Below are 144,179 nucleotides of genomic sequence, written 5' to 3'. Positions count from 1 at the left end.
GTTAACCACAATCTCTATGTGAATGCGGTGCGTAGATCCACAATTTAATAACTATTCTCCGTTTATCAGAACAATATTTGCTATGGTTCACAGTTTAAGGTTAAGTCATGGTCTCGCATCACTGCTTCTCTGGGCTGAGACCAAAATATATTTTGTTTTCAAACTCTTAGTTAAGTTACTATTTGATAAGGATTTATAGACGCATGCTTATGATATAGTCTGTTTTAAACAGAGGCGTCTTTTTATTATTGAATTCTCATTATTGTGGAATTATAGGTAGATCCAAAACCTTGCTCTATGCCCGAAGCCACACTGAAAGATATCGAATGTTAATACTGACTGACTGACTGAGTTTGGTTTTACGCCGCTACTAGCAATATTCCAGCAACATCACGGCGGGGGACACCAGGAATTGCCTTCACACATTGTGCCCATGTGGGGATTCGAACCCGGGTCTTCGGCGTGACGAGCCAACGCTTTAACCATTAGGCTACCCCACCGCCCCTCGATTGTTAATACTCTCTGAGTGAACCAATGACGAAGCAGTCACTTGATAAGGAAATATATAGTTTGAAAGTTTGAAACCCTGACGATGCAATTTATGCTCCAGTTACTCGGTATTCAAATGAGTTCCTTGACGAGGTACGTTACCAGAGATCATTGCTAAAAATACGTTCATCGAGAATAAAAATAGAACGTAGTGATATTCTTAGTAGATGTTCCAGCCAACGAGGGGAACGAGGTGATGTGAATAGCAGTTTCGTTTTAAACAAAATGATGAAAAACAACATTATCTGTAATTGATGCATCTCACTTCAAATAACGATCTAATAATTTAAACTTACCTTCGATTTAATTTGGCATTTGCAAAAGACTCTGATTCATTGCTTTCAAAATAATGTACTGTGTATCACAACATCTACTTCCTTGTTCTTCCTCACCTATACCACAATTTTAAACACTAATCTACCACAACAACGGCACAACGCCGCTGAAAGATAAAACCCATGAAGATCCGGCGACTAACGGGATGGAGTGGTCAGGCTCGCTGACTTGGTTGGCGCATGCCATCGTATCCCAATTGCGTAGAACGATGCTCATGCTGTTGATCACTAGATTGTCTGGTCCAGACTCGATTATGTCCAGATCGCCGCCATATAGCTGGAATATTGCTGAGTGCAGCGTAAAAATTTACTCACTCACTCACCAATTGGTACTGTAACCCAACAACAACGATCTAAAAGATATACTGAAACGTACACATGAACAACGGTTATAACGAACTCAAAGGGACGGTTACTTTGGTTGTCATAACCGAAGTTTGTTGTGCGCTTTTCGACTATAAAAACATCAAGTGCCCCCCACAAAACCAGCTAGTTATATCGGTCAGGGTGCCGTTGTACAAAACTACTTTAGTGCGAAGACTACCTTAAGTCTATGTTAACGTATGGATTTACGGTCACCTTAGCGCTAACATCGCTTGGCACAGCGGCACCTAGCTCATTACAAGCGCCATCGTTACAAACGTAGTTTACTCTACCAGGACAGTTTGATGTAGCAAGTTTCAAATTAATGCTTCATAGCAACTGATTAAGGTAATTCGTGGTTTTTGAAAACGTGAGTGATGGTCATCCTGGTTAATGAGACCCGATCCAGAAAGTTTCTTAACTAAAGTTTAGCGTTGGGTGCTTTCTGGATGGGACCTCTTCTGTAAGGTAGGCGGAGTCAAGTATCTGACAGTAACAATAAGGTTGATGCCCACCGGTGTGTATCATCCATGGAGCAACTGGTCCAAAGTACAGATCCTAGGAAATGGCGTTTAGTAGTCTGGCGTCAGTGGAACGAACTGAAAACTGACTAATGCCTATAGGTGTTACAGTTTGAGGCGATGTAAAGCTGAGAAGCAATATTCAATTATGATCTGGGCCCCGTTGCCTAAAGCTATCTCGAGTGATCGTAACTCCCATGCTTAAACATAGGCTTACTGTAGTCGTAGCGTTAAGATTGCTCTGAGCAATGGGGCGCAGGTCGTTAAGTATAATGCCAGATATTGATACTCAGAAGAATAACAAAATATTGAGCGTGGAAGGCAAATAGTGGTGTAAGTTGTATGACTGGATCTCTGAAACTAAGTGAAGACATCAGGTGTGAACGAACAGACACTCATTGTTAGGATGAGTCATGTAGAAACTTGGCAGACAGTGAGTGAGTGAGTGAGTTTAGTTTTACGCCACACTCAGCAATATTCCAGCTATATGGCGGCGGTCTGTAAATAATCGAGTCTGGACCAGACAATCCAGTGATCAACAGCATGAGCATCGACTTGGCAGACAGCGGGCCATAGCACCGATGGCGACAGCAACACAAACAACAAATCATGATAATTATTATCATACAATATACAGTTCTTTGGGACTTTGTTTACAAAGGACCATATTTCATAAAATTTCACAAAATCACAATTCTAAATTTCGTTTGGGACAGTTACTTTGAACTACATACTTTTGGTAATAGAAAATGCGAACTTTGTCAGGTAACCATTATGACAAATTGTGACGATAAAATTGCTCACATCATTTGTCTTGTAACCAGCTGACACCCAGAATGGTAGTTATACTCAAATTCTTGTGGAAATGATACCGAGTTTCCGCTTTTATTCTACCCGATGAATAATGTAAGCTAATGCAGGTATGTTTGACACCTATCTTGGGTTACCTATATGATTTATTGAGTCTTAGTTTTCTATCTGTAGCATCTCCGCTCCTGAATGGTTCAGTGTCGTATGACAAGCTTTATACCCATCCTGGATATCTCGTTTAATTACCAGCGAGCGTAATGCCAGTCAGCGCAGGCGTTCACCCTGTTGTTTTGGTGAACGAAATCATCTTGAACACAGTGGGTGCCATAGCTTATATATACATCCTGTTTTGAAACATTCGGTTAAGCTGTGTGATTACGAAGGTTCTTACTCACTCACTCCTCCACTCACTTACCCTCTACTCACTCACTAACTCACCCCTTTACTCACTCACCCCTCATGTAAGAGTTGCATGAACATTTCAGAAGATTTTCTCCCATCTAATTAAAAAATTTTTTATGTATCCATGTACGTGTATTACAATGTGTAGGTATAGACCCATGGGCCTGTAATGCCGGATACGTCAGGCCATTGACATCGATTCTATAAATTTCTACATACATGCAGTCAGATGGATAGAAATATTTCACGTCTTTGTGTTTAAAACAAAATTCAAGATAAATTACAAAAGCGATATCCCACGCCCAATGCCATTTTGAAAATGCAATGAAATACTAGTATATAGAATTCCGATCTTCCAGTGATACATTTTATATTAGTGTTCCGAAATCATCCGAATCATCACAGAGTGTCAAAAACATAAAATTGTCACCTCAGCAAAATAACCACACGTTTCCATATTCTGGAATGCCTTTAACGCCAATAAATACGAATCGCCTATACTTCATGTCTTTCAAAACGAGACAGACACTTGCAAAAGCTTTGGCTCGACACGCCGAAAATGCCCGGTTACATTCCTCAAATATATCCAAGACAATTCTTTACGTTCCCAGGCATTCTGGTTGGAATGCAACAAATTGCTGAGCACACTCAACTCACTTGCACCAAATCTTTTGGCCTGCATTCAGTGTATAAACTACTCATTTGACACTTGGTCGCCTGAATGTATCATCATACCTGTATCGTCGTTACCGAGATCTTGAGAAGACACACAGGCTGATAAGTCACTAGGTCAGTAGTAAGCCACACCAACAGTTGGTCGTTGTCCCCTTACACTGTTTTGCACTGGTGCCGAGATAGAATTTCTACAGGTTTTTCCTGTTGATGTCACATGATGTTTTTACAGTAGGTTCAGTTGCTCTTATTGCGACGGCCTAACATGAGTGAAGATGTTTGGGTTTTTTCGTTTTATTTTTGTAGTTGAAGTTTGAAAGAAATCTGCATATACCTGTCGTGTTCCAATCGTCAGAATCAGCATGTTGAATGTTATTGGTGTACAAGAGCTATTGTAGTTTGCCAAGCATTTAATGTGAAATTACATTTTACAGTGAAAAATATCATTTCGGTAGGTGGTGTGTATTTAGAAAAGGACATACGAGCGACGAGGGATTATTTTGTCCCAAGTGAATTTATTTTGTAAGATCTTTCAACTTTTAACTACGAGGTATTTGTTTCCCTCGTAGTTATAATTTGAAAGATATTACAATCTGTAATTCCTAGTCGCTACTCTTTTCTATTATAAAATATAGACAACATTTTCTTATTAAAGAAATGAACACGTTTTCATTGTTGAGCTAGGCTACCTGTAGATGTAATCGCACTAAATCGCAAATTTGGAATTTAAGAATGCTAAATTGGTTAAATCTACACACTATATACTTTCCCAAATAATTAACTTGATCCTTGTTACATTAAATTCGTATGACGCCATGAATAATGCCTGACGTTATCTTAAAAATATGTGACAAAACACTTGTGTGACGACACGATGCTAGTTCCGTTCAAGGACAAGAAGTGGAACAATGGAGCAATAGTATAAATGCCCCGGGAGATTTTGAACAAAAGATTCTCATGTATTCGTTCTTTTCTCGTTAATATTAACCGATATAAGTTTTCCCAAGTTTATTTTCGCCAGACCTATTAGTTCTTCACGATATATTTCGATAATTCATTAACATGTCCATATTGATCTTGAGTTAACGAAAGAGCACTGTGACTTCACTACCGCCAACACACCTGCTATCACTCCTTAGGTCGTAAACATGGCCGTAGTATTATATCTCTAATAGACATAATGCCCTCATAAATGCCAAATTGATTCCAGCACAAACCATAACGAAGACCTTTTGTACAGTGGGATTGTTTATCGGTTTTATCTAGTTTGCATGATGTAAGGTGTTTACTGTGTAGTGGCCAGCCAATAGTGTGTGTACCTGGACACCAAACACCTCTCTGGAATGCTAATACTCAAACTACGGTAAGGTAGAACTTTACGGTGAAGATAACAACAGAAGCAGGATCGAGCGTTGGTACTGACTGAAGGAAAATAATTTATAAATAATTTGTACAGCACATTTGGAACATTCAAATCTAATATGACTCTAAAAATGTTAGACTCAAAAGATCATACGACTCAAAGGCGGTTGGGTAGCCTGTAGGTTAAAGCGTTCACTCGTCACGCCGAAGACCAGGGCTCAATTCGATCCCCACATGGATACAATGTGCGAAGCCTATTTCTGGTGTCCGCCGTAATATTCCCGGAATATTGCTAGAAGCGGTGTAAAACTAAACTCCCTCAGTCAAAAGAGTGAGTGAGTTAAGTTTTTAGCCGCACTCAGCAATATTCCATCTATATGGCGGCGGTCTGTAAATAATCGAGTCTGGACCAGTTAATCAAGTGATCAACATCATGAGCATTGATCTATGCAGTCGGGATACGATGACCTGTGCCAACCAAGTCAGTGAGCCTGGCCACCCGATCCCGTTAGTCGCCCCTTACGACAAGCTTGGGTTACTGCAGTCAAAAGATGTCAAAGAACACATACGACTTCAGGTAATCTGTCCAGGGCCCCGTTTCACAAAGCTCTTGTAAGCCTAAGATCTCGTAACTTTTCTCGTAGCATTCGTAGTCCCTATGTTACAGGGCCTAGATTTTCGAAGCTCTCTTAGCGCTAAGATAGTCGTAAGTTAATGTTAATGTATGGCACTTACGACTTTCTTAGCGCTAAGAGAGCTTCTAAAATCTGGGCCCAGTATAGGAGGTACGAATGCTACGAGAAAAGTTACGAGATCTTAGGCTTACGAGAGCTTTGTGAAACAGGGTCCAGGCCGTATATTAGGAACAAACTTACGCATTGACGCAACGTCGCATGGGAGGATCAAAAATGAAATCCATAAGTGAAGTTTGGCTTCGTTGACATTACAATAAAAAAATTGCTCAGTGGATATCTACACTATACTAGTTCACCTTGAAGATCATAGTAACTTACACAAAATATTCACCTATATATATTTATTAATAACATTATGAGCTAACTGACGTGAAGCATGACAGTCATGCTAGACGCCAGGTGTCAATAGGGGTCGACAAGCCAGAATATATGAGGGTTTTTTAAGTAGACGGTGAACGACCGCTAGGACAGTACCGTATGACGACTAATGACACATAGTTTACTGGGCCTGAATATCAGTGCATAACACATTACGTAACGGTTCACCGGTTACTTGGGGCATATGTTAAAAACAATTATTCACTAACTTTTATCAGTTTATCTCATTTGTGACGACGTCTGGGGTGTTAAGTGCTACATATCTCACGGGCGTTAGTTACACAGACAGACCATATAGGCGCTGGGATGTTCTCTATCCAAAAAGGTTTGAAGTGAACACTTCTTTTTCATTTAAATGACCTCTTGGGATCGGGTTTGCTTCTTATCTGATCAAATCCCGCTAACAGCATCACATGATACCGCTGCAAGTGTGTCAGTGTCGGGAGTGCGCTGCAAACTGTCAAACAGCCATCACCACGGTGATACAAAACAAAACAAACATGCAGATATAGTTTTTTTAGAATACGACTGAAACTCAAAGAGATTAATCAGCTCGAATTTTACAGGTGTAGTTTACAAGGTGCTCGTGCCATAAATTGTTTCTTAATCATGGTTTAAAGTGTGATACCGAATGAGTAGACAAGTCTGAAATCTCATCGGTATTAGAAAGTAATACACAAAGTATAAACTGAGGCGAAGTCAGGCCGAGATAATGTCTTATCACTGAAGGTATGAATAGTCCTGAAGAGACGCCAGGGTTATGTCCTAATACCCAGGTTATATACTGTTTTAAGGTCACGCCATTGGTATGTCGTAATACCCAGGGTATACTGTTTTGAGGTCACGCCAGGGTTATGTCCTAGTACCCGGGGTATACTGTTTTGAGGTCACGCCATTGTTATGTCCTAATACCCAGATTATGTTCTGTTTTGAGGTCACGCCAGGGTTATGTCCTAACACATCGGTGAAAGTAACGCAAAACGTAAATTCTATGCACATTTCTGTCTGCTGATCACAATGTGTGAGTATGGTTGTAAGTCGCTTTCGCAATATTCCAACAATATAACGATGGGAACACCAGAAATAGGCTTCACAGTGTACCCATGCGGGGAATCGAACCCGGAACTTCGGATTCTAATCACTAGGCTGCACAACTGTCCCCCTACCGGTTACAAGTAAGGGGAGACGTTTATAGTCTAAATACATGACACCTATATATTATGTTTCCGCACACATGTAGCACACGTTACGCTTACACAAATTCTGATCTTTGAACCAAACCCTTAAAATAGACCATTTAAACTCATACAAACTTATGAACCAACACGGAAACATCTTCCGAGACATTGGCGGCACAGACATCCACGTAAATGAATGCGGACATACTTATACTACAGTACAACCAGAACTTGTTGAGAATTTAAAGATTGTATTTTTTTAATTTTTTTTACTCATTACCCACGTATTAATGTGAATATTAGCCGAACATAACTCCAGATTCAAAGACAGTTGAACAGTTAGTATTTGTCAAGTCACCATGGGCAGCAATGCAGGCTTCAATGCGGCGGGGCATACTACTGATCAAAGAAGTTAGAAAGTCGTGGTCCATGCTGTCCCAATATCGGACCACCTCTTCTTTCATTTCAGCAATATTTGTCAGATTTTTATTATTGACACTTTCATTCAAACATTTTCTATTGGATTTAGGTCAGGGCTATAGCTTGGCCAATCTAATAATGTCATATTTGGGGTCCGAAACCAGGCCTGTGAATGCTTTGAACGATGTTTTGGGTTGTTGTCCTGCTGGAAAATCCAAAAATTTCCATAGAACACGTGAGCAGATGGAATAAATGTCCCTCGAGAATATCTGCGTACCGCTCACTGTTCATATTCCCTTCAAATACACAGAGGTTTTCTAAACTCCTTCGTTTGTTTTTAGAAACAAGAATACCAAGCCACCTCCTATCACCGACAGTCAATTTTCTGGGCCTACTTGCGCCTCCCTGGTGCTCAATGCCATATCCATTTGCAATATGTTTCAAAACACGATAAACAGTGGACAAAGGGACGCCTGTTCTACTTGAAATCACTTTAGCTGATCTGATGTACTTGTTATAATACTCTAAACTCAACTTCCTCTTCCCTAAATCATCCATACTGAGGATCACTGAAAATGTCGTCTGCTAGCAAGTAAACAAAGGGGAATAACTCTTCACAAACTTATGAAAAAAGGATTAACGGAGTTGTCTCTCTTGAATGAAACCAAGCACTTGATAGCTGGTCAAGGTTGTTTATACTAGAAATCCAATTAAACATATTCCTAAAATTCTCAATAATTTCTGGTCATACTATACATAATTGTGTACAGTTTATGACAGTACGTGAATTGAGTATGATTAACATTTCGTTCTGAAAACTACACCTAACAAACGCTCGTGGAATGACGATACAGTCCCTAACTCTGCTGTAGGTGCCTCGTGGCAGAAATAAATTAAATGACTTAATCTCTCGACATCAACACTATTCAAAATGATTCCTTCAATTCGTTGAACAACAGATGCGGCAGTATAGGGTGATCATGTCAGTTTACGCTTGGAATTTAAAACAGATAAGCACTTCATTTACGAAATGTAATAGAACTGTTTGTGGTTTATTGTTTGTTTTTCTTTTCCTTTCTTTGTTTGCCCTCCTGTAACCCCGATGGCCATAAAACCTACACTTATAAAGAGGGATTAGTTTCACTAGGGCTGGTGGGATAGTCTAGTGGTTGAAGCGTTTGCTCGTTACGCCAAAGGTCCGGTTTCGATTCCCCACATGGGTACAATGTATAAAGTCAATATCTGGAGTCCCCCGCCATGACACTGATTGAATATTGCTAAATCGACGTAAAACACACTCACTCGCCAGATTTCACTGAAATCTGAGAAATGTTGGAGTAATTTGTAAAATATGTACATATTTGTATTCTCCGTATTTAAATAGTTCCTGTTAAACGTCTAAAATTTTACAAACACAATAGGTTTTATTGATCTCTCAAATATGTTCATGCAGTCATGTATCACATACACTTCAATGCCCATATGCCACCAGTAAAGATCATCCCATGCGTTCCCCGACCGCGTCATACCAAAAGACGTTAAAATATGGTACTTGTTGGTCCCTGCCTGGCGCTCGGCATTAATGGGTACAACAAGGACTGGTCGGCTCGGAGTCAGTATAATCTGTCTGAGTGGGGTATTCATGCTTCACTGCGGCATGGTATTTCAGTGGACTAGCACTATAAAACCAGCTGTGACCTGGGATTCGAACCACGGACCGTTTGATCCGAGGTCGGACGCCTTGTGAGGTTAACCCCGTCAGCAATCCCAAACGGTAAGAACCCGTGAAGGTCCGAGTTAGAATATTGATCTTCAGTAACCCATGCTTGTCGTAAGAGGTGACTAACCGGATCGGGTGGTCAGGCCCGCTGACTTGGTTGACACATGTCATCGGTTCCCATTTGCACAGATCGATGCTCCTTCTGTTGATCACTGGATTGTCTGGTCCAGATTTGATTATTTACAGACCGCCGCCATATAGCTGGAATACGGAGTGCGGCGTAAAACTAAACTCACTCTCTCACTAAAACGGTAAGGGTGTAATTTTTGGAGTCCACACCACTGCCGGACGTGTGCATCCAAGATGTAGACTGTTTAGGTTAATATAATCCCCTCTTCGTCTTGGTGTGCTTGTTCAGAGACTCCACCTCTGTAAAAAAAGTTAAAAACATTCTTTCTATCAAAAGGGCCGTTTTTTTAAAAAAAATTCTTTTGAATTTTTTTAAAATATTTTTTTTAAATCAATCATCAACTGTATATGTTTGTGTTGGGTTTCATCGATCGGTGGGAAAGGATACGTTCACCTGTTCTCAAACACCTGATATCACTATTTACTAGCGATTTAAAAACACATGCGATATCACATGGCGAATGTGAATATACTGACGGCAACAAATAATGGAACATAGAGAAATACTAAAATTGCATGTGTGCTGCTGTGTTCGATGAGAAAATACTTCAAACCCACAAAGTACTGATGATAGGTAGAATTGGTCCTAACCGAATATGCTAGCCGTGAGAGCCTTATCCATCGGGTGGTCAGGCACTGTGACCCGGTCCATTACGTGTCATCGTGCCCCTTGAATGAATGGAGCATGGCTCACAAAATCCATTGTCGGTCCAACTCCATGTCTTGTCCAGATTTATTTGTCTAAAGGCCACTGCCCACAAATTAGGACGCTAAATGGATATTGTGTCTCGTGTTCTCATGCTATTTATTTTATTTTCGTACAGAAACAAATCACACCACCTCGACATACCTGTATTCTTTTTTTCAATAAATATGTGCAAAATGTAACGCCAGCCTTAATGGACTTCTGGACAACCTACAATCTTACTATAAATCCCAAGGCCATGAATTCATCCGTGCGTGTTATATATCGGTTCGCGATTTCACGCTGACCTTAGAGTGGACAGTGTCCACTTGATTTATGTCAGTGGACAGACTGGACCACATTCTCTGAGCCTTCCCTCCTGTCATCCGTCTTTACATGCGGCGGCCCCTGGATCTCATGGCACTTATTTCACCGACTTATTTATGCTGCAGGGAGACGCTCCTTATACGATATATGTGATGCAGGTATGTTTTTAGAATCATCCCGATTTAGACTGATCTCATGTTTACATGTATTTGCTTTGTGAAAAGATTTATGCCTTCATGGTAAGTTGCCGCACGTATCCTGTGATGCGTGTTATAATATGTACCTCCTTGTGTAGAAAAATGTTCTCGCCTTATAATCGCTACTGTATGCAAGAAGGTGTTTGTCATGTTTGATGTTGGCTACATTTGACTTAAACAACACATTGTGTTTCAGTGCTGATACATTTGATACGTGTGGCATACGCTTAGTTTCTAGTGTTGCAGTGACTGTTTCAAGCCTAGTTACGTTTTATAACGTTAGATTGCATTTTTGGCAAACCTAATTTTCCGGCAGTGTAATTTACAGAGGCAGAGTAGATGTGTCTTTGTTATGATGAGTGTTTAGTATCCACGTGGTTAAACCAGTGCCTCCTTATACCAAAACCGTTGTTTGGTGGACACTATGTTTGGAGGCCTTCCTCGATGTCCTCCAGGGCGGTGGGGTAGCCTAGTGGTTAAAGCGTTGGCTCGTCACGCCGAAGACCCGGGTTCGAATCCCCACATGGGTACAATGTGTGAAGCCCATTTCTGGTGTCCCCGTCGTGATGTTGCTGGAATATTGCTAAAAGCGGCGTAAAACCAAACTCAGTCAGTCAGTCGATGTCCTCCACCCTGAAATGACTTGACAAGTGGTTGAAGCTTCTTGTGGCAATTTTCACACACTGTCAAGAGAAGATTTGGTCTTTAGCAAACCATGGTTGTCGAAAGAGGCGACTAAAGGGATCATGTGGTCAGGTTCTTTAACTAAGTTGATGCATAATATCGTAGCACCCGTGAAGGTCCGGGTTAGAATATTGATCTTCAGTAACCCATGCTTGTCGTAAGAGGCGACTAACGGGATCGGGTGGTCAGGCTCGCTGGCTTGGTTGACACATGTCATCGGTTCCCAATTGCGCAGATCGATGCTCCTTCTGTTGATCACTGGATTGTCTGGTCCAGACTCGATTATTTACAGACCGCCGCCATATAGCTGGAAAATGAGCTGGCGTAAAACTAAGCTCACTCACTCACTCACTCATAATATCGTAGCCCAATTGCATAGACCGATGCACATGATGTCCATCACTGGATTGTCTCACTCACTCACTCACTTCATAATTTATGAAAAGACTTTTACCAAGCTGTGTAGTTGAAGTCGTCTCTCGCACACACGGTACTCATTTATGGTATTCTGGGTCTTCAGAGGTTTCAAACACCCCATACATGCTGTAGAGATAAACGGACAGTCTTGCTCTTGATCCGGCAGAGTACCATTGGTAGATGGTGGTCATCGTTGCTCATCTATCAGTCACTATTTGTCCGGATCTCGATTATCTTGTGGTAAAGCTTGAATAGTGTTGATTGTGGGGTTAAACATCATCATCTGCGGGAAACGAAGACGAAGGTCCATTCATGACAGCGGCCAGCCCAATGTAGGAGTGAGTGAGTTTACGTTTACGCCGCACTCAGCAGTATTCCAGCGATATGGCGGCGGTCTGTAAATAATCGAGTCTGGACCAGATAATCTAGTGATCAACAGCATGGGCACCTGTCAACCAAGTCAGCGAGCCTGACCACCCGATCCGGTTTGTCACCTCTTACGACAAGCATGGGTTACTGAAGATCAATATTCTAACCAATGTGGGAGACAACCCTGCAGATGACACAGGTAATCATGGCATACCTTTGTCGTGAACCCATGGGTACTTTGCTGACAAACCTTTTATTGTTTTAAAGTTGGATTTCGAACCAAGATCAGTGATCAAGGTTGATTAGAGACGGTATTTGGCGCCGCGACTTTCGCCATTTGGGCATCCGTGATCCGTGATCCGTGATAAATTTTGAACCATCAAATCTTTAACTTCGAAAGATGTATATAAATATATAAATGCATATTTTGTTTGTACATTAAAGAAAAAGTTGAATTTCGGGCTTTTAACGGTTTTTTTTCTTTTTTTTCTTTTTGTATATTTCTGTTAACTGCGGTTTACTGGGTAATGATAATAATAATTTAATATGTTTTAGTTAGATACATGTAACATGTAATGTTATGCGAATGCTGTTCTATTGTACATATAGTCTCTACCTTACAGTTATTTTCCAAACAAATCTGCAGCTCTCATGCTGAATAGGAAATGATCAGCCAGCAACCATGACTAAAATACCCATAACAGCTGTTACTTGCAAAAATGCATCTTATAAGGAGGAGCGGCATTAGTTAGAATCGTTCGGACCAGAGTATAGCAAGTGGTTGTTTTCTTCGCGAAAACGTGGTGTCATATCTCATTTTCATTGAATCATTCATATGGTTTTCACTGCTCTTTTGTTTTTGATGCCAAAGGGGTCTATTTCGATGGATGATAGAGAAGTGTTATTCTCAGGGGTTGACGTTTTGCATTGCACCCTAGACTGACTGACTGACTGACTGACTGAGTTTGGTTTTACGCCGCTTTTAGCAATATTCCAGCAACATCACGGCGGGGGACACCAGAAATGGGCTTCACACATTGTGCCCATGTAGGGATTAGAACCCGGGTGTTCGGCGTGACGAGCCAACGCTTTAACCATTAGGCTACCCCACCGCCCCTGCACCCTAGAAGTTTGACAACAATGAATGTATGTATGAGGAAGTAGGCTTGCCAATTATTTGTAAGCTATGCAACAAGTCCACTTAATGTCCATGTTTGACAAGTCTCCAAGGACCCACTGAAGACTCGTTTGACACTAATGACAAGCATTACACAAGTGAACCATATAAAATGTCAAAATATTCCATCGACAATTACGATTATTATCATTCAACCTTATAAAATTTCACACCCTTCAAATACAGATACCCAATACCCATCTGCAGACTAAACACAATCCTAATACAACTGTACCATCTGAATGGTAAACATATTCCATCGACCGCATAAAGAATTCCATTCACCCATTATAGAATGTGTCAAAAGATATCACCGTACACTGACCTCAGAATTCGTTGTTGATTCATAGGGGCATAAGCACCGTCCTTCATCCCCTCCCAGACCCTCCCCAAGAAGAGGTATCACTTACGCACTACCCGACCTGAAACTCAACCCGATCCTCAGACCGTAACGCAACACGACACAAGAGATACATCAGACACTACCACCTTCCAGTACTGCCACTACAACCAATCGGCCACGAGTAAGATTACCCTAGCATTGTTCGAGTTAAATGTTTGGTGTAATGGAGTAAACAAAAGACAATGACTAGAGGTAACGTGAAAACATCCACATTATAGTACATATTATACACACCGTCTGACAGTCCAATCAGAATTGTGGGTAACAGCAAAGTCTTGGTATCGTGTGCTTTACTGAAGGGAAGGAGTACCGCCGTTGTGTTGGGTCATTTCTCTCACCATGAGATCAGTGAGTGGCTTTGCAACACATTTAAGTTTCTTCGATGAAGAAATACTCTTTGACGTGGAACATGAAGAGAATCACCAGCCTGGACAGGTAGGCCAATTTACTCGGTTGTCACACTATAAATAATTTATCCATACTGATCCTGATTGACCCTTGTCCTGTGATGAAGTTGTCGTGCCTCTGTCTCAGACACTTCACAGCCACAAGGAGACGATTGAGACTTCATACATATAACCCTTCTCTGGCATTAACACCTTTAACTTGTTTACCCTAATGACCAAATGTCACTGAAGATAGCCTCGTTGTTGGGGCAACCATAAAGGTTATGTTATCGGTGTAATCTATAATCTGTAATTTATAATCTGTGTTAAAGTCATACCCGATGTTTTGCACAATTTCTCTTAAACTGACTTTTGTTTGTGTTATAAGGTTAGTACGACGTTTGTTTCGATTGTCCGACAGTTCAGATTTGCTCGCATTTGTATGCCAGTATGTCAGAGTCATCCTTTCTTCTAATTGCCTTTTTCGCCTAATTGACTCTGTTTTGTTGTATAATCGAGGCAGGTTATTCTTGTTGTTTGACGTTGTATCTTTATTGGATTATATAGTGTAACAATTTACAGTCTCCAATCTTTCCTCATTGTAAAACATGCATAAACGTATCCGTGCAATGGTGTTATCCGTGCAATGGTGTAAACGTGAGTACATTAAATGACATCAACAGTCTCAATAACACAACAGCGCCGTCATTTTGTATCTTAGATTCTTCAACCATTGCAAATTCTGATAAGATGAGAAGATACGTATTATGTATGCATAAGAGAATGTTATATGTCTTCACTGTCCCGAAACATCTCAGACTGTGTCTGTAAGTAAAAGTGACTTCCACGTCACAGTCATGTCCTGGGCATGCACATATCATTCCACTCAAGCCTTTCGCCTGACTTCGCAAAATGTTTTTCAGGTCAAATTAAATATCTAGACGTTGTTAATTCGTGACCAGTTTCCTTCTGTCGTCGTTGTACAGATGTCTAGAGACCGGGATTCCTTGGTATCTCGGGATTCGAGACATCTGAAGGATATAGGCTATAGAGGTGAATACGGCGTTTTGGGCCGGCTGATCTCAGAAGCCTTTTACTCTATTCAAGAGTTTGATAGATGATTTCAAGAGTGGCTGTTGTCTGTTGTGACGACTGTATAGATACACCTTTAGTAGATATCTCTGTTGCATGTGTCCTCCAACCCCCTCCTCCTTTTAAGTAAACAAATTAGACATGACCTAAAAAACACCATTCCAGAACACAGTAGATGACTGTTCTGTGCGCTAACTGTCCTAACCAGTTTCGTTTCTTGTTATCAAACTTTAATATATGTAAAAGCAAGTATATTTTTCATAATCGTTTGGGAGCTGCACTTGATGGTTGAAAGATAAATGTCGTTTGAAAAACCCATTTTGCTACTTGCACGCGTGGAGATGAGATTCATAAATATGTGTCAAAGCATCCATACAGTTTGGCTAGGCATTGTTGCAGCTTGTACCACGTCCTGATAACATGATATGCTTAAACAGGTAACTGTGAGATGTCGTAGTTAGAGCGGTTGGGGAGGGAGGCCGATATAGGAGATCGCCAAGCCAGATTAACATTTTCTGTGTTATATACAAGGAACCACAGAGCCACACGTCTGTATTGTGTATAATGAAACTTATATGGTGTGATTCTCAAAGGAGAATCTATTTGGTTACGAGGATATGTTGATCAGACTAAGGAGAGTAGATACATCACATTTGGTATCGTCCGTTTGCGTACGCAGCTTTGGGGTATCGTTTATCGTGTACACAGTTGCTGGAAGAGTACGATAGGAACTAGGCCAGCAGTAGTCATTTATCCTTGTTCATGTATGTTGGGCATCAGCGAATGAGGGCTTACGTTTTTAAACAAGATATGCCCATAACGATATAGGAATTTGAATTCTTATCGTAGAAAATATTAGTTACCAGCGAAGGTGTTATAATATAAGTCCATACATAATGCTTTGGATTACTTTTCTTTCACCACACCATGTTTCGTATTTACTGAGGATAGGTAAAGCTGACAAGTATTTGGCTAGTCTGAAGGGTCACATCACCGATATAACAAAGCAATGGCGTGACATGAAAATTGTTAACATTGCGGGTCCTCACACAGTAACATGAGGTGACCTTCATTGCTAGAGATAATACAACCGTCGTGTTGTGACACATTTCCACGTTTTGAGAATTATCAGGTTATTTAAAATCTGACCAGATTATTTAAAAGGGGCATTGTCTTCAAACTGGGCCCATCGCAATCCTATGATGTATTGTTTTGAGGGATCCAAACTGGATTCGATGGTTTCAGTAGTTCACGTGACTATCATATTACACAACATTGTTTGTCGGTATCGCGACTCTTATATCAATGTAGCGATATAAAGTGTTTCTCAATATGAATAGGCCGTAATGCTATACGGACGTTTACGAAGATGTCTGTGGGGCATGATGAAAATATGACGAGATTACGCATTTTAACGGTATAAGCCGAATGGACCGGAATGTTTGACTTCAATGACGTATTTGGTTTACGAAGGTGTCTGTTGGTGTCATAGTGAAAATATGACGAGATTACGTATGTTACGGTATAAGCCGAATGGACCGGAATGTTTGACTTCAATGACGTATTTGGTTTACGAAGGTGTCGGTGGGTGTCATAGTGAAAATGTGACGAGATTACGTATGTAACGATATAAGCCGAATGGACCGGAATGTTTGACTGCAATGACGTATTTGGTTTACGAAGATGTATGTTGGTGCCATAATGAAAATATGACGAGATTACGTATGTTACGGTATAAGCGGAATGGACCGGAATGTTTGACTTCAATGACGTATTTGATTTACGAAGCTGTCGGTGGGTGTCATAGTGAAAATGTGACGAGATTACTCAGGTTAGGGATATAAGCCGAATGGACCGGAATGTTTGACTTCAATGACGTATTTTGGTAACTGTTCAAGTCAGATGTCCCCTTTACCCTTAATGCAGAGAGTGCGTGTTGGTTTAGGGGACCAACATGCCTGTATCCCCACTTACACATTGTTTAGGTTAGGGTGTTATCTTTGCACTTGACATACTTTGTACACGGACGCTGATAAACTATTGAAATAGAACCAACATGAATCTCAAAGAGGAACATGTATTGTGAGTTAGGGCTGTACACAACAACGCCCTTGTGATTGACCGCTGTCTCTATATACCATGTCGCGACTGACAATGATTTAGGGCTTAATACGTTTTCAATATTGAGTCTCAATACAATTGGAATAGTAAGATGAATGAGCAGAAGAATATGTGTTAGCTTCAGTTTGGTCAGGCATTGCTCAGTTGTCCGATCAGAATGTATGGGAATTAAGTTGTCGATATAATATTTTTAAATTTACTATGAAAACTGACGTTTTATTTTGAAAACGCTTCTCCACATAGCACATATACCAAATCGACCTAAGGAGAAACTAGCATGAGTTGTATGCAAATTGTTTGGGGGATATTTTTGTGCACACTGAAATATCGACTAACAGTTCTAAATGTGAGTAGATTTTGCAATAGTTTTAATAGGCGAACTGTATAAATATCATGTACATTTCTAATTATGATTTGAACACATTATATGCTTTCATTTGAAAGGCCTGTATACATTCAATGTATATTGGTCGTCGTCGTCCTTGCAAACGATGTGTAGTAACATCAAGGTTGTAACACTATGTCGTGAGGTGCAGATGCGAAACTATACAAATGAAGCTCCGGTTGGCGATCTCCAGACAACCAGGAGTTCGACACTTTCTTGTTCGACACATCGAGGTTCGACTGTGAACTCTTTTTTTGTGAGAATATTTCTATAGCATTTATATTTCGTCAATGAAAGCCTTGTATAGTTATGCGCTTCTGACTCAGTGTGACGTGTCTGCTGTCGACAATTGCATTTATCTGACTCTATTTACATTTAAAGACATCTTATCAGCTTAGTTGACTAACCACGCCAATATCGACAGAGCAACTGTGTCCCATCTTTCATAAGACACGAGAGAGCATCATTAAGGATCTGTTTTCATGTGATCCATTCATATTTTCACAGTTTCTTTTTCTATTCACGCTGAAATTGTCGTCATACAATCGAGTTTGTTAGTCTCTTACGATTACGTTTAAAATTTATAAAATAATGACTGTTGTAATATGATATATAAGGTTATGGTATTTGTCCAATGACTACTAAACTGGTAGTGAACTGTGTAGGGAGTATTTGTTTTGTGATATCATTTCGAATGACATAACAACACTGCTATCAAAACTACAAAAATCGCACGCTATCTGGGTCCTCGACAGATTTAATAGACACTTTGCTTGTGTTACATGTGAAAGTAAATATAAACAGCATTAAATCGTACCTTTATTTCAACATAAATTCACATAGTGAAGAACTCAAAGTAACGCAACTTTGAAACGCTTATAACCTTTACCCGACTGGGATAAACAGCCCGAGATATAATAATCTTTGAATAAGACAGGCAGATAAGAGAAAGCCGGGAACGTAGTAGAGAGCTGGCTGACAGCGGTGCAAGGCGTGTCAGGACTCGGTGTTCTGAGATGGTCGGACATTCTTCCCAGGCACTGCGTAAGATGGGGTACTTCTCTGAAGATGAAGACGTATTTGAGTCGGATAATCCTTTTATGGTAAGAGCGTTCTTATTCACAACGGTTTGAAATAACCAGCGTTAAAAAGAATGTGTTAGATAACTGTATAACTGTTATGTCATGAGTTCAATTAATGTTGAAACGGTTTACCTGGAGCATGTTGACTGTTGTATAGAATATGTTACAGTAGATGGTTTTACGGTTTGACCAACATCTTGTTCGGCACAGTTATCTGGTGACCAAGATAAATTCATGTGATATCATAAGCAAATGTTTACCCGTTTGAAAAAGCGTTAGACCCGTTGCACTTTGACTGTAGAATAGCATAGAAATGGACCATTTTAAGGTTTGATCAATAATTGTTTGGCTGAGTGGTCAGGGTTTGAATTAATCCCAAGCACCCTATGCGTGTAGTAAGATGTGACTTAAGAATTAGGTGATCAGGCTTGTTGACCTGATGAATAGTGTGTCAGTGTAACCTGTGACGTAGATAACACCTCACAATATCAATCACTGGTTTGTGTCGTCAAGACAAGAAACATATTTTATGCTGTAATATGGTAGACACCCGTTCAGTTATATCCACGTTTGGGCGGTGGGGTAGCCTGATGGTTAAAGCGTTCGCTCGTCACGCCGAAGACCCGGGTTCGATTCCCCACATGGGTACAATGTGTGAAGCTCATTTCTGGTGTCCCCCGCCGTGATATTGCTGGAATATTGCTAAAAGCGGCGTAAAACCAAACTCACTCACTCACTCACTCACACTCACTATATCCACGTTTACCTATCATGGGTAGTTTAGTTTTATGCATTTACCTCTTGTCGTTTACACAATGTACTGTTTTGTAATGATACTGTTGTCTAGGTAAACATACCGCGGCTGTGTCAACAGCTGTTCCTTCAGAGTTGGCTCTTGTGATTAGAGTAGTATTAGATTTCCTTATTCATAATCAGAGAATAATTAATCAAGACCTTTATAGCAAGCTGCCTTTCATTGTGTAATTGATAGCATTGCCTTTACGATATATGTGTCATCTTGGTTCGATTAGGCTCGCTGACTTGGTTGACACATGTCATCGGTTCCCAATTGCGCAGATAGTTGCTCCTGCTGTTGATCACTGGATTGTCTGGTACAGACTCCATTATTTACAGACCGCCGCTATATGGCTGGAATATTGCTGAGTGCGGCGTAAAACTAAACTCACTCACTCACTCGATTAGTTGTCCGGTTTCGGGACATACAATTTCCGAGGAACATTAATCACGTGACAAAAAGACGCCAGCCCCGCGTGTATGCGTTTTGCATTCACACGTAAGTCAGAGCTGAACCCATCAAGACCACCGCTCATGGTGGCTAAGAAACAGACAGTTAACCACGAAAAGGGTATTAGATGACGAGGTGTGTGTTTGATACGAGTTGGGGTGTTTTGGATCTTACGTTTGCAGTATTTCGTCGACTTTTTCTGCCTAATAACTTTTGACAACGTTCGTAATTGTTTGAGCTAATCCAATTTTCAAGAGTATATATATACTTTATAATGTCCAGCAGTACTTTTCACCAAGGATTACAGGTTTCCGTCAGAACGCTGGCTTGTGACGTATCATTACACCACTGTTCAATGCTCTATCAAGCACGTCGACATTTTACTCAGTATTTACAGAACAGGTAATTTGTAATGGTTCACTGGTTCCCTAGTCCTGAGTTGCAAATATCCGTAGTGTGTGCATGGTCGTCGATTTGCGATAAGAGAAGCGAAGCCTATATCAAATAAAAGGTACACATTAAAGATTTTAAAGGTCACAGGTCAGGGTAATAAAAATGGCAATGTGACGAGAACACTATTTTATGGTCGTTGGAGTTGACTGAGTGAGTGAGTGAGTAAGGAATTCGAAGGACGTTGGATGTTACTCCTCCTTAAGCAGTATTCCAGCGATACCACCCGAAGACACTCAGCAATATTCCAGCTCTATGGCGGCGGTCTGTAAATAATGGAGTCTGGACCAGACAATCCAGTGATCAACGCCATGAGCGTTTGGGATACGACGACATGTGTCAACCAAGTCAGCGAGCCTGACCACCCAATCCCGTTAGTCGCCTCTTAAGACAAGCATTGGTTAATGAAGATCAATTCTAACCCGGATTTTCACGGGAAATGGGTTTCAAAATGCGAATACTTCAACCCGGTCTTAGGGCGTGACTAACGACCAGGGTAAACTAAAATTAATTGCAATGTTAGCCAAGGTGTTAATGGGAACGATATGAGGCCATTGACCCTGTTGCGTGAATGCTCAGACATCACATCTACATGGCGATATGGAACTGAGCCAAGAAGACGTTCACGCATGCGCTGTCTTCAGGTTTGACGTTACACATCGAGTCCAACACAGTACAGAAACACAACACTCTTTATCACTTGGGTATAAAGCCGGTGATAGCATCATCAACGATGTTGTAAGATTAGTATAATAAATTGATTAATGACCAGAACGATGAGATGTCACGCACGAGAGGCCATGAGTAGAACCTGATTTTAGATGGGGCTGTAGTTCTGGAGTTATTTAACTAGGTAATGATGGTTGGTGAGCCTGCATCACACCCGCCCATTCAGTGAGATATGTTTATGGCTGTTCTGGTATGCAAGGGCTAGACATGGATAATGTGATGACGTGTAGGTGTTGATTTGATTAGATTTAACGATGTCTCAGTCTTGCAACGTACTAAGTAGTTTGACAGGTTCAATCACCTAGTGCGTGAACACACCGGGGTGATTCAGCTGCATGCTTATCGCGCATCTTGCAAAGTATATCAAAAGCAAACTTTTAAATATAGAACATAAGTAAGTATATAAGAAGCAAATATTTATATAGAGAGCGTAGGTATATATAAAGAAGCAAATATTGAAATATAGAGCATAGGTATCTAAAAATAGCATTATGTAGTTTTTGGATTTTTCGATGGAGTTCCAATCTATTGGTCCGTTTCGTGAGCTAGTCATCAAGGACTGATTACGAGACTTAGACTTAGTGTTCATAATAATTCATTTCAATTCGTTTAATTTCAAACGATGGGGTTCCAAGGAGAAATGGCCTCAAGTAGACAATGCTTTTTATGCAAACCGACTATCAAGTATCAAATGTTTGACACGCATGTCATGGTAACCCTATCGCCTTCGTTGTTTCTCATACTATCAACCTCTGGTTCACCAGGCGTATGTTTTATCATTTACGCCGTGATGTCGCTGGAATATTGCTGAAGGTTCTATTGCTGGTTCTACTCACCTATTTAAGTCATAATACACGGTATTTAAATTCCGCTTTTTCACGCAACCGTATCCCAACTGAAATTATATCCTGCATAGTGTGTAAGAACGGTTCTAGCAAACCGCTGCTTGTGATATGAAGACATTAACTTTTATGGATCTTTAACAACTTTTTTATTGTTTCGCAACGACTCTTCAAGGCTAATTGGGTGCATAAAATTTCGTGTTTTCTCAAAAAAAATACCGTTGACGCTAGAGGCAAACCATTTACAATTAGAAAATACTATGTAAGAATCACTAAACATCATTGATGACACCCGGTGTTCGTGGAATGGGAAAACATGCACTGCCCTACTGTGATATGTAGGTAGTATTTCTGGCAACATATGTAGAAATTTGACGCACCAAAACGAGAGTCTGCTGAGTTTCGTCATTAAGAGAAGCGTATCGGTCGTTCACCTCAGATTAGAACTGGTTTGCATGGATAAACAGCAGAGAACCGTGCCCATATCACATGTTCCTGCATCACGTTATGTGGTGGGAATTACAAGAGTATAATTTTAAATCTTTTAGGTTTCGGGTACACATTTCGTGTCAAGTGTTTTCTAAACTCGAGTAATTAATACGTTGTCAGGTGCGGATTGTAAGGCATTGGGGAGGAAAAAGCAATGTTGAAATATATACATATAAAACCAGATGTAACATCAAACCGTTCTACACTTAGCTGGTGCAATGCAAACGTAATATTGCTGAATCAGCGATTTTCGGCATTTGCTTTTTTGGGCGTCTCACATTCATCAGACATGCCAATGTTATCGGAAATGGTTGCATATTTTCTGCCGAAGGATTCTATTCGTAACATTTACATATGTACAAGGACATTAACTGCCACCGCAATTCGTTATTGAAAGTCACGTCCCAGAATGTGTTCGAATCCTGTTTTTCAGCACCATGCTGTTCGTGGGTTTCAAACGTCCAAGAGCTGTATCACTTTGGGCTTTCTTTCGACATAAGCTGGAACGTCGTGATACAGTTGGAATACTGTTCAAAGAGACATAACGCCCAACTCGATTGAGTAATATATTTATAATTTCTGGAAAATTCACTGGAAATTCCGGCCCAACGTGTTTTCATAATCGATTACGAGTCACTGATACCATTATAGTTTTTCAATCAGTGAATGAGTGGGTGGGTTTAGTTTTACGCCGCACTCAGCAATATTCCAGCTATATGGCGGCGGTCTGTAAATAATCGAGTCTGGACCAGACAATCCAGTGATCAACAGCAGGAGCATCGATCTGCGCAATTGGGAACCGATGACATGTGTCAACCAAGTCAGCGAGTCTGACCACCCGATCCCGTTAGTCGCCTAAGCATAGTCGCCTTTTGTAGCAAGCATGGGTTGCTAAAGACCCATTCTACCCTGGATCTCCACGGGTCTTTTTTCAATCAGACAATGTCTTAATAAGTTTAACAATAACCTGACCTACATGTGTAACTTGTATACCCAAAACGTTCCCTTAGAGTTAATTTCCAATATGTCTTGTTCCATTGTACTAGTGATAAAATTAATGTTGTTTTACGCAACAAGTGTGGTCATAGTATTTGATACAATGGTTATCTGAACGAGCAAAGGGGTCCACTATCAAATCTAGATACTATTGGTAAGTGGGCTCTCTTGCTTTTATTCGTCTATTCGGCTTACAGAAGCTCTCGGGGTAGCCAAGTGGTTAAAGCGTCGGAGACCCGGGTTCGATTGCACATGGGTGTCTTATGCGAAGCCCATTTCTGGTGTCCCCCGTCGTAATATTGCTGGAAGAAGCACTCTTACCACATTTTGCAGTTTGGAATATAATGTCTTGTTCAGGCACACATTTACAAGGTCATCTGATGCAGAAAGATCATATAGAATAATATAAAGTTTATGACGTGTTCTTACTACTGCAAATCTCGCTGTGTTATATTGCGAAGTTAAAAATTATGTAATGTAATATAAGTATGTCATTTATTCGAAGTTTGATACATATAACAACAAAGTTTCAATACAATGTTTTTACCTTAAAAGATTTAAAACCACACTCGTAACAATCAAATCAAATCTTCAACTTTATGGCTAATCTTTACCCAGCCTACTATACAGTCACAAAATGATGCGAAACTGATACTCAACAACCGGTAACCGATCTCCCACCTTTACCATTCACAAGCGGGAGGCTGTGGCCGTATATCAAAGGGTGTACAAAGGTTATATAATCTACACCAGCGGGCTTTAAACCTGGGGTATTTTAAAGAGATCCGTAGACTCTCGCTACTGATGGTATCGCGTTTGTTGACAGAGGTTTACCTTGGGTCATTACCATAAGGATCCCCCAGTAACTTTCCATCTATAAAAAGATACAAAAAATGTCTAATGGAAAAATGTATTGTGAACAAATTTCGTTCCGTTTTAATTTTGTAAAATGAAATATTTGAACACTGACTCTATTAATAACGTGTATGATAGCTATAGCTTACTTGAGTTATGATTAGTTCGTAAATCAACAAGCCAGAAACAACCATTGTCACGTCTTGTTCTACGGTGAGTGTATCATGGTAAAGCAAACAAGGGGTCGATTACATGAGCAGCAATTAGCAAAATCACGCATTGTAACAACTTGATTCTTTTGCATTTTATTCTTGAATCAAGATTTGACTCATGTTTGATTCGCTTGGTTTGTTGATTAACGCTACACTCGGCAATATTCCAGCTATATAGCGGCAGTCTGTAAATAATCGAGTCTGGTCCAGACAATCCAGTGATTAGCAGCATGATCATCGATCTACGCAAATGGGATACGATGACATGTGTCAACCAAGTCAGCGAGCTTGACCACCCGATCCCAAGTAGTCGCCTCTTACGACAAGCATGGGTTACTGAAGACCAATTCTAAACTGGATCTTCACGGGTCTCTCATGTTTGAACGGGTAACAGCTGAACAATTGACATATATGTTGTGTTCAAAGTGTCTAGCGAATACACAAATGAGAACCAATGTGGATAGCAATAATGCCTTCTGAGGCTGTTTTTCATCATACCTATGCTTGACAAGTTAAGATCGGATAATATCTTCAAGGTAAGGTACCGAAGAGCTTAAGATAGCACTGGCTCCGATCGTTGACCCCCATAAAACTGAACGACCCTTGAACTGAACGACCTTCCATTCCTGACGAAAATTGAAAAGTCGTCCTTGGTAGCATTACATATACCCTATCAAATTAGACTAAATATCTGTGTGTATGAAATGTATAAATATGTTCCACAGTCCAGTTTGCTTAGAAAATGATCATTTAATAAATGATTGCTCAACGAGCAGTTTTATCCATGTTTCTGAAGGGTTATTACACTCAGGGGTCACGTGCTCAAGTAAGTGCACATTTACTGTTGGACACTACAGATTCGACAGACCACTTGTAACGAGGACATTTATAAACACGAGTAAGCGTACTGAGTGATCGAATTTGAAGTGTAACCTGTACAGTAAGCCAGTTACTGGTCCTGGGGATCTCTTCAAGCCAATTATTCATTGTCGGTTGTTGGGAAGACCGCTTCGCTTTGTCCTGTAACGTAGCTTGTCATACAAATCCCAACCGATGTCAAGAGCTTCGAGGAGATTTTGAAATATTGGCAAAAAATTGTCTTAAGTTAGATAAGAGAATATGGGAAAATAGTCCTGGCTGACATTTACGAAGGTTAACTTAACCAGTGGTCTGATTTACAAGGCCGGGTTAGTTCAAGCGCTCACTTGTTTCCAGGAAATAAGAAGAACTGGTACAAACGTTATATATTTTCTGATATCTATATAATGTGTGGGAACAGCCTAGTTATGCGATAGGACATGATACTATACCATACATGATGTACTCACTATGTTGACTGGTAAATGGCTTTACGCAGCTTTCAGGAATATTCCTGCAATATTACGGCCCTTAGGATGCGATAGGACATGACACTACACCATACAAGATGTACTCTTATACTCACTATGGTGACTGGTAAATGGCTTTACACTGCTTTCAGGAATATGCCTGCATTATTACGGCTTTATTGTCCCAAAATGAGGAATAAGGGAGATTCTTCTATGTGATTCTTTGGTATTTTAATGTCCATTGAGCTATGTGGTCTCACATTTCAGGAAATCAAATATAACGTATATATTTTTTTTTCAGGGTCCAATTCCACCCTCTGTAGTGTGTCCCCCTTCCAAGGGGCCCGTTGGCGATGCCGCTCAGGTGAAGGTGAAGAGGAAATGTGGACGTCCCCGGAACCCCATCCCTCGTCACAAGAGGGAGTCACACATCAACGCCGAGCACCGGCGAAGGGGAAAGATACAGGTGAGAACTGGATGTTGTACGCTGTCGTACCCAGATCGCCCAATGAGCTCACGCTTGGATCGTTGGTCATACTGTCAACCACTGGTTTGCTTTGCCGAATTATTTAAATGTTGTTGTGATATAGCTGCAGTAGTTTTGTAATTGCGGCTTAAAACAACATGTCCCGCTCAGTATAGTTAAGACCAAAACGGTACCCCATAAGTTAGTTTGAGACAGTTCGAAATAGAGAAATGACAGTTGTAATTTTGTTAACAGAATGGTTTCCAGACGTTAAAGAACATTGTCCCCAAGAATGGCGAAACGTCGGTGGGAAGAGACAGCAAGTCCGATATTCTGTTCAAAGGTAAAACCATACCGTTGTTCACCAATACGCCTGTAAAGAAGGCCTCCGTGGTCTAGTGGATAGAGTAAGGGGAAGGTCTGTGGGTCGACTCCCATATGTCATACCAGAAGACGTTAAAAGATGCTGCTTGTTGCTTTGCCTGGCACTCGATATTTGGGGAATAAAACAAGGAAATAGTATGCTGTGTATGTCTAAGGTATTGATCTTAAGCTAGGGCATGGTATCTCAGTGGTCTAGAACTATAAAACCACCAATAGTTTGGACTGGTACAAAGAGCCACGAAACTCACGACACTAAATAAGGGCAACAATCTTGAACTTCTCTTAATTCCCGTTTTACCCCACCTTTTGCAGTGGAATAATTACCATACTACCTTGTGCCGTGTGTTTGGTCGACTTTGAAGTGTGTAATTTACACATAACTGTATTTACAGCATTAAGTTTAAGTTCTATCTATATATGATGTCGTCTGCAGCTGCCGAGCACAGCCGGAAGGTGAAGGCCGAATGCGAGGAGCAGAAGACGATGATCACAGCTCTGCGGCAGGAAATGGATATCCTCAATGCTGAGATTGAGTAAGTATTCCTTGGGCTAAATCATGGTGTACTGAACATAGACTCAGTGTTACCAAGCAGCGGAGTCTGTATGGGTCGTTCTATCTCACCAGACTGAAAACCAAGTGAACGCCTGCCGTGGCGAATCTTACGTCGTCTGTTCAACATCGAACTTAGGTCGTGGCGAATCTTACGTCGTCTGTAATGTAATATGTACATTTTCAACATCCCTCCCGAAACCACACGACCCATGAAGCGTAATCTCTGTATGCTTTGTATGCTTTGGTGACTCCAGTTTTGGTGTGCTCGCCGAGTTCCAAACAGGGATTCTATTACTTCGTGCAATTTTCACTATTTAGGCATGTATCCACGTGTAATATATTGAATATCATGTGAGAATGTCTCTTGTTTGAAACCTTATATTTTTCCATTCTTCATTTACATTACATGGAAGTTCGGATCCAATAAAATTTTTAAACAATTGCAGGAGAGCTACAAATAATATTGTTTCTGTTGCTGGAAAGAGTTCCTTCCGTTCCCCCAACCCTAAACCTAACCCTAACTTAAAGTTTGGACTTTTAGTCATTTTTGTGAGTTCTCTAGTAATTGTTCTCTTATGTTTTGTTAATAATTTTAGTATATGTTAATTTATAAACACTATTCGGGATGGGGGAACGGGAGGAACTCTTACCCTATTGCTTTGTCATTCTTGAGACAATGATCAGGCTCGGTACTTTGGATTATTGTGGGCAACGAACCCGGCGACGTAGACATTGGACATAATCTCTCTTGTTTGCTGGTCCAGATACAATTATTTACATACCCGGTGGGGTAGCGTCCTCGTTAAAGCTCTCGCCCGTCCGGGTTCGATTGCCCACGTGGGTACAATGTGTGTTGCCAATTTCTGTTGTCCTCCTGTGAATAACAACACCTTAACATCGGTCTATACAGATATATCCAGTGTTAGTAACTACGAGTGGGTTCGAATCAAGAGACCTGTGAAGATCCGGGTTAGAATTGGTGTTCAGCAACCCATTCTTGATAGAGGCGACTAACGGGATCGCGGGGTCAGACTCGCGTACTTGTTTGACACATGCCATCGTAAAACAATTGCGTTGAAGGATGCTCATGATGTTGATCCCTGGATTGCCTGGTCCAGACTCGATTATTTACAGACTGACGCCATATAGCTGGAATATTGCTGAGTGCAGCGTGAAACAAACCAACCAATCGAATCCAAGATTCGCCCCAATTATGATCCTTAGTTTGTCCGTACGATACCGTACACATGACATTCCTGAATGACATTCCTAAACATCCACGCCCTACCTTAATCTGAGCGTTACTCCCACACAAAACTGATACACCATGACATAGGCGTTCACCTCAATGTATATTTGCGTATATTTGCTGCTGCAGAGCATATCAAGCCTTTATGCCTGACGGGAACCTGTTCGAGCCACCTCAAGTGAACATGGAAGAGCGACTTAGTGAATACATCCAGAGTCGAACCCGAGACAGCTGGAAGTTCTGGATTGTATCCTTTCATTCTTCACATTTCCCCAGTAGATCAGCGTTAGATTTACACCCCGAACCGTGACAGCCAGCGCAAGCCCAATAGTAGTCAGCTACGGTGTGTGTTTTTTATTAACCCCAACTGTAAGCACGATGGTATTTAACAGGGTTGGTTTGGGGAAAGGTATTTGTGACTAGTATTTCAAGGCTTACCCTCAACAGAATAAAAGCGATTTGATATGGGGATTTTACGAGGGAGTTTATTACTGAATGTGATGGGTGTTGTAAATGTGTAAGCAGATACGGCCAACACACGACCTGCAGCTGTGCGGTTTGTCTCCATCGTCTCGTAATGTAAATACGACAACGACCAGGTGAAAACCGATACTTTTTCAGGTTGTCAAAGAGGATGAGAACACATCCTTTTCTAAACAGTTAAACGGTAAACGTAATTTAGCATGTTTACACATCCAAGCTATAAATGTGATAGTTCTAAGGCAGCTCTCTGAAAATATATTCAGAAGGCGTGTCTTTGAAAGTACATTCTGATGGGTGTATGTATTTTAATGTCTCACTTTGTAGAAACCATACCTAGATAACAGAACAAGGTTGTTTGAATACCCTGCTTAAGATTTGTTATGATTGTAACATTGCCCTATTCAAGTGTATTCAGATAATGGGAAAACATCACGGGCGACCCCTCAGAAAGAGTCTGTCCTAAATGAATGTAGCTGTCAGGAAGCGTTGGTTGTATCTTTAACAAATGACCTGCCGACTATACAAATGACTATAGACTGCCGAACTGACAAAATATACTTTCCTGAACTCCCTCAGTTCAGCTTCATAAGCCGCCCCCTCTTCGAATCCTACAACCGTCTTGTCTCAACAACAACCACGGAAGGTTTTCTTCGCTCAGTTATGGATTGGGCCGCCTCCAACTTGTCTCTAGCTAATCTTAGATCAGGTCAGTACATGCGTTCCTTGTTCATCAGAAGTTGAATCAAATAATTTACTGGATAGAGCGTTCACGTGTTACGCCTAAGGTCTGGATTGGCTTCATGACTGCTATGTTCCGATTATTTCTGGTCTTCCACGTCATTACATTGCTGGACATATTGCCAAAATATCTACCAAATATCACTCAGTCATTGTTTGAATGGTGCCGGGTGGTAATAAACTAGCTATGTCATTGTCCCCAAACTTGGTTTTCCAGACCAAGACATTATACTTGGCAGGATTCCGTTATGCAGCTGAGACAATGGCTGATACTGGCGTACAAACATTCATTATTCTGAAAAAGATTGTCTTCCTTAGTTGCATGTTCGTCACACATTTTAAATGAAATAACCATTCTATGAGGTTTTCCTTATCCATCTCGCAAATCAATTAAACTACATGCAGAACTTCTGCAAAAGTGGAGTTTCAGAATTCGTATAATGCCAATTTGACGAATATAAATAATTGAGTGGATAATATTCCTTCTTTATTCTTTATAGGACAAGCTAATTCTTGCTCCTTCATCAGGTGAATGAGCTAACTCTTGATGCTTCATCAGGTGAATGAGCTAACTCTTGATGCTTCATCAGGTGAATGAGCTAACTCTTGATGCTTCATCAGGTGAATGAGCTAACTCTTGCTCCTTCATCAGGTGAATGAGCTAACTCTTGATGCTTCATCAGGTGAATGAGCTAACTCTTGATGCTTCATCAGGTGAATGAGCTAACTCTTGATGCTTCATCAGGTGAATGAGCTAACTCTTGATGCTTCATCAGGTGAATGAGCTAACTCTTGATGCTTCATCAGGTGAATGATGCTTCATCAGGTGAATGAGCTAACTCTTGATGCTTCATCAGGTGAATGAGCTAACTCTTGATGCTTCATCAGGTGAATGAGCTAACTCTTTGCTTCATCAGGTGAATGAGCTTCATCAGCTTCATCAGGTGAATGAGCTAACTCTTGATGCTTCATCAGGTGAATGAGGTGAATGAGCTAACTCTTGATGCTTCATCAGGTGAATGAGCTAACTCTTGATGCTTCATCAGGTGAATGAGCTAACTCTTGATGCTTCATCAGGTGAATGAGCTAACTCTTGATGCTTCATCAGGTGAATGAGCTAACTCTTGATGCTTCATCAGGTGAATGAGCTAACTCTTGATGCTTCATCAGGTGAATGAGCTAACTCTTGATGCTTCATCAGGTGAATGAGCTAACTCTTGATGCTTCATCAGGTGAATGAGCTAACTCTTGCTCCTTCATCAGGTGAATGAGCTAACTCTTGATGCTTCATCAGGTGAATGAGCTAACTCTTGATGCTTCATCAGGTGAATGAGCTAACTCTTGATGCTTCATCAGGTGAATGAGCTAACTCTTGATGCTTCATCAGGTGAATGAGCTAATTCTTGCTCCTTCATCAGGTGAAGGAACAAGAATTAGCTCTGAAACATGGTATAAAGAATTAAAAGAAGTTGTTATCCAAACGTTCGTCCAACTTCTAAATGCCTTTCAAGAACTCGCTAATATTCCACAAAACAATAAGATGTAGAACACATGTTACGATGTATTCACTGTTTACATAGATAAGAAACTGACATAGAAATTATAAAATATAATAAGGTTCCACTTGGGCCAACATGGCATATTGTGATTTTCGAAATATGTAAAACTTATAAAACTCGTTAGGGCAGTCGTTCCATACATGTAATGTTTTTACCTTACAACACCGCCTGTTCGCAAACTGTTAAATGTGTAGAAGGGCCGATTTCATCCAGAAATATTTTTGACATATTTGAACGAAAATAACACTTTGTGGCAAACCGTCTTTCTCTGGTGACATAAATATAGATAGTAAAAGGCATATGGTAAGCAAATCGTCGAAGTTGCTGTGCATAGATATATGATTTTGTTGAAGTTAGAAAGATTCTCCATTTTTGTTCATTTTGTTCTCAATGTAAGTCAACTTAAAATTCATATTCTTTCAAATGCAACAAAGGAAAGTGTAGATATGTCTTTCAATTTGAAATTGCAAGTGGGTCATAGAAAACCTCTTACTTTCCTTTTGTAAAACGTTTTAATACTGTTGAATAACTATAAAACCAGTGATTTTGTCTTTAATTCTATTATGTTCCCAATGGGCGCTTGGTCTAAAATGCTGTTAATATTTCACAGTGGTGTTAGGCTCACTCCGGTCAATCAGCACCCAGACCTCCATCATGAACGAACCTCTCAGCCTCCCTCAGGAAGCTCTCCATCAAACCACAGGACTTTCCCTGGATCCAGCCTTCCTCCAGTCAACTGTAGAACTTCTAGACAAGGACTTCTCACTCTCAGATCCACTGTTCAAAGACTTGGCACTGCCAGAGCCAACCTACACAGCTCTCTGATGCAAAGATGCCTTATATGACAGTGTGTAAAATATTCTGTACGGACACACAGTTGCTGACTGACAATCTGTCTGCTATGCAAGAGCGGATGTGTGCTACTCGGGGTAAAGAAATGCCTAGACAGCTGATACATAAGGCTGTTGCACTTGAAGAAGTGGGTAAGACGACGCAAGATCAGTTGAATGAAAGAACCAAAGGTGTAACTTGTTCACAAATACTTGGTTACTTTGTAGTTTGGGTGAATGTTGAAACAAAGAAATGCCTACAGATCACTTCCATACATAACTTCATTTTGTTTGCATTGAATGTTGTTTGCACAAATGGGAAGCAAGATCAGAGATACCGCAGTAGAACTAAGGTGCAACTTGTTCACAGATTCTTGCCTACCTTGACACTTTGTGTGATTGCATAAAGAAGGAAATGCCTAAAGATCTTTCACATGCATGATTCAGTTCCTGTTTCTTGCTCAAATCTTGCTTCCAAATCTTTCGAATTTCGCACAATGTAAAATCATTTTTCCTCATTCATTGAAAAGGTACTAATACTTTGGTTTAGGTGATTTCTGAAATCATGTGCAGAATATAATATCCTTTGTTAGCAAATGCATTGTGACACCTCATGAGTCAACATCAGAAAACTCCATTAGTTTCAGATCTACTGATTTTCAGACATCCATTCGTATATAGATCTTCACCGCTATTGTCCTTTGATACCTTTTTCAGAAGATTACCAAGAATAATTACTTCTCACATTGATGTTTTATATAGAAACATATAAGACATATGTTAACATCCTAGATGAATCCTTCAAAACAGTATGATATCAAGAATGAACACATTGTTTAAAAAGGTTTCACTTTAGACAGCGGATAACTTCTTGGAGTGGCAATTTTAGAAGTTGGAGCGTCAGATAAAGACAAACTCTATGGATGAACAACTTCTTTATTAGGTGATGCGACTTTTTGATACAGATTCTTGTATCATTGCTGGACACTAAATGAAGAAGTTATTCATCCATAAAGCTTGTCATTATTGGCTTCACTTTACTTGGTAAAGAATTAGATTGATCTATATTGCCACAAGGTTTCCACCATAACAAATGTCACATTTACAGATTGGATGTGTAATATCCTGTTGTAGTTAGTGGAAGTTTATTTTCTGTTTGGTAGTAGAAACAAGGGTACTAGGTTTATGAAAGTATAACCTACCTACAAATGCTCATGTTACCATGACTATTGGCCTCAGATATTCCTCATACATACTACTGCTTCCTTCTGGCTCATAAGATTCCTTAGACGTTTACGCATGGTTGGATAACAAACATGATCATACATTTATCTGGATAGAATCAAACACACCTTACTTCATATTACCATATAAAATAAATTTTAAAATCATATCCTGTATTAAAAATTTTGATAGAGCACTTTTGGTCTAGCGCACAAAATGACTCAACTCAGGATAAAAAGACCAAAAGCAATTCTCAATTACAGGTTTGTTTCGTCACAAAACGTTATAGGGCTTGCTTCCTCTGTCTGTCTCATGATGTGAGGAAATATCAACTGAACATTTCACAGTCAAACTTTTAGAGTCAGCTATTTTCACTTTAATTAGTACCAATCAGTTGACATTTTTTAAAGATTAATAAGCATTTCAAATTAATGACCGTGGTAGTGAAATAACAGAAAGAGCCTTTTCAGCTTTGCTTAGAATGTTTACTACCTATTTGTTTATAGTGACATCACTTATTAAATCTATCATACCTTGTCACGTTTAAGAAAATCTTGATGAGTACATTTATATGATATACCCACTTACAGTCATCAGGAGTTTACCAAGGAACCCTCACCTTCCTTCTTAAATGATACCCTGCTATTCTTTGCAACCCTGCCATGCATACCATTCTTTGCGTCAAAGGTATTAACAGAATTCCTCATTCTTTGACCATACTCATAGAAGACTATTTACACATACTCTATAGTTCACATATATACAATAGAAGTATTACTAAAGAAATCCACACATTATCGTTTATGTATATAGACAAAACTGTATAGTTTACACAAAGCAGCTTCATGACATTTTCTCTCATGCTATCAATTCTTATTTCTTGAATCAGAGGCTTATTCAGGTGGAAAAATATAAACAAATCAGCAAGGAAAATCAACACCTGTAATATATTTCTTTACAAGGTATGTTGTTACGACAGAGATATAGTATCCAGTTTACTTTTACCTATTCATTGCTTGCCAAACTGCTTAAATGAAACCTTTATTTCTCAATGGGAGCATAATATATATTAAATTAATATTTTTATGCTCATGATTAAAATAGATCAAATTCAGAATCATCCCACATGACATAATATCATCACAGAATGTTCCACCTCTAAAAGTGCAAAGCATTGTTATTTGATCTCAGTGTCTGGGAAAGCAATTTGATACCCAACGTATGTGTAGAGCACCAAGTGTTTGATTGAATTTATGTACAGATTCAAGAAATGGAATGAATTTTGTTTCAAACATCTCACCATTTTTTATTCTCTTGTATATGTTTTTGTCTTTCACATGTTTGTGATATTATACAACCATTTGGTATCTTGCATCAAGTAGGTTCTTGTTCATACAAAATATAAATTTATATTTGAGTTTTGATATATCTGTGACATGATATGATGTAAGAGGATACATGACCTTCACATTTCTTGAGTACCTCAAGTTTCCATTTTAAAGTTTCATATTTTAAAGACTTGACATCATGAAACAATTTGCTCAATTGTATTTGTGGATATACCTTGATGACATCATAAAAAGATTTCAAAATTATTTAACTCCTTCTTTCTAAACTTTTCAATCTTAACAATGATAGCATGTGGCCTAGTGGCCTATGGCACTGCATGTCACTGTGCAGGGTTGCCTCCCTTAAGACTTGTCAGGATGCAAAGGCGTGTATGATCCCTGACACAAAGTATTACTGAAAATCTTTTCAAAAGAGCATTTGATCCTAATCACTATAGACATATTAGTAATACATCATGTCAAGAAACCCAGTTATATCATGGCAGGTGACACCATTTACAAACACTTTCTATCCTGGAACTGAGTGAGTGAGTGAGTAAGTTTGGTTTTATGCTGCTTTTAGCAATATTCCAGCAATAGCATGGCAGGACATCAGAAATGGGCTTCACACACTGTACCCATGGGAATTGAACCAAGATATTTGGTGTTTGTTTTTGTGCTACCGGCTGTAGAAATATTCCTGTCATAATATTAGCAGGCACCAAAAATACATCCATGGAACCCATATTGGAACTGAACCCAGCATGATTAACCAATGATTTACCCACTAGGCTACCCAACTGCCCCATATGAAGTGAAAATACAGAATGCTTCTACCCCCTGCCCCAGTTGGAAAACTTTTGTCAAGTCAGAGTGGGATTAGATTGATCCTGGCTAAGCTTCCCTAGCATTCTTATCTACATGTGACATCCCTTTGTTACCTGGTGAATCGTTTGTAGGCCTGAAATGCACTCAGCATGCCTTTTCCAGCATTGCTCTTCACTGCTGTACATTAGAAATATGATGATTTGCTCACATTATATTTCAACATAATACACACTGTAAATATTCATCAAAATTATTCACCTGTAAATAATAATGCAATACGTATTGAAAATATTAAATATGATTCATTATCACAAACCATCACAGTAACAGAAAAGCTACTACTGCTGAGGTTTTGATACTATTTCTCGTCAGGTATCTTTTACACAATCATCATTTCTCTTTGACATATCTTCAAGTTCCCAATCTGCAGTGCCAGTTCTAAAACCCCTAACATCATTATTATTATAGAATCTAGATACGTTTTCAGACACCATCTTGTGAACACCATGCAAGTGGGTTGGTCATTCTGTATGTCTTATCACACATCATAACTGACCATGTTCACACATTGAAAACCACACACTCTTGTCCGACAATCTTATTCACACATAAATATTTCATGAAACAAAATCATGACTGTTGGACTCATGATAGATTTGTTAAAGGTGTCAATACTGTGGTTAACAGAAGTATTTTAGATTCGTTCAACTCATAGAATCTTGTAAAATATTCACTAGTGGTACTCATTTTACAGTCAACCCTGTCACATTGTGATGTCATCATACCGTGCTGGATTGTTGCTCATGCTTTCAACCACTAGTTTGTCCTGCACTTATCTGATTATTTAGAGTCTGATAAAGTTGAAATGTTGGACATTGCGGCTCAAACTTTTCTAACAATTGCAGGGGCGGTGGGGTAGCCTAATGGTTAAAGCGTTGGCTCGTCACGCCGAAGACCCGGGTTCGAATCCCCACATGGGCACAATGTGTTAAGCCCATTTCTGGTGTCCCCCGCCGTGACGTTGCTGGAATATTGCTAAAAGCGGCGTAAAACCAAACTCAGTCAGTCAGTCAGTCAGTCTAACAATTGCAACCAAACTCTTAAAATTGTAGTGAGTGACTATGGTTTTATGCCGCTTGTAGCAATATTCCAGCAGTATCACATCAGGGTACACCAGAAATGGCCTTCACACATTGTACCCATCTGGGAAGTCAAACCCGGACCTTCGGTGTGACGAGTGAACACTTTACCCGTTAGGCTACCCTCCAGTCCTCATGTGATACTTTTATTCATCACAATAATTATCTGTTCAACCAAATTATGCTATTTAACATGAAACTGTTTCATCATGTACAAAGCCTGTTGTTAATGCCTGGATATACACCTTTCATTCTCAGAAAATATAGGGCACTCTGTTCCTAATTAGATAGTTTACACATCCAACGGACTATTGGCCATGCAGGTCAGTATCATGTCAGATGATGTCATAGGTCATATATTATGAGGCTCATAATTTCAGGGAAAATCTGGGAAAGTCACAAAAACAATTTGATAGTATTCACTGTATTTTACATAAATTATGTACAAATGTACATAAAAGATTTATATTTACATTATCATATATATTACATTAACATATCTTCATTTACATACAGATATATATCTAAATATCTTCATATACAAAGAAATCCTCCATGCCTGCAAACAGTGGTGCAGATGTTTATGACATCTATCTTGTGCAAAATGACTTGTCATATATATTTTATATGAATTCCATTGTTTTATTGAGAATAAAACATTTTATTAATACATGTATTTCATGTTGTTATGTCAAGCCCTAGTTTTGTTGACCATAAGGAAAATATTGACTTGAATGAACATATTCATATAACACTGTTACAACATGGTAATGAAACCAGTCTCTATACAGTGAAATCTCCTCAATCGAGTCAACCAGACAATCCAGTGATCAACAGCATGAGCATCCATCTACGCAAGTGGGATACGATGGCATGTGTCAACCAAGTCAGCAAGTCTGACCAACCAATCCGGTTAGTCGCCTCTTACAACAATCTTGGGTTGCTGAAGACCAATTCTAACCCAGATCTTCATTGGTTATTACAACATCTGCCATATATACTCATGGAAACAAATAAGGGAACACATGAAAGTACAAGTGTTCCTTTATTTATTTCCAGACTTTCACCCACAGTGCAAAATACACACCTTGTAAAGAAATCTGGAAAAGAATAAAGGAACACTTGTTTCCATGAGTATATCTTGTTCATGGCATGTTTGCATTAAAGTTATCTCCCTTGAATAAAGGCTCCCAACTTGACTACCGAGGATGTGCCAGTCATATATGTTACAATTACAACTAGAGGATCAATAGGTGTGTGTGTGTGCGTGTGTGTGAGCGCACACCCTCCAATACCCTGGTTGGCGTTTATAGACACCCTTCAAGTTCTCGTAAGTCATTTCACAACATGGTATTTTTGTGTACCCCTTTGTCAAAATTCTGAATCCACTTCTAATCACTGTGGTCAAATATGTGCAGTCTACTTGTCCCAAACTTAAAACAACAGGAGTTTCAACATACAGTTGAAGTCTGTGTCCAACATACTTGTTGTTTCAAAGTGAAACATTTCAGAAATGTTAAGTTTGAACCTAAACACATAAAAGATTGACTTATCGCAAAGTCTATTGAATGTCCACCTTCTTTAATTTCATTTACATTGTTCGGTTTCAATGAGGCTGAAATAAGAGCTACTCGTGTAGGTACCTAATCCATCCTTGGCACCAAACATGACATCACGGACAACAATTACACATACACACAATAACCCTTCATTTGTTTCTTGTGAAGAAATGCACACAAATAAGGCTAATCCTTACAAAGAATTTTTCTATTTCTGTAACACAAATGTTTGTCCTTGTATATTGAGACCATCAAAAACAAAGAACTGAAAGAATACGTGTCTGTTATTCTGTAATTAAAGTCGTAAAAAGTGTCAAGGTTCCCAATGTAAAACATCAAGTGAAGAAAACGACTCACTTATGCTCTAAATCATGCGTGTTGTTTTTTCACTAAGGATCTCATGGAAAGTATACTGCACAATGCACCCTTGTGGGGAATCGCGTATGAGTCTTCAGTGTGATGAGCGACGCTTTAACCATCAGGATACCCCATCGCCCAGAGAAAACTGAGCAAACAATATCATAAACATGTCACCAAAATAGTCATGATTAATGTTTTACACCGTTTTTAGTAATTCCAGCAATATCATGGCAGGGGACACCAGAAATGTCCTTCAAACATTTTACCCTTGTGGGGAATCAAACCCAGGTCTTCAGTATGACAAGTGGATGCTTTAACCACTAGGCTACCCCACCACCCTGTATTCATGATTAATATCTTACACCGTTTTTAGTAATTCCAGCAATATCATGGCAGGGGACACCAGAAATGAATCGGGTCTTCAAACAGTGGGCGCTTTTTACCACCCTGTATTCATGATTAATATCTTACACTGTTTTTTAGTAATTGTGGCAGGGGGAAATGTCCTTCACAACCCTTGTGGGAATCAAACCCGGGTCTTCAGTATGACAAGTGGACGCTTTAACCACTAGGCTACCCCACCACCCTGTATTCATGATTAATATCTTACACCGTTTTTAGTAATTCCAGCAATATCATGGCAGGGGACACCAGAAATGTCCTTCAACACATTTTACCCTTGTGGGGAATCAAACCCGGGTCTTCAGTATGACAAGTGGACGCTTTAACCACTAGGCTACCCCACCACCCTGTATTCATGATTAATATCTTACACCGCTTTTAGTAATTCCAGCAATATCATGGCAGGGGGGACACCAGAAATGTCCTTCACACATTTTACCCTTGTGGGGAATCAAACCCGGGTCTTCAGTATGACAAGTGGACGCTTTAACCACTAGGCTACCCCACCACCCTGTATTCATGATTAATATCTTACACCGTTTTTAGTAATTCCAGCAATATCATGGCAGGGGACACCAGAAATGTCCTTCACACATTTTACCCTTGTGGGGAATCAAACCCGGGTCTTCAGTATGACAAGTGGACGCTTTAACCACTAGGCTACCCCACCACCCTGTATTCATGATTAATATCTTACACTGTTTTTAGTAATTCCAGCAATATCATGGCAGGGGACACCAGAAATGTCCTTCACACATTTTACCCTTGTGGGGAATCAAACCCGGGTCTTCAGTATGACAAGTGGACGCTTTAACCACTAGGCTACCCCACCACCCTGTATTCATGATTAATATCTTACACTGTTTTAGTAATTCCAGCAATATCATGGCAGGGGACACCAGAAATGTCCTTCACACATTTTACCCTTGTGGGGAATCAAACCCGGGTCTTCAGTATGACAAGTGGACGCTTTAACCACTAGGCTACCCCACCACCCTGTATTCATGATTAATATCTTACACCGCTTTTAGTAATTCCAGCAATATCATGGCAGGGGACACCAGAAATGTGACAATGTCCTTCACACATTTTACCCTTGTGGGGAATCAAACCCGGGTCTTCAGTATGACAAGTGGACGCTTTAACCACTAGGCTACCCCACCACCCTGTATTCATGATTAATATCTTACACCGTTTTAGTAATTCCAGCAATATCATGGCAGGGGACACCAGAAATGTCCTTCACACATTTTACCCTTTGTGGGGAATCAAACCCGGGTCTTCAGTATGACAAGTGGACGCTTTAACCACTAGGCTACCCCACCACCCTGTATTCATGATTAATATCTTACACCGTTTTTAGTAATTCCAGCAATATCATGGCAGGGGACACCAGAAATGTCCTTCACACATTTTACCCTTGTGGGGAATCAAACCGGGTCTTCAGTATGACAAGTGGACGCTTTAACCACTAGGCTACCCCACCACCCTGTATTCATGATTAATATCTTACACCGTTTTTAGTAATTCCAGCAATATCATGGCAGGGGACACCAGAAATGTCCTTCACACATTTTACCCTTGTGGGGAATCAAACCCAGGTCTTCAGTATGACAAGTGGACGCTTAAACCACTAGGCTACCCCACCACCCTGTATTCATGATTAATATCTTACACCGTTTTTAGTAATTCCAGCAATATCATGGCAGGGGACACCAGAAATGTCCTTCACACATTTTACCCTTTGTCCAAGGGAATCAAACCCGAAAGGTCTTCATTTTATGACAAAGTGGACAAACATTAGGATACTACCCACCACCCTGTATTCATGTTACACTACTTTTAGAATATTCAAGAAATATTACAGTGCAGGGGACACCAGAAATGGGCTTCACACATTTTACCCTTGTGGGGAATCAAACCCGGACCTTCAGCTTTATGAATGGACGCTTTAACCATTTGGATACCCTACCGCCCCATGAAGATTGAGCATACAAAATCATAAACATGTCCCCAAAATATTCATGAATAATGAGTGAGTCATCTTTCATACCACTTTTAGTAATTCCAACAATACTGCAGTGGGGGACACAAGAAATGGGCTTCACACATTGTTCCCTCATGGGGAATCAAACATGGGTCTTTGGCATCACGAGTGAACACATTAACCACTAAGCTATCCACCGAGATCGTGCTCCATTAATAATTGATAAACTTGATATTCACTATATATTAAACATTAGATAAAGATCTCCAAACGTGTCACAAGAACAATGCATCCTCATTTTATAAGTGAAGTGAGGTGAAACTGGGTTTTACGTCGTGCTTGAGAATATTTCGCTCATATGACGACGTGCATGCGTGTGTATGTGTATGTGCGGCTGCTTGTACTAGCCCAGACTGAAGCTGGTTTTATAGTGCTAGCCCACTGAGATACCATGCCGCAGTGAAGCATAAATACCCCACTCAGACACATTATACTGACTCCGAGCCAACCAGTCCTTGTTGTACCCATTAATGCTGAGCGCCAGGCAGGGACCAACAAGTACCATATTTTAACGTTTTTTGGCGGGGATCGAACCCGCGACCTTCCGCTCTCCGGGCGGACGCTCTAGCCACTACACCACGGAGGCGGTTTCATTTTATAAGTGGATAAGGGTAACTTCTTCTGATAGGGCGGTTGGATAGCCTAGTGGTCAGTGTTTGCTCTCACACTAAAGACCCAGATTCAATTACCGACAGGGGTACAATGTGTGAAGCCCATTTCTGGTGTCCCCCCACCGTGATATTGCTGGAATATTGCTCAAAGCGGCACTGAACTAAACTCACTCATCTGACAGGATATTAACCTAACCATTCACATACTTCACTTTTATCACATTATTTCTGGTTGTCAAATAAATATTGGTAAATTCCCGCAGAAAGCAATAGATCAGAATCTTTTCAAGGACATGTGTGGATTAAACAGATATCAGCATACTGATATCAATTTCGATTGAAGCATCAGTGAAACACTGACTGGTTCACGCCGATGCACAGTAGTGAGGCTTGTGATCGCAATAGTGAGATACAGTGATCACAGCAGTGGGGCAGCGATAGGTTTGATCTATGCACAATAATGTTTGAACAACAAAACCTGTGTGTAGATAACTAACACCTAGATTACTGGTCACCAGACAAGCTTGCTCATGGGAAAGTTAAATGTTGCCAGCAGACCCTGTTTATCAATACATAATATATTGAATATTTCTCCTAAATTTGTATAATGGACTTTTCAATCAATAATTGGTGAAAACATGATTGATCTTATCATTTGCTCAGGCATGGATAAGTGTATTAATTTGTTTGTTGTGATCTTTGATCGATTCTCAACTCCCTGGTCAGTATACAACACAATATGCCTCTAAAACTGACTACCTCGCAGAGTTACTGCCCTGTATCAGCCCTCACGCTCACTGTGATCACAAAACCAAATGCTAGTGACAGTGCCAAACATCAAAACCAACTTTGGCAAAAGGTCGTTCGCTTTCAATGCAGCAATGAAGTGGAACACGCTACCGCTTGAACTCAAAACCATCGAGTCACTAACATCTTTTAAGACTGGCCTCAAAACATTTCTTTTCAAGTGTCAATTTCCATCTTAAGCGCACAGAGCATTTATTAGTGAATGATGCGCTATATAAATGCAATTATCATTATTATTATTATTATTATTAAAACAAGAACATTAACATTCATGTTAGCATCTTCAACATGTCACAGGGGCGGTGGGGTAGCCCAGTGGTCAAAGTGTTCACACGTCATGTCAAAGAGGTTCAATTCCCCACATGGGTACAATGTGTGAAGCCCATTTCTGGTGGCCCCCATTGTGATATTGCTGGAATATTGCTAAAAGCGACGTAAAACTAAACTCACTCACTCATTCTACCTGTCACCCGCAACACGTTATATTTGGGATTACACTTTCTCAATAAAGTACAGATTCTAGTACCCTTGTTGGGTTGAGTCCCATCCGACATTCTAACCGACACCCTCAGAGTCAATCACCTTAACCCAACAAAAGTACTAGAATCTGTACTTTACTGAGAAAATGTAATCCCAAATATAACATGTGTTACATTTGACCACTTACTTAATTGAATTGTGTATTCATACCTGTCTCCCATTCACTGTTGGAACAGACGCATATTTTGAACAGTCACTTACCTGATTTTGTTTGCTGTTTTCTGTTATTGCTGCAATTCAGCAATAGTCCAGCAGTATGAGGGCAGTTTATTTGCCTCAGGAGACAAAACCTGTGCTCTAGTGTAGGGCAAGACCAAAGTCACATGCAACGTAAAACACAACTTTGCAGATTCTGACTTACCGAAACAAATCATCAAAAATGCAAATTCAACTTATAAAGTTGAAAAATAATGCGATAAAAAAACCCGTGCGAAATCGGAGTTCAAACGATTCACTAATTTTCCCCCAGCACTTGGGGGAATTGAAGTGGTTTCAACAGCTGGGCTGCGCTCATAGCACATGCGCAGTGAAATAGGTTCGCACAGCTTGGAAGCGGGTTGTCTGGTGAATACTTGGTATTGGGTTTGGTGTGAGCTATTTTTCTAATGTTTTGTTGATATTTAACAGGCGCGAGCTTTTTATATGTTATGACAGTAGATTACCGATTGAACTATTTATATAATTTCATTTGTCTATTACACAACACGGTCTTCTAACCGAGTCACTTTCTCAGTTCGATACTTGAACGCAATGTCATTATTTAGCGTTGACAGAATTTCTAACTGTGATATAGACATGTCGTTATCACAGACAAAACTCAATGTCTGTTTTATTGACACCTAAGTGTCTGCCTGCCCGTCTGCTAATGACAATATTCAATACACAACTTCAATCACTGACCACATGCAATTTGAACTTAACACCTATCAGGCTATGCACCATAAACAAAATGCATTGATTTATGGCCCGAGTTCGGTCTCTGTCACATTATGTAATTACACATACAGGCAGGTGTGATACTTGTACACATGACATGTTATGATGTCTGTTGATTGCAAAATGTTATACACAAAAAATGAGCATGTATTTACAAAACCCAACATCTTTATATATACACACACAGTGAGCCGTGAGGACATCTGCAAATGAACCAGCCGTTACACTTGAGTGCACACCCAAGTATCCCGGCTGCTTCGTTTCTTGGGATGTAAACCCGAGTACAAAATATTGCACTTTTGATTAGCGATTGTACACTTATAAGTTTGTTTATATGTTTTTTCATAATCAGCAATGAATATTATATATCATGAATAAGTGATAATTGTGTTTTAATTATGTTTGATTTTTTGGTTGCATGTGACCTTTAAGATATTGTTTAACGCCCCAATCAGCAATATTCCAGCTAGATGGCGGCAGTCTGTAAATAATTGAGTCTGGACCAGACAATCCAGTGATCAACAGCAGAGCATCGATCTACGCAATTGGGATACGACGACATGTGTCAACCAAATCAGCGACTCTGACCACCCGAACCCCTTAGTCGCCTCTTACGACAAGCATGCTTTGCTAAAGATCAATTCTAACCCAGATCTTCATGGGATGGCAAGACCAATGACTAAGACTCGTAGGAATGAAGTACCCACCTGTGGGGCCAGAATTTTAACAGTCATCTCAATTTCCACTTTCACCCACCAGGCACATCACTGTTGGGCGAACCAATGTACATTTCGAACAATCACGTTCCTACAGAGACACCATATGTGCCACATGTGTGCTACATGTGCTTCAGTGAAGGGCAAGACCGAAAAACTAGACTCTCAGGAGTGAAGCAAAATGCCAAATCCCACGTGCAGTCTGTAATTACTGTTCAACTTTATAGCCATCCATTCCAAGGTCTAAAATTACATGTCTTGCTCATTACAGACTATGTTTACAGAAAACAGCAGTGTAGACATAGTACATCAATGACTAATAGCTATTATAAAAAAATCTGTTTTTCTTATACTTAACTAAAATCATTCACAACTGATGGAGCTCTGACAAGGGTTATACTCTGTATGGTCTTAATGATTGATCCTATGATATATGAAACAGTAACAATTGTCTTCCAACATCATGGGAATACGCTGCCCAACCATTACAATATTTTGTAGATTTCAGTAATTCATGAAAATTCACCCAGCAGTAAATGGGTACCTGGTGGGTTGAGATGGTCATGTGACTGTTACCTTCTACAACATCACAGGCAGGGTTGTCTGGGATAATAATACAACATGTTATATTTGAGATGACACTTTCTCAGTACAGTATCAATGTTCTTGTACTTTTGTCAGTAATCCAAAATGTAACATGTTGCATTTGACTACATACAAAATGGCATTGTGTATTCATAGCCTTCGGCCATGGGAGCTGTGCCAATTTACACTTGTCAGAGGGGTATACAAAGTCCATGATCTACACAACCAGTTGTCTGACATCCATACTAGTGGAAGCCATGATGGCTGGGTTGGCTAGATTGCTGACTTTGCGTGCTGGCGATTAGGTGCCTGACTTTTGAGAGTGTGGGCTCGAATCCTTGCTGGGACAAAACCTAACAAAAGTACTAGAATCGGTACTTTACTGAAAAAGTGTCATCCCAAACATAACATATGCTGCACTGACTGCTTCCTACATGGCATTGTGTATTCATGGGGTAATAATGTCTACACTTTCAGCATAACATTCAAGTATGGAAAATGTGCATTATAAATGGACTATTATTACTATTTCAGTTAATTCAGGAAATGTCTTGAAAATATGCGTACTTCCTGCCAGTAACATTATTTTATACCGAATTTCAAATAATTCTAAATATTTCCATTACATATATCTGTTAAACGTCTATTAAGGATCTATCAAGTTATTTGTTTAATCTATATCACACGAGGAAGCAATAAATTTCAGTGCTATCCTACAATAGAAAACTGACCTGAAAACGTTAAATCATGCAACTGCCACTCACCTCAAATATTGACCTGACAACTGTCTACCTGTCCCATATATACACTGTGTTTGTCTACAAGAAACAACATGGTGAGAGTGGGCAGCACAGAGATCATTCTGGTGATCTTGAATAGTAACTAACGGGGACAAAAGTGAATTCATAAATGAATTTCGGTCTAAGAGATAACAACCTTTGATAATTGGCCATATATAGAGCGCTAAACTCCACGCCGCAAGGACATGCTCAGATGGATGGACATTATTACCCTTTTATAACCCAAGCTACCTGTGGGGTGCTAGAAGGTTAATACTCATATGACTTATACCACTGGGTACCCATTTTCTGCTGGGTGAACAGAGGCCAACTGAACAAACTCACTTGCCTAAGGTGTGACGACATAGGTGCTTTGTTGTGGGGCAGGTCAGAGGTCCTAGAAACCTGCAGGAGTCAAGCTGCCAAACACGGTCACCCATCCAAAGACTCTCCGTGACAAACGTTGCTTAACTAATTTGTGACCTGGGCTCTATGCACAAGACCACACACCACCACCACAAACTTGAGTGAGTGAGTTTAGTTTTACGCCACACTCAGCAATATTCCAGCTATATGGCGGTGGTCTGTAAATAATCGAGTCTGAACCAGACAATCCAGGGATCAACAGCATGAACATCGATCTATGCAGTTGGGATACGATGACATGTGTCAACCCAGTCAGCGAGCCTGACCACCCGTTCCCGTTAGTCGCCTCTTACGACAAGCATGGGTTACTGAAGATCAATTCTAACCCAGACCTTCACTGGTGACCACAAACTTGAGGTGATGATGTGAAATCAAGGCCCTTCAGACCCGACAATTTCTGACCAATCCTCAGCTTGTGGACCATGTTGATCCAGTCATCAGGTCGGGTTTTTTTTACAGGAGCAGTGGGGTAGCTTAGTGGGTAAAGCATCCCTTGTCACACCAAAAACCTGGGTTCGATTTCCCACATGGGTACAATGTGTGAAGCCCATTTCTGGTGTTCCCCACCGTGATATTGCTGGAATATTGCTACAAGCGGCGTAAAACTAAACTCACTCACTCACCTTGTTTTTGCACTATGACCTCACCAAGATTAACTATTTGTATAATGAATGTATTATTCAATCAGATAAGGACAAACTTCAAGGATGAACAACTTAATTATTCAGGTGATATGACGTTTCGAGAATCATTGTCAAGAACCTGAATCACCTGAATAAAGAAATTTTTCAACAATAAAATTTGTCTTATCTGACTCTCCAACCTCTAAAAATGCCACTCAAAGATGTTATTTTTCAATCAGTAAATCAGCTAACCATGTATATCTTTCCATCCTAATAAGCCCTACAAGCAGAGGACAGTAAAGTGAGACATTGACTGCGACCTTGAAGTTCAAATACCTCTGTAGGCATGCATCTCGCGTATGACCTGTCAGAGTTTATCACGCTTATCATCTCCACTTCTTTGGAGAAAGGGTGGATGTTATGTTATCGAGGACATTCCTCACAGCTATAATCTAGTCAGGTTGATAACAAATATTATACTCATAATTTCAATCAGTAAGCAAGCACTGGCAATCGTTTTCTTGCTGTACAGCTAAACCTGACCTATATTTACAGAGGTACTAGTGGTAGTGAGGGAGGGAGTATGGTGTTTCCTCCAGGATCCAAAAAGGGCTAGAGAGACAGAATTTCAAAAGGGGCACCCTATTCCAAAATGGGCATGCAAAGACAGATTTCCAAGTATTATGTTAAGTTATTCATGTATGTGATTCTTAAAGGCTCAAGGGTAAATATATTTCACTTAACTTCAACATGAAATAGAAACTAAAAACAACCAAATAATTATAGTATTAAATGAGTGAGTGAGTGAGTTTTACACCGCACTCAGCAATATTCCAGCTATATGGCGGTATAGTATTAAAAGAAAGGGGGGGAGGGGTCAAATAAAAAGGGCAAGGTGTTGCACCCTGCTAAAAATGCCTCGGGGAAACACTATTAATGTCTCTTTGAACAATATTTCAGTAATACCATGACTGATGTGGAAGAAAAGACGGAGATGTTTACCCTCAAGACAAATCTAGGATTGTTAATGTTTGGCTAGCCTAAGGGATACAACTTAGTAAAATGCACTATTTGAGTCAAAAAGTCTGTTCACGCCGAAATGACGAAGAGAAACTATATGCTAATCCTATTTACATTTTCCAAGTCTGTTTGAATGTAAAAGCTCATAATGTTATTTCTGGAATATTGCCGACTTTGTTCAAGTTCAAGTTCCCTTTAGAAAAGATAGACTATTATTCTCTTTGGAAAAGATACAATATTCTTCGAAAACCATATATTGTGAGTGAGTTTAGTTTTACGCCGCTTTCTACAGCAATATTCCAGCAATAACACGGCACAGGACACTTGAAATGTGCTTCAAACATTGTGCCTCTGTGGGAATCGAACCTGGGCCTTCAGCGTGAGGAGCGAACGCTTTAATCATAAGGCTACCCCACTGCCCCTGAATATAATATACAGACACGTTAAATTGTTGATTTAATAATTAACTCCAGGGCAGTACTCAGATAAGAATACATACTTGGAGTTTTATAATACAGTGGAAGCTGTCTAAACCGGCATGTGTCGGGACTGAAGAAATAATCCAGTTTAGACAGCGTGCCAGATTGTAGAGCTGACACAGTTACCTACGACTAGAACTGAACCAGGAGATAGATTTGTATCTGACTTTAAATGCCTGAATCATACCTTGGTCAAGAGGTTGTAACATGGACGTGGCGTTTCCGGGGGCGTGGCTTTGACCGTTATCCATAAACAACAAGATCTTTCGTCTGAAAAGCTCACTAAGTACAAGTATACCCATACTGAACTATGAATAAATTATCTTTGTTGGCAACCATGTAGTTTTTTCAACGGAGGATTAAGTGGTGACTCCTCGCCACGCGCCGGATTAGACAGCACTGATTAATGTATAAACACATATTCGGGCAGCTCATTTCATGGCGAGATCTGGAATTGACAGCTGCCGGATTGCAGAGCTTTTATATGATGATAAATGTACTAGCCACGGGTATGATTGAGATTTTATGCCGGTGTTGGCCGGATTGGACAGCTGCCAGTTTTGACAGCTTCCACTGTACCTTCAAAGATGAGTGCTTATAAAATACCTGAAGTCCTGAACAAGCTCACTGGCAAAGAATGTGTTTGATAAAATGATTTATTTTCATTTAGTATACATATGTTCATCTGAAATTAAAATAGTACCAGCCAATCATTCATCATAAGAAAAAGAATAAGAACTGTTGCCAAATCAACCAATCAAAATTATGCAAAATAGGACGTGAGCCAATCAAACGGAGATCTATGAAACAACAAGTAACAGAACATCAACAGAAGTCACTAACTACCATTGTCAATCAAGACAAAGAACATCAACTGGGGCTGGAGGCTAAACAGCATGGACCAATCAGCTTTCAGATATTTCTGAGACTTGCATGACAGCAGCCAATCAAGACAAAGAACATCAACTGGGGCTGGATGCTGAACAGCATGGACCAATCAGCTTTCAGATATTTCTGAGACTTGCATGACAGCAGCCAATCAAGACAAAGAACATCAACTGGGGCTGGAGGCTGAACAGCATGGACCAATCAGCTTTCAGATATTTCTGAGACTTGCATGACAGCAGCCAACAGTTTCTCATACTCCTCCAGATAGTTGGAAAAGATTGTATATCATTCTCTTTGGAAAAGATTGTATATTATCCTCTTTGGAAAAGACAGAATATTATTCTCTTTGGAAAAGACAGAATATTATTCTCTTTGGAAAAGATAGAATATTATTCTCTTTGGAAAAGAGAGAATAATATTCTCTATGGAAAAGATAGAATATTATTCTTTTTAGAAAAGACAGAATAATATTCTCTATGGAAAAGATAGAATATTATTCTTTTTAGAAAAGACAGAATATTATTCTCTTTGGAAAAGATAGAATATTATTCCCTTTGGAAAAGACAGAATATTATTTGAATATCGTCTACAATTTCTGCAGGCCATGTTTTATCTATAAACATGTTAAATTGTTTATTTTATAATTTAACTTTAGGGCAGTACTTAGATGAGAATAAATATTTGGAGTATTATAACACTTTCAAAGGTGAGCGTTTTTATATACATGAAAGACTTGAAAATGCTCACTGGCAAAGAATGTGCTCTCGTATAAAAGGATCTAGTTTCATTTTGTATGCATATGTATATCACCAAATCAACCAAACTATATTATGCAACATGGTATGTGAGCCAATCAAACGGAGATCTATGAAACAACAAGTAACAGGGCATCAACAGAAGTCACTAACTACCATTGTCAATCAAGACAAAGAACATCAACTGGGGCTAGAGGCTGAACAGCATGGACCAATCAGCTTTCAGATATTTCTGAGACTTGCATGACAGCAGCCAATCAAGACAAAGAACATCAACTGGGGCTAGAGGCTGAAAAGCATGGACCAATCAGCTTTCAGATATTTCTGAGACTTGCATGACAGCAGCCGCGAGTTTCTCATACTCCTGCTGATAGTTGTAGACGTGTGCAGATATCCTCACGTACAGACGGCCTTGGATTGCCTTGATTGGCACCTGAAAATCACACATTTAAAGGTTTGGAAAGGGATCAAGACACCATATGATATATGTTGTGTACTAGAATAGCCAATCTATGTTGAATGTAGTTAAAGACTCCAATTTTACCAGAATACTCAGTAAGTTGTAGTTAAGCATAGAGTGAGTGAGTGAATATTCCAGCTATATGGCGGCGATTAAAGCATAGATGTGATCTACAACCTATGTCTGAGATGTGTTCTGCAACCTATGTCTGAGATGTGTTCTACAACCTATGTCTGAGATGTGTTCTACAACCTATGTCTGAGATGTGTTCTACAACCTATGTCTGAGATGTGTTCTACAACCTATGTCTGAATTGTGTTCTACAAGCTATGTCTGAATTGTGTTCTCCAACCAACCCCAATGTTGTGTGTTCTACAACCTATATCTGAGATGTGTTGTACCACCTATGTCTGAGATGTGTTCTACAACCTATGTCTGAGATGTGTTCTACAACCTATGTCTGAGATGTGTTCTACAACCTATGTCTGAGATGTGTTCTACAACCTATGTCTGAGATGTGTTCTACAACCTATGTCTGAGATGTGTTCTAGAACCTATGTCTGAGATGTGTTTTACAAGCTATGTCTGAGATGTGTTCTCAATCTATGTCTGAGAACAAGCTATGTCTGAGATGTGTTCTACAACCTATGTCTGAGATGTGTTCTCACAACCTATGTCTCAGTTGTGTTCTACAAGCTATGTCTGAATTGTGTTCTCCAACCAACCCCAATGTTGTGTTCTACAACCGATGTCTGAAATCTGTTCTACAACCTACCTCTATGTGATGTTTATGGAAGAGTATGTTCTGCACACGCTCTGCATGACTGTATGTAAGACTGTCACAATTCTTGAAGATCTGCAGATCAGGTAACTGTATGAGGGCCATAGAACCTATGAGAGATAGCAAGACATGGAATCAGGCATATATAAGGGAAACAACCAGAAGAGGCTACAGTGGCTCACCATTTTTCAGTATTGCGGGTGTGGTTAAAAAACAGATTTTGTCCAAAACTATAGTCTGTTTGGCTGAAAATTGGACCGATGAATTGCAATCTAACTCGAAAACTAATAAACATATAATACTCAATGAAACGCTGATCATAATAAAAAATGTCGGACCAACTCTGTGAGGTTTTGGCAGAATTTATATCCTAAAAATAAAAAAATTGTTTAACAAACTATCATTAAAATTTTGACACAGTTCACTATTTCTTACTGGGGAGAAGTGCAGAGAAAGGGACAGCCAGGTGTGCGAGAAAGGATGGAGACGGCACAGCACAGGTTAATGAATCAATAACTTGGTGGGCACTTGTGCACGTGCTTCTCTAACACCTGGCTGTCCCTTTCTCTGCACTCCTCCCTCGTAACAAATAGTGAACTGTGTCAAAATTTTAATGATAGTTTGTTAAACAACTTTTTTAATTTTAGGACATAAATTCTGCAAACAAACCACAGAGTTGGTCTGATGTTTTGATTATGATCAGCGTTTCATTGAGTATTATATGTTTATTAGTTTTTGAGTTACATTGCAATTCATCGGTCCGCTTTTGAACCAAACGGACTATAACACAGTCAAATATTGGATAAGAAACCATAATAATTCTTTGAGATTATTGTCATATCCTGTATGTTTCTTATTTCTGTTTATTTTTCTTCATAAGTACTGATTGCAATATTTGGGTTATTTGTAATTTAAATAAAATATTTCATTATTTAGGTTAGACAAAGACCTTGGACAGATTTCTGTCAAATTCTAATCAACTACATGTATAGATGTCACTACGTGATCTTGTATGAGAAAATTCGAATACAAAGACACATTTCATATCAAGATGTTCTATGTGTTCTCCCAACCAAACTATCTGTAAAATAAAGGTCTTGTCAAATCGTTATAAAACCATTTAAATCTTTTAGTTGTGTAACCCTTTAAATCCCATTTAAAAAAATGTCGTAACCTCACCAAACATAGAGAGAGGAGCTGCAAGCCCTGTCCCCCAGGTTTCCGTCAGCAGGTTAGCTGCAACAATAGCAGATACTCAAAGATGTAGGGAGGAGTTGATGTACAACTGTCAATAAAGACCAGTTCCAACTGACAGAGAATTAAGCTGGAACAAAATCTCCTGTAAAGTGATGCTTGTGAGCATTTCCCTCAAGAAAATTGTACAATATTTTCACTACAGATACATATACTCTTTGATTTTTCAGCATGGCTATTTGCCAGTATGTAATGATCTTTGATTATCAAATGGATCATATCTCCATTCTGTCATGATCTTTGATTATTAAGTGTATCACATTGTATCAAGGTATCAATAATTGTGGAATCTTTGATTATCCAGAATATCGTATCTCCATAACATAATAGCATAAATGTACCTGCATCTGTGACAGTGTATCCACATCTGTGACAGTGTATCTATATCTGTGACAGTGTATCCACATCTGTGACAGTGTATCTATATCTGTGACAGTGTATCCACATCTGTGACAGTGTATCCACATCTGTGACAGTGTATCCACATCTGTGACAGTGTATCTATATCTGTGACAGTGTATCCTCGTCTGTGACAGTGTATCTATATCTGTGACAGTGTATCCACATCTGTGACAGTGTATCCACATCTGTGACAGTGTATCCATCTGTGACAGTGTATCCACATCTGTGACAGTGTATCCACATCTGTGACAGTGTATCCACATCTGTGACAGTGTATCTACATCTGTGACAGTGTATCTATATCTGTGACAGTGTATCCATATCTGTGACAGTGTATCTATATCTGTGACAGTGTATCTATATCTGTGACAGTGTATCTATATCTGTGACAGTGTATCCACATCTGTGACAGTGTATCTATATCTGTGACAGTGTATCACATCTATGACATCTGTGACAGTGTATCCATATCTGTGACAGTGTATCCACATCTGTGACAGTGTATCCACATCTGTGACAGTGTATCCACATCTGTGACAGTGTATCCACATCTGTGACAGTGTATCCACATCTGTGACAGTGTATCCATATCTGTGACAGTGTATCCACATCTGTGACAGTGTATCCACATCTGTGACAGTGTATCCATCTGTGACAGTGTATCCTCGTCTGTGACAGTGTATCTATATCTGTGACAGTGTATCCACATCTGTGACAGTGTATCCACATCTGTGACAATGTATCCACATCTGTGACAGTGTATCTATATCTGTGACAGTGTATCCACATCTGTGACAGTGTATCTATATCTGTGACAGTGTATCCATGTCTGTGACAGTGTATCCACGTCTGTGACAGTGTATCCACATCTGTGACAGTGTATCTATATCCACATCTGTGACAGTGTATCTATATCTGTGACAGTGTATCTATATCTGTGACAGTGTATCCACATCTGTGACAGTGTATCTATATCTGTGACAGTGTATCCACATCTGTGACAGTGTATCTATATCTGTGACAGTGTATCCACATCTGTGACAGTGTATCTATATCTGTGACAGTGTATCTATATCTGTGACAGTGTATCTGTGACAGTGTGTCCATATGTGACAGTGTATCCACATCTGTGACAGTGTATCTATATCTGTGACAGTGTATCCATATCTGTGACAGTGTATCCACATCTGTGACAGTGTATCCACGTCTGTGACAGTGTATCCACATCTGTGACAGTGTATCTATATCTGTGACAGTGTATCCATATGTGACAGTGTATCCACATCTGTGACAGTGTATCTATATCTGTGACAGTGTATCCATATGTGACAGTGTATCCACATCTGTGACAGTGTATCTATATCTGTGACAGTGTATCTATATCTGTGACAGTGTATCCATATGTGACAGTGTATCCACATGTGTGACAGTGTATCCACATCTGTGACAGTGTATCCACATGTGTGACAGTGTATCCACATCTGTGACAGTGTATCTATATCTGTGACAGTGTATCCACATCTGTGACAGTGTATCCACATCTGTGACAGTGTATCTATATCTGTGACAGTGTATCCACATCTGTGACAGTGTATCCACATCTGTGACAGTGTATCCACATCTGTGACAGTGTATCTATATCTGTGACAGTGTATCCACATCTGTGACAGTGTATCTACATCTGTGACAGTGTATCTATATCTGTGACAGTGTATCCACATATGTGACAGTGTATCCACATCTGTGACAGTGTATCCACATCTGTGACAGTGTATCCATGTCTGTGACAGTGTATCCATGTCTGTGACAGTGTATCCACATCTGTGACAGTGTATCCACATCTGTGACAGTGTATCCACATCTGTGACAGTGTATCCACATCTGTGACAGTGTATCCACATATGTGACAGTGTATCCACATCTGTGACAGTGTATCCACATCTGTGACAGTGTATCTATATCTGTGACAGTGTATCTATATCTGTGACAGTGTATCCACATCTGTGACAGTGTATCTATATCTGACAGTGTATCCACATCTGTGACAGTGTATCCACATCTGTGACAGTGTATCTATATCTGTGACAGTGTATCCACATCTGTGACAGTGTATCTATATCTGTGACAGTGTATCCACATCTGTGACAGTGTATCTATATCTGTGACAGTGTATCTATATCTGTGACAGTGTATCCACATCTGTGACAGTGTCCACCTACCTGCATGTGTGATCAGCTCATACATGTAGTTTTGTATTCTGTCCTCACCCACAGTCTCCCAGAAGTCCAGCAGGGTGTGTAGAGACAGGAACGGGCTGTAATCATGCAACCCTAAAAAAACAACACAACCTTCACAGTGATCTGATTAGCAAGTCAGCCTCTTGTACAATCCCTGACTGACGCGTACAGGTTTAACTTGCCATCTCAAATACACTATCCTTGATAAACTTGTCACATGAGTGAGTGAGTTGGGTTTTACATTGCTTTTAGCAATATTCCAGCAGTATCACAGTGGGGGACACATTTTACCCTTCGTCTTCTGCGAGGAATCCAACCCCGTCTTCGTGACGTGCAGACCAGGGGTGGAAATAACTTTAAAATTACTACTGTACTCCGGTACAGTGGCACATGTAAAATCACTTGCCCTGATCATTTTTTCAATATACCGGCCGGTTTCTTGTTGATTTTTTAAATAAACAACATTATTAACATTGGAAAGTCAACTGGACACCGGTACAGCGTAATATACAAATTTGCTTGCCCGACAGAAAAAACCACTGGACTCGGACGTCGGGCAAGGGGTTATTTCCTCCTCTGCAGACACTTTAATCATAAAGATACCCCACCGCCCAGTGACACCAGAAATTGGCTTCACTTATTGTACCCATCTTGGGAATCGAACCTGGGTCTTCGGCAAGAAGCAAAAACGCTTAACTACTGGGCTAAAACCGTCCCTGTGTTATATGAACTCGTACCGAATATTTAACTGAGAGTTAATGTACAATTAATTCTGTACACCCCAACTTATGACACATTTGTCTGCTTGTTCCTTTTATTAATTGCATGTAGAAGTTTGTCTGACGAACAAGGTACATAACTCTATCGATATGTAACTTCTTCATTACAATGCAACGTGCAACGTTTAGATACTAACACTGTTATCATGAAACAAGTCATAATATTGTAAATATCTACACTGAAATGCTGTATTGACCATTATAAAGAAGTTGTATGTCCACAGTATAATCTCCACTGTTTGTTGTTCAACTACCCGAGAAGATGCGGGTTGGGATTTGTCTTCAGCAACCCATGCTTGTTGTAAGAGGGACTAAAGGGATCAGGATAATTTGGATAAGATGACATGTATCAACCAAATCAGTGAGTCTGGTCATCCAAACCCGCAAATCTACGAGAACAACAAGCCTGGGCCCCGTTCCTCAAAGCGATCGTAGCGCTAAGACGATCGTAACTCCCATACTTTAACATAGACTTACGGCAGTCGTAGCGCTATGATCGCTTTGTGAAACGGGGCCCTGGGTTGCTGAACACCTGGATCTTAAGGGGCTCTGTTACATGTCACATGTTGGTTGGTTGGCTTGTTGGCCAACGCCGCACTCAGCAATATTTCAGCTCAGTGACAGCGGTCTGTAATAATCAAGCCTGGATCAGACAATGTAGTGATCAACAGCATGAGCATCGATCTACACAATTGGGATACTATGACATGTGTCAACCAAGTCGGTGAGCCTGACCACCCGATTCCATTAGTCGCCTCTTACAATAAGCATGGGTTACTGAAGACCAATTTTAACCCGGATCTTCACGGGTAAAGTCATTGTTAACCTTCTGTGACAACATCCCATCGTTCTGCGATGAGTTAAATCTAACCATCACGTTTGTACAACTGATTGACTGAGTTTGGTTTTACGCCGCTTTTAGCAATATTCCAGCAACATCACCGCGGGGGACACCAGAAATGGGCTTCACATATTGTGCCCATGTGGGGATTCGAACGCGGGTCTTCGGCGTGACGAGACAACGCTTTAACCATTAGGCTACCCCACAGCCCAACACATTTGTACAAGATCTGAGGGATGTACAAAATCTCCAACACCCTGAGTATATTATCTTCTCATTATATCTTTGAAAAGTAGTCATACTGCTGGGATCTAAGCATGACATGCAGCTATTTCTTCTCAGTTCTCCTCAACATCTTTTGTTACAGCTTGTGTTATAAATTATTATTGGCTGTGTGTGATAAAACATGTTCAATTCTAAATTGATGCTGAACTGAAATATGCAATCGTGACTGAAAGATTTCTTTACATACCATAAAGAATTTGAGGATATTAACGTATGAAACAGTAGATCTGCTTGTCCTCATACTGCAATGTTTCAATTTCACACTGTTACAGTCAGTTTCCAGCTGGGTGGGTGAGTTGTGTTTGAACCTGTTTTGATGAGTATTTCTAATATAGTATGGTGTGTCAGGTAAATGTTGAATGACAGTCAAATAGACGAAGATCCATTTATCACTTTTGTAAAACCCACAGGCATAGATGAGGTGGATAATGGTGAGTCAAAGAGCTTACAGCCAAAGGGAGATAACTCTAAATACTGGAAGTAACAGAGAAAGTAAACCACTGTAACAAGTTGGGGAATTATCATGTTGCTAAGTAAATGGTTTAAAGTAAGTAGAAGTCTGGATCTTGGATAAACAATTCCTGCTGTACGAACTCAATCTTTTGCTGACATGATTAATAGATGTAACTCTGCACAGACTTTGTCCATTTGGCCAACCATGTCCTACAACACCAAGCTGGAAATGAGAACATGGCAGATACTGCTTGAAGTGCAATAAAATCTTCCATGTTAGTGGACTATGCTAGAAGTGATGTTGGTTGGCAAGTTGGTTGGTGAGCTGGTTGTCAGGGGGTGTTATTCAGGTGAGCTGGTTGTCAGGGGGTGTTATTCAGCTTCACTTGGTTCAAGTAATACACCAGAAATGGACTTCACACAATATTGAATTGGGGGTACTGAAACCAGAGCCCGATTTCTCAAAACAAACTTACTTTTTATTCAAATTTTAAACTGACTTTGACAAGCTGAAACAGCTGAATTTTTAACTCAAACTGCTTTTCTAAAATCAAAAAACCCATAACAACTTAAGTAATCTATCTATCAAACTAAAATTGTCAGCTATGTTTGAAATTAATATCGACTTCAATTCATTTTGTGAGATGCATTTTCCTGCGTTTTCTTAAATTTGAGTAAAAACTCTAACTTAAGTCAAAACTCAGACTTAAGTGTGTTAGAAGAAATCAAGCCAGGTCTTTGATGTGCCAGCAGCATAAAAATATGGTTATATTACAATCCCTGACACTTCTGTTTGCTATATTTTGGGGTTCAAATCAACGTTCAGCAACATTCCAGGTGTATAACAGCAGTTTGTCAATAATCAATTCTGGACTAGACAATCCAGTGATTGACATCATGAGCATCTGTCCACACAATCAATGGCAGGCCATCAACCATGCAGCTTAGTAGGAAGTGTTTAGTTGCCTCTCATGACAAGCATAAGCTGCTGCAGACCTAAGCCGTCACCAGTAATCCTAATGCAGAGATGCCAACCCTGAACCTAAGGAAAACGGAGTCATGACTAGCTGAAAGCCAGGCCTGAGCACCAAAGATGCGAGTTGGGGGTGAGCGTGTGGTCGGCGCTGCCATTTTGTTTAACTTTCATATGGACTATGACATGCATTCGGAAAAACTTTGTGAAACTTCATCGTCAATAACACGCAATATACACAATCGACACCCAAAGGATCACATGTTAAGCTTCTGAATGCTTTCACCAGTGTTCACTCAAATAAATCACCACTGACTTACGAAATTGCATACCGTAAAAATAAATTCAGAATTTTTTCTAAAAATTTGGAGAGCAGATTTGGTATTTGAAAATCAGAGTTTCTCCGCCAAAATCGCAGTGGTTGGCATCTCTGCTAATGGGTACCATTGATACTGATGAGGATGAAGATGACATGGAACTAGGCGACACCCTCATTTTCGTCATGACCATACCTGCCCATATGAACTCAGAGTTGAACCCAGACCCAAATCCGTGTGAGATGACAAGGGGCCTGGTAGATTCCTGGTAGTTTCTGGCAACATAGAGGAAGGCTGCCCCCTTGGGACTACAGAACCACTTGTGGGCGTTGGAGACATAGAAGTCAGCCTGGAGGGACCGGAGACTGAGAGGGATGGAGCCCAGAGCATGAGCGCCATCTACCAGCACCGGAACATTTCTGTAACAGAACACACTCCAATGTGATAAACTCTAGATGAATCTGGTGTATATGTGAGTGAGTGAGTGAGTGTGGGTTTTGAGTGGAGTGAGTGAGTGAGTGTGGGTTTGTGAGTGAGTGAGGGTAGGTTTAAGAGTGAGTGAGTGAGGTGAGTTTGTTTCGTGGAGTGAGGCGGGTTTGTGGGTGAGTGAGTGGGTTTGTGGGTGAGTGAGTGAGTGAGGCGGGTTTGTGGATGAATGAGTGAGTGAGGGTGGGTTTGTGTGAGTGAGTGAGGAGTGAGAGAGAGAGGGTGGGTTTGTGAGTGAGTGCATATGGTTTTACGTCGCATTAGCAATATTCCAGCAATATCATGTCATCAAGTTGATGGAGGAACTGAACATGGCTTTTAGGTGTGACAAGCAAATGCTCTAACCACTAAACATCTAAACATAAAAAACATTGATTACAGGAAGACACTAATAAACCTTCCCGATGTAACTATCTGTAGACTCTATTCACCCACCTCTGGTGACAGATCTGTATGATGTCTGCCAGCGGGGTGATGTACGGTGTGTTACTTGGGATGTGGTCAAATATAGCCAACTTTGTCTTGCTCCCATCTAAGTTATCCTTTACCAAGTCAATCAGCTGAAATCAATATAACATAAGTAATCATTTCAAGGTATATTGATAAACGCGTATCTTAAAATATCTCCACTATTGAAAAGTCTTCAACAGTAAATATTACATGAAATATTGTATGAGTTTCAAGATCTGCTCTCTATATGAACACTACCACCATCTCCAACCTAAGAAAACTGAAATAAACTTCCCAAACAATCTAAAGGCACAGTTCACCAAGACCACTTGACCTATCTGTGAGCCAGGTTTGATCAAGAAATATCTCTATATATTGTAATGTTACCTGCTGGGGTCCAGTTAGAGGGAAAGTGACCTCGACCTCTGACACCACAGCTCCTGTGTCCACACATACTTGCCGCATCAGCTTTTTCACAGCTCCTAAAGAGATTGGAGATAAAGTATGCTGAGGTGCAGAAAAAAGGAACACATTCAAAAGGTATTGATTGATTGATTGATTGATTGATTGGTGGGTGGATGGATGGATGGATGGATGGATGGATGGATGGATAGATAGATAGAAATGTTGAAAGTATGTTGCCTTATTTTAACAGGGTTAGTGATTCTTTTTCTCCTTCTTTGTAAGTGGGTGTGTGGGTGTGCGAGTGAGTTGATCAGGATCACAGTCATTAATGATCAAGCACTATCAAACTGGCCTGTGAATAGTCAAGCCCAAACCAAATATACAAGTGACTGAAAACAGCAATATTCCAGCAATATCATGGCAGGGGACTCTAGAATGGGCTTAAAACACATTGTACCCATGTGGGGAATCGAACCTGGGTCTTTGGGATGATGTGTGAACACTTTGAACCACTCGGCTACCACTGAGACACAATCAATTACAGAGTCTGACTGCTTGATCATCGTTGACATTTATGACAAGTGTGAATTACTGAAAACCTAGAATTAGTAACAGGCATTGTACACTGCCTCACCGTAGGTGTTGGAGAACATAAAGATGACGTCGCCAGGTTTGAAGTCGAAGCTTCTGATCACACTGTTGATGCCGGTCGTAGCGTTCGTCATCAACACCATGTCTCTTGGGTCACAATCTAGGCAAAAGTCAGTTCCATGAGCAAAAGTTTCTGTATGAACGCTCCTTGTGAATAAGAAACATACATATATAGTATGACCAGAAATTATTAAGAATTTTAGGAATATGTTTAATAGGATTTCTAGTATAAACAACCGTGACCAGCTATCAAGTGCTTGGTTTCAGTCAAGAGAGACAACTCCGTTAATCCTTTTTCATTAGTTTGTGAAGAGTTATTCCCCTTTGTTTACTAGCTAGCAGATGACATTTTCAGTGATCCTCAGTATGGATTATTTAGAGAAGAGGAATTTGATTTTAGAGTATTATAACAAGGACATCAGATCAGCTAAAGTGATTTCAAGTAGAACAGGCATCCCTTTGTCCACTGTTTATCGTGTTTTGAAAAATATTGCAAATGGATATGGCATTGAGCACCAGGGAGGCGTAAGTAGGCCCAGAAAATTGACTGTCAGTGACAGGAGGCGGCTTGGTATTCTTGTTTCTAAAAACAAACAAAGGAGTTTAGAAAACTTAAGGCTGGATATGATTGAGAGAGGAACTGTGGCTGTCTTTTAATTACAATTAGAACTGAGCTGCATGCAATGGGTTGGCAGAAAAGTCGAGGAATTCCATCACCGATCATGAAACCTGAACAAAAGGAGCGAAGGTTGAACTGGTGCTTACAACATAGAAATTATAAACTGGGACGATGTGATTTTCTCAGATGAAAGTTCTGTGTGGCTGTTTCCTAATACACTGAAATTCTGGACCAAACAAACTGAAAAACCTTTGTATCAGCGCCCAAAGTACAGTCCGAAATTTAACGTGTGGGGTGGAATATCTGAGTTAGGGGCAACGCCCCTCTGTGTATTTGAAGGGAATATGAACAGTGAGCGGTACACAGATATTCTCGAGGGACATTTACTTCCATCTGCTCACGTGTTCTATGGAAATCTTTCGTTTTCCAGCAGGACAACGACCCAAAACATCGTTCAAAGCATTCACAGGCCTGGTTTCGGACCCAAAATAGGACATTATTAGATTGGCCAAGCTATAGCCCTGACCTAAATCCAATAGAAAATGTTTGGGGACTTATGAAGGAAAGTGTCAATAAGAAAAATCTGACAAATATTGCTGAAATGAAAGAAGAGGTGGTCCAATATTGGGACAGCATGGACCACGACTTTCTAACTTCTTTGATCAGTAGTGTGCCCCGGCGCATTGAAGCCTACATTGCTGCCCATAGTGACTTGACAAAATACTAACTGTTCACCTGTCTTTGAATCTGGAGTTATGTTCTGCTAATATTCACATTTAATACGTGAGTAATGAGTGCAAAAATAAAAAAATACAATCTTTAAATTCTTAATAATATCTGGTTGTACTGTACTTAAATCACCAATGTGAAACAATTCATTCAAACAAATGTCTTGTTTTCTTTTCTGCACTTCTAGGCTCCAGATTTGGAAATCGTGACAGAAATGATTGTTAGATTGTCATTCTAGTAGTTGGTAAGTCAATAATGAAGCATACGACTTTATGGATGACAACTTCTTGAAGGAGATGGAGAGCCAGTGAAATGGGTTAACACGTTTAATACTGACCAACAAACTTGGCTAGCCTTCTTGTGACGTACACAAGGTGAGGTAGCAGCTCTCTGTCGTAGAAGCTCAGTGGCTGGGACTCTGCATAGTTTTGCCAGTCCTGGAGGGAAAAAACACACATCTCAGACAGCCGATACTCTACAGACAACCACAATGTTTTCTGAAGTACTAGTAGACCCTACATACTAAACTTCTGAACTTGGCTAGAAAATAACACACAGATCAGACAGCCGACACTCTACAGACAACCATGATGTGTTCTGAGGTGAGGTGAGGTGAGGTGAGGTGAGGTGAGGTGAGGTGAAATTGGGTTTAACGTCGTTCTTGAGCATATTTCGCTCATATGACGACATGCATGTGTGTGTATGTGTATGTGCGGCTGCTTGTACTAGCCCAGACTGAAGCTGGTTTTATAGTGCTAGCCCACTGAGATACCATGCCGCAGTGAAGCATGAATACCCCACTCAGACACATTATACTGACTCCAAGCCGACCAGTCCTTGATGTACCCATTAATGCCGAGCGCCAGGCAGGGACCAACAAGTACCATATTTTAACGCCTTTTGGTATGACGCGGTCGGGGATCGAACCCGCGACCTTCTGCTCTCCGGGCGGACGCTCTAACCACACCACGGAGGCGGTCGATGTGTTCTGAAGTACTAGTAGACCCTACATACAAAACTTCTGAACATAACATATCAATGTAACCATAGGGATAGTCTTACAAATGACCTGACAGTAACAAAAACTCAGGTAACTGAAAAACATGTACTCATTATATACTACTCATAAGAAACTTAGATCACCATGACAGATAAACCACACTAAAATACTACCGTACTCAAAAGTAGTTATTGAGGATAAGGTGTTCGTTCTATTTTTTTGTGTAGTCTTTTTGATGAAGATGCTGCACTGCTTATCAGCGCAGGATTGGGATGAGATTGGGACAAATTTAGGCCATGTGTTAGTTGAGGTCTTCCAACATTTAGACATGACTCAAACACTTTCTCATAGCCTAAGTAAACAAATTGCAATGGTTAAAACAATGCTAATGTCTAAAAAAATGCTGCAAAACGTATGCACTGTCATGTATTTTCACACACCTCCCAGGCTTGTTTGTCGTTCTAAATGCTGCACTCAGAAATATTCCATCCACATGACAGCAGACAATCAAGTGATGATTATTATGAGTATAGGTCCACACTGTCGGGATAGGATGGCGTGCAGTCTACACTGCCAGACCACCTAATCTTTACAGTTCACTAAGGCCATGAAGATCCGGATTAGAATTGATCTCCAGTAATCCATGCATTTTGTAAGAGGTGACTGACAGTATTGGATGGTCAGGCTCGGTGACTGGGTTGACACATGTCATTGGTTCTCAAATGCGCAGATCAATGCTCATGCTGTTGATCACTGGATTGTCTGGTCATGACTCGATTATTTACAGAACACCGCCATATAGCTGAAATATTGCTGAGTGCTGTGTAAAACTTAACTAAACTCACTCACTCACAGTTCACCAAAAAAAGATCTGTTTACCTGGGTGGCACCTAAGGCCTCTTTCAACACACATCCAAAAGCACCATGATTCAGGAATGTGCAGGTTTCCTAAAAGAAATATTCATTCATAAGATAAGTTACAAACAATCTAAGAACAAGTCTCAACAACATGTTCCATTGTAGAATGATTGATATATAAGGAATGAACGACAAACAAACAGACTGTCCGATACACATTGCTAGAAAACCTAATTCCATGTAAGATTATATATGTCTTATCGTTCTTTGATGAAGACAATAATTTGGACATGTCCTGAAACATTCCATGCAATTTGTTCTACAGAATTGTCTCCCTTAGGCTCACCAGGATCCGATGATCATGAGAATGAATTTGCTCTGATAATGATGCTTGGTTTGTCACAACCATGCCCCATATTCCTTGGTTTCTCCAAAGAGGGAAAAATCCAAAATCTGGAATTTCATAGGGATTTTCTTCCACATTAATCTAACATGTTTTGAAATAACTTAATTATTGTTCAATAAACTTCAAACCCAACTCTTTCATTCCTAATTCTCTCCATCAAGGATACCAATAAAATCTATCTAAATCTGAGTTCCAAATTAAAACACGAAGTATCTGCTCTACAGAGAGACTACATCAAACTGCTAACTATGATGGATACACTTCTTAATTCACAGCTTCCTATGAGCAAAGGTACACATATTTGGAGGTACATGATTCAGGAAAATATGTATTCTTTAATACATATTTTATTTATGGCCATACATGTTTTATGAGAGAAGTGGTGGATCCTACATTAAAGGTGCTGAGAGGTGCACATCATGCTATGCAGATTTACACAGTTCACACTAGTTTTAATGATTTTTCCCCTGCAAACACAAAAAATTGAAGTCAGTTTTTAGCATAAAAATATGAATTACCTCAAGGAGGAAAATTGAAGGTGCACATCATGCTTTTAGCATCACACTAAAATGCAAAAACAAAAAATTGAAGTCAGTTTACCTCAAGGAGGAAGTGCTTCTCTCTGGTGTCCTTGCCAAACTTTAACTCATCCCACTGGAAGAACAGTTCTGGATAACTGACTTGCAGATGTGGTGGTTGATACTGTTCCTGTGATCAAACAACATACACTAGTGAGTGAGTATGATTTTACGCCTCTTTTAGCAATATTCCAGCAACGTCACAGCAGGGGACACCAGAAATGGGCTTCACACATTGTACCCATGTGGGGAATCGAACCCGGGTCTTCGGCATGACGAGCGAAGGCTTTAACCACTAGGCTACCACACTGTGCCAACATACACTAAAAAAGACCTACAATATACATTTTTAAGATACACTATGTACAATATCATGCACGAAATATGCTGTGCAGCATATACAATATGCAAGATCACTGAATACAAGATATGCTGTACAAGATATACAGTTACTGCATCGATCTATGCAGTGAGGTGAGGTGAGGTGAAATTGGGTTTAACGTCGTGCTTGAGAATATTTCACTCATATGACGACGTGCATGCATGTGTATGTGTATGTGCATGAGCGGCTGCTTGTACTAGCCCAGACTGAAGCTGGTTTTATAGTGCTAGTCCACTGAGATACCATGCCGCAGTGAAGCATGAATACCCCACTCAGACACATTATACTGACTCCGAGCCGACCAGTCCTTGTTGTACTCATTAATGTCGAGCACCAGGCTGGGACCAACAAGTACCATATTTTAACGTCTTTTGGTATGACGCGATCGGGGATCGAACCCACGACCTTCCGCTCTCCGGGCGGACACTCTAACCACTACACCACGGAGACGGTCTCTATGCAGTTGGGACCTGATAACATGTATATGCAAGCACCCAGTACCTTTCAAGTGATCAACAACTGGTTTTACAAAAATAAATATAAAATTGCAAAACAATGGGTTTTTTAAGTGGTCTCTAAGTAAAAAAGAAAGTAGGGTAAAAAGGTAAAATTCCAAACCCAGAGGCTACAGAACTCATAACAGTTATCAAATAATCTATTCTGTAACACTTATATTACACGTCTCAAAGATTGGCTGGCTGTTTTATATATCAACACGCACTGTTAATCTGTCAAGTAATCTGTCAAGTATAACAGTCCATGATTTAAGTTTATTCCACACTTATGAAATGTGTGGGCGGTGTATTTGAAAACCAAGACTTTACAGGGTTGGAAATAACTTTAAAATTGCTAGTGTACTCCGGTACAGTGGCACATGTAAAATCACTTGCCCTGATAATTTTTCCCGCTCTACCGGACGATTTTCTTGGTGATTTTTTAAACAAACAACATAATTAACATTGGATTGTCAACTGGACACCAGTACAGCGTGATATACAAACGTGCTTGCCCGACAGAAAAAAACACTGGACTCGGACGTCGGGCAATGGGTTATTTCCATCCCTGCTTTACATTCTCACCTCAGGAACGTTGATCAGCTCCTGGACATTGGAAGCATGGAAGGAACCAAAGTCTCGCTTATTTATCTGCTCCATCGGTTCCAACATGATGTCGGTGATGAAAAGTCCCTGAAAATGAGAATTTCAACATATGCATCAGCTGATAAAGGGTTAATCAGTGGTCTCTTGTCAGCAAGAACCATGTATACCATGGCTGTCTATCTGCAGTCATGTTTGGAGCGTACATGTCAATGTATGCGTGAATTAGTTTGTTGTTTAACCTTGTAGTTTGCATGATTTCAGTCTTATTAAAGATGCCTGTATATAACAGCAGTCATGTACACTAAGTTTCGTCCATTTCAAACCACAAATACTCAAATTATTGAGTAGACAAATCTTGAGAAGATTTATATGGAGTGACCTTGACCTTGAAAGTCAATCAAATGTATCAGACAAATTCCTAATGGTGTAAGCCATTCTATATCTAGTATGAAGTTTTACACATCAAATAAATGATGGTTAGGAAAATCAGTTTGATAAATCACAGGTATCCTTCGATAGGCAACTGTTGGATGACAGCCTGATCAATACATATGTCCCCCCATGTTTCACAAGAAAACTCAAACTCAATTGGGTATTTTGCCATTTTCCATTAATTGTAAAAATATAATAAAGTTTAAATGTTGGTTTACGTGTTTGTTCTTTATATTTGATCTGTAATATGAGAAATGATAAGAAAGACACAGTTGCCAAGTTTATGTGTTCAAATAGAACCTTTCCATATACCGCAGTTATTTTTCTATCCACCGGTACGCAAGCTAAGATTTGACATTTTGTGTGTACGCATGTAAGATCAAATTTAATGTGTATTTACAAAAATTCAAGTCTAATTGTACGCAACAGACATAATAGGAATTGAGTTTTCACATAAATATTTGCATAATTTACGCAGATAAGCAGCTTACCTATTTCTATACCTTACAGAAGAAAGTGCTATACAATACATCATGTACAGTACACTAAAATAAGTTTAACACAAATGTCACTGAGTACCTTAAGTTCAGTGAAGACTGACTGCCTGACTGAGTTTGGTTTTGCGACGCTTTTAGCAATATTCCAGCAACTTTCACGGCGGGGAACACCAGAAATGGGCTTCACACATTGTACCCATGTGGGGATTCGAACCCAGGTCTTCGGCGTGACGAGCCAACGCTTTAACCACTAGGCTACCCCACCGCCCCAGTTCAGTGAAGAAAATAATAATGTTGTTCTGTATTTTCTAGCATCAAAATCATCAAAAGGCACCAGTTCACCATTAGAGTGATCTGTATAGCATGTCTTGTAAAACAAAATTCAACAGTTTTGAACTTCTGCTCCAGAAAAGAGCACTAATGTTACTTTGATCAAAATCAATCTTGTTGTCATGAAAACACACACAAAAAATATACATATAAATCCCAAATCATCATGTGCCACTGAGCACCTCTACAGTGGATATTAGGCGCTTTATCAATAAATTATTAATATATTTTAAAAGGTACCAGTATACGACTTGACTGATCTGAATAGTAAGTTTTAACCAGAAATACTGAATGGTTAGGAGTTCTGTTTTAGAAATGGAGAATAGACACACAGATGGACAGACAAGCTGATTACTATTTCCCCCACTTTAAATGACAGCAATAAAGAGTGGGGGAAGGGGGAACAAGGCCACGTAACCACAGCTAGATAGAAAAAAAGTAAAAAATTAATTTATTGATATTTGACAAAATCAGATTTGGGATCCCAGTTAATTATTGATGTGGCACTGACTTGTAAAAGGGAACCATGTAATAAATTCATAACAACTGCTTTTGCAAGATGAAAGGGCACCTTGTTTCTATTTAAATATGTTTTTTAAGAAGGTGAAAGCAAGAAATAAAAACCACAGGTTCACATTCAAAAGAAATAATCATGAAATGTTAATGGCCTTAAAACATGTTGCAGGAAGTGCAATTGAACTTTTTGTGAAAACATCACATTATTTGAAATTTAATGTTTTTTGTACCTTCACTCAATTTATCTCAATCTGAAACCGGAATTGTATTCAAGATATATGACTGGTTATCCAGTGATTGATATAATGAGCATCGGTCAACACAATTTGGACATGATGACATCCATCAACCTAGTCGGCGAGTCTGACTACCTGATCACATTAGTTGCCACTGACAACAGTGAGTGAGTGAATGAGTTTAGTTTTATGCCGCACTCAGCAATATTCCAGCTATATGTTTGGCGGTCTGTAAATAATCGAGTCTGGACCAGACAATCCAGTGATCAACAGCATGAGCATCGATCTGCGCTATTGGGAACCGATGACAAGTGTCAACCAAGCCAGCGAGCCTGACCACCCGATCCCGTTAGTCGCATCTTCACGACAAGCATGGGTTACTGAAGGCTCATTCTAACCCAGACCTTCACGGGTCGCTACTGACGACAAGCATGAGATGCTGAAGACCAATTTTAACCCAGATATTCACCTGTCTGTAGAGGTAAATGTAGAATAAATATCACAAATGAACTTAGCATTAAATACTACTCCATGAATTATTTATGTTTCTTATAAGGAGCCATTTTGTACAAAGGCCTAAGGTGGGGTTATAGCTAAAACGGCACCAAAGCAGAATGGCACCAAATTTGTTTGGCGAAAATGGATACTGATTTCTGGACTAAAACGGCACCATATATAAAACAAAGTATGACGTTGACTTTTACTTTTTATTTCATTTTCTTATGACATTAGCAAGATTATAACAACATATATTTATTTTTTAGTTCCCCACTGTGATATTGCTGGAATATTGTTAAAAGCAGCATAAAACCATATACTCACTCACTCATTTCATTAAAATCACAGCAAAATTATAACAGCAAGACTATAACAGCACCGCAAGACTCTACACAAACTCAGTCCATCCTTGAACAAACTCCACAGCTAGAAGACCTCATCCTGTCTTGCCGATGAAGAATGAGCCTGGTCTGTAGGGGTAGGACTGACTGACTGATATATGCCTTTTAGCAATACGCAACCCCTCTTGAATGAGCCTGGTCTGTAGGGGTAGGAGGCATTGCAACTTGCCAATCACTGTCGGCAGAGTAGACGTATTTAAATATTCTGCAATCGGATTATCTAATGACAAACTAGTTTTCCCCATAAGATTTTAGTTGGTTCCCTTTTCGCCATAAGATTTGTAGCTGTTTTCGCCAAGTCGAGGTTCGGTTATGTCCATTTGGTTCCATTTTAGCCTGAACCCCTAATGCAGCAACTTTTGTAACAGAAACTATTTTTTCAGCAAAATTTCTTGTTGCTTGATTATTTTATCTGTGCTTGGGAGTATTTTTCGCGTTATTTCAATCATTTTCTCGATGATTTGAGTACTTTCTCGGTACTCAAATTAATGTATAGTTGCTTAATTCTAGTTTTCTCGATACTTCAAGTTTCTTTCAAAACTTGAGATTACAATTAAATATTTAATTCTCTTTCCCTTGATTATTTTCTTGTTGCTTCAAGTGTTTTCTTTTTCCCTTGATTCCTTTTTTGTTGCTTCGAGTATTTCCTTGTTATTTCAAATATTTTCTTGAAATTTCGAGTACTTACTTGATGCTTTGTTTAATGTTATCGTTACTTAAAAAATCCTTGAAATATTGATTAATGTTCTCATCATTTCATTAATTTCTCAACATTTTCTCTTTAATTAAAGTTTCTTTAAAAACTGGAAATTTTGGGAAAAAAACTTGAAGCAACGACAAAATGTATAGTTTGACTAACCAATTAGTAAATACTTAAAATTTCAAGTTTTGAAAGAAACTTATAAATAGCAAAGGAAAATAGTCCAAAGAAAGAAAATACTCCTAAGCACCGTCAAAATAATTGAAACAACGAGAAATTTCCGCGGAAATAATATTTCATGCTACAAAATGGCATCATTAGGCTTTCAAATCTTGCGCTCGCAGCCTGCAGCAGCAGGTGAAATCGTGACGTTTCACTGAGGGACGTTTTCGCCAAGTTTGGCAAATTATACTAAACCTGATTGTTTCACAAACTTTTCTCCCAAGTGAATCATATTCTTTGTTGACCTGACTGCACCATAACAAATAACCTGTCAAGTCCAGTAAGAGCTACACACACGAAATGAATTGAACTAACCAGCTGACGGTCAACAACAATGTCACGGCGTGGGAAGGAACATGTGTTTACAGTGCGTGCTATGTTTTTGTTTACAAATGTTTTCGTAAAGAGAAAATATGTTTCTTCGGTACATTTGGTGGGATAAATATTCTTTACATTTGAAAAGTCGATTTTTGTTTAATTAGCAATAATAATGCCCGAATGACTCACGAAATTTGGTAATACGAAACTTACTAATAATATGTCGTGCAAAGCTAATCCCGGAAGTTGTATATATCAGCTGGGAGGCGGTGCAACTATTGTTGACAAGTGCACTGCTAACTTACACTCAGAATATTAAAATGGCTTGAAACAGATCAACGGCGAATTCTCAGTCGAATATGTATGCATTGAAATGAAAAACTGTCAAGTTTACGCATGAGTCGATTCGTCTTTCACTCAAAATGTTCAGCAATGCGCGACGCACCAAGTTTTGTTACATATAGTCTGCAGATGTATTGAAAGTAACATCTGGTCTGGTTTTAGGTGGTGACAGTTTAATTACGAGTAGGAAATTAGCTGACTCAAGTTTGCAACGCTGGACTGACTATATAATTAAAGGTACTGTGTGTCACATAGTGCTCGACTTTTACTGTGATTCTGTGATCTGGATAGATCAGAAGAGATTAATTGTAGCTTACAGATAATGCTGTTTGCACAGTCACCCATCCAACAACCTTTGACCCAAGCTTTCCAGAATACGATACAGAAGATAATAAGGGACATATTTCTGGAGATTTATGCTCCAGTGTGGGTGACATTGTATCTGTTCCATATCCAGATCACTGACTGCGACATTTAAGTCCTGGGTCGTCTCTGTGTTACATTCATGTGAAGTTTATAGATGCCCATGATTAGCCTGTCTCTAACACATGGTTTCAGAATATTGCATGTTTAGAGCCTGTATCATAATAACTAGACAGGATGCCAAAACAGAATCTTGGACAGCTTGTAAGAGTTGAACATAATTGATTATGTATAAATGTTTTTCTCTTCATGTTCATGATAATATGCTCTCTCTTTTTTATCAATATCTTGTCTTGCTGTGGAAAAGGAAATTAGTACAGACTTATGCAAGCTTGAGAGAAGTCATTCAAAATCCAGTTTATTTGCCTGTCAGCATAAAGTATATGGTGTATTTAAAAGATAGATATACATTGGCACTACCCGGATACCTGCAGTCAGTTTGTCTAAGGTCAAAGTGGGGTGGTGGGGTAGCCTAATGGTTAAAGCGTTGGCTCGTCACGCCGAAGGCCCGGGTTCGAATCCCCACATGGGTACAATGTGTGAACCCCATTTCTGGTGTTCCCCGCCGTGATGTTGCTGGAATATTGCTAAAAGCGGCGTAAAACCAAACTCAGTCAGTTTGTCTAAGGTCAAAGGTATGCTTATAGATAACAGAATTTCAGCTGTTTGGAGATGTGTTGTTGTGATGATGTTGTTACTATTATGACAAATAAACCTCTGAAGTAAATTATCAGCCGTTAAACATGTTTAATGACGGCCCAAAATTACTCAGAAATATTGTCAGATTCAGATTGGACAAAACAGACTGGACCAAGGTCAGAGAGCAAAGCCAGTGTTTAATGTTCATGTTAAATGAAAAGCTTAGTCACAATGAATTTAATTTGTTTCAGAAAATCATGATTGGAGCTGAGTATGCACAATTCACCTCGTACATTCCAAGCGAGAACCCGGCTCCGGACCCTAACAAGAGCTTCCTGCCATCGTATCTTTTACCTTCATTTCATGTCCCTCAACCATGGACAAGCAAGACAAACAGAGCAGGCTTTCAGGAAGATTTCATCATCGTGGCTGAGTTTTCAGAAATAGAGGGCCCCAAACCAGTGGTACAGTAAAGTCTGTTTATAACAAACACGCTTTTAATAAACATGATAAACAGACGGATATAAATAACTGGGGTTTTTTTGGCCTTGATAATTGCTGTATATTCTACATATTTAAAATTCATATAAATGAACTTTGATTATAACGAACTAACATTAGTGGACCTTTGAGTTTGTTATAAGCATAGTTTTTGTTTTTTCACATCTTTTTTTATTCACTTCACTTGGATACACTTTGTATGAAGCAAAGCATAGTTATAAGCATAGTTTACAATATTTTCTGGCAAACAAAGATAAGTTGAGCACCGACCGACAATTGACCCGTATTAGCATGTTTGAGTGCCACCCACTGGCGCTTGCCATTGTTAGCGAAGGGGCCCCATGTTGTCCACGATCAAGTGTAGTGCGACTTGCTACACTGACGTAAGAGTCTTATGAGCAAGGCGTGTGCAGCTACGGCCGGAATCAATTTCATTGTCATGCAATACACGTGCACTAGCCTACATCTGCTCTACCTTTCACAAACCAAATGGGTTTGCTCATTGCCGTGCACCGCCAACTACTCGTAAATGCGTTCTCTGCGCCGTCCAACTTATCCTTGTTTGCCAGTAATGCTCTTTATTGTACCTTCTGTCTGCCTTTTTTGACTATGTCAGATCAGAATCACAATCCATTGAGAAAGTCAGCATTGTCTACTTGCATTGTAATGTTTGCAGGAAGTGCCTTTGTGCATACAACAGTGTATTTTCATGCTGAAGTAATATGTTCAGGCCAGACCAATTTTATTCCTTGTTTTACGGATACACCATTCTTTTTTTCAAGAATAATAAGAAAAAAGAAAAAAATTCCCTGCTCTAAAAGTACAATCATAATGTTTTTATTGGACAAAAATGAAAACTTACAAGAAATTTTTTAAAAGTTATTTTTGCCCCATATACACTCCATATATTGCCAAAAGTAAAATGCTTATAGTATTTCAAAGGAATATTATATTGACTGGTGATTTTTTTTTCTCCTACCTTTAAGACAAAAATCCGTAAAACAAGAAATAAAATTGGTCCGGCCTAAGATGAAATTAACATCACTGCATTAGTCTACATATTTAGCATGTTTAGTATTAGCCATGACATAGGTTTCATATACTGAAATACAAATTGTATTATGTGAGCCTGTGATAAGGTTACCACGGTTACTAAGAACAAAAGCGCCATCATCATCTATACTGTAGGTGACTGTTATAGCTGTTTCATGAAACAACAGATCATACTGTACACTGAGCATGCTGAGAAGCACTTAATCTATGACAGTGTTTATCTTGTGGGGGCGGTGGGGTAGCCTAGTGGTTAAAGCGTTGGCTCGACACGCCGAAGACCCGGGTTCGAATCCCCACATGGGTACAATGTGTGAAGCCCATTTCTGGTATCACCCGCCGTGATGTTGCTGGAATATTGCTAAAAGCGGCGAAAACCAAACTCAGTCAGTCAGTCAGTTTATCTTGTGTATTGTGAGCTTTGTTATACATGTCACTGTTTTGCGTGTGATAATCCGGGTTTGAATCGGTGTTCAGCCACATATGCTTGTCATAAGAGGCAACTGTTGGAATCAGGTGGTCAGGCTCACTAAATTGGTTGACACATGTCACGATATCCCAAATGTGTAGATCGATGCTCATGCCGTTGATCCCTGGATTGTCTGATCCAGATTTGATTATCACTGAGTAGGGCTGGGACGGGTAGGAAAAATGGAATCGAGTACCCGCATGTACTTACCCGAATCGGAATCGAGTACCCGGAAATGTAAGGAATAAAGAGCTTCTGTCAACTTTCTGAATATTCAATCATGAGTTGACAGAGATTTGTATAGAAAAATGATGGTAATAAGACACTGAAACTGAACTTCGGCTATTTAAATTACGTCTGTTTAAAAATATAGAGAGTAATACCATTACATACATTCCTCGTTAAAACACAGGACTTTTGTTACCGCTGTTACTGTATCTTGACTCCTCACTGCTCATGCTACAATATATTACAGTCGTTAATAATGACCTCCATTAATCGGACAATACCAATGATGCAAATGTGTGTTAAGTCAATAATGAAAAAGACAAGCTATTATCTGCCCTTGCCATTACAGAGTTCTCTCCTTTTCCGGGTACTCGATTCCTAGAAATAGGACTCGATTCCAGTTGTACCCGAGCGGTTCGAGTACCTGAGTACCCGTCCCAGCCCGATCACTGAGCTGGAATATTGCTGCATGTGGTGTTGAGCATCAAACAAACAAACAAACAAACAAACAAACAAACAAATGTCATTGTTTTCTGCCCATATTCAATGAACATGACTTCACAATACACTCCAAAATGGCAAGATGAAAATGTGTCTCTTTGTAAATGCAAGCATGGTACACTTATAAACTGTGCATTAATTTCAGGCTCCCAATAATTTCATCTTTGACTGCATTCCCAGATAATGTAGGAATAGCTCATACCAAACTTTTGATGTATTGAGCATGTTCATGAATAAATGAGGATTCGGCTTAAGGTGTATACATTCAGAGTGATTGTGACCCGTGAAGATCCGGGTTAGAATTGGTCTTCAACAACCTATGCTTGTTGTAAGAAACGACTAACAGGTTTGAGTGGTCAGGCTCGCTGACTTGGTTGACATTTGCCATTGTATCCCAACTTTGTAGATCCATGCGGGGCGGTTGGGTAGTCTAGTGGTTAAAGCGTTGGCTCGTCACGCCGAAGACCTGGGTTCGAATCCCCACATGGGTACAATGAGTGAACCCCATTTCTGGTGTCCCCTGCCGTGATATTGCTGGAATATTGCTAAAAGCGGCGTAAAACCAAACTCAGTCAGACAGTCAACTGTGTAGATCCATGCGCATGCTGTTGATAACTGGATTGTGTGGTCCAAATTTGATTATATACAGACTGCCACCAAATAACTGGAATATTGATGAGTGTTTCTTTAAACAACAAACAAACAAATCTGAATGATTGTACTATGATTATATCTATTGATTCTAATATGTCTGAGAGCATGACAGGAAATCTGACAGACTCATGATAATACCTGATAATGCATCTCACCATTTTCTTGACAGATGGTGATACCCAAACATGGAGGGGGAGACTTTGACCAAAACACATTTTCTGTGAAAATCATGGCCGTTGACCACCAAACGAATTCTGTGTAAGTGTCATAATCATCATGATCATGGTGCTGTCAACAACTAAGGGATAAAGTCATGATAAAAACACATTACATCTAATGATGCTGTAGCTGGATCCATAAATCATACATATCTTTCTGGTAGAATTTGTTGTCATTTCAAATCAAAGATCATGATTTAAAAGACAACTTATAAATACCATGAAAATAAAAATTCTGAATTTGTAATTTTTAAAATTATTGGCTTGAGAGTATCTTGCAAATAATGCATATGCAAAGTCTACACACTCCACTTACCAAAATCAAAGTCATAAGTACAGTGGAATCTGTCAAATCCGGACACTGTGTAATCCGGTTTTCTCTATAATCCGGACTACTCTCTGAGTCCAAGCAAATTTGTTCTTAATTTATCATTAAAGTTTGCTTTATAATCCGGACTCTCTCAATTACGGATTACAGACTAAAACAACAGTCCCGGCAATAAAGTTGCTATGAGAACAATGCTTTGTAATCCCGAATTCATCTCCAAATATTATTGAGTATGTTTTAACTAAATCACCCGTAGTCAATGCGGGGAACGTAAAACAACAGTGCACAGCTGATTGCTATTTCCGGCTCAAATATTATTGAGTATGTTTTAACTAAATCACCAGTTCGTAGTCACTTGGGGAATAAGAGAGAAATACACACAGTAATCGTAATCCATGCATATAAGACAATGCCTAGCAAAAACAAATTAGAACTGAAAAGGTAAATAATCTTGTCTAGTGATGTCTAATTGCAAATTTGACGTCTTTACTGAGAAAGTCGTCTTCTGTTGTTTGTTCACCCGAAGTGATACAATGTCGTTTTCGTACAACCTGAAAAAAAGTTTGACGAAAGTGTAACCCATAGATATGCCGACCACCTTCTACAGACTGTTTTCTTGGTAGTCAAAATTCGGCTTGTCTACGACAGATGTCCTATCCGGACCGCTTTACAATCCAGACAAATGAGTCCGTCCCAGGTCAGTCCGTGATAGACAGATTCCACTGTATTGAATGATACTCATAAGGCCTGAAGGTGTATGTCACCGCCCGCCGTGGTGTTGTGGTTAGAGTGTCTGCCCGAGAGCTTAAAGGTCGTGGGTTCGATCGACCGTGTCATACCAAAAGAGCGTTAAAATATGGTACTTGTTGGTCCCTGCCTGGCTTTCGGCATTAATGGGTACATCAAGGACTGGTCGGCTCGAGTCAGTATAATCTGTCTGAGTGGGGTATTCATGCTTCACTGCGGCATGGTATCTCAGTGGGCTAGCACTATAAAACCAGCTTAAGTCTGGGCTAGTACAAGCAGCCGCATTATACACATACACACACACATGCACGCCGTCATATGAGCGAAATATTCTCGCTACGACGTTAAACCCAATTTCTCCTCACCTCACCTGAAGGTGTATGTTTGGTATGTTATATTCAGCAGTTATAGTCTGTTGAAAAGGGACCAATCAGGTGGCAATAAGCACAGGAACACCACCATTGAAAAGTGGCCTCTCTCTTTCAGGGGTTTCAGCATATCAGAGGATACTCAGGTCGTTATCTCAGAGGACAAGGATGGTGTCTACAGCTTTGTAAGTGTCTCCAACTGGAAATTGTTAAACATGTTACTTAAACTAATTTTGGTCCTCCCAAAAGTTATCACTGGGTTCATTACTGAATGGATATTTATTGAATAACTTACAAGGACAATATGGTGGAATGTTTGTTAAGTAATTTCTTTTGAGGCAAGCCATGACCAGGATGACAAGGTCAAGGTAATTCATGTCTTCAACATTCAGTCCCAAAGGGCAGATAACCCATAAACAATGAACAATATACAAGGTATACAGTCATTTTCAGTGACATTCTTTGAAATTATTTCACCAATTTTTGCCTATTGGTAATATAGATAATATTCAATAATGATGGCCTTTGATGTGTCTTCATTACAATTAATTGCCATTCTAAGATGCCTAGCCGTTTAGAACAATCGAAAAAAATACATTATCTGACAATAAAGGTATAGTTTTTTGATGACGTAACAATTGAATGACGTTATCCCGTCACATGCGCCATTCTAGTGTGCCCCTCGTAATCGAACCATTTTACATTACGCCACAATGTAAGCGATATCACGATGCCAGTCAGTTGTCATCATGCCTCGCACGGCCTCCTACAGTTAACTACTCCGTTGCATCCCGTTTCTTGGTTTGCAGTTGCTTCACGCAGCTAACATCACTGGTGGAAACATTACGCTTATGTTTTATTGCGTCGGCTAAAATGTGTGAATTCGACTCACAAGTTTTCAGCAAAGCGTCCTCGTACTTTAACTATAATAGTTCAGGGCGAAAGTGTGCTTTATTACACTATACATGGTGGTAGAGCCGAACTGTATTTCTTAAGTATGACATGATTGAAACAGTGGCTTTGATTAAATATGTGTTTTATATGTTTAAGGTTTGTAAAGGATATACAGTTTAATTTGTTTTTTGTTACAGGTTCACCATTTTGTTTTGTATGACAATGAAGCTCGTGGATTCGTACGCCCTTTCTGCATGGCCTATGTGACTAGTGAGAGAAGGTAGTGTCTCTTGAAAGTTTCATTTAAGGCATTTAATCTGATATGCCTTTACAATCCCTCTCTGTGTAATTATCAGACAACCCACTCTAGAACATCTCACTATTTGAACTCCAAATGAAGGGTGACTGCCCTTTCTGAATGAAGGATTCACAGGTTCATCAGCCAGTCACATGAAACTGCTTAATTTTATTACACCATTAACATGATCGGTAGAAATTATTGGTTTTAAAAAAAAGCACCAAACCAGAACACAAATAAACCTTTGATGCCACTGTCTCTTGTGTTTAACCACAAACAGTGATCAGAAACGAATGGTGAACAAAATATCCACACTATACATATATTTGAAGTTATCTGTGATATCAAAGGAACAACCTCACAATGAAATTGTGTTCATGGACAAGGGGAGGTAATATTGTGATTTCAAATGTTATTCTATGAATTACCTCCCTTTAGCCATGCATTTGTCATAGAAAACTGACAAGAAATATTGAAAAAAATCATTGTATCTACTTATTGTAACTATTTCAGAAAATCCCAGGTTAAAGGTCACATGCAACCAAAAAATCAAACATAATTAAAACACAATTATCACTTATTCATGACATATAATAATAAATATACATTGCTGGTTATGAAAAAACAAAAACAAAATTATAAAGCATTATAATCGCAAATCAAAAGTGCAATATTGTGTACTTGGGTTTACTTCCCAAGAAACGAAGCAGCCGGGATACGAACCCAGTCAGAGCGGGTGGAAGTGCACTCGAGGGTAACGGCTGGTTCATTTGCAGATGCCCTCACGGCTCATTGTGTGTGTATATATACAGATGTTGGGTTTTGTAAATACATGCTCATTTTTGTGTATAACATTTTGCAATCAACAGACATCATAACATGTCATGTGTTCAAGTATCACACCTGCCTGTCTGTGTAATTACATAATGTGACAGAGACCTAATTCGGGCCATAAATCAATGCGTTTTGTTTATGGTGTATAGCCTGATTGGTGTTAAGTTCAAATTGCATGTGGTCAGTAATCGCAGTTGTGTATTGAATATTGTCATTAGCAGACAGGCAGGCAGACACACAGGTGTCAATAAAACAAGATATTGAGTTTTGTCTGTGACAACGACATATCTATATCACAGTTAGAAATTCTGTTGACGCTAAATAATGACATTGCTTTTAAGCATCGAACTGAGAAAGTGACTCGGTAAGAAGAACGTGTGGTGAAATAGTCAAATGAAATTATATAAACAGTTTATTTACTGTCATAACATATATAAAAGCTCGGCGCCTGTGAGATATCAACAAAACATTAGGAAAATAGCTCACACCAAAGCCATGACCGGTATTCACCGGACAGCCCGCTTCCAAGTTGCGCTGATGTATTTCACTGCGACGCGTGCTATGAGTGCAGCCAAGTTGTTGAAACCAATTTTCCCCGTGAAAGTCGGGGGAAAATTAGTGAATCGTTGAACCCGCTTTAAGCGCGCTTTTTTCATCGCTGGTTTTTTTCAACTTTATAAGTTGAATTTGCATTTTTGATGATTTGTTTCGTAAGTCCATACCGAAAGGTATCAGAATCTGCAAAGTTGTGTTTTACGCTGCATGTGACCTTTAAAATATATTCCCTCTTGTCTCGTTTTGACATTGATTAGTTAAAATCTTCTTTGTTGTATTTTGTGCAATTTGTTTATCCTTTGATACTATAAATTCTAGGAAAATCATGACCTTCTATGAAGAGCTTTCGGCACAGTTCAGAAAGGTAAGAGTGATGTTTGATATATTTCACTTAATATAATCTGGGTAGTCATCATATCTGAAGAGTCTTCTCCCTTGCAAATAGTAAAATGATATTTATAGCCAAATGATATCTGTTACACAGCACGCTGGGGTAGCGTAGTAGGTAAAGTGTTCACTCACCATGCCAAAGACCCAGGTTTGATTCCCCACATATGTGTGAAGCCCATGTTTGGTGTTACCTCCCATGGCATTGCTGGAATATTGCTAAGAGGTAGCACCAAAAATGGGCTTCACACATGGGTCATTTTCAAAATTGGTAGTATTTTCTGTCCGTTCCAAATAAAAAAACTCTGTGAGTTTAAAAGGATTTTGTTGTTCTAGAAATCATATTTAGATGTTTACTATGCAGTTAGGGCTTCCACGGGTTTTCGAGTACTTTCGAGGGACGAAGTCGAGTTCAGCTGGACTCGAGTCCATTTTCAAGGACTCGAGGACTCGAAAAAGGGAGATAACTCAATTATTTGACGTTGACAGACTGTCTGCCATGTGCTAAGCACGAGCGCCGTTAACGTCTAATATTAAGATAAGATATAACTTTATTATCCCGGAGGAAATTCTTATACATCCAAACTGTCTCAAAATGAATATATACACAGTTCACAAAAATTTACACGATAATTACATGCTCAAAACGAATGCTATTTACAAATAAATCTGACATGATATAATTCAATTAACCAAATAGGTAAAGAGGCTGAATAATTCTAGTTCTAATCACATGATGGTGTGATTCACAATATTTGTTGCATTCACGAATACTTGATGGTATGAAAGACTGTCGAGCTCTGTTTGTTTTGAAGGAGGGAATTGACAGCAGCGTCCACAAGGAAGTAGTTCAAAATGGTGAGATCAAATATATCAACTATCAAATCTAATTTTAGCTGCCTTTTGACAATCTGGCGCTCATAGATAAAGGGAATATACTTTCGAAAGACACTCCAGAAATTTTGCAAGCAGTATTAACAATATTGAAAAGTTTGTTTTGTTTGCGATGAGACAGATCCCCATACCAACATAGAAAATTGTAGGTCAACACACTTTGAATAAAGGTTTGATAAAAAACTGTCATTACGGTTTTGTCAATGCCTTGACGATAATAATGTTCAGAATCAGAAATTAGGCCAGTAACAGTGGCGTCATCTGCACATTTCACAGTAAACAAGTCATATATTGACAAGTAACAGTCATTGGTATACAAACGAAGAGAACGGATGAAGGAACACAGCCATGTGGATCTCCAGTAGAGGTTGAGAGAAAAGAAGATTGATAGCCATTGACACTGACATACTGAGTTCTATGTACCCTGAATTCTTTAACCCATCTGATAATGTTTTTATTAACACCTAAATTTAAAAGTTTACTCCTCTCACGGTGTGGCTGTATGGTATTAGTTGTTACAAGTCTGCAGATGAGAGTAAATATTATACATCGTTTGAGATTTCACTTCTTAAAATGATTAGGTAACTATCTTGACAATTGATAGACATGGAGAAAGATAAAAAAATCAAATGTATGGGCGTATCTTGATCTGGATAGTGAAAAGAGCAAAATAACCAAATGCATACCAATGCGGTATATCACTGCGCTTTGCAGGCAGTACAAGAAGTACTGAAGAAAAAAACATTTGTCAATTAAACATCCAAATACTGATTCTGACCAATAGGAAATGTTAGTCACATGACGATATGAAGTCGGAAAGAAGTAAGTGTTCACTTGTGTGGATCGGAACACGCCATGCAATTTACGGTATCGTTTGCTTGAAAGGTATGAATTTCGAAAGTACTCGGTCCGAAGTCGAAGTCTCATCCCTCGAGTACTCGAGTCCCCAAAATGGACTCGTTGAAGCCCTATATGCAGTGCATGTGGTAAATCAACAGAAAATACTTCCAATTTTGAAACTGACCCATGTGTGAAGCCCATTTTCGGTGTTACCTCCCGTGGTATTGCTGGAATATTGCTAAATGAGCGTCAAACCAACCTCACTCATTCACTAACTTACTCACTGTTCGATTTCAGTGTTTTTTCTACTATCTATTTTCTACTTTCTTTTCTTCTATTTAACCAAGGAACTTCCATATTTTTCTAGATGCAAGCGCCTGACTAGTGGTGACATACTGCTGTGAGTGTTCTCATTCTCACTTGCAGGTAGCTCGATTTTTAAAGTATGGAAATAGAATGGTCTTTGTGCGTGACCTTGACAGATATCTCAGTGACCTGGATTATACGAAAGGTAATGTTCACTTTTGTGTATTCTTTTAAGCCTGTAAGTTAAATATGATGAAGTATTATGTGGAGGAGAAAGTCTTAAAAAAACTAGCATTTTTGTTACATGGTAAAGTACATTAAATGTACCATCATAAAGAATGTTGTATGTCCTGTAGTATTGTATGATTTATATGTACTGTGGTTTGTAATAAGGTGGATGAATGTAACAAAAACTACCTCCTTGATAGAAAATGGGTTTATCATGAATGAAGAATGCTTTAAATCACATTTTTGTGCACTGTATATTTATGTACCATGATGAAGGATTTTGTATGTACATGATAAAGGATTTTGTATGTACCACAATGAAGGACATTGTATGTACCATGATAAAGTACATTGTATGTACCATGATAAAGTACATTCTATATGTACCATTGTATGTACCATGATGAAGGACATTCTATGTACCACGATCAAGTAGTTTATATGTACCATGATGAAGGACATAGTATGTACCATGATAAGTACATTGTATGTACCATGATGAAGGACATTGTATGTACCACGATAAAGTAGTTTATATGTACCATGATGAAGGACATAGTATGTACCATGAGAAAGTACATTGTATGTACCATGATGAAGGACATTCTATGTACCACGATAAAGTAGTTTATATGTACCATGATGAAGGACATAGTATGTACCATGATAAGTACATTGTATGTACCATGATGAAAGGACATTGTATGTACCACAATAAAGTAGTTTATATGTACCATGATGAAGGACATAGTATGTACCATGAGAAAGTACATTGTATGTACCATGATGAAGGACATTCTATGTACCACAATAAAGTAGTTTATATGTACCATGATGAAGGACATAGTATGTACCATGAAAAAGTACATTGTATGTACCATGATGAAGGACATTCTATGTACCACGATAAAAGTACATTGTGTGTACCACGATGAAGGACATAGCATGTATCATGAGAAAGTACATTCTATGTACCACGATAAAGTACATTGTATGTACCACAATGAAGGACATTCTATGTGAGTGAGTAGGTGAGTTTAGTTTTACGCCGCAGTCAGCAATATTCCAGCTATATGGCGGCGGTCTGTAAATAATCGAGTCTGGACCAGACAATCCAGTGATCAACAGCATGAGCATCGATCTGCACAATTGGGAACCGATGACAAGTGGCAACCAAGTCAGCAAGCCTGACCACCCGATCCCGTTAGTCGCCTCTTACGACAAGCATGGGTTACTGAAGATCAATATTCTAACCCGATCTTCACGGGTGTCACAATGTATGTACCACGATGAAGGACATTGTATGAACAATAATTAAAGAACATTGCACATACCATAATTATGATAATGCTTAACATCATTTACAAGGATGATGAATGTTGTATTTTGGGCAATAAAGCACATAATGTGTGTTGTGATAACAATCAATGTATGTTATATGATGAAGAGTATTGTATGTACAGGTCAGTTAAGGATGAAGGGAACATCGCAACCAGAATCAGCATCTGGGGAGGCAGAGAGGCGGAATGCAGAGGAAGAGACGTACCAAGATCTGCAAAATATTCGAGCATCAATGGACGAGGTGAAGGAAATGCTAATTACACTCCGACCTTTACTGGTGAGAAATCATTTGTTGATCAAGTTCAAAGTCGATGCTTATTATTAATACCAACCACCTTCTAGTGTCTTCAGTTTTTTTCCTATTAAATGCTTTTGAATTGTTCATTTCATTAAACAAATCATCAAAACCGTTTAAGACTTGACATGTTGTTTCTGACGTATGTGGCTAGCATTTTTGGTGGGATGTTTCCCGTCTTTTTACCTTCATCAAGTCTATAACTCTCATTTGATCATTTTTACCAATTCTCTGCTTGTGGCCCTTGATTCCTTGGCTGATCATGTTGTTGCTACATTGTGTGGGGAGAAATCAAACAGTCTGTGAATATATAACATTCAAGACACAGTGCTGCAGCCAGACTGGCAGATTACAAGAATCTAAGAATTTCAGAAACAGATGATATCATTGCTCCAAGTACACAGAGTTGGCACAGGTTTTTAAAACGCGTTATGAGTGAGTGAGTTTAGTTTTTAAGGTATGGGAGTTACGATCACCTTAGCGCTAAGACTGTTGTATGTCTATGTTAAGGTATGGGAGTTACAATCACCTTAGCGCTAAGACTGTTGTATGTCTATGTTAAGGTATGGGAGTTACAATCACCTTAGAGCTAAGACTGTTGTATGTCTATGTTAAGGTATGGAGTTACGATCACCTTAGCACTAAGGTTGTTTTGTACTAAACTTTAAAGTTTTAACCCTTGTCTACCAGTGCATACTAGGCACTGCTCCGGCCTATCTCAAAGAACTGTTTAAACCATATCTTCCATGCAGACAGCTTCGCTCCAGTACACCTTCACATTCTAAAAAATGGAACCCTTGTCTAATCCATGTTTGGGGAAGCTTCCAGTGACCAAAACTTACGTCACATTAAAAATGGAAGTTGAAATCCTATGGTTTCGAATGAACTGGAATGAGTTACCAGCTCGCCTTAAAACAAGCCCAACAGTCACATGTTTCAAAGCAAACCTAAAGACATACCTTTTCTCTATGTTTTACAAGTGACTCCTAAATTCTATCTTGTCTGCGCTATGAGCATGCTGTCGGTGTGGATTTAGCGCAATACAAATGGACTAATTATTATTATTAATTACAACGGCACCCCGGTATTTAAAAACTCCTAACACCACACTCCCTGCATGTCAAGTTGGTGCACAGACCTCTTCATAATCTCATAATAACATGATACTGGGAATAACATCCAAATATTGAGAAACTCCTAATATCACAGTCTGTATATGTCAAGGTACCATGGTACAAAGTGATCTTGGCGCTAAGGTGATTGTAATTCCCATTCTGTAACATAATTTACGACTGTCATACATGCTGCTTGTACAATGGCTGCCTGGTCCCGTGTATGGAGCGTCCCATCATCAACTGTTGACAATAGGAATAACGCTGATGTTTTGAGAAACTCCTAACACCACTCTCAGTACATGTCGATGTATGGAGCTAATCTTTGCAGTTTCTCAAGGGAAACAGACATAATGTGGCTGAAGGGGTCGTTGTCGGCACAGGTACTACAGATGTGTACCCCAGGTACGTTTCTGTATACAGACATGTACCCTAAACAAAGACAAACTACAGAAACGTACACAGTACCCTAAACGTCGGACGAGTCCATATTCTGCAACCCAAAACCGAAACTGTATGTAGTTGTTCACGTTCAGCTGATTGCGAGTGGTGTACCTTGTGCACCGTGAAATATTCGTTACTGTGTATGCTCTTATATAACGCAATCAAATGCATCTAATACAACAGTATGACAGTTCCGATCAAGAAAACTCCACAATGCAGAATGGAATCGTCCAAGGGTACGTTTCTGTATTCTGATTTTGGCTAGGGTACATTTCTGTATACAGAAACGTACCTGGGGTGCACATCTGTAGTACCCATGCCGACAATGACCCCTTCAGCCATAATGTGATCATCAGACTTTGACCCAACATTTTTTCATACAAAGTGGAACCCTTTCAAACAAAACCTGGCTGCAGCACTTGTAACAGCTAGTCTTTCAACATATTTCATACATTTTCACCCTTTGGTACGGTACTTGCCTGTACAAATATCTACTACAGGTGTTTATACTTCTGTTTAAATTTGTCAGAAGATGTTAGTATTCCGTCTATCTTTATCTAGCATGATTCTATGCTTTGTGTTCTTGCTGAGAATTAATGTATGCTGTGCGTATGTTTCATTGCAGAGTGGTGGTTCACTTTACCGAGTTAGTACATGCTCTTTCTGTATCCGTCTGATAATGCACTGTTCTAATTTTAGTCAGGGGTTAATAAATATTGCTTGCAATTATCTGCTACACATGAAGGAGGAATTTTGTGGATGTTCACTTCTTCTTTATCGTTGTGTTCGTCATATGAAAACAAAGTTTACATCCATACAATTTCTGCATCATCTGTTTCAGTGCTATGTTTTGTCATCATCATCTTGCTGATTCAACGTTCTCATTTAAATTTCAAATTTTATGTCAACATCCATTCATGAATATTTTTTCACCCCTGATATTTGTCCTAACCTTACATGTTCTGCAGGATCTCTACCATGACAATAGAATCTTGCATCCTGATTGGTCCATATCAAATACATGGTAGCAAGTACCTGGAACAACCATTGTTTTGCTTATGAGAGCATTTCTGAGAAATTTTTGGGTAAATTTTTAAATTCAGATTCTAATGTTAACATGTGGTGTTTTGAATCACATTTATGGTATAGCATTACAAGTCATCTAACAATAGATTCAATACCAATTTTTGTTGTTTTGGAACCAAGTTCTTAATGTTGCCATAACAAAATTAAGCCTGCCAGGTGCAGGTCTTGGATGCCAAAATTTTCATCAAATCATCCGATACTGTTCCGATATCATACACATAACTGTGAGAAATTTTATACCTTTTTCTGACCAATCAGAATCAAGCATTTTTCTATGTCATGGTAGAATTAGAAAGTTTGTTATCTACATTCTATTCAACTTTAATTTCTCTGCAGTATTCCTTAAGTGTATCCTTGATATTATTCAACTGTTTTCATATGAACCCTGATCACCATATGCATGTTGCCTAATAATTCTGACTTTTCATACCTGCACAAAATTTTACCAAAATAATAATAAGAAGAAAGACAATTTGTGTAATCAGCTTTCATGAATGATGAAATGTCTGTATGTCCAATGCTTGTCCCTCCTACAGCCAAAGTTTACAAGCAGTGATGTGTATAATTTATCTAAGTCATAAGTATCTGGGAATTCTAAATCATGATTATCTCAGAGTAGTGATTATTTTTTAGTACCGTGTAGATGTTTGCAGTTTCCATTTTCAATGTCCCCAGTTTGGATTTGGATTTGTTCCCAGTCTGAAAGATACCAAGTCATTACAGACATATAGGAGTTTCTGTAATTTCCCTGTATAGGCCAGGAAGCCAGGAGCTGAAAATGGACATATTGGTACCACTCAGAGGGACCAAATGTTTTAGTGTTTTTTATATTCCTTTATGTCTCTATATATCAAAAATGTATGATGGACATCTCAATTTGGTAGCTCAGACTCAGAACGAGGCTAGAATTCAAGATGGCCGCCAAAAAACCCAAAATTTTCAGAATATCTCAATTCCAAGCTTTAATCATGAATAAAGTTCTGCAAATAGCTTGGAAATGAAAAAAGGGAGGAAACTTGGTGCCAACATGATTAAAAAGATTAATTAATATCAAGTTGTGTTACTTGATACCTTTAAATCATATTTTTCCCTGGTTTTGTAAGAGTCAAAATTGTACAAGTCTTGCTCAAGTTGCTTTTCTTGAGTTCATTTCTTGCAAGTACACAACAGTCTGTAAACTGCCAAGTTGTCAGTGCCTTACCAATGAAGTGAAATGCACAGTGTCGGGACCAGACTTGTGACAACATGGTATGCGAGGACCATGACGTGCTGAAGAGTGACACTGATGAAGCTGATGTTTATGATGCGGAACAGTGACTATCACTACAAAAATTAAGGGACTTGAAGGTGCTCTCACCCAATCACAACACAAATTAAGGAACTTGAAGGTGCTCTCACTCTTTGAAATTAAAGAGCTGTCTTCAGAATAAATTAAATGATAAGTTTTTTAAAACGTTTTTTGAACGTACAATTTTGACTCTTACAAAACAAGGAAAAAATATGATTTAAAGGTATCAAGTAACACAACTTGATATTAATTAAATCTTTTTAATCATGTTAGCACCATTTTACCTCCCTTTTTTTATTTCCAACCTATTTGCTGAACTTAACTCATGATTAAAACTTGGAATTGACATTTTTTTTTAAAAATTTGTGGGGGGGTTGCGGCCATCTTGAATTTAGCCTCGTTCACCTTCATGGCCATCATACTTTTTTGATATATAGAGACCATAACCACTTCAAAAAACATAAAAGTGTTTGGTCCCTCTGAGTGGTACCAAAAGATTGTCTGGCTCATGGCCTAGAACCCCATGATTGTCATCATAGCTGATAAATGGTGGTTTGTTTGTTTCCTGCTGCCACAATAAGCAATATTAAAGCAAGATGAAAGTGGTCTGTTAATAATCACCCAGTGGTTGATACTGTGAGCACCGATGCATGTCATCAGGGCACACTGACATGAAATCAACCAGGTCACAGACCCTGACGACCTGGGTTCCATTGTACAAAGCGATCTTAGCGCAAAGGTGATCGTAACTCCCATTCCATAACATAGACTTACGACTGGCGTAGTGCTAAGATTGCTTGGTACAAGGGCACCCAGATCAAGTTTATTGACTCTTTAGGTTTAGATCTTTTCCCAGTAAGATCACATACCTGATATCAGATTTTCATAGAGATTTGAAAATGGGCTTCAACTTTAGGCTGCATTTTTCAGTAAGGCCAGACCAATTTTATTTCTTGTTTACAGATCCGCCAGTCGTATTTTTTCAAGAAGAAGAATAAAAATATAAATCAATTTTACCCGCTCACAAAATAAAATCCTCATGTTTTTATTGGCCAAAAATGTAAGCATACAACAGCAAAAAAATTTGATTGTTATTTGCACCATCTACACTTCATAAATTGCCAAAAATACAATACTTTTAGTATTTAAAAGGAATATTACTTTGACTGGTGATTTTTTTTTTTTCCTCCTGCCTTTAGGTTTTCTGAGGACAAAAATCCGTAAAATAAAAAATAAAATTGGTCTGGCCTAATAGCTTGCACAAACGTGTTTTGTGTTGCTGAATTGATCCCTGATCATGTTGACAGATTCTATACCTGATTTGCTGTGTTTCTTACACACTGTGTGTGTGTATGTGTTTTGCTGTGAGTGTTTAGGTGAAGGTTTGATTAGACAAAGCTAAATGTGTGATGTGAATGGTTGTAGTACATGTGCTTTGATATATGTTTGTTCCCCCTTCTTTGAACTCTAAAATATGAGTAGGTATGAGTTTTAGGGATGTTTAAAGTCAAAACTAGTATCCATTATATTTCTGTCAATGGACACCATCTGTAAATATGATATCATATAATCAGATATCATCTGTAAATATCATATCATCTACAATCATGTATCATCATTTATTGAAATATCATATGTAATCATATGCCATATGCACTGTGATATCATGCACAATAGGATATCATTTGTAAGTGTGATATCATACACAAAAGCATATTATCTTGTAAACCTGATATGCACAGTGTGAAACATGATGGGATATCACGTGTATCATCTGTAAACATGGTAAGATCTTATCTCTGGATGTGAGATGGGATATCATTTGTAAATGGGATATCACACTCAATATGAAACACGATGTGATATCATCAGCTTATCTGACATTCACAGTGGGATATCATCTGTAAACATGATATATAATCAGATATCTGTAAATATATCATCTACAATCATGTATCATCATTTATTGCAATATCACATATAATCATATGCCATATGCACTGTGATATCATGCACAATAGGATATCATTTGTAAGTGTGATATCATGCACAAAAGCGTATCTTGTAAACCTGATATACACAGTGTGAAACATGATGGGATATCACCTGTATCATCTGTAAACATGATATAAGATCTTATCTCTAGATGTGAGATGGGATATAATTTGTAAATGGGATATCACACTCAATATGAAACACGATGTGATATCAGCTTATCTGAGATTCACAGTGGGATATCATCTGTAAACTGGATATAATATATCTAATATGAGACAGGATATAATCTATACATATGATATCACACACAATGTAAAACATGTTATACCTATATATATGAGAAACAGTGGGATATCATCTGTAAATTTGATATCAGTTCATTGACAAAGATGAGAAATTAGAACTTTTTAAAATCTGAGAATAATAAATGTTGATCTTTTCATGGACAATTATAAATCATAAAATATTAATGTTGAAAATGTAACTAAATTTAAGCAATAATGCCGCGAAAATAGGTATCATGATACGTGAAACTTATGTATCGTGACATCCCTTCTGTTGATATAGATCATAGAGACCAATAATTGTTATCTAAATACATGTATCAACAAATATTGGAGAAGTGACTTGAACCCAAAACAAAATCAAAATATCTGAAAGAATCAACATATTTCATGTCCCTGTGCATGAATTACTGACAAAAACATCTCCGTGAGCATGATTTAGAATCAGGTTGTGAATAAAGACCTGGCTTTGAGTATTGTGTGTTTAAAGTTATACCTTGTAACTTGTGACAACAGCTTATGTAAGATATTTTCGATGACCACAATTTTCATATTGATAAATAGATACCTCATCCCATTGGCGATTTTTCTGAATATCAATTTCAAAATACAAACTCAAAGAATAGAATATATTACACATTTAACAGCTGTCCATTTCCTTCCAGTTTCAGTCAATTGTGGCATCTCATTCAGCATGCTTGGCAGCTTTTTCTTTTGAAATTCATGAAAATGTTGCTTGTATATTTCAGAATGACCGCCGAGTTGAATGTCGGTTCCAAACACTGGAAGACCGAGCCTACCATCAGAAGCTGAAAGCTGAGACAACCAATGTGGATACGTTAAGTTTGGAGGAGAATATATTCTCGGGGGAAAAAGCAAGTCCTGCTTTCCGATGTAAGATTTGCTGCCAAGGAATCTGATGTTTCGGACTCAATATTAGTTAGATCCAAGCGACACATGATGGTCCTGTGGAAATGTCATTGGTCCTGATAGTGATTTGGGGTTCAAACCTATTTTCTACTCACCTGTGCTTGTCACATGAAGTAGTTTCATGAATCGCTAGGTCAGATTTGGTGAGTTACATCTCAACAGGGCTACAGATAAAGGGCGTACAGGCGTAATGTACGCCTCAAAATCAATTAAGTACGACATAATATAAGATTTTAAGCGTATCGTGTACGCACATAAATACCTTTGTACGTCTAACATTTAATTTCCGTGCGTATCGTGCAAATGGAAATCTATTTCGGATAAATACTTGTCAAGTTTCTTTTGCGAAACACGATTTGAAACATGAGGAAACCCCGACAGTAGGAATCCCTTGCGTTGCCATGCAACGATATGCGTCACTATTTTTCGATTGGCTAAAAACTACACTGTTCCTATTTATATCCAGTCGGACCTGACATTTCGCGCATCCTGCGTGGCTCAGTTATTTCTCCGCAGCGTCTTCAAATACAAATACATGGTTGGAAATAGTGATCGATGAATCGTCCAGACAAACCACATCACCAACTTCGCTCACACAAAAACATGTCAGTACTCCTTCAAAATTCTCAGTACACCTCCACTTGCAATATGATGTGTAAGTACACTCACACCCCAAAAGTTATCTGGAGCCCTGTTGTTGGAAGTTGGTAGTAGGATTGTCTTGTGGTTGAAGCGTTTGCTTGTCATGCTGAAGAAGCAAGTTCGATTCCCCACATGGGTACGAATTGTGAAACCCATTTCTGGTGTGCCCCAACATGATATTGATGGAGTTTTGCTAAAAGCAGTGTAAACCATACTCACTCACTCATGCAGGAAAAAACAGAAATGGGCTTCAACCATAAAACTGGAGGAACGTCATAATAAGCGATTTAACCACTTGGCTCTGTCATATTCCATCATGTCATCAGGTTTTGGTCTCTTCCCACTCAGGTTCTGAAACATGTTGTGTCTGACTACTCACTAGACACGTGACTTTGTTACAAACTTGCCTTTCTTACGATATACACAAACTTGTGGATAACAGTTTCTTTTCTTTCATGAGTACAAGTGCAAAGAAGTTGTTATTCATAAAGTTTTTCTGTATTGTACTTCCCAACTTCTAAAATGTCTCTCCAAGAAGTTGCCTTTCTTATCCCCGCAGAGAATGGTTACCCAGTGGGATCAGTCTAAGTAAACTTAGCCTCAGTATTATTCGTTACACTACTATATTGAGTCTATCAAACCCTAGTAGAAGTGTCGCGTCAGCTAACCTTTGAGCGACCTATGACCGTCGAATCAAACGCGAGAAGGCCGAACGGATTAAACCAATCAGAGAATGACTACCTGTTACGATTCGGCGGGACTTACGGTACAGTTTTTGGATTTTCTCTTCCCTGGTTGCTGACATTGATTTATCAACAAACAAAAATCCAAAATAAACACAGATATTTGACCTGGTTACTATTAGCTTATATTTACGCCAGATACCATTCTTGAATATTGACAAAAACGCTATTTTCAGCCACTGTTTTCTCATTTGTCCTCCATGTGTATCACTCGGAAACGTGTGGAAAATAGCATTCAGAATCGTTCGAGGTTTTTAGGTAAAGGTTCAAACAGTATGGGCGAATGACAACTTTCGCGATTTGGTGAGCAGTGTTCTGATTGGTCAGTCCAAAAGTTCATCTGACACGACCTTTTACTAGGATTTGTTAGACTCAGTATAGCAGTGCAATAAATAATACTGAGCTTAAGTTTACTTAAACTGCCAGTGGGATGCACAAACATTCAACGCACAAACATTCATTTTAGGGTGTGTATACTCCCTAGGGAGCTGAGAATGCCATTCAATCACACAGTGCTCTGTCGATAAATTGTATGGCAACAGTGCAGGTCACACTGTTCACAGCTTTTATTCAATTTTGTTCCCAGGTGGATCCTTCAACGGTGCAGCAGATACAACCTTGTCATTATTCCAGGGGCACCGTCCCTACACTGTAAGTACCAAAGAAATAATCTCTTGGTTCACAAAACCTTGAATACAGGAAGTTTATGTACAGTTGTAGATATTATAGATTAAAGAAATTGTTTGGTGATAATGTTTATAAAAAACATTATAATTGTTCCTTTTGATGAAGTGTTCCAAATTCTTGATCACAATATTTTAAAAATTTGAATTCTCTTTCTTTATTATATTTGAAATAGAGGTATGTAGTCTTCAGTTAGACGGCTTGAAATTTCAAATCAATGCTGTTATCTCTTTCATTGGCATGACCATGATAAGAAAACCATGTTCATTTGGAGCACATACTTACGCATAATAGGCAAATAGCTTAGGTATCTTCTAACATGCTGAAAAGGGGTCAAATTTACACTCAAATTTATGATGATTAGATTATATCCATCATAAGTTTAAAATAATTGTTGTTACAAAATACACAGTTTTTAAGAGAAATTAATGAAATAACCCTCAACAGATATATGTTTAATTTCATCGCATATAGCCGAAGATTGTTTCCCCAAACAGAAGAAAGAAGTTTGACAGTGCCCTGAGGGGTCTCCATGAGTTGTGTTCCTGGGGGGCCAAGGAGGGGCTGAAGAAACTCAGGTGCATTCAAGAGGTAATGCCACACAAATAATTCTCCAACTTCAATGCATGCACCGGTGATACTAATCAAATAATTTCATGCGCTATTTGTCAGAAATATGGTTAACAGTTTGGCACTATTTTGAAAATGTTAATGAAATCCCCATGATCGCCAGTTTCTACTTTTGTGGTTAGCTTCTTAGTGACAGAAATCAAACCAGAGACAATAAGGACTTTTATGACAGTTATGACAATAAGGACTTTTATGACAGTTATGACAATAAGGACTTTTATGACAGTTATGACAATAAGGACTTTTATGACAGTTATGACAATAAGGACTTTTATGACAGTTATGACAATAAGGACTTTTATGACAGGACAGTTATGACAATAAGGACTTTTATGACAGTTATGACAATATTAAGGACGTGTTCACAGAGAGACTATCTTTCCTTATCCTGACTCATGCTTATTATGCTTGTCTCCTCCTTCTATGCGAATGGACCGCCTCCGTGGTGTAGTGGTTAGAGCGTCCGCCCGGAGAGGGGAAGGTATCGGGTTCGATCCCCGATCGAAGAATTTAGCAAAATTTAGGCTATAGGATCACAACTAAAAGAAATATAGTGCCGTATAGGGACTACAAAGTTCCCACAACCATCCACCATGGCGATGGAGGAGAGACTGACAAGCATGGTTGGTCATATGACTGTTTTGGCGGGAAAGTATGCAAGGGAGGTTACTCGTGGGTGAGTGTTCTTTTACGTCCGCTTTAAAGGGAACTACAAGGGATTTCAAGTGTTCCACTATCATTTGTATAGAAGGAGGAGAAAAGCATAATAAGCATGAGTCAGGATAAGTATAAAATATCAATTTTACTCAAAAAATTACATAATCTTCAAGCTATTGACTCTCCCAGAAAAGAACCAAGACACTGTGTACAGTAATGTTACTTGACAAATAGTAAATTATTACCCAAACAGGGCCTCCATGTAACCATTGAGACCCAGGGCTTAAAACGGTTCCAGGACTCAAGGGCTTGTTGGAAGAAGGTACTGAGGCTGAATGACTCAGCTTCAGAGATTTTCAGATTTATCAAGAGGGCCTTTTTTCACAAGTCCTCAGATACTGTTGCTATTCCTGATTGAATGATACAAATGTTTAATGTACATTTGCTATCATTCGATACAGTTCCAATTTGCACCATGTTAAAGCATGGATCTGGTTCAGAATTGTGGCCCTTCAGTGCTACAAGTCAATGAGGACAGCAATACCTGAATAATCTATTGTCAGAGAAATTTGGGGCTAGCAGAGCAGCTCTTAAGTTTGAAGGCTGTGAATCACGTCATATGTCATATCATGTGATGTCTTGATTCATCTAACAGTTATACATTTATAACCTTTGAAAACAATTCTCTTGTTCTTCCAGCACTATAAAAGAGAGACAATGATTTTAGAACTGGAGAGAAGTGAATCCAACCTTCTAGGTGAGTGTCACCATGGTAACGAAGTCCCACTGGTCATTAACATAATGGTACTCTGGAATGCAGTGACATTATAATATACTGGATGACATTATTCTATGACAAGCAGATTCATTGTCCTTATTAGCAGAATACAGTGGAAAGTTCACTAAAGAATGTTTGTTCAGATAATATTGATTTAAAATGCCCGATATAATGATATGATATGGTGATATGATTATGTTCAGTATGGTCTTCAGGCCACAGTGCCTAATGCCAACATTGCCTTATTTCTATATTGGCTGACAACTGTTCCAAGGTATTCCTTCTTTACAACTGTGAAGCTGCAGACATTGCGGAGGCTGTGTCTGTTATGACCAGGGTGCCGTTGTACACAGCGATCTTAGCGCTAAGGTGACCGTAACTCCCATCCCTTAACATAGGCTTAAGGTAGTCTTAGTGCAAAGGTTGTTTTGTACAATGGCACCCTGGTAGTTCAGGGGAAACAACTCTGTCTGTTATGTTGAAGACCTGTTTCTTGTATGACCTTTTGCAGACCCACCTGGCTCTCTGATGACATGTGGACAGTGCGTGACCTCCAACTTTCTGACTGGGATCTCCATGTAAGTGTACAGAGGTACCTCCACTTAGGATCTGTCCTTGACCTTAGGGGTCACCAGATCTTACCTCAGCCATATATGTTGAGATCTGCATCAAGAGATAGGGTGCCGATCTCTGGCAAAAGTACTGGGAGCTCTTCCTTGCCATCATATTTTAAATAACATATGTTATATTTGGGATTACACATTCTCATTGGCATTGACCACTTTCTAAATGCCATGGCATTATGTACTCATATTTTAAGTAGTTTGTGATGGCAGTTGATATTCGATCTCCACAATCAAAGTTATAAACCAGTTGCTATGAACTGTTGTATTTGTTACAGGGAATGTGTGAAACCAGGGATTTCACGTAATCCCTAAAAGAATCAGTAATTTCCTGAAATCACTGTGACCCCCAGGGATAACATGTAATCCCTAAAATGTCAAGGAATTTCATGAAATTACTGATTTGACTTCACATTGTTGCTTTAGCGCCCAGCTGTCATCTACCAGCACTAGTTTCCCTTATATTGTTGTGGAGCTTGTAGCAGCATGTTTTCTCTTCCACATGTATTTTGTTTCACAAGTGCAATGGTAATTATGAAATCAAGATTTTCATGAGCAAATGGACTTCCACTGATGAAGTGTTCCTGTTGCAGGCGTGGCTTGGACCTGTCGTCCAGTCTAGCAGACGCAAGTCTGTCTACGCCAGGGTCAGATATCATAAAGAGGTGGCCTTCGGTATGTATGCTGTTAGTAACCATGGTAACTGTAATTTTGTACCAGAATGTCTCAGTGGCAGTGATAGTTACAGCAAGGTTTAAGCTTAAGCATTTAGAACTTGCACCGGTGCAACCTGAAACTGACAAGTGCAACCAAGATTGGTGATTTCCTTGATCACATCCAGTGGTGTAGATAGTTGCTCAGGATATCAATCCCTGGATTGTCAAATCCTAACTTGATTTTTAACGGGATGCCTTCAGATAACTTGTACATTTTAAGTGCAGTCAAAGTAAACTTAGGCTCAGTATTATTCGTTACACTGCTATGCTGAGTCTAACAAACAGTAGTAAAAGGTAGCATCAGCTAACAGTTTGTATTGACCAATCAGAACATAGCTTACCAAATCGCGAAAGTTAACATTCACACATACCGTTTGAACTTTTACCATGAAAGCGTTTGTACTGGAACGATTCCGAATCCCACTTCCGAGCGATTACTTCCGAGTGATACACATGGAGGACGCCATTATTCACAACAGTGAGTAAACAGTCACTGAAAATAGCGTTTTTGTCAATATTCCTGGATGTCATCTTGTGGAAAAATATGCTAATAGTAACCATGTCATCAGTGTGATTGGTTAAATGTGTTCGTCCGTCTTGCAGTTAATTGGACGGTCATAGGTGGCTCAAAGGTTAGCTGATGCGACCTTCTACTAGGGTTTGTTAGAGTCAATATAGCAGTGTAACGAATAATATTGAGCCAAAGTTTACTTAGACTGATCTTAAGTGTGTCATTTACTTCAAACACACCATGTCACACACATTACTTGTGTTTCATAATTTGATCGGATTTAAATGCTTTTAGGTTTGCCAGTATGTTAGAGATCTCCAACAACTGTTTGTTTATTTTCCTTCAGAGCGACACCCTAGATAGCTTCAAGTCAGCCGGGTCATTTGTGTCTCTCCAAGATGAAGATGGTGACATCATGTCTTTAACATCAGCAGATGGAAATACAAGGTGAATGATACTAATACTCTGTCATAATCTTTGTGGGGCGGTGGGGTATCCTAGTGGTTAAAGCGTTGGCTCGTCACGCCGAAGACCCGGGTTTGAATCCCCACAAGGGTACAATGTGTGAAGCCCATTTCTGGTGTTCCCCACCGTGATGTTGCTGGAATATTGCTAAAAGCGGCATAAAACCAAACTCAGTCAGTCAGTCAGTCAGTCATAATCTTTGTGGTGGCATGTGGTCCTGTGCATAGAGCTCAGATCACAACTCATTTGAAGTTAAGCAACATTGGGCGCAGAGAGTCCTTGGATGGGTGACCGTGTTTGGTAGCTTGACTCCTGAGAGTTTCTAGGACTTCAGTCCTGCCCCCACAACGAAGCATATGTGATACATGTGGTCTCACCTTAGGCAAGTCAGTTTGTTCAAAATTTGCCTCTGTTCACCCAGCAAAAAGTGGGTACCCGGTGGGACAAGTCATGTGACTAATAACCCTTCTAGCGCCTAACAGGCAGCTTGGGTTATCCGGGGTAATAATGTATTAGCGCTTTGAGCATGCACGAGTGTTTGGAAAAGGTGCAGTATAAATGGCCATTATTATATATATCTTTACAGCACCATAATTTCAGGTAAACGTGTCCTGAAAATTAGTAGTACAAAATACCTATGAGTCAGGTAATGAAATTATGAAGACAATTGAAAGGTAACCAGAGCAAATTATTATGATTCTTGGTGTGCTGCCAAATAGTTACATCTTCCATTGCTAAATACAGAATCTCACCCAAAGTGTCTACTGATATCAATTATATCAACACGAGCTGATGAAGTTACAAATATCTGAGGTTTGCCGAGGATATTTTTACCTTTTTCAACGAGTGTTGATATAATTGATGGAAGTAGACATGAGGATGAGATTCTATTTATCATCAAAAATCACTCTTCATTAGTTTTCAATGAAAAATGTACATCTCTGAACACTGTACTACCGTTAGACTTGCAGTGCAGCGATGTCATAGCATTGTGATGTCATCAAGTTCATGACGTCATAGCATTGTCAGGGCATTGTGCAAAATCTACTGTCAAAACGATGTCTCCTAGGAGAAGGAGGTCACGAGTTTCGTATAATTCGTATGTAATGAGACCGAGTGTGGTATTTTATTTATTACCCACGTCTTACATGCATTAAATTGACAAAATAGCGTATTTTTGTTATGTTTTTGGTTTCAAACCGAAACCGGTTTCATAAAGAGGTTGCGGAAGAGTTTTGTACTGTAGTACAATATTTGCATGACGTCACACTGTAATGACGTCACTGCCTTGGTAACCGATGTCACGATGCATGTCAGATGTCATCCCCTCGTACAGCCGCCTACAGTAAACTACTCCGTAGCACCTCGTTTCTTGGTTTCCAGTTGCTTCATTTGGCTAACATCACTGGTGATACAATGCGTTTATGTTTTTCGACGGATATAATGTCTCAGTTCGACTCACAATTAAACAGCGACACGGCAACGTTCGCAATGTTTACATTCCCACAATGCATTTAAGTTGTAGAATGAATGAATTCACGTGTTTGTTATGAATGAAAAAATAGTTACGTCAGAATGTGACCTAACTGAGAGGTCATCGGTTATCCAATCAAATCGTTAGAATCTCAGGTCAAGTCGTTACGACACAGGTAAACGCGATACGACACTCGTGTGACGTACAAGATTAGTATGCAACTATCCATACGTTGACCACGTGGGTAATAAAGGCTGTAGGACTATTTGTTGATCCTACTGACTAGGTCATCAGCATCCTCATTGTTCATTTCTGCTTGTTAGTCAATCAAAGCGATTCATGAAGGTGCAGGTGTCAAAAGATAAGGAAGATATTTTCTCAAATGAAAATCCGCTATCCCTTGAAATAAAATAGTCCGTCCGTGCCTTACAACCTAAATATATTTACCAGCTTTTTTTAAACACAAAACACAAATGTTGAAATCCCTACCTATATTGTGTGTGCCTCTTCTCCGTTGGAAGTTACCACTAATCCTTACACTGTGTGGCTTGTTCCGATAGTGACCGTAACTCAACACTGTGGGATGTCTTAGTCAGTGGTCACCTTGCGGTCAGTGGGATCTCTCTCCTTCCTTGCTCACACAATGTGATCTGTAGAATGACCAGACAGTCGATATATTGTGTGGTCAGATGGTCTCTCACCTGCCGTGCTCACACAGTGTGGTCAGTAGATGTACAACAGTCTGTAAATCTTGTGGTCAGTGGGGCCTCTTGCCTACCTCATGCCCTCTGGTCTGCAGAAGGACTGGTCACTGAGGTTATACACACTTCATTCACTCTGTAAGTGAGGATGGAGGAAGTGAAAACAGCGTCATGCTGAGGACAATTGTTTACATCACAGCATGTCATTTATGTCATGCTGAGATCACCTTTTGTTGGAAAGACGTGATGATAAAGTTTTCAAAATTATTGAGGAAAATAATGTTTTCTTTCAAGATTGTTTTATCCTTATATTAACGTGATAATGGGAAAGAAATGTTTGTGTTCTGGTTTTTAGAATTAATGAGTTCAAAGACACAGGGAGATTTGAAGTTAGGTTTTATCTGATTGAGTTTTGCATGTTGAAAGTGTTTGTAGTTGACAGACCTGCTTAGCTGTATAGTGTAAGGTTTGGCACCATGAGGCCTCTTGTCTGAAACAGTGCTGTTCACCTCAGTGAGTAGTGTACCTGTATCATGCATGGAACTAAAGGATTCCATATTTGGAGCCCAGTACGGTTCATTAACATCTTTGGTTCATTAACATCTTTGGTTCATTAACACTGGTTCATTAACACGGTAACCTAGCATACTGGGTTTCACCTGCTGTCTCTTAGGTTTCACAAGCTGTCCAAGGGATTCACATATTGTTCCTTGGGTTTTATGTTCTGTTTCTTCATCTTCATGTCCTGATTTCATGTCCTGATTTCCCAGCCTGTCCCTCGTGTTTCATGTCCTGTCCCTCGTGTTTCATGTCCTGTCCCTTGTGTTTCATGTCCTGTCTCTTGTGTTTCATGTCCTGTCCCTTGTGTTTCATGTCCTGTCCCTTGTGTTTCATGTCCTGTCTCTTGTGTTTCATGTCCTGTCTCTTGTGTTTCATGTCCTGTCCCTTGGGGTTCATGTCCTGTCCCTTCATGTCCTGGTGTTCATGTCCTGTCTCTTGGGTTTCATGTCCTGTCCCTTTGTGTTTCATGTCCCCTTGGGTTTCATGTCCTGTCCTCTTTGTTTCATGTCCTGTCCCCTGTGTTTCATGTCCTGTCCCTTGTGTTTGGGGTTTCATGTCCTGTCCCTTGGTGTTTCATGTCCTGTCCCTTGTGTTTCATGTCCTGTCCCTTGTGTTTCATGTCCTGTCCCTTGTGTTTCATGTCCTGTCCCTTGTGTTTCATGTCCTGTCCCTTGTGTTTCATGTCCTGTCCCTGTGTTTCATGTGTCATGTCCTGTCCCTTGTGTTTCATGTCCTGTTCATGTCCTGTCCCTTGTGTTTCATGTCCTCTTGTGTTTCATGTCCTGTCCTTGTGTTTCATGTCCTGTCCCTTTGTGTTTCATGTCCTGTCCCTTGTCCTGTCCCTTTGAGTTTCATGTCCTGTCCCTGGGGTTTGGGTTCATGTCCTGTCCCTTGGGTTTCATGTCCTGTCCCTTGGGGGTTTCATGTCCTTTCCCTTGGTTTCATGTCCTGTCCCTTGGTGTTCATGTCCTTTCTCCTTGGGGTTCATGTCCTGTCTCTTGGGTTTCATGTGTGTCCCTTGTTTCATGTCCTGTCCCTTGGGTTTCATGTCCTGTCCCTTGGGGTTCATGTCCATGTCCTGTCCCTTGGGGTTCATGTCCTGTCCCTTGGGTTCATTCCTGTCCCTGTCAATGTCCTGTTGTGTTTCATGTCCTGTCCCTTGGGTTTCATGTCTTGTCCCTTGGGTTCATGTCCTGTCCCTTTCCTGTCCCTAGGGTTTCACAACCCATCTCTTGGGTTTCATGTCCTGCTCCTTTGGTTTCATGTCCTGTCCCTTAGGTTTCACATCCTGTCCCTTGAGTTTCATGTCTTGTCCCTTGGGTTTCACAACCCATCTCTTGGGTTTCATGTCCTGCCCTTTGGGTTTCATGTCCTGTTATTTGGGTTTCACATCCCATCTCTTTGGTTTCATGTCCTGCCCTTTTTTATCAAATCTTCTTCACCGAATCCTGATCTTCTATGTTGCAGTATGGATCCCATGAACTGTCAGCACTCCTCAGTTCCCCCATCACCTATCAGCTCACCAACCAAGTCCCCCTTCCACCGTCTGGGCAGCAGTTGTGAGAGCGAGTCCACCAGCAGCATCTACCAAACAGATGAAGCCTCTAGCACAGCCTCCCCATCCCGACCACCCGTCAGTACCACAATCACCAAGCTCAGCATACCCATCTCAGCAAATGTCCATCCCCCAGACACTCAGCCCAGTATCTCAACCACCCTCCAGTATACAGCCAACCAACATGGCGTCTACTGTACAGACGTCTAATCCATCTCACACTGATCTCACACCCAACACAGCTGACCTCTCACAAAGGTCATCTCAGATGGACCCAGCTGCTTCACCAACTGACCAAGCCGTGGACAAAAAACAGACTGTAAATCATGTCAGTGGTCAACAAGATCATGGAGACGCAGTGGATGCAGTGACCGAAGGTCAAACTGCCACCACTGGTCATCAGCAGATGATGATGCGCCAAGTGAGTGGGGACACTTCATGTTCTGAATATTCCATTTCTCCATCTCGGTTCGTGCAGTACACAGACAAACAGGCGGAGATGCAGTGTTTTTCGGCTCTGGATCATCCGCCCGACTTACAGTCAGCCAGCAAGTACATGGGATCAAGCCAGGAAGACACGTCAGGTAGGAACATGTACAGTTCAAGACAGATATGTCTCTGAGGTGGCCGTGATCACATTTTGGCATAGAGTGTTTAAGTGATTATGTTTTTTTGCTGCTTTTAGCGATATTCCAACAATATCACGGCCATGATCTCGTCAAGACCTCCATCCTGTAGGTTGATAGGAATATTCTTATAAGCAATCGGTTTTCACTAAGGCATGTTCAGGTATGAACGTGTACAGTTCATGACTGCTTAAAAGTTAGCGATCTGGCAATCTGTGAATATATCAGCATATAGGCAACACTGTGGATTGATAGGAATATTCTTGAAAACAATTGGTTTAACAAACCTGAATTTCAACAACCTTTGAGTGGGAAGATAGTGTAATTGTTTCACACACTGTGTGTGGAATGTGTTTCTTATATGTCATGCCCTTTTACTTTAGTGGGGCGGTGGGGTAGCCTAGTGGTTAAAGCGTTCGCTCGTCACACCGAAGACCCAGGTTCGATTCCCCACATGGGTACAATGTGTGAAGCCCATTTCTGGTGTTCCCTGCCGTGATATTGCTGGAATATTGCTAAAAGCGGCGTGAAACTAAACTCACTCACTCACTCACTCGCTTTACTTTAGTCAGCTTATGCACATAGATCAGATGCCATGGACATCCATTACAGTATATTTTCTATACTTACTCTCCTAAGTAATCAGTACTGGCGATGTATCTGCAGGTGAGTCCCCAATACAGTACTGAGAAGACATCGGATCTGCAGCCTGATCCACTCCACCTTCCAGGTCAGTTGTCCATGTACTTCCTGAAGACATACAATCTGTCCAAAGACCTACTGTTTGTCGTTTAATGTCGCACTTAGCAATTTTCCAGCTATTTTATTTTTATTTTATTTTGTTTTCCACTTTATTTCTTTTTTACGCATTGGTACAGTTTTATCATTCATACACAGCATTATTTCAAATACACAGCACAATAAGTAACAAGCAAGTGAGATCTAGTAGGTTATGTAAATAAGTTGTGGCATGATGACCAGAAAGTCGTGAACTTGCTATATTTGCATACAGAGTATGCATTATATTAGTGGAAATTGTAACTGTGGTTTAATTTGGCTTTGAGACTTTCAAGGGTTGGACGTATATTTGCTAGTTTTGGAATATATATATTCCTTTGTTATGATAAATAAAGTTCAGAACATCGCTACGTTTTTCATGAAAGCCCAAAAGGATTGTTTTCGGATCCAGGTTTATAGTAGTGTCTGTTTTATCTTCAATCCAATTTAAAAGGTCTTGCCACAGCCTATTTACGTATCTGCATTCAAACATCAAATGAACGATTGTTTCTTTTTCAGCCTTGCAAAATGTACATAGTGGTGATTCTAATATATTATAGTTGTATAAGTCTTTATTGGTTGTGAGAATTCTGTGGACAATACGATATTGAAACCATCTTTCATTAGTGTTCTGAACAGCTATTTGTTGTTTGTTCGTAACTAATCGGGTCTGGAAAAGACAGTCAAGTGATCAACAGCGTGAGCATCAATCAATTGCGATACAATGACATAATATGTCAACCAAGTCAGTGAGTCTGACCACCAGATCCTGTCAGTCGTCTCTTACATTTTACAACTAGCATGGGTTGCTGAAGACTAGTTCTAACTCAGATTGTGACGTGTGCAATAGTTTGCTCCATCCCATGTGAAATGGGGGCTAGCAGATCCTGTGTCACTCTGCCAGATAGTCCAGACACTAAAGAGGTGTGATTTGTCTGAGGAAATAGCTTCCAATGCAAGACATTTGAAGTGAGGAGTGTATGTTGAATGATGGCTGTGTGACCTCCAGATGGACTCTTATCAACCCCTCATGTTTAAAGTTTGTTGTAAAGCTGTGTAGTAGTAGGTACCCCATGATTCTGATCTTAAGGAGGGGTTCTTATTCTGATATTCCAAATACTCAGATTAGTATTTTTCTCAGGAAGCCCAAGGCAGGGCTGTACAGTCTGGGAGACCTGATGGAGAAGCTTGGTCCAGGTGTGCCAGGTGAGTTGATGACCTCTCCCTACCTGTAGTACCTATCTCCATCTGTAGTACCTACCTCCACCTGTAGGAAGTTCCCACTACCTGTAGTACTTACCTCCATCTGTAGGAAGTTCCCACTACCTGTAGTACCTACCTCCACCTGTAGGAAGTTCCCATTACCTGCAGTACTTACCTCCACCTGTAGGAAGTTCCCACTACCTGTAGTACCTACCTCCACCTGTAGGAAGTTCTCACTACCTGTAGTACCTACCTCCACCTGTAGGAAGTTCCCACTACCTGTAGTACCTACCTCCACCTGTAGGAAGTTCCCACTACCTGTAGTACCTACCTCCACCTGTAGGAAGTTCCCACTACCTGTAGTACCTACCTCCACCTGTAGGAAGTTCCCACTACCTGTAGTACCTACCTCCACCTGTAGGAGGTTCCCACTACCTGTAGTACCTACCTCCACCTGTAGGAAGCTCCCACTACCTGTAGTACCTACCTCCACCTGTAGGAAGTTCCCACTACCTGTAGTACCTACCTCCACCTGTAGGAAGTTCCCACTACCTGTAGTACCTACCTCCACCTGTAGGAAGTTCCCACTACCTGTAGTACCCATTCTTACCTCCACCTGTAGGAAGTTCCCACTACCTGTAGTACCTACCTCCACCTGTAGGAAGTTCCCACTACCTGTAGTACCTACCTCCACCTGTAGGAAGTTCCCACTACCTGTAGTACTTACCTCCACCTGTAGGAAGTTCCCACTACCTGTAGTACCTACCTCCACCTGTAGGAAGTTCCCACTACCTGTAGTACCTACCTCCACCTGTAGGAAGTTCCCACTACCTGTAGTACCTACCTCCACCTGTAGGAAGTCCCCACTACCTGTAGTACTTACCTCCACCTGTAGGAAGTTCCCACTACCTGTAGTACCTACCTCCACCTGTAGGAAGTTCCCACTACCTGTAGTACCTGCCTCCACCTGTAGGAAATTCCCACTACCTGTAGTACTTACCTCTACCTGTAGGAAGTTCCCACTACCTGTAGTACCTACCTCCACCTGTAGGAAGTTCCCACTACCTGTAGTACCTACCTCCACCTGTAGGAAGTTCCCACTACCTGTAGTACCTACCTCCACCTGTAGGAAGTTCCCACTACCTGTAGTACCTACCTCCACCTGTAGGAAGTTCCCACTACCTGTAGTACCTACCTCCACCTGTAGGAAGCTCCCACTACCTGTAGTACCTGCCTCCACCTGTAGGAAGTTCTCACTACCTGTAGTACCTACCTCCAGCTGTAGGAAGTTCCCACTACCTGTAGTACCTACCTCCACCTGTAGGAAGTTCCCACTACCTGTAGTACTTACCTCCACTTGTAGGAAGTTCCCACTACCTGTAGTACCTGCCTCCACCTGTAGGAAGTTCTCACTACCTGTAGTACTTACCTCCACCTGTAGGAAGTTCCCACTACCTGTAGTACTTACCTCCACCTGTAGGAAGTTCCCACTACCTGTAGTACCTGCCTCCACCTGTAGGAAGTTCCCACTACCTGTAGTACTTACCTCCACTTGTAGGAAGTTCCCACTACCTGTAGTACCTGCCTCCACCTGTAGGAAGTTCCCACTACCTGTAGTACCTACCTCCACCTGTAGGAAGTTCCCACTACCTGTAGTACCTACCTCCACCTGTAGGAAGTTCCCACTACCTGTAGTACCTACCTCCACCTGTAGGAAGTTCCCACTACCTGTAGTACCTACCTCCACCTGTAGGAAGTTCCCACCACCTGTAGTACCTACCTCCACCTGTAGGAAGTTCCCACTACCTGTAGTACCTGCACCTCCACCTGTAGGAAGTTCCCACCACCTGTAGTACCTACCACCACCACCTGTAGGAAGTTCCCACTACCCGTAGTACCTTACCTCCACCTGTAGGAAGTTCCCACTACCTGTAGTACCTACCTCCACCTGTAGGAAGTTCTCACTACCTGTAGTACCTACCTCCACCTGTAGGAAGTTCCCACTACCTGTAGTACCCACCTCCACCTGTAGGAAGTTCCCACCACCTGTAGTACTTACCTCCACCCTGTAGGAAGTTCCCACTACCTGTAGTACCCACCTCCACCTGTAGGAAGTTCCCACTACCTGTAGTACTTACCTCCACCTGTAGGAAGTTCCCACTACCTGTAGTACCTACCTCCACCTGTAGGAAGTTCCCACTCACCTGTAGTACCCACCTCCACCTGTAGGAAGTTCCCACTACCTGTAGTACCTTGCTCCCACCACCCCTCCACCTGTAGGAAGTTCCCACCACCTGTAGTACCTACCTCCACCTGTAGGAAGTTCCCACTACCTGTAGTACCTACCTCCACCTGTAGGAAGTTCCCACTACCTGTAGTACCTGCCTCCACCTGTAGGAAGTTCTCACTACCTGTAGTACCTACCTCCACCTGTAGGAAGTTCCCACTACCTGTAGTACCTGCCTCCACCTGTAGGAAGTTCTCACTACCTGTAGTACCTACCTCCACCTGTAAGAAGCTCCCACTACCTGTAGTACCTACGTCCACCTGTAGGAAGCTCCCACTACCTGTAGTACCTTTTTCCCCCTGTAGGCCCTGTCTCCACCTTTAAAGAACCACTAAACTTTGTTTTTTGTTACTCTTTTAACCATTACATATGAAAGATTTGTGGTTAGTCTTATGCGGAACACCAAATTTATTCTTTAAAAACTTGTGGTTAATTAATACCGAGCGATTAAAAGTGGCCAAAAAGTCGCCTCTCCTCCTCCTCACCAACCAAAACCACAGACAGGTTACGTGAACTCTGTCAGCTCAGAGCACTGCAGCAAGACGCCATGAGAGGAATCCATTTTCAGTTTAGTTGTATAGAAAAATGTGTAGCACGCTTCATCATTTTGATGATTTCGACATCAACTAATTCCATTACGTCAATCGCTGCTTTGTCGTCACTGCTCCTAGGGGTCGCATGATGGTGTCCCCATGCACAGATTTCCACAGGACCCCCGAAGAGTTCGTATAATGGGTTGTGTTTGTGAGTGCTAAGCGAGCTAGGGAAGCCTGAAACGACATCTTACTTGTGTTCAGATCGCTTCACGAAGTTAAAGAATCAAAACTACTTACCAGTTGTAGTAAAATATGCATATGATTGATGACCATAAAGATTTCTATGACACAACTTGTAATGATAACGATTTCTTTCCTCGGAAGTGAGGTTGTGGTCAAGTAACAATAATATTGTGTAGTATTATATTAATCTACCTCAGCCTAATGCAGAGAAATTGTTATAATATATCGCTTATGTCATGCAAAAATCCTATTGGCTATCATTAAAATACATATTTACTATTAGTAGAAGTAGTTTTGATTTTTAGAACTCGGGTGAAAACAAACCTAAATACCATTTATCCCTCAGACCGGGCGGATGTTCCCGATAGGTTTCAGCCATTTTTAAAAATAAAAAAATCTGTTAGAATTAATGAGATTATAGTTTGTTTTCACTGCTAGAAAATCAAGACTACTTTCTACTCAGGTTGTTAAATATGTATTGGAATCATAACCAAACGGATTTTGCATGACACAACTTATAACATAACGCATTTCTTTCCACGGAAGCAGGTGGGGGTCGGAAGTCACAATACTGCGCCGATAAATTTCTTGCTACATACACATGGTTAATGTCCACTCACCAGTATGTAGATACTAGTCAATGTGCGTCTTTATATTTGGTCTTATAATCCTAATTAGTTTATTATCACACTTGTATGCATTTTGAAACTAAATAAAAAGCAGACGATCTGCTGATACTTATAGTGAATTTATAACAGAACTGTAATATCTAGACATTTTATAGTTTGCCAATGTGAATCATAATTCGCACACACACCCTAGTGCATGTTGTCCACCTTCTATCTATAGTACTATTTCCTGTCTTTTGTGCCACCTTCTATCTATAGTACCACCTTCTATCTATAGTACCACCTTCTATCTATAGCACCACCTTCTATCTATAGTACCACCTTCTATCTATAGCACCACCTTCTATCTATAGTACTATTTTCTGTCTGTTGTGCCACCTTCTATCTATAGTACCACCTTCTATCTATAGTACCACCTTCTATCTATAGTGCCACCTTCTATCGATAGTGCCACCTTCTATCTATAGTACCACCTTCTATCTATAGTGCCACCTTCTATCTATCGTACCACCTTCTATCTATAGTACCCTTTTCTGTCTGTTGTGCCACCTTCTATCTATAGTACCACCTTCTATCTATAGTGCCACCTTCTATCTATAGTACCACCTTCTATCTATAGTACCATTTTCTGTCTGATGTGCCACCTTCTATCTATAGTACCACCTTCTATCTATAGTACCACATTCTATCTATAGTACCACCTTCTATCTATAGCACCACCTTCTATCTATAGTACCACCTTCTATCTATAGCACCACCTTCATCTATAGTACTATTTTTGTGCCATCCTAGTGCCACCTTCATCTATAGTACCACCTCTCTATCTATAGTAAACCCTCATCCCTTCTTCTATCTATAGTGCCACCTTCTATCTATATAGTACCACCCTCATTTCTCTGTCTATAGTGCCACCTTCTCATCTATAGTACCACCTTCTCATCTATAGTACCCCTTTTCTGTCTGTTGTGCCACCTCTCTATCTATAGTACCACCTTCATCTATAGTGCCACCTTCATCTATAGTACCACCTTCTATCTATAGTACCCTTTCTGTCTGTTGTGCCACCTTCATCTATAGTACCATTTTCTGTCTGTTGTGCCACCTTCTCATCTATAGTACCACCTTCTATCTATAGTACCCATTTTTCTGTCTGTTGTGCCACCTTCTATCTATATAGTACCACCTTCTGTATGCCACCTATAGTACCACCTTCTAAAGTCTATAGTACCACCTTCTATCTATAGTACCATTTTCTATCAGTTGTGCCACCTTCATCTATAGGTGTACCACCTTCTATCTATAGTACCACCTTCTCATCTATAGTACCATTCTATCTATAGTACTATTTTCTGTCTGTTGTGCCACCTTCTATCTATAGTACCACCTTCTATCTATAGCACCACCTTCTATCTATAGTACCACCTTCTATAGTCTATAGTACCACCATCTATCTATAGTACCATTTTCTGTCTGTTGTGCCACCTTCTATCTATAGTACCACCTTCTATCTATAGTACCACCTTCTATCTATAGTACCATTTTCTCTGTCTGTTGTGCCACCTTCTATCTATATAGTACCATCCCTTCTCCTTCATCTTATAGTACTATTTTCTGTCTGTTGTGCCACCTTCTATCTATAGTACCACCTTCTATCTATAGTACCACCTTCTATCTGTAGTACCACCTTCTATCTATAGTACCACCTTCTATCTATAGTGCCACCTTCTATCTATAGTGCAACCTTCTATCTATAGTACCACCTTCTATCTATAGTACCACCTTCTATCTATAGTACTATTTCCTGTCTTTTGTGCCACCTTCTATCTATAGTACCACCTTCTATCTATAGTACCATTTTCTGTCTGTTGTGCCACCTTCTATCTATAGTACCACTTTCTATCTATAGCACCACCTATCTATAGTACTATTTTCTGTCTGTTGTGTCACCTTTTATCTATAGTACCTCATTCTATCTATAGTACCACCTTCTATCTATAGTACCACCTTCTATCTATAGTGCCACCTTCTATCTATAGTGCCCCCTTCTATCTATAGTGCCACCTTCTATCTAAAGTACCATCTTCTATCTATAGTACCACCTTCTATCTATAGTGCCACCTTCTATCTATAGTACCACCTTCTATCTATAGTACCACCTTCTATCTATAGTACCATTTTCTGTCTGTTGTACCACCTTCTATCTATAGTACCACCTTCTATCTATAGTACCATTTTCTGTCTGTTGTGCCACCTTCTATCTATAGTACCACCTTCTATCTATAGCACCACCTTCTATCTATAGTACTATTTTCTGTCTGTTGTGCCACCTTCTATCTAAAGTACCACCTTCTATCTATAGTACCATTTTCTGTCTGTTGTGCCACCTTCTATCTATAGTACCACCTTTCTAGCACCATCTATAGCACCACCTTCTATCTATAGTACTATTTTCTATCTATAGTACCACCTTCTATCTATAGCACCACCTTCTATCTATAGTACCATTTTCTGTCTGTTGTGCCACCTTCTATCTATAGTACCACCTTCTATCTATAGTACCACCTTCTATCTATAGTACTATTTTCTATCTATAGTACCACCTTCTATCTATAGAACTATTTTCTGTCTGTTGTGCCACCTTCTATCTATAGTACCACCTTCTATCTATAGTACCACCTTCTATCTATAGTACCACCTTCTATCTATAGTACTATTTTCTGTCTGTTGTGCCACCTTCTATCTATAGTACCACCTTCTATCTATAGTACCATTTTCTGTCTGTTGTGCCACCTTCTATCTATAGTACCACCTTCTATCGATAGCACCACCTTCTATCTATAGTACTATTTTCTGTCTGTTGTGCCACCTTCTATCTATAGTACCACCTTCTATCTATAGTACCACCTTCTATCTATAGTACCACCTTATATCTATAGTTCCACCTTCTATCTATAGTACCACCTTCTATCTATAGTACCACCTTCTATCTATAGTACCACTTCTATCTATAGTCTATAGTACCACCTTCTATCTATAGTACCACCTTCTATCTGTAGTACCATTTTCTAACGGTTGTGCAACCTTCTATCTATAGTACCACCTTCTATCTATAGTACCATTTTCTGTCTGTTGTGCCACCTTCTATCTATAGTACCACCTTCTATCTATAGTACCACCTTCTATAGTCTATAGTACCACCTTCTATCTATAGTACCACCTTCTATCTATAGTACCACCTTCTATCTATAGTACCACCTTCTATCTATAGTACCACCTTCTTTCTATAGTACCACCTTCTATCTATAGTACCATTTTCTGTCTGTTGTGCCACCTTCTATCTATAGTGCCACCTTCTATCTATAGTACCACCTTCTATCTATAGTACCATTTTCTGTCTGTTGTGCCACCTTCTATCTATAGTACCACCTTCTATCTATAGTACCACCTTCTATCTATAGTACCACCTTCTATCTATAGTACCACCTTCTATCTATAGTACCACCTTCTATCTATAGTACCACCTTCTATCTATAGTACCATTTTCTGTCTGTTGTGCCACTCCCTACCTGCAGGTCCTCTCTCCGCTCATAGAGCTTCTCCCTGTCATTATTGCTGAGTGTGATGTTAAGAAACAAACAAATCCTAAAGCATGTGTGCTCCAACTTCCCTTTCAGGATATGGCATTCTTGATGTACTACTCTCCTGCAACAACTTACAACACGTACTGTACAGCTTGCTGATTGGTCGAACAGTCCTTGTTGTCGGCTCGCCTAGACTAGAAGGGGAGGTAATCAGGATAGTGACAGCACTGGCTCTGTTCCTGCCAGACCACCGGAGGTAACTGACCAGCACCTGTTGCTCAAAGCGATCTTAGTGCTACGACTGTCGCAAATAACGGGGTTACGGTCACCTATGTGCTAAGATCGCTTTGTGCAACTGGGCCCTTTGATTATGGGCTTATATCTGATAAAGCATGGATTGTTCATTTTTTATCACCAACCTGATAATTATTATTGTTACTTATGCAGGTTTTTTGTTTGATTCTAATCAAGCTGAGATTTTATGACACAATGTGACACTTTGAACAACAAAATCAACAAAGATTTAAGACAAAACTGTAATCATTTTCCTCATTATTTCATTGTATTACTTCCTCATCTCGAACAGCTGTATACTCCATAGGGAGCTGAGAATTGAAACAGAGCATACTTATCTACTAACAGTGTTAATATTAGCTCTTTTGGTAGTGCTCTAAATGTTTTTGTTTTTAGTAGCATGGCACTACATGCAATATCAAAGCTGATGATAAACCAGCTTAGAACAAAAGAGACACTGTGTTGCATTTCTCAAGTAGACAGACAGAATTAAAGTGAATTTTAGCTCTGTCACACTGTTGCAGTATTTCAGAGATAGGTGATGAGGTTCTGTTAAATACCCAAGCCTTGTGCCACATAGAGCTGTTGTTGATACTGGTTTAGATAACCAGGGGTATTCTCGGGACGTGGACACCCTGTGTTGTGTAAAAACAAAGTCCAGAAAAAAGTGTCCACTTCGTGCGAATGGGTTACTGAGCTAATTAACGCCAGGCAATAGACAGAGTGTGTGATGGCAAGACTTTGGGCAATACCAGATTGTGAAATTATAAGGAAACGAAACAAGTTTCTTTTTTTTCTCAATTTTAATAAATAAGACACTGTGTCGGCAAACACAATGACGCTGATGGCCCCACGGTCCAATCTGACTACCTCTGTGACCTTGTTCCTAAATTTGTCTCAGAATACAGTCAATATAATCTCCGTAATAAATCTGAGCTACAAACAATAAATTGTAGGACTGAAAAATATGAACAATCGTTCCTACCTGACACAATTAAAATTTGGAATTAATTACCTGATAATTTTGTATTCGCTAATTTGATCGGTGAATTCAAATCTCTGCTTAAAAATGATGAATAAAATATTTTAATATATCTGAATTATGTTAGAAATGATACCTATTTCTATGTAAATGTCCATAGTCTCCAAACTGTGTTATACGGAATACCTCCAGCTGACAACGATGTCAATAAGAACATAATAGAGTCCCTGCATCAATACATCTTTAAGTCTAAACTACTTGATAAATTATTCTAGACAAATATACACTAAACGCCAAAAGAAACGTTACCCTCCTTCCTTAATGACGGAGGTACCTATCTTCAACTGGCGTTGTGATGCGTGAACGTCCACTTCTTGGTCTGTCTACGGTGACCCCAGTCTGTCTGAAGCCCTGAGTAAGTCTTATAACCCTGATATGGTGGCATCCGAGGGCGTTGGCAACAGCATTGTATGTCGACCCCATCTCCACCATCCCAATGGGCTACCTCTCTCTTCAGCTGTTAATCGTGGCATATTTCTCGTACTTGTGTATCATATCATCTTTTGTAGGCTCTCTTCATACCCTATAGAATCATTCTACATGTGAAATGGATGCAAATACTGCTTGAATATTGCTGCGTATTGCAATATATTGCTGTGCGTAAACAGAAAATGGAAAAATGTTACTTTGCAAGCCAGAATGTTAACAAAGATCATTGTAGAAGTTCCTAAACATGTTTTCACAATATCAAAGACACGTTTTACATGTTTTTATTAATGCAAATCACCAGAAAATGTTTTAAAAGACTGAAATCATAGGAATGATTATTTTACAATTTGACACACTCTACAACAGTTGTTTCTTGTTTTAATGGTTGGAAAATGGTGACTTTAAATGGTTTACCTTTGTCCCAAAGTAGAATTTCATTTCAACCTCTCTTTTGGACATCTAAATCACTGTTATTGGTTTATTTCGGCATGGACGAAAATAGGACAATTTAACTCTTCTGAAAAAGATGCATTTCACCTAAATATGAATGCATTTGAGAAATTTTTTTTGTGATTTGCATAAAGCTGTGTTGTTAAGCTTCTTGTAAACAACATATCTTTGATAGTTTTTAAGTAATTCATAAAGGTAGGAGGGTAACGTTTCTTTTGGCGTGTAGTGTATGTAAACAATTAATGAAGTATAACTGCGGGCTCAAGGTTTATAAGCACCAACAACGCACATATATGATTTAATTTGTCGTTTTGTATATCCAGTTCCTGTGTATTTTGTTTAAATGATATATGTACTGGTGAGGTATGGACATAGCAAAGTTCTGCTCGTTTACCAAACCAGATTCTTCAGGAATAAAAATATGTTTAAACCAAACAATTTCTGAGTGAACTCACTCACCTACCAGTTCACAAAACCTTAACAATTCCCGGATAACAGTTGACATTTTAACACTTCCCAATCAGTTAATGCCTTACAAGAACAACAGACGACATCAAAGTACACCGCCTCACTCAGTGTGAGATAAAAGGGTTCACTGTTCATAGATTTGTTTCGGGGCTATTAGTTAGTCGAACACTCAAGTGTAACACTATGACATTCTTTGAAACTACCCTGTGACCAAATCTCCACAGGATAGATCAATTATTTTTCATGTAACAGAAGAATCAGTTCATAATTTACCAATATAGTATGTTATTTAGTTTTCTTTGTATTTAATAGATGCAGTATCCATTGTAACAGTGATCCATGTTGTTGATTCAGGAAGCACCCATCTATGATAGAATGGCTGTCTAAACCCTTCAGACTCACAGATCTGGCTCGTACAAAGCTGGCCCGGTGTGTGTCGCCCCGAGAAACGACCTCTGGAGTCTGTGGTTCCCAGTGTCGTCAAGGTAACACACAGCCTCAATAATCCAGACAAAACTGTGGATATTGTGGATTAAGGAGTTTACAGGTTAATGATTGACATTTAAAGATATCATTTTTGGGACCCATTTACACCTTGCCCATAGTACAGCTCTGCTGAATGTCTAGCAAAAAATAATAATATAGAGAACTGACTGCCTCATGCTTCTCAACTGTGTGGAGTTATTTCCCTTGGTATATACTTTCAGTGGACCAATACCAATACTGTCAAGGAGATCACAGTGTCACACTAAATATAGGGAATTGGGCATTACAGCAGTTCATATATGTACAAGTACAACCTTCATCAGGGGTGGAAATAACCCATTGCCCGACGCCCGAGTCCAGTGTTTTTTTCTGTGGGGCAAGCAGATTTGTATATCACACTGTACCGGTGTCCAGTTGATATTCCAATGTTAATTATGTTGTTTATTTAAAAAATCAACAAGAAAATGGCCGGTATAGTGGAAAAATTATCAGGGCAAGTGATTTTACATGTGCCACTGTACCGGAGTACACTAGCAATTTTAAAGTTATTTCCACCCCTGTTCATTGATTATGGAGTAATACCAAGTTATAGCAATTTTTCGCAGATCCGCAGATTTCCGATGATTTTATTGCAAATTGATCAATTCTGTGAATCGTCTGAACCCCCCATTCGATGACACAATATTAAGTTTTCAGCTGAAAATAGATTTTCCTGTTGCCATCCCTGAATACATTGAAATAACATCAATGAATATTTGATTAAGCTCCAAAATGTTGAATACTTCTTTCATTAAAGTAAAACTGGTTGACTCCACAGTGACTTAACCTATTGTTTTTTTCTGTCTTTATTTGTGTTTTTCATTGTTGTTCACTTATACAATGTTCAATCTATATTTGCTTTCCAGAAATATTCGTCTGTAATTGACGTTGACAGACAAGGCATTCTAGCCCAAATACCAGGTAATAACTTGATACTGGAACAGCTGGCTTAATGTGTGAATTCTGACATATTTGATTTTGATGTGATGCATACAGTTATCCCAAACATAAATTATTCAATCTAGCTTCCTTTGAATATGTTTGTACAATGACTTCCCGGTATGCTTCATTATTTCTTTCATCAACTTGATAGTATTTTGAAATATCTTAAATTTCAACTTACCAGTACATATATCTTGAAATCTCAACACAGCTTCTTGAAATTTCCAGAAAAAATACAAAACCTAATGGCGCTACTTTAAACCACTTTATAAATGTTAACTTAATCTTAAGATAAATTTGGGGCGGTAGGGTAGCCTGGTGGTTAAAGCGTTGGCTCGTCACGCCGAGGACCCGGGTTCGAATCCCCACATGGGTACAATGTGTGAAGCCCATTTCTGGTGTCCCTCGCTGTGATGTTGCTGGAATATTGCTAAAAGCGGGGTAAAACCAAACTCACTCACTCACTTAGGATTAATTTTAGTTCAACTTTGAGAAGCAATGGCTATGGCTGAACCAATAACCCCATTATCAGAACCAGCTTGGTGATTCTCTACGGCGTTCACTGATGGAGTAGTGATATCTGTGATAGTCCTCTCATATTTTAGCTCTGAAAAGTAGGCCTGAAATGGCAGGGATGAAAAATAGACATCGATATAGGCAGGTGGGCACTCTCACCTGGAATATGAACCTTTGGACCTTTTTGTATAGAGATAGTCCAGAGCTTTGGAAGCTGTTCATCACACCAATTAAGGAACCTGTTGAAATATTACAACAGACTCCAAATGTTATACATGAAATTGGTATTTAACTGTTGGCATGCATCTGGAATGTTCCGTGAGGAAAGTTTTCTTTTATTACAGGGTAATCTTCTAACAGCATTGATAAGCAAGAAGAAGGTTTTCAATACAGATACAGAATTTGTAGCCTACATCCACTGGTAAGTAGAAACATGACCTTGGGGTTCTATCATTGTATTCTGATAAATATTCATGGTATACATGAAGGGGGCAAGAGGGCCCAGTTATCTCTTGGTGTCCATTGGTCGTGCCAGAATTGCGGTTCGAATCCTGGTTTCTGGGTTTGTCTGCACCCTACCCTGCTGGTGGATGTTGCGATATGCTGCTGAATGTGAAATATGAAGGTGTTCATGAATGTAAATGTAAATATTGTGTGGACGGAGGGTTTGCCATGTATTGACTGAGACATGTGTTGAATCAGAACTCACAGATCTGATTTTGATGACGTTTTAGTACAATATACAGTGATGGATAGTGTGTTATATCAGAATGTATTACAAGAGAGGGGGATCTGTATATATAGTTGTATTGTATTTTCTCTGCCCTAATGTTTGTGACTGTTGTCATGTATGTATGTGACTGTTGTCATGTATGTTTGTGAAAGTGATGTCATGTATGTTTGTGACTGATGTCATGTATGTTTGTGAGAGTGATGTATGTTTGTGAAAGTGATGTGTCATGTATGTTTGTGACTGTTGTCATGTATGTTTTGTGTCATGTATGAGTGATGTCATGTTGTGTTTGTGTCATGATGTTGTGATGTCATGTATGTTTGTCATGTATGTTTGTGACTGTCATGTATGTTTGTGAGAGTGATGTCATGTATGTTTGTTGATGTCTGATGTTTGAGTTGTCATGTATGTTTGTGACTGTTGTCATGTATGTTTGTGAGAGTGAGTGATGTTGTCATGTATGTTTCATGTCATGTATTGTGAGTATGTTTTGTCATGTATGTGTTTGTGACTGTTGTCATGTATGTTTGTGAGAGTGATGTCATGTATGTTTGTGACTGATGTCATGTATGTTTGTGAGTGTGATGTCATGTATGTTTGTGAGAGTGATGTCATGTATGTTTGTGAGAGTGATGTCATGTATGTTTGTGACTGTTGTCATGTATGTTTGTGAGAGTGATGTCATGTATGTTTGTGAGTGATGTCATGTATGTTTGTGAGTGTGTTGTCATGTATGTTTGTGAGAGTGATGTGTCATGTATGATGTCATGTATGTTTGTGACTGTTGTCATGTATGTTTATGTTGTCATGTGTGTGATGTCATGTATGTTTGTGACTGATGTCATGTATGTTTGTGAGTGATGTCATGTATGTTTGTGAAAGTGATGTCATGTATGTTTGTGACTGTTGTCATGTATGTTTGTGAGAGTGATGTCATGTATGTTTGTGACTGATGTCATGTATGTTTTGTGTTTGTGACTGATGTCATGTATGTTTGTGACTGTTGTCATGTATGTTGATGTCATGTATGTTTGTGACTGTTGTCATGTATGTTTGTGACTGTGTTGTCATGTATGTTTGTGACTGTTGTCATGTATGTTTGTGAGTGATGTCATGTATGTCATGTATGTTTGTGAAGTATTGTCATGTATGTTTGTGATGTATGATGTCATGTATGTTTGTGACTGTTGTCATGTATGTTTGTATGTTTCATGTATGTTTGTGACTGTTGTCATGTATGTTTGTTTGTGATGTCTGTTTTGTCATGTATGTGAGTGATGTCATGTATGTCATGTATGTTTGTGAGTGATGTCATGTATGTTTGTGTCATGTCATGTATGTTTGTGAGATGTTTGTATTGTCATGTATGTTTGTGACTGTTGTCATGTATGTTTGTGAAAGTCGATGTCATGATGTTTGTGACTATTGTCATGTATGTTTTGAGAGTATTATCATGTAGAGTGATGTCATGTATGTTTGTGACTGTGTTGTCATGTATATTCATGACTGTTGTCATGTATATTTTATGATGAATGTTTATGACTGTCCCTGCAGCTGGTTGATGGAGCTGTCATCCAAGGCCTTCATCTTCTACCACTCCTTCTGTCTGGGCACCGCTGGCATCATGTAGTAAGTCCTCCATCTTGTTCCAGTAATGAAAAGCAGCCAGGCTGCTGAATCTCTTCACTTGGTAGAGTAGCTTCCCTTAGGCTTGGCAGGATTCGATTATGTATCCTGTGATGTTGCTGAACAACTGATCTTGTAGTTCTGCAGTAGTCCTTTGTCTGCAACTCATCCCCTCCCAGATATTGTAGGTATAATTATGATACATTTTTTGTCAGCAACTAACCTTTACATGTATTTAATCATTTTTACCAAAGTGCAAATATTCATGAATCAGGCCCTCATCTTCAGTCACTGTGATAAGTCCAGATTTACTGCCAACAAACCACTGACCTACCCGTGAAAATCCAGGTTAGAATTGGTCGTCAGCAAACCATGTTTGTCGTAAGAGACGATTTTAATGGGATCATGGTCACACATGTCATCGTATCAAAATTGCGTAGATTGATGCTCATGCTGTCGATCACTGATTGTTCAGAGTTGATTATTTACTGAACGCCGCCATATAGCTGTAATATTGCAGAATGGAGCATTATACAACAATCAATCAATCAATGTTTTACCAGTGACTTGGCTGAAATCTATTTTGATACACATACAGTCTAATCCTGATGAGTCGAATCGCTGGGGACCAAGTAATACATTCGACTTATTGATGTATTCAAGACATAGGTATGTCTATGATGGTAGAAAAAAAGATGATCCCGTCCTAATTGCTCCACCTAAGCATTTGTTTACCTTATGATTTCCCTATCACTAATAGGGGCACCTTATCAGTTCCAGTCTGATTAGCACAGACAGTGATTTCCGTAAAATCACTAATCTGCCTTTTGAACTCACCTGTCAATGGCGGAAAGGTGTGAGCCGAGCTGGTTTGTTAATTGGATCAGTTTGCTACACCAATCAACTTCTCATTGACTGACTTCGGCTTATGTATACAAGATTGCTGGTGTTTGAATCTCATGGGACCAAATTTCCTTCTCGAGTCATCGTGTGCATTTATGAGACGAATTCGTGTAACCGGTATTCAAATGATGACAACTATAACGGGGAATGGTTCGGGACCGACAGGTACTTCGAGTTATGCATAATATTCGAGACACCGGCATTCGACTCATTGGGATTTGACTATATGATATAATCTGACCATGCATAAACTGAAGTTAACTGAAGCTTTATTTGTATTCAAACATGAAAGAAGCCGTGGATATGTGTATATCTGAAATACAAACATAAGTGACGTAGAGCTGAGCAATGGCGTTCTATTGTATTGTCATGAAACAATATATCATCTGTCTTGGCATAGGTCCGAGTGGAGTTCTATTGTATTGTCATGAAACAATATGTCATCTGACTTGGCATAGGTCCGAGTGGAGTTCTATTGTATTGTCATGAAACAATATGTCATCTGGCTTGGCATAGGTCGAGTGGAGTTCTATTGTATTGTCATGAAACAATATATCATCTGACTTGGCATAGGTCCGAGTGGAGTTCTATTGTATTGTCATGAAACAATATGTCATCTGACTTGGCATAGGTCCGAGTGGAGTTCTATTGTATTGTCATGAAACAATATATCATCTGTCTTGTCATAGGTCCGACAGGAGTTCTATTGTATTGTCATGAAACAATATATCATCTGACTTGTCATTGGACTGAGTGGAGTTCTATTGTATTGTCATGAAACAATATATCATCTGACTTGGCATAGGTCCAAGTGGAGTTCTATTGTGTTGTCATGAAACAATATATCATCTGACTTGGCATAGGTCCGAGTGGAGTTCTATTGTGTTGTCATGAAACAATATGTCATCTGTCTTGTCATAGGTCCGAGTATTCGAACTCAGAAACCACACCACCCCAAGTACCCAACTTAGCGATGCCAGCTTGACAGGCAGACATTATGTCATTGCGATATTTTCAAATCAGTATCAAAGCCTCCTCACAAACATGCATTACAAGGCAGTGTATACTCCTTACAGTGACCAGAACCTGCAGAGACAGAAGGAACAGTACCAAAGCACTGTGAGGAGCTTCATAGCCAAGCTAGGGGTCACCGATGATGATATTCATATAGTAGAGGTAGGTCTTTTTGATGGTGGACAATAATTAGAAGTAACTTTAGTCTATTGGATGTGATCTATGTAGAAAAGGAGAAATGAAAGACACGATGGGAGCTTCAGGACCAACAAGATAGAAGGAAGGCAGGTGGAGTGATGTCATTTTCCAGGAAGAAGGAGAGAGGGAAAAGACAATCCAGTGATCAGCATCATGAGCATCGATCTATGCAAGTGTGTCAACCAAGTCAGCGAGCCTGACCACACGACCCCGTACGTTAGTCGCTTCTTACGACAAGCATGGGTTACTGAAGACCAATACTAACCCAGATCTTCACGGGTATACAGTATTTATGTGTTCATAAGAGCAGTTCAAACTTGTTTTACACATCAACTGCTGCAATAAGTGTAACTTCTTTGAAACTCCGAAACCTAGGTCAATACCATACCATATTCTCTGCTCTCAACAGAGGACGGTAACTAAAGATTTCCTAAGGATGTTTGTTATGTTGGATTTCTTGGCATCTATTTGGCTGTATTTGTGTCATGACAGGCAGTGGGGGTGAGTGAGTGAGTTGAGTTTTACGCTGCAATATCATGGTGGGGAACACCAGAAATCGTAGCATTTGAATCTCCTATACTGTAACATAGGAGGTACGAATGCTACGAGAAAAGTTACGAGATCTTAGGCTTACGAGAGCTTTGAGAAACGGGGCCCTGGGTCTCAAGAGTGATGAGCGAAAGCTTTAACCACTAGGCTACACTGCCGCATCGCACATATGATCAAAAAGGAAGAGTGAAATAGTGGACAATCTGAAAAAAATCTACTTTTTAGATTCCTTTCAAACTTTAAAACTCAGTTTTATTGTTGACCTGCATTAGAATCATTTTGAGACCTGTACACCAAAACATGCCTGAAAGACCACAAAAGTACCCAACCAATCCAGCGTTTAAATAAGGATGACCTCAAATGGACCCATGTGGGGAAACAAACCTGGGTCTTAAGCATAACGAGCGAACGCTTTAACCACTAGGCTACCCCACTGCCCTCAAGTTTTCTCGTCATACTGAAGACCTACTCATGGTTCACTGAGTACAACATGTAAAAGCCATTTCTGCCGTTCCTTGGCGTTATGTTGCAAGAGTATTGCGGTAAAGAGTAAAGCAGTGTAAAACCATACCCACTTAATCAGTCAGTCTGTCTATCACCCGCTCATTCACAGAAAGACATATCTGTAAGCCCAGACATCATTTCCTGACCTTATTTCTGACTATAGGGAGGTCATTAAGACCTGTAGTTGTCAGATTCATCAGTCACAGACTCAGATTGCTTTTATTTATGGAAATAGCAGTAGAATCATATATCACATTTGATGAACTGGATGATATTGGAATCACATTAATGTCGCTATTCATGACAACATTGCAAGATATTACTATTTTGAAGTGAACTGCTTCTAAAATAATTTGAGACAAATGATATTGGCTTGACTTGACATTTTCGGTATAATTTACAGAAACAATAAACAACATATCTGTTTGCATTAACATTTGTCTGACATTTGGATGCTCATTAAAACTCTTTTTAAGTTTCTGGAGTTTTCAATAAAAGCCAAGATGTGGAGTGATGTAACTATCCATTTTCTTTTTTTGAGTTGAGCAGCACAAAACTAAAATCATGATGGTTGAAGCAAAAGGATTAAAATTAAATTGTAGAAATAGCAATTTTGAAAAATTACTTCATAATATGGTAGGGGGTAGCCTAGTGGTTACAGTGTTCTCTTGTCACATTGAAAGCCCAGGTTCGATTCCTGCATGAGTACAATGTGTGAAGCCCATTTCTGGTGTCCCCTGCCTTAATATTGCTGGAATAATGGTAAAACCTGCATAAAAATAAAACTCACTCACTCATGGTTTACAGAATAATCAGATATATGAGCATTGATAGAAATGATAGGAGTGTATCCAAAGAGATAGTTACTTTTTTCATTACAATTTGATTTGCATTTTGTTTATTGTTCAAACATGATAGATACAGTGAATGCAGTTCTGCGGATTCTGTCAGAATTCATACCTAGCAACCTACTCTGGCCATAATGGGTGACTAATTGGGTCAGGTGATTGGTCTCATTGACCTGGTTGCTCACAATATTAACCACTGGTCCAGAATGAAGTTCTCTGGGGAGTATGGGTCAAACCTGACTTTCCAATTATTTCCACTGACCTTGTAGGGCGTGGGTCTAGTGGTTAAACCTGACGGGTTTCCCCACATGGGTACAACTTTCCATTTCTGGTGACCTTGATATTGCTTGAAATTGCTAAGTGCCTGGATTCTGTCAGAATTCATACCTAGCAACCTACTCTGGCCATAATGGGTGACTAATTGGGTCAGGTGATTGGTCTCATTGACCTGGTTGCTCACAATATTAACCACTGGTCCCAGATGAAGTTCTCTGGGGAGTATGGGTCAAACCTGACTTTCCAGTTATTTCCACTGACCTTGTAAAAGTGCCACTGAGTAGAGGGCGGTGGGGTAGCCTAGTGGTTAAAGCGTTCGCTCGTAACGCCGAAGGCCCGGGTTCGAATCCCCACATGGGTACAACTTGTGAAGCCCATTTCTGGTGTCCCCGCCGTGATATTTCTGGATATTGTGTAAAACCATTCTCAGCCAGTCAGCCACTGAGTAGCATTGCTGGATATTAGGCGCTCAACAAGTGCATTACTTTTATTATTTTTATTGTTATTGGTCAGAAGACATGACTAAATCAGTTGCATCAGACTTTATCTGGTGTCACGATATGGCTGAAAAATGGCGATGTGACTTAAAATCTTAATTCACTCACTCACTTATCTGGTGATTAGTCTCAGTGACTTGGCTGCTTTCACGTCTTCGTACCCCGATGGCCCGGATCATTGCTAACTATATCAATTATTAGATTGTTTGGTCCAGACATAATTAGTTATGGAGAATTCAGTTATGTAGGGACTATGGTTTAGGAATGCTTCTTAATTAGCGACCCATGAAGGTCTAGGTTAGAATGGACCTTCAGTAACCCGTGCTTGTCGTAAGAGGCGACTAACGGGATCAGGTGGTCAGGTTGACACTGGCATGGTTGACACATCATTGGTTCCCAATTGCACGCAGGTCAAGAAGACGTGACTGAATCAAGTGGATCTGGATCAACCAATCAGTTTCGGCTTTCATGTCTTTGTAAGATTGCTAACAATATCTATCATAGGATTGTCTGGTCCAGATTCATTCAAATACATTCCGCCATCTTGCAGATGTTTTATTTCTGGCACGTGCTCAAGAGAAAAAGTACTTGTGTAAAAAATGATGAGGGCAACACAATAAACAGAAGATACTCTATATGTGCCCTGTCCAAAGTTCATCCTTCTGATTGCTTTGGTTTTATGTGAATATGTCAACACCAGTTTCATGAAGTTAGATAAAAAGAGATCCTCTTCTTTAAAATTACTATGATTCTCTGCCTTTTCAAGTCACTGAACAAATATAATTACTCTTTGACACAAAACATATCTTTGTTGGATATCAGCTATGGCTTTGTAGGGCATTGTCTATGGCTTCTGACCTTTATTTGTTTTTTTTTCCCCTAAACATTTCTCAGAATTAAAGTAAAGGTTTCATATCCTTCTCTTACAAACTACTGAAGTGATATATATGCTTTGAGGTTTCTGAATGGTGCCAAGCCTTGCTTCTAATGGTAGTCATACCTTAGTGCTCAAAGTTAATCTGAATTTGACCACTGCCTCACTGTCTATAAAACTATGCATCACAAGAATATCTTATCGGGTAAATCTCCTTTACAGCCATTTGAATTATTTTCAGTGGTCAAGGTCATCCTGTAGGTCATGGCCGAAGATGTTTGTTTAAATGAGAACTCAAATAGGATGACTAACTTTTAATGCTTGGAAATTATTCGTTCAAGACTTCTTCAAGACTAGACAAACATTGCGGTAATGGTATGAAGATTTAGATTCTGTGGGTACGATGTACTACATTCACAGTTATCTCTTTGCAGTATTTGGCTGAGATAGTGAAGATGTCGGAGATTGAGCCACATGTACGACTAACTCAAGTTGGAGGTAAGCCCTACAGACAGTTTAAACATTTTTACATGCTTGTCAACTTTGAACCTAATTCCCAGAGAAATGGCAGTGTTTTGAAACTAAGTCTGTTATTAATGTTAAACATGTACCTCAGCTTATCTTAGCTTACATCCTTCCAACGTTGATCTGACAGTTCTGATGTAACTGAAATATTGGTCAAAGTGACATTGCACGCAACATTTAGTCACTTGCTGAATGCTGATTTAAAACCTGCTTCACGCCAGTTGCTGATGTTCATAACAGACATAAAAAAATTGTGTTTGAACTCACTGTTCCAATGTAATTAAAATTTTGAAATAGTTTTGAAAATCCGGGTTAGAATTGGTCTTCAGAAACCAATGCTTGTTGTAAGAGGCGACTAACGGGATCGGGTGGTCAGACTCCATGACTTGGTTCACAAATGTCATCATATCCAAATTGCGTAGTTCGATGTTCATGATGTTAGTCACAGGATTGTCTGGTTCAGACTTTATTATTTATAGACCGCCGCCATATAGATGAAATATTGCTGAGTGCGGTGATAAACTAAACAACAATCAATCAATAAATCAATCAATTTATTTAATTAATTTATTTTTAGGTGGTGTTGCCAGACCAATCACTCTGAATTACCTCCCTTGCCAGCTTCAACCTCTGAGGTTCTGAGTGAAGTTACTCCATCAGATGCATCACTGTCTTCATGATGCATCATCTGGATCAGGTGCATCTCTCCATACACCCAAGTCATGATCAGTTTCCAATGCTGGCTTTGATGCATTTAAAGGGAGTGAACTCTTGTGCGAAGCATTCCTTGTATGGCAACATCGTCTGACTCAGGGACTTGTTTAGTGCAATATGGACTGGGTATAGAGTGGATCCCTTCTCTCATACAGGGCAGGAGTTAGCCCTGTGGGTTGCTTGTCACATAGTCTTGGTTTGAATCCCAGAATGGGTTCAAATAGGACAAAAATCCTTTGTATCCTGAAGAAAACATACTGTGATAAATATTGTATTGTGATTTCAGTGTTTATGCTTTAGTGAACAACAAAAATGATCATGATAAGCATTCCTTGAAGATGTGCAAGCTAAGATGCAGCTATCTGAGCAGACTCTTGGGAATCAAACCTGTGTTCATCATCCAAGAGACAGAATATTGTGTAAGGACTGTGTATGAACAGTACAGAAGAAGTAAGGCATTACTGACCCTGACAGCTAAGGTGCTGGAACTTACTGCCCAAAGGCCAGATCAAATATGGAATGCTTCGATCATTTCCATCAAAAGGCCACAAAATGACACCAGTCTAAATAAACTGACCTGGAGACAATTTGGATCAAACTCATGGTGGTGCTTTGCAGGACGTTACAGCAGAACACATGTAGAACATAGGTAATTTAGTATTGAGGGTTTACGGGTCACGACATCTGACTTGTGTAAGGGACTGGGAAGGGGACTTGTCTTAGGATTGTATCATATTGGACTCCCTTCTTCCTCAATTTTGTTACACCTTTCCATTTTTCATGAACACAAAAAGCTGCAGATGTCGTCATCTTATCAGGACATGGTCATTTATCAATGTGCTTGGCAATCAAATACTGTGTTATCACTTGAATTAATTGATAATTGATTACACCATTCAAGTGATCCACAAGTTTGGTTTATTTGGCTGTTTTTATCACTATTTCAGCAAAATTTAACATCACTGGCCATGGAGCTTCACACTTTGTACCCATGTATGAAATAGAACTCAGACTGTTGGCAAGACAAGTAAATGCTTTATCCACTAGACTACCCCAATGCTTTGAAAGTATTGTCTGCTATGTCTTGCAATAACAAGGCAATTAGGAATGTACAGAGACAGATATATATATACATACTTAAGAACAATTGTTGACGTGGTAAGGGAATGTCTTTTTGTCTCATTGATAGAATGTTATTGATTTATTATAGATTGTGCCATTAGTGATGATGTTATCAACGATTATATGTCTATTTTGATGATGTCTTCAGGTGACTTTACTCAGGTCACAAGAGGGTAATATCAGTATAAAGATCCTTAACTTGTCAATGAAATGTAGGTATCTATGTTTAGTGGCAAAAGGATGGTTTATGTTGTTTACGTCGATACTTCACTATGCTATACATAGTTGTCATACAAATAACGATGAAAATGATTGGATGGATGGATGGATGGATGGATGGGTGGGTGGATGGATGGATGGGTGGGTGGGTGGATGGATGGATGGGTGGGTGGATGGATGGATGGATGGGTGGATGGATGGATGGTGTTTGGATGGATGTATGGGTGGGTGGGTGGATGTATGGGTGGGTGGATGGACTGATGAACGGATGGATAGATGGATGGATGGATGTTGTGCATACACCTTGTATGTATTTATTTTGTGTGTTTTTTGTATGAACATCCTGTATGTAAGTACATGTAGTTGATATTCACATCACAGCAGCCTCCATTAGGCAATCCATGGAATTTGAATTTAACATGAGCAAAATCCCAAGAATATGGCACCTTCATTAAAAATGAGAAATCATGAGCTGCATGTATATTAGTGTATTTAAAAACACTTCACAGGAAAGGCAAAACCATTTTCCTGCTAATGGACTGTGACAAGGATTACATCCACATGTTAAAACATACCATTATCTTGTATCTGTCAGTGGTGATTCCGCCATATCTGCATAGATACAGAAAATATGATCAGTTTGGACATTAAAGAAATATTTAATATTCATTTTGGGGTCAACATTTACAATTCTTGTTATTTTAGGGTAAATGACTAATCTCTGGGGATCAGATTTATTTCTTATGGACATTTTGTTTACTTTGTTAAAGAAGTTTGTTTGAAGCAATGCTTCTGATTTTGGACTGTCATTTTTAATGTGTTCCTCTTGATGCCATTCTCAACTCCCCAGGGAGTATCCAACAAAAGGTTACAACCAATGACTAATGCATTAACTAATGAATGTTGATATATGTTGTATCAAAAGACACAAGGCAGAATTCCATTGTCGCCCAAACCGTTCAAGCTTTATCCCTTTGTAGCCATTAGTAAGCTGTTTCCTGTGTCTTGTTTTAGTTGGTTTGGAATAATTAATAACAAGATAAACCACTGTACTTAAAGATGTTATGCTCAAATAGTCTTTATGAACGGGGTTTTGTATACACAACATGTTACAGTAGAGCTTCAGTAATGATGATGCATGCAAGGGAGACAACTGAGGAAGATGTTTTAATGGGTCAGTACAAAGTGGAACATCAATTCCTGAAATATTAATTATTAAGCCCCAGTTCCACATTAAATTCTTAACATACTGTGTTAAATTTTGAATTCCTTTCAAAATAAACATGATCACTTTTTTTCAATGTAACACAGTCAGAAATGACAAGTCATCCATTTCAGTATGATAAAATACCATATCCATATACATATATATATATGTTTAGGGCTACAGTTACTTATCCTATCGAACACTGTTGAACAATTTTGGACATTTTCTCTTGTGTTCCTTCAGTGTTTATGTTTATTAGTTATTCTGTACTAAAGACTGAAGACAGAAGTTATTAGGTTTGGCTCACGAAAAGGGATTCCCCCAAGGGTTGTGTTAAGTCATTTCTGATCCCCAGGATATTGCTGAATAGTGCTAAAGTAAAAAAACTTCACTGTCACATTGCAATACCAGAGAACCTTACAGCCAATCACAAGAAAGGTATGAAATATATTTAAAGGTTATATGTTCCTGTCGCCAAAGGACAGCACAACAACTAGTACATCACGTTTTGTTTAAAACTAGTTAGGGAGCTTATAAAATAGTAAACTGTTAAGTGACAAGACAATATAAACATGGGCTAGAGATCGCCAACAACTGAAGGTAGCTCACCATACTAGGGACCATGGGGACTTACAGTGCCTTTGCTACCTGCATGGACCCTTGCTGGATTTACACCATCCCTTCAGCAGCTGGCGAGTGCAGGAAAATTTAGCCAAAATTAAAATCACAAAAATACTATGTTTTAAAAATGTTGGTAAGTTTAAATGTACTTTGAAAGTTTTGGGACTTACGTACCCTCTCAGGAGGACAATAATTTTACAATACTTAACCCCCTTTGAGGATACAGCCACTAACAATCTCAGTTGATAATTTAAACTACCATTTATTAAATACCACTTATCTATCTTCAGAACATATTATTCAAAATTTATCTAGTAATTCTATTTCGTTTAAAAAACAATTATTAAATGAAAATTAACATTATTAAAAAGATAGATAATTAAGTGTTTTGACATTGAAATATTTATCCCTTGTGATGTGATCACCCAGGAACCTATGCTTGATGTAATGTCATTTTAATGGCACCTTACATTGTTCATAGTATCAATCAGTGTGTGCCAGTCCCAGCCTGAAGTATTTACCAGTTTCCCTTACAAAGCTGCAGTATTGATAAAATTGGGGCTTTACAACAAACTTTACTATACAAATATATATGATGTCATTATGTTCCCAACATCATCATAATAATAATCCAAATTTCACCTTTAAAACATTCCAGATTTTAGCGTGATTTTGCCAAGACACATGTTATTATACCTAGTATATACATGTACAGAGTAATTCTAAATATCCTGGCATGGCTTATTTCTAAACAGTTAATATGGCATCGCTGATATTTTAAGGGCTTCATAATTGTATGTGATGTCTTTCACAACAGAATTCAGATACATTCCCAACACAAAAGAAAACATTTGATGAAAGCATTACTACTACTACCTACTCTGTAAGATTCAAACGCACTCATTTGAGATCATCCTTATTTAAATGCTTAGATTGGTTGGGTACTTTTGTGGTCTTTCAGGCATGTTTTGGTGCACAGGTCTCAACATGATTCTTAATGCAGGTCAACAATAAAACTGAGTTTTAAAGTTTGGGGTAGTTCGATTCCCCAAATGGGCAAAATTTGTGAAGCCCATTTCTGGTGTTCCCCGCCGTGATATTGCTGGAATATTGCTAAAAGCGGCGTAAAATCAAACTCACTCACTCACTTAATTCAGGTCAACAATAAAACTGAGTTTTGAAGTTTGAAAGGAATCTAAAAACCATATTTTGTCAGATTGTCCACTCTTCCTTTTGATCATATGTGCGATGTGGCGGTGTAGCCTAGTGGTTAAAGCTTTCGTTCGTCACGCTGAAGACCCGGGTTCGATTCCCCACATGGGCATACAATGTGAAGTCCATTTCTGGTGTTCTGGTGTTCCCACCATGATATTGCTGGAATATTGCTAAAAGTGGTGTAGAACCATACTCACTCACTCACTCATGACAAGATGAAATGAAAACAGAATGTTGTGACAGGCGACACAACTCTTATGAACATTGACAGACCGAAGATATGCTATGTCAATTCGGTGCTTTGATGACGTCACACCTGTCAAAACCTATAACAAAACAATTCACAATCGAAAAGGCTGTCCGAAGAAAGGTTCCATTACAAAATATATACTCAGTGATGTAACGCTTACCTTTGTATATTTTCAGTCTAGTCTAGCATGTATATATTGTTCCCACAGTGGGATATTGTATGTATTTCATACAGTGGGGCCAAACAGCATTGTCAGATTCCAATATACAGTGTTTGTCATATGTGCCAGTGATGAGGATTAGGTGGATAATGGACTGTTGATTGGTGCTCTTGCTTTCATCCACCAGTTTGCATGACTATAAGTATATAGGAGTTAGGGATGCCACGATACATCGATGCATCAATACTTTTTACTTGCAATTGTATCATGTTTTTTGATGTTATGAGAGTTATAAATGATTATTATGCAGAAAGATAGGAAAGAACTTTTAATTTCTGAGAATAAAAAATGTTGATCTTCTCATGGACAATCATATAAAGTGAAATATTAATGTTCAAAATGTAACTAAATTTACACAATAATTCCGCAGATATACATAAACCTGGTATAGTAGGTGTGAATTGTGGCAGTGTCTGTGACATGCCCATGCTAGTGGTATCCCCCAAAGTGATAAATATCAGAGACTTACATCAACTACGGTTTTCCTCCAACATTAAGCTGACATGATATATTTCGATATATCTGATGTACTGTTAAAGCTATTTTGAAACCAAGTCACCCACTCCATAATGATATAGAGGAATAATTCAGCTTCAGCCCACGTCACCAATCACTTCAACAGAATGACAATGTGAAAACCTTGAAAAGGTCACAGCAAATTCTATGTAACTGATATTAGTTTTTTGTTTTCAAAAACACCTGTTTTGTAAACAAGTTCATCATATATCTGTAGTTAATGTTTTTCAGGTTAATTTTCCTGTGACTTTATCACATATTTATTTAAAATATCAAATATGTCTAACATGGTCTAAACTATTAGAGTTAAACCTTTTCCACAACATAAATTGCAATAAGGGCATTTATCATGACAAAGACTGCTTCAGTTGCTCTTAGATTAATTTCACCTATTTGTAATACTAGTTTGGGGCGGTGGGGTAGCCTAGTGGTTAAAGCGTTGGCTCATCACGCCGAAGACCCAGGTTCGATTGCCCACATGGGCACAATGTGTTAAGCCCATTTCTGGTGTCCCTAGCCGTGATATTGCTGGAATATTGCTAAAAGCGGCGTAAAACTAAACTCAGTCAGTCAGTCAGTGTAATACTAGTTTAAGCAATCCAAGTTTCATTGCAAGTTTTCTGAATTCATGTATTGATAAGTTTGAAGTTTGAAAATTTACACCTGAGGATCATGATGTTAATTTTTATATATAAATGTCAAGATGTCTTGACAGACAGCCATGGTAAGTGATGGTTATTTAAGCCTTATAGAGTATTATTGATACTTGTCTGTTAGAAAATTTGTACGAAGCCAATTTATCAAATTCAAAATAGAATCATATTGAATTTCATTCCAGCTTACATCAGACAATATCAGTTGTCTGATGTTGCAATGTACTCTACAGAGTTGCTTTCTTTGGGCAAGACAGAAAAAAATCATTGTCTGTTTTGCCCAGTGTGGGAGACCTGGAGGGGTAGCCTGGTGGTCACAGCGTTCTCCATAGACATGGGTTCGAATTCCCCATAATGCGTGAGGCCCATTTCTGGTGTCACCAAATGTGATTTTGTTGGAATATTGCTAAAACCAGAGTAAAATCATGCTCACCTATTTCTACTTGTAGCTGATGTGCAGCAATACACCTGGTATACTCCTCAAGGCAGCGATAAGACCAGCTCAGTTAGTTGAAATATATCATTGACAGTGTTGTAATATCATACATAAGGAAAACAATGAAAGTAGTGGGTGAGTGAGTTGGGTTTTATGCTGCTTTTAGCATTATTCCAGCAATATCACAGCTGGGAACACCAGAAATGGGCTTCAAACATTGTACCCATGTGGGGAATCGAACCCGGATCTTCAGCAAACACTTAAACCACTAGCTTACCTGACTGATCTCAACTGAGTAGTATTTAAAGGAGAAACTACAGTAACATTGTCTTGTTTCAGTGTGATTATAAATTATACAAGATGCATACTGTGGTGTTCTTTGGTTGTGCAGTCCACCATGATTCCAAATCACAGACATTCCCTTCACCTAAGCAGTATTGAATTTGTTTTCATAATCTGTACCAACATTCTACAAAATGTATTGACATTTTCTCATCATTATGACTGAATTGGTTCCTGACCCTAGTGCTGGGGGAGTGGATTCCCAGATGTTTAAGGCCACAAATTTGTTGCAGAGTTGCTTCCCTTTGGTGTCTTAGAAACCAATCTTAATGGTGTTGAATCACGGTTTGCAGTGATCTTGTGTCTTATATGGTCAGCTTGAGTTGTCGTGTTGATGTGTCTGAAATACCATTTGTTTGGGTTTTTTCTTTGAAAGGTGTAAAGGTAAATCATAAAGAATGACACCCTGTATCATGGAATGACACCCTGTATCGTGGAATGACACCCTGTATCGTGGAATGACACCCTGTATCGTGGAATGACACCCTGTATCGTGGAATGACACCCTGTATCATGGAATGACACCCTGTATCGTGGAATGACACCCAGTATCGTGGAATGACACCCTGTATCGTGGAATGACACCCTGTATCGTGGAATGACACCCTGTATCGTGGAATGACACCCAGTATCGTGGAATGACACCCTGTATCGTGGAATGACACCCTGTATCGTGGAATGACACCCTGTATCGTGGAATGACACCCTGTATCGTGGAATGACACCCAGTATCATGGAATGACACCCTATATCGTGGAATGACACCCTGTATAAATGACACCTTGTATGACATCACCTGTGAAGATCCGTGTTAGAACTGGTCTTCAGCAACCCATGCTTGTCACAAGAGGCGACTAACGGGATTGGATGGTTGTATCCCAATTGCGTATAATGATTGTCATGATGTTGATGACTTGATAGTCTGGTCCAGACTTGATTGTTTCCATACGGCAAGCAGATAGTTGGAATATAGCTGAGTGCGGCATTAAACAACAAACAAACAAACCTAGTATCACAGGATGACACCTCTACCTGGACACCTTGTATCACAGGATGACACCTTGTATCACGTTATGACACCCTGTATCATTGAATGAAACCTCAGCACAACAGGACACTGACACTGACAACTGCTAACCTGCAAAAATTGTTTCACATTCCTGACACTTGCTGTGTGAGCATAAAGGTCCAGAATGTGTACTGTTGCTTTTCAAATTTCCACTGCTTGAAGTCCTTTTTGTGCCAAATATTCTGTTCTTACGTCAGCTTTGATTTTGATGTTAAGCAATGTATTGATGCATATGGGCAGACATGAAATAAAGGAAATATTTTCAAGAGCGTTTCCCTTACTTTCTGTTTACAACGGAGTGAGGATTTAGAAGCTATGTAGTGGCCACTACGTCTTTTGCATGAAAAGTTGGCACCCGTTTCCATCCATACCTAAACTGAACTGGTACCTTGTGCCTGTAACTGATGATGATGCAACGTTTCCCGGCACCCATAAGTATGCTTCGGGTTTTGCCAAATTGATTCTGGCATGACAAGCATCAAGTCAGTCCTTTTTTGACCTCAAGACATAACTGAAATATTGTTGAGAGCTGTCTTCATCCCTGCTCACTCAGGCACCAAGATGTATTCTAACCATATGCAGAGTGTATAGGATGTATTCTAACCATATGCAGAGTGTATAGGACGTATTCTAACCATATGCAGAGTGTATAGGATGTATTCTAACCATATGCAGAGTGTATAGGACGTATTCTAACCATATGCAGAGTGTATAGGACGTATTCTAACCATATGCAGAGTGTATAGGATGTATTCTAACCATATGCAGAGTGTATAGGACGTATTCTAACCATATGCAGAGTGTATAGGACGTATTCTAACCATATACAGAGTGTATAGGATGTATTCTAACCATATGCAGAGTGTATAGGACGTATTCTAACCATATGCAGAGTGTATAGGACGTATTCTAACCATATGCAGAGTGTATAGGATGTATTCTAACCATATGTAGCGTGTATAGGACGTATTCTAACCATATGCAGAGTGTATAGGACGTATTCTAACCATATGCAGAGTGTATAGGATGTATTCTAACCATATGCAGAGTGTATAGGACGTATTCTAACCATATGCAGAGTGTATAGGACGTATTCTAACCATATGCAGAGTGTATAGGATGTATTCTAACCATATGCAGAGTGTATAGGACGTATTCTAACCATATGCAGAGTGTATAGGATGTATTCTAACCATATGTAGAGTGTATAGGACGTATTCTAACCATATGCAGAGTGTATAGGACGTATTCTAACCATATACAGAGTGTATAGGATGTATTCTAACCATATGCAGAGTGTATAGGACGTATTCTAACCATATGCAGAGTGTATAGGACGTATTCTAACCATATACAGAGTGTATAGGATGTATTCTCACCATATGCAGAGTGTATAGGACGTATTCTAACCATATGCAGAGTGTATAGGACGTATTCTAACCATATGCAGAGTGTATAGGATGTATTCTAACCATATGTAGAGTGTATAGGACGTATTCTAACCATATGCAGAGTGTATAGGACGTATTCTAACCATCAGCAGAGAGTATAGGACGTATTCTAACCATATGCAGAGTGTATAGGACGTATTCTAACCATATGCAGAGTGTATAGGACGTATTCTAACCATATGCAGAGTGTATAGGACGTATTCTTACCATATGCAGAGTGTATAGGACGTATTCTAACCATATGCAGAGTGTATAGGACGTATTCTAACCATATGCAGAGTGTATAGGACGTATTCTAACCATATGCAGAGCGTATAGGACGTATTCTAACCATATGCAGAGTGTATAGGACGTATTCTAACCATATGCAGAGCGTATATGACGTATTCTAACCATACACAGAGTGTATAGGACGTATTCTAACCATATGCAGAGTGTATAGGACGTATTCTAACCATATGCAGAGTGTATAGGACGTATTCTAACCATATGCAGAGTGTATAGGACGTATTCTAACCATATGCAGAGTGTATAGGACGTATTCTAACCATATGCAGAGCGTATAGGACGTATTCTAACCATATGCAGAGTCTATAGGACGTATTCTAACCATATGCAGAGCGTATAGGACGTATTCTAACCATATGCAGAGTGTATAGGACGTATTCTAACCATATGCAGAGCGTATATGACGTATTCTAACCATACACAGAGTGTATAGGACTTATTCTAAGCATCAGCAGAGAGTATAGGACGTATTCTAACAATAAGCAGAGTGTAAGGACGTATTTTAACCATAAGCAGAGTGCATAAGTCGTATTCTAACCATATGCAGAGTGCATAGGACGTATTGTAACCATAAGCAGAGTGTATAGGACGTATTCTAACCATAAGCAGAGTGTATAGGACGTATTCTAACCATAAGCAGAGAGCACATGACGTATTCTAACCATAAGCAGAGTGTATAGGACGTATGCAATCAACAGAAGTGTCTTTAGGAGTGAGTGAGTTTAGTTTTACGCCGCACTCGGCTATATTCCAGCTATGTGGCGGCGGTCTGTAAATAATCGAGTCTGGAACAGACAATCCAGTGATCAACAACCCGAGCATCGATCTGCGCAATTGGGAACCGATGACATGTGTAAACCAAGTAAGCGAGCCTGACCACCCGTCTTTAGGTCGTACTATCAGCAGATAGTGATTACAAGACGAATGAACTACATTTTTAACCTTCATTCTCAAAACACAAGGGAAGTGCCAGCGAACCTATGTTGCTAAAGGCTACATACATTAAATGAGATCGAAATGATAGGGAAAAGAACCTAGCGATTCTGTGAATTGCCACATAAGTAAACACATTCATTAAGTGACTTGATGATGGAAATTGTCTCTCTTAGTACCTGATTGAACGGTAACGTTGATTGTAGGAGTCAGTGGAATTGGCCTATGTGGGTACAAATTGCCCATCGGATAGTCAAATAATCGCGTGACATTTCCCACAAGCCTGAAGCACTACCTGTGAGTTAAAGGACGCTCTCTGAGTAGACTCACGTCGTTACCAGTCTACCAAATCACCGATGTGAAAGGGAATAACACTATTTCAAATAGGGTGGAAAGCTGAGGCAGTGAAAAGTGCATTTCACTTACAATCGTGAGATTATATTGGATTGTTCAGTTGGAAGATGTCAGTAGGTGCATACGATGTTTACTGATTTCTTGTTCATGGTCCTTGTCATGTTCTTGTGTAATCAGAAATCAGGCATGCCTTGTGGTGTCCGATGCTACCAAGCAATTAAATTACCGTTAGTAAGGCTATGACGGGTTTTGCTTTGATTTAGTTTGAAACTGTCATCAGCATACGACATTTATATAGCGCACATATCCAGGCAACTAGTGCTTGCTCAAGGCGCTGGTATTTTTTCCCTTGATCATTGGATGTCAATCTCAACGGCACATCGTGTTATCTATCTCAACTCCCTGGGGAGTATGCAACTCTTGCAGCCACTAGGCGTACTAGTTATTGTGGCTTCTCATCCTAACGAGGTACCCATTCACAGCTGGGTGGACTGGGACACATAGTCACAGTACTTCGTCCAAGTTCACTGCACGTTGCTGTACCCGCAACTAGGTGTTTGCACGTATTCATGTGGCCTCCATCTGGACATATACCAACGGATTCGTGGGTTCTTTGAAGTGCACAGGGTTGTGTACTGTACACTAGGGGTTGTGACAACACTGAAAGAGTCTGCACACAAAGTTGACTGGGCTCGATCCCGACACTTCATACTCGCTGGATCACAAACTGTTTGACAATATTTGCTGTTTGGTAAAGTTTATTTTGTCCTTCAGTATTTATGATCATTACCGCGCCAGTGCATAGCTGTTCCAAGCAGTGTTAAACGTAACCCACAGCAGCGATATTACGGACTCTCAAAGAGGCAGCCAAACTAACGGATCATAACGAAAACTTCCTTTGTTTGTATATTAGTCCGATTTGTCTTGAAATACCACAGATGGCGAGCTGCCCAGATTGAACTGTCTCTGAATCCTATGAGCTTTGTTCAATACCTTGGTGTTCAAGTCGCGTAGACAGTGGTTATATGTTATCGGAAATCGGATTACAAGATTTCACTGTTTGACATAAACCTTTGTCAGCAAAAAGCAAAGACGATTACGAGTCTGTTTTGCTGGCATCTATCTATTATTATCACTTTCTCCAACTAGTCTTAAATCACAAAGTTCTGTTCAAAATTCAAAAAGTTTTGATGAATACAACAAAAATTGATATTCTATTCCAATTACCAGTATTAATTCTTGGGCAAACATTTTCCTCGGGATATTAGAGGAAATTTGTTAATGAAATTTGTTAAGAAGGATGTGTATTTTGTTTCAAATGGCTGGATCTTGGAGAAATGGAATTAGATGATGAATGTATCATGATGAGCGCAGTCAGGTTGTTTAAACAATGGCAGTGATTGCCAATGACAGATGTAGCTTCTATCTAATGGATGTGTCTCTTTGACCATGACTGATGCTAAATGGTTCTCAAATAATCTCAGGAAGAGCAAGTATAAGGCAGAGGTGAACAAATGAGCCTTGGAAATACGTATTTGGAGAGACTAAAACATAAGCCATATACAAAGTACATTATTTAAAGCATAATTCAGCAAATTACAGGGCCTAGATTTTCGAAGCTCTCTTAGCGCTAAGATAGTCGTAAGTGCCATTCATTAACATTAACTTACGACTATCTTAGCGTTAAGAGAGCTTCGAAAATCTAGGACCAGGTATGACCACTCTTTATATCAGTAATTGGACGTGCATGGCCACTCTGTAAAAGTGACCAATTTCTAAAACCCTAGGAATTTAATATTTTAAATTTGTTAACAGTGTCTTGTTTAACGAAGCAAGTAGTTTCATTTTGATCTAACCCAGCGTACGTTTGTGCTCTTTACTCTCGAACGTGATTCTCCATACATTGTACGTCAGATCTTTAATGCTTTTATGAATTTCAACTTCCCTTTTCGTTGTAAAATACTTTTAAAGTACCTCTCGTTCTTGCATTCAGTGATTGGTGCATGTTAAAAAAGAAGAGCTGTGTACATGAGTGACTGAGTTTAGTTCCACACCGTATATTATCGATTCTTGACCAGACAATCCAGTGATTGACATCATGACCATCCACCAAAGTATATGTAACTGGGATACGCCACGATCGATGAAGACAGCGAACCTGACCTCCCGATCACGAGAGACTCCACTTACGTCAAGCATTGATTGCTGAGAACCAACTCAAACCCGGATTTTCACTGGTGGGAACTGATGAAATGATAGTGAAAATCGTAATGATGATAAATATCTTTAAGGTAATTTCGGAGATCATTTTCTGGTTTGTCCACCATGTTGGGTGATGCATGCCTGACTAGGTGATGACGTACAGTTGAACTCCTTGCGTTGGGTGGCTGTTGGTATTGGTTGTCTGGCTGAAGACGTACAGCAGCAGGGCCATTGTCTGGTCTCTGGTGTACATCCTCAATTAAAGCATCCGACAGATTCCCCTTTGTTAATTTGTCAAGGTTGATTGATGTTCGTTTGCCTTCTTTCCGAGATAATCGGTGACGATCTTGGCACGATTTGGTCTCGCATTGTCATATGTAAGTTCAAAATTCCTCGCCAGCCAATTTCAACGACGGGACACAAAAACTTCGTCAACATATTGGTGGTCTATCAACGGTCAATGGTCCATTCACAATAACCAAATTACGTCGCCTGTCAAGCGTAGTACTACCAGATGTCATGATACTACTGCCCCCATGATTGTAATTTTAATAATAATTGTTGCACTGCACATACCTTTTGGGGTTGCTCCATCCAGGATTCGAAACCATACTGAGGCACCTAATCTGTAGAACACAAAGCCAGTGATCTACCACCTTTCCTCCAAGGCTTCAAACAAAATAGAAGTCCGATAACTGATCCAAGTGGATACTGTGATCAATACAATATTAGCTAACGTTTTTAAATATACAGGGGAGGTGGGGAATCCTAGGGGTTATTGCGTTCTTTTTGACACACATGAGAACACTATTTTGAGGCCATTTTTAGTGTCCCCCGCCTTGATATTGCTGGAATATTCCGGCGTAAATTCTTACTGACTCGCTCATTATAAATGAACAACTTTGTCGTACCAATATTCCACCTCTCTGGACTGGTGGATTGTATCTGTGGAAAATCAGGTGAATAATTCTGGTGTTCGTGAATTGATTTGAAATTTGATCACTGTTGACATTTCAATTTATCGGGGAAATGAAGCCTTTGACGTTGTAACGTTGACGTGCGGTGTCAGGATTCAATAACGCTTAGACAAAGGCCTTGGCGCTCTGTTTCAAATAACCACTCTGTACATGTGATATCTGTAACGGTATAAGTTACTCATAGACATAGCAAAGCGGGGGCGAGGCTGTATGTGACCTAGATGGCTGAGTGTTGTTTGATGCCGCATCCACCTGTATTTCAGATGGATGACGTCGGTGGGTGTATAACTGAATCTGGACCAGACAATCCAGTGACCCGTACTAAGCATTGCTTGAGACACGATGACAACCAAATCAGCACCTGATCACCAGTTCCCGTTAGTGGCCTCTTGCGACAAATATGAGTTGCTGAAGGGTAATTCTAGAGGACTAACATCATCATTGCACGGGAGACAGCTGTTGCTGCATTTAAATACAAGATCCACTAATCTGACGGTTTCTGCTGCGTAGAATTTATGACCCATTAATGTAACTATGTCTGAGACGAGATTCCCAAGGCTATCTCAAGAGTATTCCTCGTTGGCATAGAGAACAGATCCTGTTTATTGCCACCAGTCTCCGACTTCGATGTGAACTGCCCGAGCTGGAGGGCTGTAGGAAACAAGTTCAATTAGTAGTTGTGTAATTACTGATTCCTCGTCTAAATACCATATGCTATTCTGAGAAAGTACATTCAGCCAATATATGTCAGGAGCATTTGAATAAAGAGGTATGTCATAAATTTAAAGTTTTCCCCACAGTATGATATACTGTGAGCATTAGAACTGGTACGCCGAACATTATATCAAGCCAGGGGCCAGAAGAGACTTGACTGAGTGGGCGTGGAGTCTACGGTGTTATTAGGTTGTCACAAGGGTCGTGGCTGGCTTATTAGGGCAATTCACTCATCGACTAACCCCCGTGAGGATTCAGGGTCGCCATCAACCGATGCTGGTCGACCGAAGACGCTGAATGGATCCGGTGGTCAGTCTTGATGATTCCATGTCATCGTGTAAACTTTACTATTATTGACGTAAAAGGGATAATTTGGTCCGTTTAAAATATAGTTTGTTAATTTCTTATTTAACGCCACATTCAGAAATATTCCAACTTAAATGCGGCGGTCTGTAAATAATTGAGTATGGACCAGACAATTCAGTGGTCAAAATCATGAATGAATATTGATCTATGAAATTGAGATATGTGTCAACCAGCGAGTCCGACCACCCGATCCCCTTAGTCGCCTCTCAGGACAAGCTTGGTGGAGTCCAATTCTAACCCAGATCATCACGGGTACCTTTTTATATTTAGAAAACACTAAGTGTTCGTGTAGGTGAACCTTAAATGTTAATGTGTGTAAGTATGAAATCTTGGCAATGATGATATAAAATCATCAAGTCTATCAGAATGGCAATGATGAGCAAAATAAACCATTTATTCCAACTTCAATAAACACGCCTTGGCCACAGTCCCCCAAAGTACTAGAATATCTTTACTTTCCTGAAAAAGTGTAACCTCAAACATACAATATGTTGCACTTGACCACTGTCTGAAAGGCTGGCGTATTCAGAATCGCAATCTTTGTCAAGGACATGAGCATATTTTCGGAGGGAAGGTCAGACAAAATATTTTGAAGGTATATGCTGTTTACGCAAGTTATACATCAGTCACACTAATAAAACATGATATACGTTCTCAATGTAACTCTAATTTCGAATGTGGTATAATCTTTGCTCTCTTCGTGTTTTATAGTATCTTCAACATGAAGAGTGTTAGAGTAAATGTAAGGTCGCGGGTTCGATCCCCGACCGCGTCATACCAACTGACGTTAAAATATGGTTCTTGTTGGTCCCTGCCTGGCGCTCGGCATTAATGGGTACAACAAGGACTGGTCGGCTCGGAGTCAGTATAATGTGTCTGAGTGGGGTATTCATGCTTCACTGCGGGCATCTATCTCTGTGGGCTAGCACTATAAAACCAGCTTCAGTCTGGGCTAGTACAAGCAGCCGCACATACACATACACACGCATGCACGTCGTCATATGAGCGACATGTTCTCAAGCACGACGTTAAACCCCATATCACCTCACCTAGAGCACATGTACCTGTTTGTTGCCATCAGTATGTGATGCAAAACACAAGACATAATTCCATTGTCGTTGAGAAGTTCAGTACCTACAGGGGACCCCATAAGCTGGAGGTGAAACATCGAAAACATCAAGGTGAGTGTATCATGCCTTAAGTACCAGTAGGTGTATTGGGAGGAGGTGGAGAGTGAGTGAGGGAGGTGGCTTGGGGGAACCCTTGCAACACATGAAAGGCTCTGACAGGATATGAAGGATTTCCAGTGGCTCTTGATGTGTCTTCAAGATGTAAGTCACCAAGCAGCATGTGAGCCTCAGTGCTAGTGTCTGTCCCCACTATCAGAAAAAATGTATTGTGAACACGGAATTGTTCTGGACGCAGATACTCAAAAAAATCAATGAGGGTATTAATTCGTTAGCTTTAAGAAAATATTGCAATTTTTCTTCTTAGCTCAGGCTATGGGATTTATAGATTTAGATGATGCCTAAGAAACACAAAGGAATTAAGCATCGCTGTTTCAAGGCTTTTTTGTGAAAGCGGTGGGAGCGCAACGGGGGTGGATGTAGTGACGGTGTGGGGGTGTTGATGTGGCGGGCATCGTGGTGGCGTTGTCGAGGCGGGATGCTTTATTAGCTATCGATGTTTGTCAATCACTGGATTGCCTGGTCCTGAGTGAAATAATTACAGACCGCCACTATATAGCAGGAATATTGCAGGCTGCGGTATTAAGCAATATGCAAACAATAGCACGACTAACTTAACCGGGGAAAATCGGGGTTTAAAACCACGATCATAGGATACTGGCGGCCACAAGGGACGCAACTTCACTGTTGAAGCCATAAACGACTGCCTCCTGCCCCCACCCCAAGACATTTTCAAGCGCTTCACATGATGTATGGGGCATGCGCATGGTGGGCGAGCTGGCTAAGGCGCCAGGCTAGTGATCCAGGGAACATGAGGTGCCAGGACCGAGCCCACCTGTGACCGGGTGTAAAAACCTTGGAGTCAACTTTGTGTGCAGACTCTTTCAGTGTTGTCACAACCCCTAGTGTACAGTACACAGCCCCGTGCACTTAAAAGAACCCACGAATCCTTTGGTATATGACCAGGTGGTGGCCACATGAATACGTGCAAAACACATAGTTGCGGGTACAGTAACGTGCAGTAAACTTGGACAAAGTACTGTGACAGTGTGTCCCAGTCCACCCAGCTGTGAATGGGTACCTCGTAAGGATACGACAGCCGCAATAACTCGGTGGCTGCAAGAGTTGTATGATCCCCGGGGAGTTGAGTTTGATAATACGATGTGCCGTTGAGATTGACATCCAACGATCAAGGGAACCCTCCAGCGCCTAGAGCATGCACTAGTTACGTGAATATGTGCGCTATATATAAATATCCTATAATAAACCAAAATGTATAAGTGCAGCGACATTTCTCATAATGCACACTTTGTCAAGGACATGAACAAACTACATTTTCGGACGGAAGGTCAGACATAATATTTGAAGATATACATTGTTTAAGTTATGGTACATCTGACACACTAATAAAAAATTATGTTCGTTTTCAGTGCAACCCTGTGGTTTAAACATATTTATTTCATGAAAAAGCAACGACAGAATTTTCATGAACTGGATTGGTTAACAAGCTCAATAGAACTTATATGAAGACCGCTCCAATATACATAGATATATGAAACAGCATTCTCTTCCCACAGAGGTTACTTGTCATATCTTCCTACGAACCTCTGTTCTAATACGATCATATTTCCCGGTTCTCGTAAAATCCCCCTAGCGGCATAAAATCGCAACACGAATTATCTCCCTTCTTTCTGTCCAATCAGAACACGTGTTACATCAACTTGACTAATACAAGCAAATGTTGGGTCACAAATATCCCTCCTCTGCCAGGAACGTGTGTTGATGTGACACACAAGACATTTAATGGCTAGCTTGTCCGTTGTCAACGAG

At 39.6% G+C, this 144,179-nt stretch overlaps 3 protein-coding genes and 1 long non-coding RNA gene across 6 annotated transcripts in view; 3 read left to right on the top strand and 1 right to left on the bottom strand.

Moving 5' to 3' along the window:
• The window catches only part of LOC124277836 (MLX-interacting protein-like), an 82,605-nt gene extending 45,088 nt beyond the window's left edge, over nt 1–37,517 (top strand). Inside the window, exons 1-7 of one of the 3 annotated variants that reach the window (XM_046713548.1) lie at nt 14,165–14,288; nt 26,368–26,532; nt 26,788–26,875; nt 27,350–27,449; nt 28,848–28,965; nt 29,778–29,907; nt 32,109–37,517. In XM_046713548.1, the coding sequence (XP_046569504.1) occupies nt 14,193–14,288; nt 26,368–26,532; nt 26,788–26,875; nt 27,350–27,449; nt 28,848–28,965; nt 29,778–29,907; nt 32,109–32,323 (912 nt within the window). In that variant the 5' untranslated portion in view covers nt 14,165–14,192 and the 3' untranslated portion in view covers nt 32,324–37,517. Of the gene's footprint in view, nt 1–14,164; nt 14,289–18,823; nt 18,941–26,367; nt 26,533–26,787; nt 26,876–27,349; nt 27,450–28,847; nt 28,966–29,777; nt 29,908–32,108 lie in introns of those variants that run through there. The other 2 variants (XM_046713549.1, XM_046713550.1) reach the window with 2 other exon arrangements.
• Nucleotides 37,518–49,375: 11,858 nt separating this feature from the next.
• LOC124277835 (putative L-cysteine desulfhydrase 1) lies at nt 49,376–71,034 on the bottom strand. The gene is made up of 13 exons (XM_046713547.1): nt 70,974–71,034; nt 66,806–66,913; nt 65,367–65,474; nt 64,382–64,450; nt 62,840–62,939; nt 61,138–61,254; nt 60,486–60,580; nt 60,084–60,208; nt 59,358–59,581; nt 55,497–55,607; nt 52,801–52,857; nt 51,616–51,731; nt 49,376–50,813 (listed from the first exon to the last, which is right to left on the bottom strand). Exons 2-13 carry the CDS (start codon nt 66,890–66,892, stop codon nt 50,688–50,690), a joined length of 1,335 nt encoding a protein of 444 aa, XP_046569503.1. The 5' UTR covers nt 66,893–66,913; nt 70,974–71,034; the 3' UTR covers nt 49,376–50,687.
• Nucleotides 71,035–71,223: 189 nt separating this feature from the next.
• Nucleotides 71,224–127,154, top strand: LOC124277812 (guanine nucleotide exchange protein smcr8a-like). The gene is given in 29 exon segments (XM_046713526.1): nt 71,224–71,555; nt 72,632–72,844; nt 75,953–76,041; nt 77,563–77,629; nt 78,536–78,618; nt 80,344–80,389; nt 82,573–82,657; nt 84,144–84,298; nt 91,278–91,422; nt 93,430–93,494; nt 94,002–94,118; nt 95,514–95,571; nt 96,104–96,170; nt 96,809–96,890; nt 97,789–97,889; nt 102,111–102,406; nt 102,441–102,619; nt 103,491–103,606; nt 104,743–104,807; nt 112,174–112,336; nt 115,118–115,190; nt 115,192–115,248; nt 116,155–116,195; nt 116,197–116,209; nt 117,091–117,167; nt 119,034–119,108; nt 121,085–121,184; nt 125,203–125,266; nt 125,871–127,154. Coding segments are annotated over 28 exon segments (2,751 nt in total). The 5' UTR covers nt 71,224–71,555; nt 72,632–72,637; the 3' UTR covers nt 125,936–127,154.
• Nucleotides 127,155–131,199: 4,045 nt separating this feature from the next.
• Nucleotides 131,200–134,143, top strand: LOC124277834. Its single transcript, XR_006898930.1, has 2 exons — nt 131,200–131,781; nt 131,967–134,143. It is a non-coding gene; the product is annotated as an uncharacterized LOC124277834 (long non-coding RNA).
• The last annotated feature ends 10,036 nt before the right edge of the window (nt 134,144–144,179 follow it).

Source organism: Haliotis rubra, unplaced genomic scaffold, assembly GCF_003918875.1.
Source record: "Haliotis rubra isolate DU_JTF1 unplaced genomic scaffold, ASM391887v1 Scf228, whole genome shotgun sequence".
NCBI lineage: Eukaryota > Metazoa > Mollusca > Gastropoda > Lepetellida > Haliotidae > Haliotis > Haliotis rubra.
This window is presented reverse-complemented; position numbering and strand designations above follow the sequence as displayed.

What these genes read in the sequence shown, in the direction of transcription:
- LOC124277835 (XM_046713547.1), bottom strand. Translation starts at nt 66,892, where the DNA reads ATGTTGGAACCGATGGAGCAGATAAATAAGCGAGACTTTGGTTCCTTC. An exon ending in AGAAGCACTTCCTCCTTGAG is followed by an intron (nt 64,451 to 65,366) that starts GTAAACTGACTT and finishes TATTTCTTTTAG; the next exon opens with GAAACCTGCACATTCCTGAA. An exon ending in CTCTAACTGGACCCCAGCAG is followed by an intron (nt 60,209 to 60,485) that starts GTAACATTACAA and finishes TATTGATTTCAG; the next exon opens with CTGATTGACTTGGTAAAGGA.